This window comes from Xenopus laevis, chromosome 2S, assembly GCF_017654675.1.
Source record: "Xenopus laevis strain J_2021 chromosome 2S, Xenopus_laevis_v10.1, whole genome shotgun sequence".
Taxonomy (NCBI): Eukaryota; Metazoa; Chordata; class Amphibia; order Anura; family Pipidae; genus Xenopus; species Xenopus laevis.
Genome location: NC_054374.1, coordinates 22852856 through 22997034, shown reverse-complemented (window position 1 = coordinate 22997034; position 144179 = coordinate 22852856). Strand labels below are relative to the sequence as shown.

General features: G+C 40.6%; 4 protein-coding genes across 4 annotated transcripts in view; 2 read left to right on the top strand and 2 right to left on the bottom strand.

Moving 5' to 3' along the window:
• The window catches only part of tmprss2.13.S (transmembrane serine protease 2 gene 13 S homeolog), a 20506-nt gene extending 448 nt beyond the window's left edge, over positions 1 to 20058 (top strand). Inside the window, exons 2-12 of the mRNA XM_041583253.1 lie at positions 1375 to 1445; positions 3968 to 4102; positions 6050 to 6163; positions 6676 to 6805; positions 8779 to 8883; positions 11946 to 11989; positions 15959 to 16133; positions 17555 to 17754; positions 18067 to 18162; positions 18466 to 18608; positions 19606 to 20058. Of these exons, the coding sequence (XP_041439187.1) occupies positions 1375 to 1445; positions 3968 to 4102; positions 6050 to 6163; positions 6676 to 6805; positions 8779 to 8883; positions 11946 to 11989; positions 15959 to 16133; positions 17555 to 17754; positions 18067 to 18162; positions 18466 to 18608; positions 19606 to 19773 (1381 nt within the window). The 3' untranslated portion in view covers positions 19774 to 20058. The remainder of the gene's footprint in view (positions 1 to 1374; positions 1446 to 3967; positions 4103 to 6049; positions 6164 to 6675; positions 6806 to 8778; positions 8884 to 11945; positions 11990 to 15958; positions 16134 to 17554; positions 17755 to 18066; positions 18163 to 18465; positions 18609 to 19605) is intronic.
• Positions 20059 to 33658: 13600 nt separating this feature from the next.
• Positions 33659 to 55870, top strand: tmprss2.14.S (transmembrane serine protease 2 gene 14 S homeolog). Its single transcript, XM_018248922.2, has 13 exons — positions 33659 to 34038; positions 34766 to 34852; positions 37079 to 37204; positions 38183 to 38296; positions 38407 to 38536; positions 40069 to 40173; positions 41227 to 41270; positions 42665 to 42839; positions 43717 to 43889; positions 50945 to 51040; positions 52648 to 52790; positions 54606 to 54758; positions 55607 to 55870. Exons 1-13 carry the CDS (start codon positions 33861 to 33863, stop codon positions 55616 to 55618), a joined length of 1536 nt encoding a protein of 511 aa, XP_018104411.2. The 5' UTR covers positions 33659 to 33860; the 3' UTR covers positions 55619 to 55870.
• Positions 55871 to 60313: 4443 nt separating this feature from the next.
• On the bottom strand, positions 60314 to 81909 carry fam3b.S (FAM3 metabolism regulating signaling molecule B S homeolog). The gene is made up of 8 exons (XM_018248917.2): positions 81797 to 81909; positions 69061 to 69204; positions 68794 to 68917; positions 66037 to 66089; positions 64470 to 64520; positions 63842 to 63929; positions 62745 to 62877; positions 60314 to 60811 (listed from the first exon to the last, which is right to left on the bottom strand). The coding sequence occupies exons 1-8, from the start codon at positions 81822 to 81824 to the stop codon at positions 60728 to 60730; spliced, it is 705 nt and encodes a 234-aa protein (XP_018104406.1). The 5' UTR covers positions 81825 to 81909; the 3' UTR covers positions 60314 to 60727.
• A 3498-nt stretch (positions 81910 to 85407) lies between these two features.
• Positions 85408 to 127591, bottom strand: bace2.S (beta-secretase 2 S homeolog). The gene is given in 9 exon segments (NM_001089747.1): positions 85408 to 87368; positions 88866 to 89034; positions 89640 to 89789; positions 93868 to 93969; positions 94592 to 94726; positions 95438 to 95566; positions 96260 to 96476; positions 102821 to 102909; positions 127046 to 127591. Coding segments are annotated over 9 exon segments (1500 nt in total). The 5' UTR covers positions 127307 to 127591; the 3' UTR covers positions 85408 to 87120.
• Positions 127592 to 144179: the final 16588 nt, after the last annotated feature.

The following is a 144179-nucleotide window of genomic DNA, read 5'->3' as shown; positions in this document are numbered from 1 at the left end:
GTTTTCCTAAAAAAAAAAAAAAAGACTTTTGTGCATCAATTTTTTTCCCATAGGAGTCTATGGGGCGTCATTTTTTAATCGAAACTTGGCAAAAATTGGCTCATCACTACTAATAACATCTTTAAATAGTTCAAGAATAGTGATGGGCGAATGTATTTGCCAGGCGCGTTTCGCCACTGGTAAATAAATTAGTGAGTTAGTGTGTTTCGCTAATTTTTCGCCCTTTTCTCAAATTTCATGGCGAAATGGGACAAATTCACCCATCACTATTCAAGAGACCTCTGCCATTAACTTCTACAGGAACTTGGCAGGTTTTAGGTTGAGAATAGTCTAATTAGAACTGTTTCCCGGGTCGAAATGGGATAAATCTCACATTCAAATTCGAGTTGATGGTTTCAAATTCGAATTTGTGAGTTTTGACCAAAAAAGAAATTCGAAAATTCGAATTTACCATTCAAACCTTAGTAATGCCAATGACAAAGTGTCATTGAAAATTATATCTGGAACGGTCTAAATCCTAAGACGGACGAATGGCTAGTGTCAGAGGGTTGATAGTTGTCACCCCCACCCTCTATGACGCCATAACGCTATAGGGCCCAAGGCAGGATGGACTATAAGGGCTAATGGTCAACTGTGGACAATGGTCACTCATATAACTTATACTAGTCCATACAAATAAATCATCTCCACTCTGTTACTTAAATTCCAGAGTGTCAGCATAGTGTCAGCATGTCTCTTATGCCCTTTTGCAGAAGTGTTGCTCAATAGCTGTCAGTACCACAATGGCTATGTTTAGCCAACAGATGTTAACGAGGCTGTGGACAGTTGGAACCAGAAATCTCTTATGTTGCAAAACTGCACATCTTACAGGAATGTATAAATATATATGCCAGTAAATCTCCTCGCCAGACCATGTATGGTATTTCCGTGAACCCCTTGGCATAATTACTGTAAATGCCTTCTGAAAGTTATATAACGCTTGGACCAAGAGGTGTGTCTTTGGTAAGTCCTTGGCTGACATTCTGTTTGTTACTCCAACAGCTTACCCAGACAAAACTGTTATGTTGTATTATGTAAGAATAAATTGCCTGACTATTTCTAAAGGTTTTCCTTTACTGAGTTTTGTCTTACACGAGGTCAAAAATGGTACTACTAAAAATACCATCAAAAGGGAATGATTTCACGAAACGCGTAAGGCGATGATGTTACCCACCAGGATACAATAGGGACACCTCTTTATACTAATCCGGAGCGCCGCCTGGAACATTTTTTCTTTTACACCTTAGTAAAGCTGCCCCTGAAACGGAAGGGATTATTCTGGTTTTTAGTCTGTATGTCACTCTAGTAAATATGACTTTTGTCTCTTCCAGGAAGAAAAAAAATTGTGTGTATTATCTCAAGCATCTGTGTGCTCATAGCAGCAGTCATCATTATCACCGTGCTGTGTTTCTTTTATGGTAAGGATACAAACAATGGATCCCTTTTGAAATCAAAATGTGCAAAATAATATTTTTGGGTAAATGGGATAGTCTGCTAAGGGGCTGATTGACTAGAATTCTGAAATATTGCTTTTTCAATTTTTTTCTGAACTTTGACCTTTGTGTCCTTTGTGACAACAAATAACAATTGTGTAAGACAGATAGGCAAATGTCAGATATTCTGTTGGAGATCTCTAAATGAATATTTTGGGAATATTGTACCTGTATTTTTGTATGATTAATTCTCATCTATGTTGCCCTTAAAGAGGATCTATTGTGAAAATTTACATTTGGAAGCACATTTATCAAAGGTCGAATTTCTAATTCATGAGAGTTTTTATTTAACTCGATTCAGAAATTCGATCAGGGGTTATTTAATTTAAAAAAAAAATCAAATATCTAAAACTCGAACGAATATTACCGACCAGAAAACTCAAATCGAATTAGAATCAAATTCGACTAAACTCGAATCAAGTTTTTTCTCCGAAAAAACGTGAATGTCAGGAAGGCTAGTAACAGCTTCAAAATAGTCACTGGACCTCTCCCATTGACTTATATATGAACTCGGCAGGTTTTAGTTGGCAAATAGTCAAATTCGAATTTTTAAAGGGCCAAGGTTTGATAAATCTTAAAATTGGAATTCAAATTAAAATTCGAATTGAGTTTGGATTATTAGCAATTCAGAATTTGAGAGTTTTAAATCAAATTCAGTCTTTCAATTCGACCCTTAATAAATTGGCCCCTTAATGTAAGTTTCTTCTCACTGAATAAGAAACTTTCTAAATATAATCCGTTTAAAATGATGTGCCATTTATGAAATAATTAGTGATGAGTGAATTTGCAACACTTCAAAATAATTAGGGAAACAGTGAAAAATTCACATTGAAGTCAATAGGTGTCAAATTTTTTTATGCACTGCAATTTTTTTCTCACTCCAAATGCATTAAATTCAATGGGCATTTTCCTTGTGGCAACTTTTTTATCTCTGCGACAAGACAATTGTGTTGGCAACTTTTTTGTCTCTGCGAAAAATCCATGCCTGATGAAAAAATGTGCTCATCACTAGAAATAATCAAGTTACTCTTCATCCCCCCTCTCAGCAATCATTCTTGCTTCATGCTGTAGGCAGAGTCAGTTTTTGATTGACAGTTAGATCTAATATATCCTTTGGGACGGTTACACCCTTTGCCCAGAAGATGTTTTAAATTTCACTATTTCAAAATAACCAGCTCTGATGGAAATCCTGTTTTTCTGGGTGCAGGCTGTGTGTCAGTTATTTAGTTAGCTTTCGTTTGTGCTGGAATTGGTTATTTGAGTTAACTCTAAAACATCTGCAAGGAAAAGGATCCCCTTCCTAAAATACGTATTAGTGTAGGACTCCACAAACGATTTCCGCGCGATCCAACTAGCTGCGTCTCGTCGGATGTGACAGAAATCGGGTAAGAAATAGACTCCATTTTATCCAAATAATCAAATTTTTGGAAAATTATTTCCTTTTTCTCTGTTATGATAAAAGAGTAGCTTGTACTTGATCCCAACTAAGATTTAATTAATCCTGGAATCTTGGAAGCAAAACCGGCCTATTTGGGTTTATTTAATGTTTACATGATTTTCTAGTAGACTTAATGTATGAAGATCCAAATTACAAAAGATCCATTATCTGGAAAGCCCCAGGTCCCGAGCACTCTGCATAACAGGTCCCGTACCTGTATCTGAAAAAATGCAGCTGCAGGCAGCACTGTTATCTTGCAACTTAATGGTATGTAGTCATTCATGGAAGTCACATTATTATCACTGTTCCAATTTGCAACATTCCACTAACAAGTTTTTCATGACTCCTGGCCTTCTTTAAAGGAGAACTAAAGCTTAACAATCAAGTAGCTATGAATGTTACACCTGCTTGTTTTGTGCTTCTGTACCAGCCCAAGGCAACCACAGCCCTTTAGCAGTAAAGATCTGTGTCTCCAAAGATGCCCCAGTAGCTCCCCATCTTCTTTTCTGCAGATTCACTGCACATGCTCTGTGCTGCTGTCACTTACTGAGCTTAGGGACCCACTCACAATATACAGTATAAAAGTTACGATACAAGGTTAGTTTCAGATTGTCAGCACAGAAGCCAGTGCATTCTGCATCAGAATTTAATAATCGGCCCTGTAACATCAACTTCCATAACAGACAAACCTCATTTTCTGCTTCATCATTTAAAACAACCTCAAAACATAGCTTTTCAGCAGCAGCCCAAAGCACACTAAGCATGGACACTTGCTTGTTGCAACAAATGCCAGCACCTTTCATGGCTAGTGATGGTCAGTCACTAAATTCTCCACCCCACATTCTGTTTCCTGAGTGTTTCCCGTCCTTGATGACTTGTGTGAGCCCTACAGGTCAGTCATCCCAATGGTTGGCTCTTGTTGACTAAATAATGACTAAAGCTGTCATCATTTCACTGTTATTACCAGGGGGGATTTCAATCTACCCAGTTACTCAAGCTTTGGTCCTTTGTTTACCGACCACAAGATCAATCTGTGAAAAGTCATGTGGAACCAGTGCAAAGTGTGTCCTTTCGTCCCAGTGGTGCGATGGGGTATTTGATTGTCCTAATGGAGAAGATGAGACATCCTGCGGTAAGTAGGGAATACTGGAAACATTTAAAGTGGTTTTGAATAATGGAAGAACTTGTCATTCTAAGCAACTGTGCACTAAGCATTCGTTTTGAATAACTTTCTGTACCGCTGGTCAATTCAAATACTACAATGCCTTACACACATAATTCTTCTTCTCAGGTCTTGCAGAACATACAGTGCATTGTAGGAACCTGGCTTGGCTGAAGAAGAGATGTTTTATTTCAATGGTTTAACACACTTAGTTAGGATTATCAGTAAGAGAATAGGGGAACAAACCTCTTACATTTCGCACTCATTTCCAAGTCTTAGTTAATTAATTTGTCAGAAACCACAAATGATCATATCTGCTTATGGGTCTGGATGTGCAGGCATCCTCTTGGACTACTTCCGCCAACACATGTTTCTGTGCATCTTCGGATTTTGAGTCCAAAGTAAGCATCACATTGGCCAAATTCGAAAGGACCTTCCATATACAAACTTTTATGGACGAACTGGGTGATATCCTGGTGCAGGGTCGTACTGGGCCATCGGGACACCGGGAAAAAATCCGGCAGACCCCCAATTTATGAACTATGGAGGATTTGGGGCAAAAATGCACCATGTTTTTTTTATGAAATTCACATTGTGAAATTATTTTAGCCATCTTGATATCAATTGATTTATAGTGGCTTAATTAATTGGCCTTTTTTAATGGAGTGAAGGATTCGAAGTTAAAAAACTTAAAATTTCGAAGTTTTTTTGGGTTACTTCGCCCTTCAACTTCGACTTGGAATCGAACGATTCGAACGATTCGAACTAAAAATCTTTAGACTATTCGACCATTCGATATTCGAAGTACTGTCTCTTTAAAAAAAACTTTGACTACCTACTTCGGCACTTAAAACCTACCAAGCATCAATGTTAGCCTATGGGGACCTATCGAAGTCGAAGGATTTTACTTCGATGGTGGAATATCGAGGGTTAATTAACCCTCGATATATATAGAATCCATATTTCGAGCGCACTCCGTACATAAATTGCAGGACCCAGGTGCTTCCTAAAGAGGCTGTGTTATCAATCAATCGAAGGAGTCAGGTGCACACCGGGATTTAAATAGTGAAAATGTCCACATTTTATTTAAATACTTTAAAAAACAGAACTGGTCGACGTTTCGGTCTTTCTCTAAGGGTCTTGAGAAAGGTCTTAGAGAAAGACCGAAACGTCGACCAGTTCTGTTTTTTAAAGTATATAAATAAAATGTGGACATTTTAACTATTTAAATCCCGGTGTGCATCTGACTCCTTCGATTGATATATATAGTGAATAAAGTACCCCCTCTAGTAAAATATAAGGATATTATAAGTTACCGAGGAGTTTCATGACCATATAAAAACACGAGGCCCGAAGGCCGAGTGTTTTTATACAGGTCATGGAACTCCGAGGTAACTTCTAATATCCTCATATTTTACAACTGGGGGTACTTTATTTATTATAATACACAAATTTCAGTGAGTCATGTGACAGAAATGACATCAGAACTCACCGTTTATAACTGATGACATCAGAACTCACCGTTTATAAGGATATAATTTACAAGATACTCATGGCTTTTGTGTATTATATATATATATATGTAGCCTCTTGTGCCGGTAATATTTAGTAATTATATACTAGAGTGTTCACATACTTTAAAATTAGTTTGGAGATTAGACAGAAAAACACTACTTTCCACAGTAATTAGATTTACAAATGGATTATTTATGGATTAAGATTAATATTTACTGCACTGCCATAGTAGAGCAGATGATGACAAAAAAAAAGCAAGATGCCAAGGGTACAAATTTAGATTTATATCAGCCAACCTCTTCATATTTTATGTTGAGATCCACAGTCACCGACAGCTGAAAACTGCTCAAGGATCATTTTATGGAACCCAACTAAATTATGATTTTGCTTCTCTTTCCACAGCAAAAACAACAGCATGCCAGATGCCATGTGGAAGTTCTGGTGCTTGTGTCCTTTATTCCCAGTGGTGCGATGGCATTTCCGAGTGTCCTAATGGAGAAGATGAAAAAAACTGTAGTAAGTAGTGAGAAGAGAGTCCAGAAAGACAGGTGGCTTTAGAGTCTAATTTAAGTGACCAAATGGACTGCCAGTGCCAGATTAGGGACTAAGTTTGACTGTAGAAAAATTTATATCAAAAAATGATATAAGTCCCAAAGCTTTCTTCAAGTAAAAAATATTAATTTATTGAAGTACATTTTAAGGTGAGATATGGGGGGTAGTATGTACCAGCTATAATTCTTTTAAAATGTACTTCAATAAATTAATATTTTTTACTTGAAGAAAGCTTTGGGACTTATATCATTTTTTGATATAAATTTTTCTATAGTTGATGGCCCTTTTGAACTGGGGCGAGTCCTGTGGGCTTGGTTTGATAATAATATGGACTCCCGACTTTGTATAGAATTGTGTGAGTTTGACTGTAGTTGAAAAGTGTTTAGAGTTGACAGATGAGAGGAGGTGTCAGAAGCAGATGGTGGTTCCTTGAGGGTTCCATAGCTAAGTACCTAAACTCTAACCTACTCTTGCAGTTCGACTGTATGGACCAAGCTTCCAGCTGCAGGCGTATTCTCCTGAGAATGCCACATGGCTGCCGGTGTGCTATGACAAATGGAGTGACATTGTTGGAAAAACCACCTGCAAGGACATTGGATATAACATGTTAGTAGCCCAAGAAGTTAACACTCAGACTTGTTCTTTCCCAGCTACTATATCTACATTGTCATTTTTAATTTGGTAACAACAGGTATAAATTCTTAATTAGATTAGATTATTGTGGGACACAATAATATAAGGCTAGTGATGGACGAATCTGATGTAACCTTAGAAAATTTGCAGAAATGCATTGAAAAAATCTATGGGCAACACTTTTTTTGATGGGCGAATACTTGTACAACAAATTTTTGATCCTTGACAATTTTTTTCACCCATTAGAGTCTATGGGGCAGATTTACTAAAGGGTAAATTCGTTACTACTAAATTCTTCACTACGATAAGTTGCGCTCTGGGCACCGAACGCTGGCGACTTTTCACTAGCGTAACTTCGGCAGTGTGAGCATTTCATGGCGAAGAGGCGCTAGCGTTCATTTGTGCCTAGTGAAAATTCGCTAGTGAGCTTGCGCTTAGGTCAATTTGCGTACGGTGGGTTATTTAAAGTTGTATGGAGGTCTTTATTATAAATGTTGGTGCAAATGCTTGAAGTTACCACTTTTTATAACGAATGTCCAGGGAACCTTAAAGGAGAAAGAAAGGCTAAAATTAAGTAAGCTTTATCAGAAAGGTCTATATAAATATACCAGTAAACCCTCAAAGTAATGCTGCTCTGAGTCCTCTGTCAAAAGAAACACATCATTTCTTTCCTTCTATTGTGTACTCATGGGCTTCTGTATCAGACTTCCTGTTTTCAGCTCCTTCCCCTGTGCGTGAACATGCTCATTCCTCTCTCCCCCTCCCTGCGGTAATCTGAACCCAGAGCTATGAGTGAGCAGGGAGAGATTCAGGCAGGACGTGATGTCACACCAAGCAAATATGGCAGCTGCTATCCTAAACAAACAGAGAGCTTCTGGAGCTTTTTACTTGGGTAACCGTCTGGAGAAACCGTTTACCCAAAATAGGTTTGCTAGGACTTTTGCAGGCAATCCTGCTTTAAAAAAAAAGGAAAAGTCGCGAGCGTTTCAGGAACTTTAATGCATTTTTGGCAGACAGGATATGATGCGAGTGACAGAAGATTGAGGAAGATCTAGCTTCTTTTTAGCACTTCGCCTAGTCTGAGTTGTCGAAGTCAACTCTGGCGAAAGAGGTAACGTTCAGAAAAATCCGCACTTTAGTGGATTTGCTGAGTAAGAGGGCTGGGCCAAGGGGTAGGCAGAGTAGCCAAGTGCCTAGGGCACAAAGCTGAGGGGACGCTAGGCATGTTCCTGCTCTGTCGCCTACCCCATGTCTGATCGAATAGCCCCCCTATGCATTTATGCTTCTGCGCATGCGCTCCTGGTTATTCGCGCTTCTGCATGCGCGCAAGGTAATGAGCAAGCAGATGTGCCGGTTTGCGCATGCGCCCGCTATACCGGCACCGGCGATGCCAGGTTGCCTAGGGCACCTCCCGTCTGGCCCAGCTCTGCTGAGTAACGAACATTCGCCAGATCGAAAAGTGGCCTGTCGAGTGCGAATGATCGCTAGCGAATTGGCGCCTGTGCCTGTTAGTGAACTGGCGATGTCCCTGCGGGTGCCAACGCTGGTGAAAAGTCACTAGCGTTAGCCACTTCACACTCTCGTAAATCTACCCCATAGTGCATCATTTTCACAGCAAAACTTGCTGAAAAATTTCACTCATCGCTATAAATAAGATATCAAAGTGGATTCCTATCAATCCATAAAGGTTTTGGGATTTTTCATAATGTATGAGAAAACCTTGTAACTTTATGAGTCAGATTTCCAAGATTTTAGCATAGATCCTGTTCTGATTCGAGAGTAAGAGGTGGGACACTTGGGGAGCCCCACATTGGGTCTTCTGCTACAGACAGACAGCGGGGCCAAAAATCCTGTGGGAGTTATTCTAAATATTCAATGCAATGGGCACTTCCAAAAAAGGAAGAAGTGCTGAACTCCTTCTTTATTCTTTACTCTGCCCTCTACAGTAGCACCTACTACAAGAGCAGTCAGTTGTTGGCCTCAAGTAATGGATATCTCATGCTCCAATCAAGTAATGTGACGGGAAAGCTGTACAACAATCTTAATTACAGGTATTTATTTCATCATTATTGTAAGTAATTTAAAAATGTTTGCTTTTTTATACTTCTTCAGCAAATGCTCTAGTTACTGCCGCAAATATAAAGGAGAAGGAAAGGCGTCCTGCACTTGGGGGTGCCAAATGTTAGGCACCCCAAGTGATTCTATTGACTTACCTGAAACCCCGGGCGGGTGCTCCTATCAGCAGAAAACTGCACCGGCCGGGGTTATACCAGTAAGCACCACGGATCGATCTTCTTCCGATTTACTAGCGCGGCTGTGCATGCGCAATAGAGCGAAAGGCCGAACTTTAACTAAAAAGTCAGCTATTTCATTCAACTGCGCATGCGTTTGCCCCAGGAAATTTAAAGAAAGAAGAAACCGGAAGAGGATCATTCTGTGGTGCTTACTGGTATAACCCAGGGTCGGTGCAATTTTTTGTTACAACAGACTAAGAACAAACATGAGGGGGAAGGATTTCCGCTGAATTGCACCAACTACAACAGAATATTTATAAAGGGTTAAAAGGAATTCTGTCCTAAATTTTTATGTTGTTTTTATTTGTAAATTACAACTTTTACACTGCAAATAATTCACTGTACTATGCAAAATTTAATTCCTAACACAGCAAGTGTATTTTCTTTTAGTTGTAATATTGGTGTGTAGGCGCCATCTCAGGTAATTTTTCCTGGTCATGTGCTTTCAGAAAGAGCCAGCACTTGACTATGGAACTGCTTTCTGACAGACTGTTGTTTCTCCTACTCAGTGTAACTGAAGAAGTCGCAGTAGGACATGGATTTTAATATTGAGTGCTGTTCTTAGTTCTACCAGGGAGCTGTTATCTGGTTACCTTCCCATTGTTCTGCTGATGGGCTGCTTGGAGTGAAGGGAGGGGGGTAATCACTCCAGCTTGCAGTACAGCAGTAAATAGTGACTGAGGTTTATCAGAGCACAAGTCACATGACCAGGGGCACCTGGAAAACTGACAATTTGTCTAGCCCCATGTCAGATTTCAAAATTAAATATAAAAAAATCTGTTTGCTCTTTTGAGAAACAGATTTCAGTACAAAAGTATTCTGGAGCAGCACTGTTAACTGATCCATTTAAAAAAAAAAAACACCATAAAGGTGTGACTGTTACTGTGCACATTGAATATTTTAATGAACTAATGAATAAAAATTAAAAAAAAACATGAGTAGCAGTTGAAGACAAGTCAATACAACAAAAAAAAGTTAGGGTTGGCATCAAAGTGAAAAATGGATTTGGGATCAAGCAGAGGCTCAGGACTGGTAGAAAACAAAAGTTCATAATGACAGGCCAGGGGTCCAAATAAGGATATGCAGAAAAAAATGAAAGGCAAAAGGGTCTTACTTAAGACCCAGGAACAAGGAAGTCTGGAACCTTTATCTCATTATAATGTGTGACTCTTTTTGATTACCTCCCTATATCATGAACATATTATCTATACAAATTTTCAGAAACCTAAAAATATTCCTGTGACCACATGACATTTGTCTCATTAACATATGGCTTGACAATAAAGGATAAGCAAACCTTTAAAATAAGTAAATGTAAAATTGATGAGAGTGCTATTCTAAACACTTTTGCAATTTATATTATTTTTTTATTAATTTCAAGATATGACCCATGAGCCACATTTAAAAGATAAAAAGAGTCAGGGAGCAACACAGGCATGAAAATAGTTCTGGGGGGGTGCCAAATAAGGACTGTGATTGGCTATTTGGTTGCCCCTATGTGGACTGGCAGCCTACAGGAGTCTCTCTTTGACAGCACAACTGTTTTTTATGCAACTAAACCTGCCTCCAAGTCTGTAATTCAAAAATAAGCATTTGAGGTCACTGGGAGCAACTTCCAAGGGGTTGTTGAGCAACATGTTGCTTATAAACCACTGGTTGAGAACCACTGTATTAAGGGATACATGTTTTGTTTATTTAAGTGAATTAAGTCACCTGCTGGTCAGTTTCCATCTATGAAGTGTTCAAGAAACTTGTCAGGATAAAGATAGAGGGCTGGTCTGGTGTTCTTCTGGTTAAGAAACATGTGAAAATACATTAGTCCCCTACAAAAGCCTAACGCGTTTCATGCTTATCCAGCACTTAGTCAAAGGTAACCAAAAATATGGCCCTGTGTAGATATAAACAATGTCCAACTGACCCTCCCATTTGTTTAAACCAATCATTTTAAGACAAAGTATCTGTTGCATAAACAGTTTGTAAAACTGTCCCAATCAGTAACACTTTCCCAAAACTGCCGTGACAAAAAAGTCATCAAGACAAAATTGTTGCAGAGACAAAAAAGTTGGCACAAGAAAAACCTCCATTGACTTTTGGAGTGAGTAAAAAAATGTTGACGTGTTTTGCAAATTATTATTATTTTTTTTTTTTTTTTGCAAAATCAGCAAAGCGAAAAGATACAGATTTGCTCATCACTATACATTACCTCTGTTGGTCACTAGAGGTCTGTCATGCACCAAAGAAACCATTAGCCAATATTGTTAAGGTGGCCATAGATGCACCGATAATATCGTAAGAAACGGATTTTCTTACGATATTCGGTGTATGTTTCGTGGGAGACGAGACGACCGATATTGGCAGACTTTGATATCTGTCGGCTTGTTGATCAGGCTGGTTGTAAAATTTTGATCAGGTGCCTTTGAAGCCACCAAACATCGGCCATTGTTAGTGCTGAATTGTCAGATACAGGTAGAATTCTATTGTTTCTCCCTGTATATCTGATGACTCAGCTCTACATGTGTGTATTGAAAAGAAAAAATCTTTTCCACGAAAGATCGTAATTGTAACGTGTATGGCCACCTTAAGTGTGAAAAGACATGTGAGACAAGTTGTCTGAGGTTTCTACTGTTTTTCCCTAACCAGAAGAACATCAAACCAACCCTCTTTCTTTCAGCTTTTAAGATAAATGCTAAAAAGAAATAAAGTTAATCTAGTTTATCACTTGATTTTGTAAATGTTTTGTTCTCATGAAGTTATTATTTTGTAAAGCAGAAGATATTTTTTTTAAACATTTCTGATTATTGATATTCATTTGATTTCAGTGATACCTGCCCCTCTGGGAATACAGTTTCATTGCGCTGTATAAGTAAGTAATCAACGGAATCAATGAACTTTGATTTTTTTTTTTTAATTAATTTTTTCCAATACACAGGCACAATTTGCCCTTAGTCCATTAACTCAGTGAAATATAAATGCTGATTGGTTGCTATGGACAAAGGCAACTTTGCTGCATAGATTCTTAAATAATTTTTTACAGGGGATTACCCCAGGCAAGTGAGTTACAAACTGTGGGATTATACACCTTTATAGCTCTAGGTGAACCTGCAAATAAAAACTACTTAAACCTCATAAAAAAACCTCAGCAGTAAAGGCAGGGGCTATCCTGGCTCCTCTACCGCCTGAGGCAGCTTGCTGTTGCTGCCGCCCCCATCCCCTGTGCGCTCAGAGTTCAAGAGGGTGGCAGAGAGGGCCAGAACACTAGAGCAGGGAGCATAATTGCATTCTCTGTGCTAGAAGAGCTGAATTTCCAGTTTGAAATTTTCATATAAAAACCACTGCCTTTAGCGTAGCTTTGCAGTATAGTAGGTTGGAGTTGAAAGCAATAATCAGCGGACCCCAGACATAAAACTGTTCAGAGGACCCCAGGTTTTCATATTTGGGGTGATTTATCTTAATACCTAATAGAATGTGGGAAAAACGATGCTGCAGGGTGGAAGTTTTGAGATGATTTTTGGAAATGTCACAAAGATTGTCAAATTTAGGAAAGGTTTGTGGCTTGGTGCTTTGGAGTAAAAAGACATGCACACCCAATTTGAATTCAAGAGAATGTGTACTTTCCGAAAAGAAATGGTTTTCTGGGGTGAATATACTTTTTTCTACTTTTGCCCACCCCAAAATGATGTAAATGTGCTGATTTTGCAGCACCTGAAAATGACAGATCATTTGCGGGATCTTCTTTTTGGGGGCCCTATATGCCACGTGCTTAGGTACACCTATACATATTTGACATAAAACTGTTCAGAGGACCTCAGGCTTTCATATTTGGAGTGATTTATCTTGATACTCAATAGTATGTGGGAAATAAGGTGCTGCAGGATGAAAGTTTTGAGGTTATTTTTGGAAATGTCACCAAAATTGCCAAATTTAGGAAAGGTTTGTGGCTTGGTGCTTTGAAGTAGAAAGACATTCATACCCAATTTGGATTCGGGGGAATGTGTACTTTCCGAAAATATATGGTTTTCTAAGGTGAACTTACTTTTTTCTACCATTGCCCCCCTCAAAATGATGTAAATGTTTCGATTTTGCAGTAACTGAAAAGACAGATCACACGGGGGGCCTTCATTTTGGGGCCCCTATATGCCACGTGCTTAGGTACACCTATACATATTGGACATCAAACTGTTCAGAGGACCCCAGGCTTTCATATTTGGGGTGATTTACCTTGATACCTAATAGTATGTGGGAAATACAATGCTGCAGGGTGGAAGTTTTGATATGATATTTGGAAATGTCAACAAAATTGTCAAATTTAGGAAAGGTTTGCGGCTTGGTGCTTTGGAGTAAAAAGACATGCACACCCAATTTGGATTCAAGGGAATGTGTACTTTCCAAAAATAAATGGTTTTCTGGGGTGAATATACTTTTTTCTACCTTTGCCCACCCCAAAATGATGTAAATGTGTTGATTTGCAGCACCTGAAATGACAGATCATATGGGGAGATCTTCATTTTGGGGGCCCTATATGCCACGTGCTTAGGTACACCTATATATATTGGACATAAAACTGTTCAGAGGACCTCAGGCTTTCATATTTGGGGTGATTTATCTTGATACTCAATAGTATGTGGGAAATAAGGTGCTGCAGGGTGAAACTTTTGAGGTGTTTTTTGGAAATGTCACCAAAATTGCCAAATTTAGGAAAGGTTTGTGGCTTGGTGCTTTGGAGTAGAAAGACATTCATACCCAATTTGGATTCGGGGGAATGTATACTTTCCAAAAAATATGGTTTTCTGGGGTGAACATACTTTTTTCTACCTCCCCCCCAAAAAAAAATTAAGTAAATATGTTTAATTTGCTGTACCTGAAATTACAGAACTGATATTGGGCATCAAACTGTTCTGTGGACTCCTTGCATTCATATTCAGGGTGTTTTACATTGGTACCTAATGACGTGTGGGAGATAGAATGCTGTAGACAGAGTGGAAGCTTTCAGGTAATATTTAAAAAAATTCACAAATTTCTATAAAAAATGCTAACTTTCTTAAAGAATTGCAACTTGGTAGTTTGGAGAACATAGATATACTGTATTTACCCATTTTTGATTCTCCAGAATCTGTTCTTTCTATTAATGGGTAGTTTTCTAGGGTAAACCTACTGTTAGTGGAATGTTTGGCCTTGAAATCAGAAGTATGCCGTTTTGTGGAGCGGCGCTTTGGAAATTTTAAAGTGTACTGTTTAGAGATTTTGATCGATACTAGTGAGAAATCTCTGTAACACTATATATATTTGGTATTGGCGAGTTCAGGAGACATAGAACTTTCCAAATTGGCTGTGTTCTCATACATAAAATAAATTATGCTTCTGATATATATGAATGTACTATGTAAAACTTGATTTTTTTCATTTTACTAGACACTTAGAAGCCTATATTTTTTTACAGAAGTGGAATAACACCAAAATTCTGGCATATTGTGAATGCACAGGTTGTTGTTTTCCTGGGTAAAGTAAAAAACCCCCAAGAAAGGCCCTTAAAGTGAAAGAGTACAAAATGTTCAAAAATGGTCTGGCAATAAAAGTACCAAATCAGCCAAATTGGCTTGCAGCGAAAGGGTTCAAATTTATTGTTTAAACTTTTGAAGCTTATGCCGCATTTGTTTTACGGTGGGCTCAAGGCATATTTCTCTTGATTTTGCTTCCTTTAACATTTTTAATAAAATGTGGCCACTTCCAGCAATTTCACTAATAAATACATACATATGACCTTTACATACCTACTTGAATTTAAATTGACGTAAGTGTAAGTTAAGAAAGTTTTACTTAGAAGAAAGTAACGCGTTCTTTTGCTGAGACAAAACTGAAACGTCTGATGTAGTTGCACAAAGTATGGTGAAGATTTCCAAAGTAAAAAGTAAATCTGCCCCAATGATGGGGTCAACGAAGGTAAATATAAGTTTACATATTTTAGGCTACATATACCTTTAATATTCAGTTCACAATACACATAGAATAGAAATGTCACAATATAAGGCTGATTAGTAATTAATACAGATAATTACTACATGGCAGCGCAGAAACCAGTAGGGATGTCGCGGACTGTTCGCCGGCGAACTTGTTCGCGCGAACATCGGCTGTTCGCATCCGCCGCAAGTTTGCGAACGTCGCGCGACGTTCACCAATAGGCGTTCGCGTCAAAATCGTTCGACCATTCGACCATTCGATCGCTAAAATCGAACGATTTTCGTTCGATACGAACGAAAATCGTTCGATCGAACGATTAAAATCCTTCGATCGTTCGAATCGAACGATTTTCGGATGTTCGAAGTTCGCGAACTGTTCGCAAATTTTGCCGGTGTTCGCGAACGGCGTTCGCGAACACATTATCGGCGGTTCGCTACATCCCTAGAAACCAGTGCAATTAGCATCAGAATTTAATAATCAGCCCTGTAGCATCATCTTAAATTACAGACCAACCTCATTTTCTGCTGGATAATTAGTGACGACCCCTAAGCTTAGCTTCTCAACAGCTGCTCAGAGCCCACTGAGCATGTGAGTGTCACAGACACTTTCCAAGATGGTGACCCCCTGTGACAAGTTTGAAGTCCTGGATAATTGCTGCTATTGAGAAGCTGAAACTTTAGGCTGGTGCACTAAGATCAATATACAACATATGGCATGCTTAGCCACATTCATTTTTAGGGTTTAGTTCTCATTTAAAACTATATTGTGTGTATATGAGTACTACAAGAGTAAAACATCATGCAAAGGTATATTAGCTTATATCAGGTACTCTTTCAGTTCATTGCCTGGTCTAACAGTTTATTTTCTGTAATTGCAGATTGTGGTTTGTCTACAAAGGTGGAAAGCAGGATAGTAGGGGGAACATTTGCTTCAGCAGGAAATTGGCCTTGGCAAATAAGTCTTATGAAGCAAGTTGGTACTAGTACTTATTTGTGTGGTGGATCCATCATTACACCATACTGGATAGTGACTGCTGCTCACTGCGTATTTGGGTACGTTCTTCATATGACAATTTAGGCGCATTCACTGGAGTGTATGCTCCTATTGTAATAATTAATTTGTCTATATGTAGCCAACTTTTAAATGGCCATGGCCCCTTTAGGCCATTCACAAGGTGAGTCTATAGCCAATCAGTGTATAAAGCAGTAAGAATATTATAATTCACAGTCCAATGTGTCTTAATTAATATGGTCATTGGTTTACTTCTTCCTCTTATTACACACTATTCAGTTGGTGCTAAAATAGTAAAACACGGGGCACGACTTAGGTGGCCAAAGGCAGGTGTTATACTGATGGTAAATGCTACAGTGTTATGTTTAAAATGCTTTCTATCTAGCAGTTGTTCCTAAGCTGTGGGGGGCTAAACCTTTAGGGGACCCAAAGCTGTGACTAGGGGGAGGATTTGTGAAGAGTGTCTGATCTACTAGATATACCAGAAGTTGGTTAAAAAAAAGGGTATTATTTTCCTACATATATTTGGAGCTATGTCTATCAGACTAAAAATTCTTTTATATACAGGTATGGGATCTGTTATCTGGAAACCCTTTATCCAGAAAGCTCTGAATTATGGAGAGGCTGTCTCTCATGGACTTATTTATAATCAAATAATCCTAGTTTTAAAAAAATGATTCCCTTTTCTCCGTAATAATAAAACAGTACCTTGTTCTTGATCCCAACTAAGATATAATTAATCATTATTTGAAGCAGAACCAACCCATTGGTTTTATTTAATGTTTACATGATTATCTAGTAGCAGGGCAGGAACTAGGGGTAGGCAGAAGAGACAGTTGCCTAGGGCGTAATAATAGGGGGGCACTGGTCAGCTACATCTTCTGCCTACCCCTAGTCCTCACCTCTCTGACTTACTTTTTCCCTCTTGACACCCTCCACTCTCTTTTTGCTCTCCCTCTGTCCAATCCATTTCTGTCCCCTCCCTCCATCACTCACCCCTCCCTCACCATCCGTCTCTTCAATTTCAGTCGTGGGGCTTGCCGGCAGGGTTGCCTAGGGTGCCGCCGGCATGGCCTGGCCCTATCTAGTAGACTTAATCTATGAAGATCCAAATTAAAGAAAGATCAATGTTCAGAAAACCGCGAGCATTCTGGATAACAAGTCCCATGCCTGTATTTTCAACCTTGGTATGTGCTAACAGGGGCCTTAGGAAAAATCAAACCAAAAAAGTCCCAAAACTACTGTTAAATGGAGTCTTAGAGGCATTTGTTTGCCAAAGAGCATCTTAATAAATTAAAAGGTAGAGTTAGAAGAGTTAGTTAGAAGAGTTAGTTAGAAGAGTTATAGTTAGAAGAGTTAGAGTTAGAAGAGTTTGACACTGTCCATTGTCTTGAAATTAAAAGTATGAATAAAGCTCACTCACCAGGAGGATCATTTGCAATAGTGAAAAATGAAAATAAAGATCATCAGGGTTTTTGATTTGTGTATTTTTTAGGTTTACTCCTTCTGCTTTTAAAGTAGTTGCTGGAACACTGAGCATACCAAGCCATTATTCTACTGCCCATTTGGTGGGAAGAGCACTTGTGCATCCCAGCTATACATCAAACACACAAAACTATGACGTTGCTCTGCTGAAGCTTAAAACAGCGCTGGTGTTTACAAGTATGTGTTGGTCATATTTTGTCATCTAAACATTTCAAAAATAATATGAGTAATACTTTCTAAAGGACTTCAGTCTAACACATGATGTTTAGGGTTGTGTAGTGGAATTTCAATGTTTGGACATAGAGTCCTGCACTGTCCAATTGGAAGAATCCGTGCCCAACCCAGAACCACTGACCTAACATGATCCACATGTCCCCCTACCCAAAGCCACTACCCGACCCGGACCCTATAAGTTAAACTTATCTTCTGACCCAATTATAAACAATTCCTCATATCCGGCACTTTTTTTGTTGTTGTTTTGTAATCCAGCTAATCGCAGACCTGTATGCTTACCTAATGTTGGGATGACATGGGCAGAGGGACAACCATGTTGGATATCTGGATGGGGAACTACATCAAGTGGAGGTAAGTCAAAGATCCAACTACTCAACAATACATTATATTTTATTTTGGTGAAAAGGCTATAACTTTTCAAAAAAAGAAATCGAACCTTCATCGGTATGATTCTAACCTTTCCTTTATTGTACAGAATGTGCATGCAAAACATTAAATCGCAAAATAAAATGTGTGTGCAGGAAGCAGAAAAAGACTTCTGTTAGGCAGTAATGGGCAACTGGTAGCCTACCTTACAAGGACCAAACATACTCAATTCCATTCCATTTATATTTTACTGTGCTATTAAGTTTATCTTCTCCCTTTGTACCACAGGCATGTTTTCCTATCTTCTAAAGGCAGCTTCAGTGCCTCTTATCTCTTCTACAACATGTAACCAAGCGGCGGTGTATGGTGGAGCCATCACTTCTGCTATGATGTGCGCTGGTTATCTCAATGGAGGAACAGACGCTTGCCAGGTAAGGTCAGGAATGGTTAGTTCACGTCTTTCATTCATAATCTAAAACCATAAAGATCCTTTCTCTCTCACTAGCGTGAAAGGGCAACCATAGCTGACACTTGCCCAAACTGGTGAACACGCAGGTCTAATTATATAGTGCAGTTGATATGGGCAAAGTCTTTATGTACTGGATGGACCTTTCTTTTACAATTCTTAATGTTTAGATATTCACATCATTTTAATATAAAGGGTTTGGTTCTCCTTTAAAGCAATACAGGTATGGCACCTGCTAGAAAAACTTGTAAACATTAAATAAACCCAAAAGGCTGGTTCTGCTTCCGGTAAGGATTAATTATATCTTAGTTTGGATCAAGTACAAGTTTGCCACTGTTATTGAACCTTTAGCTGTGCCTGCACTTAGTAAACATGGTCTATGGTCTCCTCTTCAAGTTCTACCTGCAAGTCTTTGGTAAGAGATCACATTCCTTACCGGTTGTACTCAGGAGGTGCACCTAGTTATCTTCTCTTGCAAGACCACTAGTTCTAACCCTAACATGGGCATAAGGAGACACTCGTTAGACACTCGTTACCAAGTTCCTGCCACTCTACTCCTCCACTAGAGGAACTATGGCAACTCAGTCAGCCTGTTTCTACATATACAAGCTCAAATTATGTCCATTTAACTGTAAATCTGATTGCTCCGGCTCACAGACATGTTTGATCAGCTGGTACTGTCAAAACAGTTAAATTGGCCAAGGGCATCACACCATAAAGGGCAGACAAAACTCTACTAAGTAATAATAAAAACATATGCCTGCTTGAAATGATAGGTGTTTGTAACCTAGGATTCTAATCAGGCTAAACTATCCTCCAGCTTAATTTTGGTTATAATCTCAATCAAATTCAAAATTATGAATTTGGTGAAACCATTATCTTTATATACTTTATTAAACACAGTAGAAAGAAAGTTCATGTATAGAGATATGAATGTCCTCCTTGTTGTCTGTTGTCTTCAGGGTGACAGTGGAGGGCCTCTGGTTGCCAAAACCAACTCCTTGTGGTGGCTTGTTGGTGACTCAAGCTGGGGAGATGGATGTGCCAAAGTCAATAAACCTGGAGTGTATGGGAATATAACAGTCTTCTTGGAATGGATATACTCGCAGATGCAGGTAACTAACAGATAGTTCAGGCTAGAAAATCAGGTCTGGATTTAGGAGTAGGCAGGTGACCTGGGAGGGGGTGTGAGTCCAAGGGAAAAAACCTTTTGCATGGTTCCCACCTATTACTGCCATACTGAGCCCTCTGCACATAGCACTGGAGATGGGTAGAATGGCAGTAAGTGGCAATGGATGAGGGGGACAGGCAGCAAGTTGACAGAATATGAAGCTGAAAAGCAGGTGATGTACTTCTCCTTTAAGGTTTTTTTGAGTCTGACTGTGTGGAGTTGGCACAGCAAGTTTAAAGCTAAAGGGATTCTGTCACGGGAAAACATGTTTTTTTTTAAAAAACTCATCAGTCAATAGTGCTGCTCCGGCAGACTTCTGCACTGAATCTGTTTTTCAAAAGAGCAAACAGATTTTTCTATATGTAATTTTGAAATTTGACATGGGGCTAGACATATTGTACATTCCCCAGGTGCCCCCAGTCATGTGACTTGGTTCAGGAATAAAATGTTGTATGGTAGAGTGAATTATTTGCAGTGTAAACAATGTAATTTAGAAATAAATACCACACCATAAAAATCACGACAGTATCCCTTCAGCACTAATTTGCTTACACATTCAGAATGCAAATTAAACCCTGGGTGGTCAAATGCATATTTTAAGAAGAGGGTTTTCTTTCACTTGAGGCCTGCTTATAATTAACACTTGCCTTTGACCCATCAAATTCCAAGGTTCCCTTTTGGTTTGTGTGCCCATAGGCACATTCTTTTGAACCCATTGAGTAGCACTTACAGGACAGTACCTGGGTTCTTGCAGGTCTAAACTAAATCATGTATCTTTTGCAGACCTATGGCTAATAAAACAAATATCTCAGAAAGAAGAAGAGACTGTGAACATGTCATTTGCTCCCCTGCTTTTTCATGAAACAAAACTGGATTTACCTTCACTTGAATGGTTACAGTGAGGAAACAGAACAGAACTTTTAAATAAAGTAGGATTGCCAAGTCTGCAGTCAGATGCTGTCGTACTACATATACAAGGCATCAACTGATTACAGAGAGGCAGCCATCCAACATTTGGTACTGGGGCCTAGTACGGTACCAAGGCTGGAGTGGGAGTAAAAAGCAGCCCTGGCAAAAAAATGAAAGCAGTCCACATATAAATCTATGACACTGGTGGCCAGGCCCTCCCTTACAAGTTAAAAAAAACATTGATGGTCAGGGATCAGGGCCCTCCATTGGGGGTCAGGGATTTAAGCCATTGGTGTTCAGTTGAAACTTACTTTTAAACTTACCTTCTCTATTGCCACCTACACTGCTGCTTCTAATGAAACTTTTAAAAGTTTAAAAGTTTAAAAAGATTAAAACTTTTAAAAGTTTATAACTGTGTGTTATGTTTGCGGCTCCAGACTATTTTTCTTTAGTGGAAAAGGGGGCAAAATGGCTCTTTTGATAGTGAAGGTTGCTGACCCCTGATCTAACGAGTTTAGTTGCACTTAGTGCATTATCTCCAGCTCATTTACAGTATATCCCTCTTAATGTGAAACTGACGCTAAAAAACTACTTTTTAGAAAATGAATGTACATTCAGGGGCACATTTACTTAGGGTCGAATATCGAGGGTTAATTAACCCTTGATATTCGACTGTCGAAGGTTTTACCACAATTTGTTTGTTCGAACGATCAAAGGAAAAATCGTTTGATGGAACGATTAAATCTTTCGAATCGAACGATACGAAAGATTTTAATCCATCGATCGAACGATTTTCCTTCGACCAAAAATTTGTTAGCAAGCCTATGGGGACCTTCCTAACATTGAGGTTCGGTAGGTTTTACTTGGAGAAGTAGGGGGTCGAAGTTTTTTTTTAAAGAGACAGTACTTCGACTATGGTCGAATCGTCTAACGATTTTTAGTTCGAATCGTTCAATTTGAAGTCAAAGTCGTAGTCGAAGGTCGAAGTAGCCACTTTGATGGTCGAAGTAGCCAAAAAAATCATTCCAAATTCGAGTTTTTATTTATTCTATTCCTTCACTCGAGCTAAGTAAATGTGCCCCTCAATGTTACCTATAGGTCATTTATTACAGTGGACAAACTACAGAACAGAGATGTTTTATTGAAAGCTGTATACTTATCTAAATGTTTGTACCCACCCTCCTTAAAATTGCCTGGGGGAAGGCACACAAGGCGCTTTGTTTTTTCGGAAAATGAAGAGCCGAACGTGCCTTCCCCCAGGCGATTTTCATTTTAGCCAGCGGAGGGCAGGGGGAAGGCAATTTGGGAAGATTGTCGCCCCGAAGAAGAGGAGATTTGTCGATGGGGCGACTAATCTCCCCGAATCTTCTTGTGTGGCCTGACCCTTAGGGAGCTCTGTTTCTTTATCACATTGGTAATCCTATCACAGTAACCCCACAGAATCAACAACTTTTAGATGTCACCAGTTCAACAGAGATCAGCATCTTATTCTATTCACCCGAGGGTAATAAATACAGACAAATTCTGAGGATGCCAGGTGATGTCATCATATTTCCAGCTTTGTACCAAGAAATTGGTGACTTTCTAATACTGTCCAATTATTCAAAAAGCAATTCCATTTTCATCTGGTTATAGGCCTGTTAGTTCATCTGTGGCAGGTTTGGAAGGGGCAGGAAAAGGTTTTGGAATACATCCAACCCTGGATGTGATCTACTTAAAAGCACTTAATGCAATGCCACTAGTGATGACCGAAAACTGCAAAGAAATTTGAGAAACAGTGTGCAACTTTTTTATCTTGGCAACTTTTTTGTCATGTTGACTTTATTGTTTCAGTGACTTTTTGTGCAAATGCATTAAAGTCAATGGACCTTTTTTTCTTTTTGATCTGGAAGATGGCGCCCACGAGCTCCGCTATGCTTACTATCCACTGATACCTGAGCAATATGTTAGGGACACTTTCAGGACTATCTAGGGTTGTAGGTCGGGGTTTATCTTAATTGGGGGGTTTAGTTCTCCTTCAATAATGTGCTAACCCTAAATGATGAATATGTTACTATGCAATTAAATTAATTCCTTTATTGAACCTGTAGCATGGGTGAATGATATTGAACCTTTCTTGCTCACAGTTATGTTACTTGTTGCTTGCATTCAAGAAAAAAAACATTACATTATAGAGAAGCTTGAAAAACCTGTTCTAAACAATGTTCTATTATGGGCTAGGTCTGTTAATGGCAAGAAGCAACTACATAAGATTATGGATCTTTCAATTATTTGGATCTTCATACCTTAAGTCTACTAAAAAATGTAAACATTAAATAAACCCAATAGGCTGGTTTTGCCTCCAATAAGGATTAATTATATCTTATTTGGGATCAAGTACAAGCTACTGTTTTATTATAACAGAAAAAAGGTAATCATTTTAAACAATAATTTTTGGATTATTTGGAAAAAAATGGAGTCTATGGGACACAGACTTTCCATAATTCTGAGCTTTCTGGATAACAGATTTCCTGATAATGGATCCCATACCTTTACTAACATATATATCTCAGGAAATAATTTTCAGTGAAGGAGAAGTACAAAATAGAGTAAAGGTGGCCATATATGGATAGATCCGCTCGTTTGGTGATGTCGCCAAACGAGCGGATCTCCCTCCGATATGCCCACCTTGAGGTGGGCAATATCGGGCAGATCTGATCGTGGGCCCTAGGGCCCAACGATCGGATCCTAGCATTCGGCAAACGGGCGGTCGGATCGCGGGACCGCATCAACGAACAGATGCGGCCGCGATCCGACGGGATTTTCTGTCCCATTCGATCAAGATCTGGCCGACTTTCGGCCAGATCTCGATTGGGGAAGCCCGTTGGGGGCCCCCATACACGGGCCAATAAGCTGCCGACACAGTCTGTCGGCAGCTTTTATCGGCCCGTGTATGGCCACCTTAACTTTGATGAGGTAATTGTCAGCCGCTCCCCCTATTACCCTAGTCCAGGGGTCCCCAAACTTTTTTACCCATTCAAATGTATAAACAATTGTGGAGCAACACAAGCATGACAACAATCCCTGGAGATGGCAAATATGAGTTGCCATTGGCTATTTGGTAGCCCCTATGTGACTGGCAGCCTACACGAGGCTCTGTTTGGCAATACATGTATGGGACCTGTTATCCGGAATGCTCAGGACCTGGGGTTTTCCAGATAACATATTTTCTGTAATTTGGATCTTCATACCTTAAAGGAAAACTATACCCCCCAAACAATGTAGGTCTCTAAAAAGATATTGCATAAAATAACTCATATGTAAAATCCTGCTTCATGCCAATAAACCATTTTCATAATAATATACTTTTCTAGTAGTATGTGCCATTGGGTAATCATAAATAGAAAATTGCCATTTTAAAAAATAAGCGCCGCCTCCTGGGATCGTAGGATTCACTGTACTCACAAACATACCAACAAACCATACATGTTAGGTCACATGAGCCAATTAACAGACAGAGTTGTGTCTTTTGCTTCCACACTTCTTCCTGTTACACTTAAGCTGGCCATAGACGCAAAGATCTGATCGTACGAATCGAGGATTCGTACGATTTTCGGACCGTGTGTGGGGAGTCCCGACATTTTTCGTCCGGCAGAGATCGGTCATTTGGTCGATCGGACAAGTTAGAAAATTTCTGTCGGCTGCCGATAATATCTCTGCGTGTATTGCCGATCGTACGATTTTCAGTGGGAGACTGTCACTAGCTTTGGTTGGACATAGATATCGTACGATTGCTGTCAGGGGCAGAACATTGCTGATCTGTTCTTTTACTAATCTGACTGGTAAGACTGATCTGAATGGTTAGTGGCAGGTCGGGAGATGGGAAAGTCCGATCATACGATGATTCGTACGATCGGATCTTTGCATCTATGGCCAGCTTTAGAGTTGAAGTATTTCTGTTCAGGTGATCTCTGAGACAGCACACAGACCATCACGAAAAGGTGGCTCAAGGCAAGAGATGTAAAAGGGCAATATGTACTTAAATATATTTTCCAGTTTGGTAAGATTCTTTAATATGCCACTTAATATGATATGAACTATCTGTTGCTTAAAGTGTTCATTTTGGGGGTATAGTTTTCCTTTAAGTCTACTCAAAAATCATGTAAATGTAAAATAAACCAAATAGGCTGGTTTTGTTTCAAATAAAGATGAATTATATCTTAGTTTGGATCGAGTACAAGCTACTGTTTTATTATTACAGAGAAAAAGGAAATAATTTTTTAAAATGTGGATTATTTGAATAAAATGGAGTCTATGGGAGACAGATTTTCCTTAATTCAGAGCTGTTTGGATAACAGGTTCCCGGATTAACAGATGCCATACCTGTACTGTTTTTATGCAACTAAACTTGCTTCCAAGCCAGGAATGAAATAATCATCTGCTTTGAGGCCACTGGGAGCAACATCCAAGGGGCTTGGGAACACGTGTTGCTCATGAGCCACTGGTTGAGGATCACAATATTATTGGCAATAACCATAGACACGCCAGGTGATCAAAAGTCTGTCTTTAGTCATAGCTATGGTAAAGGAGATGCGGCCAGATATTGAGGGCCACCTTCATAAATTCATTTGACCCACAGAAATCCTTACAGTATAGGGGAACACAGCCCCAAATAGTCACTGAATGTTTCACTAGCTTGAGTTGAAGATCCTTTATTGACACCAAACATCACATATGTAACTTACTGCCCTTACTGGTTTGGTTAATCCTCCCCTGTTAACATCACGGTGTCAGAGGCATAATTGCTCTGGGTAATTAAAACCTCTATTATTTTAAGTACTGCTGCAGCTCAGGTAGAACAGCTAAGCAGGTTCTAATTATACAGTAGTGGTATCTGTAAATCTGTAATATGTTCAATCCTATGGGGATGGTGCCCTAGCGATATATTTTCTGTGTACTTTTGTGCTTTAGTATCTGAAAATCTGACTAAAGGCTATACACTGGCTGATACACTGGCTGATACACTGGCTGATCCTTCAATTGTTCCATTCATTTGGACCCACAACCTAAACCATTGGAGCTGCAGGAAATGAGGAGCTGTGCTGACATGGAGCATAGGGGGCTAACATTCGGATTTATGTTTTTTTTCTCACGATTTGTAATTTTTCTATAAAAATGTGCTTTTTTTAAAAAAAAAAAAACAACTCTAAAGATGGCAGATTTATTAAGTACTGATGGCCTAAGTTGACCCGCTACCCAAAAAATTTGCAAAACACTGAAAATTTGCCAAAATGCATTGAAGTCTACGGGCAACAAAATTTTCTTGATGTGAGACAATTATTTGATACTCAACAATATTCTATGGGAGTAATTTTCAGGGCAAAACTTGCCGGAAAAATTATTATTTAGTGTAAAAAACACAAAAAACTCCAATACTAAACTGCGTCAAGTAAAAGCTGTCAAGGTAATACAGAAGTCAATGAAAGCTGCAATAATACAATTGGACCTTTTTTTTAGCCTTTCAAACTTTTAGAGGTTTTCAGATTATTTTTAGATAGTAATTGTCCAAAAGACTTGATTGAAGTTTTAGAGGTTTTTCATATTTTTAAGCGCATTATTCAGAGGGGTCTTTTTTGTTCATACTTTTTATATTCAAATCTTATATTCAAATCATGGTTTTTGAGAAATGTGGGGGGTTGTAATAAAAGTCACAGGAAAGCTTTTCACAATGCGAAAATGTATGCCTTAATCAAATTTTCCTTTGCGGGAATTGAATACGGCTTTTACAAACCCAGCAACTGTTTAGCGACCGTTTCCGACCACTTACGCCAATGTTTCAGTGTAAACTTTTTACTGAAATGTTTTTCTCCAAAAGTTTACGCCACCTTCGAACAGTTCTTAAACATGCCCGATGCGCAATTAAAATTTGCAATGCCTTAACACTTTAAGGAAGAATATTACGTTGCCAAATGCAAATTTTTATTCTTATTTGTGCAAATTGTTTTTCCCTATGTGACTTATATTACATTTCCCCCATAGAGTTTTGTCATGCTCTAATACCACTAAAATTTGACCTTGTTTGTAAAGTTCAACCTTGAAATGTTTATAGCAAAAATTCCCCATGATTGCAGGATGGTCTCTCAAAACAGGCCTATCTGGAATACTGTAGATGCTCAGACATGTCTACTCTATACACTTGGGTAATATATCTGAAATTGGCCAATATATCTAAACATATATGGGCAGCTTTAGGGGGAGGAACCACAGATTAACAAAGGGGAAACTCTACATTTTTAATCACTTAAAAATGATTTTTAGCAGCAATGCTAAATTCTAGTGCATGACAGGTGGCTCCCTATTTAACAGTTCTGATATACAGTCGATAAGCATCAGCATACAAAAGAATTCCTTCTGTCTGAGTTAATTATAGTCCAATTTTTAAATTGTTATGTCCTCTAGCTCTATCAGGTTGTTTGAGAACAATAGGAAGAATTTCAGCTATTTAACAGAATATACTCGTTTGTACCACAACACAACACAAAAACATTTTCCTGGCCTGTAAACAAAAAAAGTGGTTGATTTTGCAACACAGAACAGGTTAAGTCTGTAGCAACATTTATTTTAAGAACTTTTCGTCAATTTCGTCAATTTTTATACGTGCACCTATTTTGTCCAAATGCATTAAAGTCAATGGGCGTCTGAATAATTTTGACGAGCGACAATTTTTATGCGCGCGACTATTCTGACACACACCAAAATTTTTTTGCCGCTGCGGATTTTTTACCTCACTAATGGAGAGGGAGAATGACCCAGGTGCACATCCATGACAATAAACAGAGCCATAAAGTATGGCAGAACTGCTGTTGAATGAAAGACAAGACAACAAGGGATAAGTAACAGTGTTTACATAACCAGATTGAGCACAGAATTGGCCATAACCATTATGAATGTGTACTCTGGCCAGAGTAGGAATAAACAAAGAGACCGGAGATTAATGAATTGATCGGTTGATATTGATAGGTAATAACTCTGTGGTGGGACTGTAGAGGTATGGGAAAGGGGATGTGTTCCTCATTCAGATATAGACATTCCCTGCTCTGGGGATTCCCTCTTGATTCAGGGATGTAAGGTGATGTTCCCCTTGTTAATAGAGAGACTAGGAAGCTATGTTAGGGTTCTATGGACTCCACTCAGTGTAGGAGGGTGGATGGTGCTTGGAAACATTAGGCAAGGATGACCTTAGTAGAAGAAGGGAGGATCATCAGGTAAGAGGCCAACTCACTAGAGGGCAGGGAGGAGGGGCCCTGAGTATGAGATCCTTTTATAATTTCCTCTAGGAGAGACTTAGGGTAGTAAATACAACTGACATCTGCTCCACTCCGAATGTTTACTACCCCTGGTGTAATTTGATTCACAGGGTTTCAAGTGTATAGATTCAGGGAACAGATAACTACCTTGAACCACTACTGTGGAGACTTTGTACCCTGGTTCTGGAATATCTGTGTTAATAATAACCGACTTTGTACCCTGTCCTACACATAGTAAGTTATCTCTTGTATTTTGTCACTGTATTAAGGCAGCGCCAAGCTGTCACGTCTATCACTGAGTATTAAGTCTGACTCAAAAATCAGAAAGACCACATCATATCCCCATTTAAAAGGACCAGGACCAACTCGAACTAAACACAGCAGAATGTTCTAACAATCACCACTAATACTTGTCATGCAGAGAATGGAGAGATGGAGAGAATCCAAACTGCTATTAACCACCAAGTACTTAGGAGCAAATTACCTAAAGCGTGAAGCGGCTAACTGCAGCGCAAATTCACCAGCGTGACGTCATTTTGTTACTTCGCCGATTTACTAACGGGTGCTGGCGTAAATTCACCAGCGAAGTGGACCTACTGTAGCACTACTTCGCACCCTAATGCCAGAAGAAGCTGCGCCATGGCGAAGGGACGTAACTACGATAATTCACTAACTTGCGCATTTTACTGAACGTTACATCTTGTGCCAGACTTTACATCGCCAGGTCAGACCAGGCGAAGTTCAATACAATAGATAGGAGTTTGTCCAAAAATAGTTGAAATTTTTTCTAAGTCCCAAAAAACGCTGGCGTCTTTTACTTTTTTAAGGGTGATAGTATGAAAAATAGCGTACATGTAACACCTTTATTTTATTCTTTAAAGGTTTCCTGGGCTTGTGTAGTGTAATGTAGTTGCTGCAGCAAATACGTCTATTATATTTTAACTTTGCGCCATACGCAAATTAGGCTAAGTGCGGCGAAGCTGTCGCTGGCACAACTTCGGATCTTAGTGAATTTGCCCCCTAGACTCTATCCAAGTTTGTTAAGATAGGCTCTGTCAAAAACTCGCCATCACCAAGAGAGTTAGGACTGACAATCCTAACTCGAATTTATTGCTTAGTATTAGAAATCCCCCCCATGTAGTGTAGGCGGGTAGAACAGAAAATAATTTTATACAGGTGAACCGGTGAAATTCCCTCTTATGAACTGAGATAAACTCTAGTTTCATTCTTAGATAAATATTATGGGGCGTAGGTGTTTTTTTCAATGTTAAGGCATTTGAAGTAGCTCAGATAAAAGTTATGTTTAAACTGCGTGTGGTCACATGTTCCAGAAAAGAGATGGAGGGATAGGGTTACAGGTACATAGTTAAAGCTCCAAAAAAATGAAAGTGTTTTAAAATAATTAAAAGTAATGTTTCACTGCACTTGTACTCCTGGCGTGTTTGCTTTACAAACTCTACTATAGTTTATATAAACAAGCTGCTGTGTAGCCATGGGGGCAGCCATTCAAGCACAGGATACACAGTAGATAGCAGATAAGTACTACTATAGTTTATATAAACAAGCTGCTGTGTAGCCATGGGACAGCCATTCAAGCACAGGATACACAGTAGATAGCAGATAAGTACTACTATAGTTTATATAAACAAGCTGCTGTGTAGCCATGGGGGCAGCCATTCAAGCACAGGATACACAGTAGATAGCAGATAAGTACTACTATAGTTTATATAAACAAGCTGCTGTGTAGCCATGGGGCAGCCATTCAAGCACAGGATACACAGTAGATAGCAGATAAGTACTACTATATTTTATATAAACAAGCTGCTGTGTAGCCATGGGGGCAGCCATTCAAGCACAGGATACACAGCAGATAACAGATAAGTACTACTATAGTTTATATAAACAAGCTGCTGTGTAGCCATGGGGGCAGCCATTCAAGCACAGGATACACAGCAGATAGCAGATAAGTACTACTATAGTTTATATAAACAAGCTGCTGTGTAGCCATGGGGGCAGCCATTCAAGCACAGGATACACAGTAGATAGCAGATAAGTACTACTATAGTTTATATAAACAAGCTGCTGTGTAGCCATGGGGCAGCCATTCAAGCACAGGATACACAGTAGATAGCAGATAAGTACTACTATAGTTTATATAAACAAGCTGCTGTGTAGCCATGGGGGCAGCCATTCAAGCACAGGATACACAGCAGATAACAGATAAGTACTACTATATTTTATATAAACAAGCTGCTGTGTAGCCATGGGGGCAGCCATTCAAGCACAGGATACACAGCAGATAGCAGATAAGTACTACTATAGTTTATATAAACAAGCTGCTGTGTAGCCTTGGGGCAGCCATTCAAGCACAGGATACACAGCAGATAGCAGATAAGTACTACTATAGTTTATATAAACAAGCTGCTGTGTAGCCTTGGGGCAGCCATTCAAACACAGGTTATATAACAGAAAACATATGCACTCTGTGGAATCCCTTTGTATTAAATTACAGATCATATCTGTTATCTGCTAAGTACCCTGTGACTTTTCTTCTTTTTTTAGCTTGAATGTCTGCCCCATGGCTATAGAGTTGCTTATTTACATAAACTATAGTAGTCTTTGTAAAGCAAACACGTCACTGTCATCAATGCATAACAACAGTACATTATATTTTAATTGCTTTAAAATGCTTTTATTATTTGGTGTTACTGTTCCTTTAAGTCCTGCCCATGTTGAAATGTGATGCGGGTGGTGGGTGGGAGTGGAAGAGCTCTAGGTATTAGCTGGGAAACATTCATTTACCGGTCTGCACTGAGCGATGAACAAGGATTGCAGGTTTTCTGGAAATCCTTAAAGAAGAGGTGGGAAGTTTGGAAGCCAGGTGAAAATAACAAAAACTATTTTGAAATACCAAAAAATTTATTTGTATTTTGCTATTTGTTCACTCAGTATTTATATTACCTTCTCACTTTCATTCTAATGTTTTCTCTTCCAGGCTCTGATCATTATATGTGGAGTTTAACATGGTATGTACATGAGCCAATGTGAGTGCATGCGTGTGGGATTTCTTAACAATATCGGTACAATTCTGCCTTTTATTTCTATTTTATTACAATTCTTTTTTTATATTTATTTATTTTTCAGGCAATAATCTTAGAAATTGGTATAGTATTTTCTGTGTCCATTCATTTTTTGACCTACTGTTTTTTTTTCTTTACTACAGCTAAAATAAAGTTTGCCATTTCTTTGGGATCATGCTTTTTTTTTTTTTTAACATTTTTAAAACATAATTGAGGAAAATGTGATTGATTTAAAAAAAGCTCTTTAATTTTTAACTGTTTTGTGTTTTTTTTTAACTTTGATCACATTGATCACAAACCATAAAAAAAGAGAAAAAAAAAACGAATGCTTGCTGTCTAATAACTTTTACCTTTCCTCTTTTCCTCTTAAAAAAAATTACATTTTTTGCCACAATTGGCAAAAAAAGTCAAAATAAACATGATGCTGAGTGGCAGATTTATTAAAATCTTCTCATTTTCAAGTAAAAATGCAATAAACTTGAATGTGTGTGAAAAAAAACCCTTGAAACTCAAAAAATGTGATTACCTTCCCCCTCTTTGCTTTCATAGGGTTTACCAAATTTCAAATAGTTTGTCATATTTCGAATTGGTCTCGGAAATTTTAATTAAAAAAGCTTGCAATTTGCTAATACAAATTCAAAAATCAAAAATCCCAAATTTGAATTAAGGATTTTTACAAAACCTTGAATCCCTGTAAAAATTTTAATGTTTATAAACCTGCCCCTTAATATTTCAGACCATAAGACTTTCCTTGTTCTTTATGGATTTCATATTTAGATTGCTAGCTTCTATTCCATGATATATGGACAGTGGTGCAAATAAAAAGGAATGGTGGGGAATCAGTGGCTTAATAATAGAGGAAGCATGGCTACACACAGGGTTGTTGCTATAGGATCCAAATCTACAGATTTAGTCATATGGGGGAAATGTAATAACATTTGCAAAGAGAACAAACTTGCAAATAAATTTGCATGTTGCAATGTAATATTCTTCATTAGGGGGCAGATTTATCAAGGGTCGATTTTCGAAGTTAAAAATACTTCGAAATTCAACCATCGAATTGAAATACTTTGAATAGAGAAGTCGAAGTTTTTTTCATCGAATTTGGGTATCCAAATCCAAATGAACGATTTTACTTCGACTGCAGGATACCCAAATTCCAAATGCTCTACAAGGTCCCCATAGGCTAACATAGCACTTTGGCAGGTTTAATTTGGCAAAGTATTTTAGTCAAAGTTTTTTTAAAGAGACAGTACTTCGGTTATCGAATGGTCGAATATTCGAACGATTTTACTTCAAATCGAATTTGAAGTTGAAATCGTAGTATCCTATTCGATGGTCGAAGTATCCAAAAAATTACTTCGAATTTCGATTTTTTTTTCATCGAAAATTCCCTCTAATTCACTTCGACCCTTGATCGAAGGATTTTTCTTCGACCAAAAAAAGATAGCAAAGCCTATGGGGACCTTCCCCATAGGCAAACATTGACTTCGGTAGGTTTTAGGTGGCGAACTAGGGGGTCAAAGTTTTTTTTAAAGAGACAGTACTTCGACTATCGAATAGTTGAACGATTTTTAGTTCGAATAGTTCAATTCGAAGTCGTAGTCAAAGGTCGAAGTAGTCCATTCGATGGTCGAAGTAGCCAAAAAAAACATTCGAAATTTTAAGTTTTTTTATTCTATTCCTTCACTCGAGCTAAGTAAATGGGCCCCTACGGGACAGATTTATCATGGCTCGAAGTGAAAATTCTAATTTTCGAATTCAAATTTGAATTTCAAATTAGAATTTTCAAGAATTTTTTTAGGGAACTAGGGAATAGTTAAAATTCGATTTGAGTTTTTAAAAGAAATTTGAAAATGTATCAATTCAAGAATTCAAATTTGACTATTCGCTACCTTAAACCTGCCGAATTGCTGTTTTAGCCTATGGGGGATGTCTTGGGATAAATTTTCCTGAAAATCAAGGTTTTTTTGTAGAAAAAACTCAAATCTAATTCGATTCGAATTTGAAAAATTTTATTTTTTTGAAAAATTTAGATTGGTCAGGTTTTTTTCTAATTTTTATGGGCATTCATGGGAGTTTATGGGAGTTTTTACAAACTCCCATGAACTCGAAGTTCGACCCTTGATAAAGCTGCCCCTTATTCACAATGCTAACGAATTGGGAACAGTTTTTGCGTTACCGACAAGTATTACAATCCCCCAAGGGTATTTAGGTCAAAATATAGCATTGTGAAGGTGATTCTAAACTGAGAATAAACCAAGAATAAAAAGAAGATAGAGAAAGGGTCAAATTCAAAATTATACAGCAAGTGGTTTTTCAGACCATACAGAATTGTCAATATAGACCTGGGTTCAATGTAAGCCCAATAATTGTGTTGGGTCTGTATTTGGCCCAAAATGAAAAAGTAGAAAAATAAATAGATTTTATGAAATTAAAAAATAGTCAGAACCCAATTTATTACAAATCCAACACAAGTAACTCAATGCAAAGGTTAATACCTCTCCTCTATAAGTGTAGTAGAGTCTACACTTAAACTCACTGTTCATTATTTGTAATGGATATAAATATGTGCCCATTTATGAAGGGCTAGCAGCAAAGGGGTCCACAATGGCAGTGCTTACATGCTTAGAAAATGTGGGTCTATAAATTTCGCAAGTTTGCCCTTTGGGTGCTCGGGGGATCTGTCATAAAGAAAAGGTAACAGGTATTGGGGTGTTTTTTTGCATTTGGCACCCTCTCCCCTTCCAATAGTGTAATGTCCTATTCTGATGATCCATTTTGTCTTTTCTCATCTTCATGTGCAACAGAACTCAACAGAACCCAATGTGTATGGATCCATTCCCATGTCAACTGACACATCAGACCCACAGTTCAATCAACAAGTATATTTAATAGGTTCTATACCCCCAGAAGCAAAAAAAGAAGCTGGCACATGGTGTACGGCAAGTAAGTGACTCTTACATAAGGGAAACAAAAGAAATATGAGCCAAATTAAGACCTATGATGGTTATCGCTCTGTAAATAAAGTTCAACAAAAATGTGCTTTCAATTTGACAATTTAACATTTAAACTGAAGGGATTATTTTGGTTGATTATTAGTTGGGTTCTTATCATGTCACTCTACTAAATCTCAAGGCCTTATTTATCAAAATCCGAATTTTTCGGAGTACTTTAATAAAAAACGTCTGACCAAACTAGAATCCACGATTGGACCTTATTTATTATTAAAAAAGCACGATTTAATCGGATCAGGGACAAACATGAAAAAATTAAGCGGAAATTCGAGTTTTTTCCCCAATCGCTTGATTCTTTCAGGCTTTTTCCAGAAAAAACAGAAACATTCGGATTTTTGGGCTGATTCCAGCGCAGACCACATAAACTTCCAAATAGTATAGGGACCTCTCCCATTGACTTATATACAACCCGAGTAGGTCTGAGATGCCAGATTTTCAGATTCAGACTTTTTCCATCCTTGGGGTATAATAAATCTTGAAAAATTTAATTTTTTCCAATAAAATTTAGATTTTATAGTAAAAACAACTTGAATTTTTCTAGTTTTTGGCATACAGACTTTAATAAATAACCCCCTTAAATTGAAGGGATTATTCTGGTTTCTAGTCTGATTCTTATCAATATATCTCACTCTACTAAATCTGACTATTGTCTCTTCAAGGAAGAAAAAAAATTGTTTGTATTGTCTCCAGTGTTTGCGTGCTCATAGCAGCAGCCATCATCATTGCCGTGCTGTATTCAATTTATGGTAAGAATACCAAAAAAAAAAAAAAATCACTTGAAATGAAAATGTGCAAAATAACATTTCTGGGTTGTTGTGATATTCTATACGACCGATTAACTAAAATTCAGAAATATTGTTTTCTAAATTTCTTTTTTCCTGTTGTTGATAGAAACAAAAACCAAGGTTATTCAGGCAGTTTTCTGTTATTTTCATCTGTTTTTATAACACAGGATACGGTTCCGATTTTCCTGTAGACAGCCATTATAGCAACACTGATTTTGATCTGAAACTATTTCTGATGACTTTTTAAAGAATACTGGAAAAAGAATATTATGTTGACAGGAAATATTAGGCAAAAAAAAAAAAAAGTCCAGGGGAAAAGTGATAAAATGCTTTTGAAAACCTGAAAATTTTCAAGGAAAAATTACTTGATTTTTTCATAAATTCAAAAAATGTTCACACTTATTTTAAACATATTTTATTGTGTAATAAAAGCTTCAGACAGTCCGCAATACCTATAAATTCTTTAATAAATTTAAAAAATAAGTACGTAGTGGCTAAAAGTTCACAAAACGCATTGATGTTTTTTTGCTCCAAATGCATTAAAGTCAATGGCCGTTTTTCCTTAAGGCGACTTTTTTTGCCCAAATACATTGTCAATGGGAGTTTTTTCTTAAAGGGAAAAAACATTTTTTTCAAAATGAACCAGTTAATAGTGCTGCTCCAGCAGAATTCTGCACTGAAATCCATTTCTCAAAAGAGCAAACAGATTTTTTTATATTCAATTTTGAAATCTGACATGGGGCTAGACATATTGTCAATTTCCCAGCTGCCCCAAGTCATGTGACTTGTGCTCTGATAAACTTCAATCACTCTTTACTGCTGTACTGCAAGTTGGAGTGATATCACCCCCTCCCTTTCCCCCCTCCAGCAGCCAAACAAAAGAACAATGGGAAGGTAACCAGATAACAGTTCCCTAATACAAGATAACAGCTGCCTGGTAGATCTAAGAACAGCACTCAATAGTAAAAACCCATGTCCCACTGAGACACATTCAGTTACATTGAGAAGGAAAAACAGCAGCCTGCCAGAAAGCATTTCTCTCCTAAAGTGCAGGCACAAGTCACATGACCAGGGGCAGCTGGGAAATTGACAAAATGTATAGCCCCATGTCAGATTTCAAAATTGAATATTAAAAATTTGCTCTTTTGAGAAATGGATTTCAGTGCAGAATTTTGCTGGAGCAGCACTATTAACTGATTTACTTTGAAAAAAATGTTTTTCTCCCATGACAGTATCCCTTTAAGGCAACTTTTTTGTCCATATGTATTAAAGGTTAATGGGTGTTTTCTTGCTGCAGCATTTTTTTCTTGTCCCATGACTTTTTTGCGGCACAAAATTTTTGACACGCGGAGAAACAACCTCTGAAGCATATTTTTGACATGGTTTCGTGAAAAATTTTGCCGTGGTAAAACTCAAAAGTTCACCATGAATCTAACCATGGCAAATTTCTTCACTAATAATGTCTTCAGTAGGATGTTGCACAGTATGTTTCGTTACCTGAAAAAAAATACTTGCTAAAAACACTGTTGTAAGTAAACATTAAAAAAAAGTGAATGTAAAATTGACGAGGGTGCTATTTGAAGCACTTTTGTAATTTGCATTCAGAATTTATTTATTTTGTTTTTATTCCAAGCTATTAAGGGATATGTGTATCGTTAATATAAATGAACATTGTTACAACAACGCCACCTGCTGGTCATTTTTTTGACCAGTCTGACCACCAAGTAGTCAAGGAAGTTGTCAGGAGAAAGAAAAAGGCTGCTCTGATGTTCTTCTGCTTAGAAAAAAAATTAAAAATCTTTCTCAAAGATTTGCTAACTGAACGAACATCAGAGCAGCCTCTTTCTTTCTCCTGACAACTTCCTTGACTACTTGGTGGTAAGACTGGTGGGAAACTGACCAGCAGGTGGCGCTGTTGTGACAAAATCCATTCATATTAACAGTACATGTATCAATTAATATCTTGGAATAAAAGTAAAATAAATAATAAATGTAAATTACAAAAGTGCTTAGAATAGCCCCCTCATCAATTTTACATTCACTTATTTAAAGGTTTACTTATCCTTTAATAGTATGCAGCCCTTCATAAAAAAAGTTATTTTATCAATAAACATTCCAATTTGCAACATTCCACTAACAAGTTTTTCCAAGTTTTTCTGTGACTCAAGCTTGGCTCTTTATTTACAGCTCCAATAACAACTCCAAGATCAAACTGCCAAAAGGCATGTGGAACCAGTGGAACCTGTGTCCTTTCTTCCCAGTGGTGTAATGGGGTATCTGATTGCCCGAATAGAGAAGATGAGGCTATCTGTTGTAAGTAGTGAATATCATGAGCCTTTGTAAATGGCTAGCCAGCCAAATATCAAAGGGATAATGTCACAGGAAAACATTTTTTTTCTTCAAAACGCATCAGTTACTAGTGCTGCTCCAGCAGACTTCTGCACTGAAATCCATTTTTCAAAAGAGCAAACGGATATATTTTTGTATTTAATTTAAAAATCTGACATGGGGCTAGACATGATTTCTAACCCACGCGGTGGCGTAGTAGTAAAAATCCATGTCCCACTGTGACTCCATCAGTTACATTGAGTAGGAGAAACAACAGCCTGTCAGAAAGCAGTTCCATAGTGCAGTACTGGCTCTTTCTTTGACCAGTCAAAATGGCCTGAGATGGTGCCTAAACATACAAATTTTTTGCACTTCACTCGCCTTTCCTATGCCAATTCATGCTTGATGGTGCAAATCTCTCTAGACGGTCAGCACACGTCAATCATTGTAGTATCAGCAAAATGGAAGAGAATCACACGACACCATTATTGTTGCAGGTGGGGAGCTTCCCCTTTTATTTTTCACCAAGGGCAACAATAATGGTGTCGTGTGACTCTCTTCCATTTTGCTGATACTACTGAGATGGTGCCTACACACCAATATTACAGCTAAAAAATATACAGTTGTGTCAGGAATTATTTGAACTGTCAACAGTGTGATTTTGAAATAAAAACTACAGTACATCATAAAATTCCTTTCAGAAAAATTTGCATAATGAAAGAATTTATAATTATAAGCACTTTGCATCAGTGTTAAACATTTCAGTTGCTATTAAAACCCATTTTTGTTTGTTATTTGCTATTATATGTACTGCTTGTTGTAAATATATGCACCACTGACACAATGTAGCATCTCTCCTCCAGCCAAGCTTCTCCTTCCCAGGTCTTTAAATCACAGACTATTCTCTAATCTGCTCATCATGTGGAACCCACTTGAATTATGATTTTGCTTCTCTTCCAGCAGCAGAATCAAGGGCATGTCAGATGACATGTGGAAGCTCTGGCATCTGCGTCCTTTATACCCAGTGGTGTAATGGCATTTCCGAGTGTCCTAGTGGAGAAGATGAAAAAAACTGCGGTGAGTTGTTGTGGTGTTGAAAGTTGACAGAGACGAAAGGAGTTAAGAATAGATGGTGGTTCCTTGAGAGTTTCCTAGCTAGGAACCTCAACTCTAACCTACTCTTGCAGTTCGACTGTATGGACCAAGCTTCCAGCTGCAGGCCTATTCTCCTGAAAATGCAATATGGCTGCCGGTGTGCTATGACAAATGGAGTGACATCGCTGGAAAGACCGCCTGCCAGGACATTGGATATAACATGTCAGTAGGCTAAGTAGTCAATACCCAGGCTTGCCCATTGCTCTTTCCAAATTACTGTAGCTATTATAGCCATAGATAATTGTATATCTGATATGAGTAATTCTAAAACAACTGGACTTGCTGGGTAATCATTGAAGACGTTTCACTACTCATCCGAGCAGCTTCTTCAGTTCAACTGACTGGTGTGGGAAGTTCTCGGCATATAAACTCTTCCACTAATCCAATCTCAATAGCACATTGTAACTCTTCAGAGAGGTGACATCTAAAATTCACAGAGGTGTTGAGTTGCATAATGGATGTGTGAAGTGTTCTAAAACTGCCGGGTTACAGATGTGAGAACAACATTGTATGTAGCAGACAGGTGGTGTCGAAGGCCCCCGCCTCTGTTCAGGGATGGTTTCTCCACCTTGACATGAATCGCTTACAATGTGCCATTGTGATTGGATTAGTGGAAGAGTTTATATGCTGAGAACTTCCCACACCAGTCAGTTGAACTGAAGAAGCTGCTCGGATGAGTAGTGAAATGTCTTCAATAATTACTCAGCAAGTCCAGTTGTTTTAGAATTATTTATATTAGATATACCATGACCTGGATGAATGAAAATCTTCATAGTCAGATAATTGTATAGTTTATGGGACAGAAGTATATAAAACACCAAAGCGTTGTGTTTGCCGCAATGTTATTCAGACAATGTTATTAATTGTATCAATGTAACAGTGGGATCCTATTAATCCATAAAGGCTTTGGGATTTTTCAAACTGTTTAATGAATTTCATTGAACTGGATTCAAAGTTATTTTTAGTCATCCAAAAAGTTCCAAAAATTTCATGGTACTTCATTGCCACTTCTGCCACAAGGCAAAGTAAAAATAGACAGTTGGTAGTTGTTATTGTAACGTTAACAGGGTTATTTATCCAAATCTGATTTTTTAGAATAAAAAAAGTTAGACCAAACTAGAATCCGCGATTTGACAGTATTTATTATTAAAAAAGCACAATTTAATGGGGGAAAACTCGATAAAACCGAGCAAAAATTGTACGATTTTTTCTGAGGTTTTTCCCAAATGGTATGATATTTTTAGGCTTTTTCCCAAAACGCCCCAAATTGTCGGATTTTAGGCTAATTCCAGCGCAGACCACAAAAACTTCAGAATAGGACAGGGACCTCTCCCATTGACTTATATACAACCTCGGCAGGTCTGAGATGGAGGATATTCAGATTCTGACTTTTTAGAGCATCGGGGTATAATATAACTTGAATAATTTGAGTATTTTTTTCCACTAAAATTTCAGATTTTTAGTAAAAAAAAAACACTAATTTTCCGAGTTGTTAGCATTCATATAAAAACCCCTAGGTGTTGAACTTCCAAGTTTTTAGTGTAGATGCCACCCTGGATTGAGGGTAAGAAAGGTGCACTAGGGAGTCACAGGCAGAAAGCAAGACCAGAAGTCCTGTGGAAGTTATTCAATAGATTTCATACAATGGGACAGGAACAAAAACTGAACTTCACTCTTTGCTCTGCCCTCTACAGTAGCACCTACTACACGAGCAGTCAGTTGTTGGCCTCAAGTAATGGATATCTCATGCTCCAATCAAGTAATGTGATGGGCAAGCTGTACAAAAATCTTAATTACAGGTATTTATGTAATCTTTATTGTAAGTTATCTAACCAGTTTCCTTTTTTATACTTCTTCAGCACAAACTTTTCTTACTGCAGTTATTTTAGTAGAGGTATGGGTCCAGCATGCTCAGGTCCCATTTCACCCATTGGAGACTATGGGCGTCATTTATGTGATGAAACTCAGCAAATAATTTCACTCAATCATTACAAATAAATGGGTTTGGATCTTCATATTTTAAGTCTACAAAAAAATCATGTAAACCTTAAATAAACTCAATAGGCTGGTTTTGCTTCCAATAATAAATTATATCTTAGCTGGGATCAAGTAAAAGTTACTATTTTATTATTAAAGAGAAAAAAGCAATCATTAGTGATGGGCGAATCTGACACGTCAAAAAATCGCAAAACTGTGAAAATTTGTCTAAATTCCTTGAAGCCTATGGGCTACAATTTTTTTTGATGCACTACAACTTGCGCAACCCATTAGAATCTATAGGCAGAATTTTCATGGAGAAACTTGGCAAAAAATTTTGTTCATCACTAGAAATCATTTTTGTACATGTGAATTATTTTATTAAAATGGAGTCTCTGTACTGGCTATGAGCAAACTTAGGGGCTGTTCCTGATGAATCTGGTTAGGAAATATGTGAGAAAAGTTATCTGAGGTTTCTAATTTTTTTACCTAACCGGAAGAACATCAGAACAGCCTCTTTCTTTCTCCTGACAACTTCCTTGACTACTTGGTGGTCAGACTGGTGGGAAACTGACCAGCAGGTGGCGCTGTTGTAACAAAATTAATTCATTTTAAATTCATATTAAAGGATACATGTATCCTTTAATATCTTGGAATTAAAAAAATAAATAATGAATGTACACTGCAAAAGTCCTTAGAATATCACCTTAGAATATATAGAATATATATTAGAAAAATACTAAATTAAAATAAAAACGTTTTGGGTATCCTTTTGTTCTGCAAATTTGTTGTTCTTACAGCGTTATGATGTAAACTGCAGAGTAGAATATATTTTTTTTTAAAAAATCTGATTAATCATATTCATTTGATTTCAGTGCTACCTGCCCCTCTGGGAATACAGTTTCATTGCGCTGTATAAGTAAGTAATCAAAGTTGAAATTTTGAGTTTTGGTCGGTAGCAACATCTTAAAGGAACAGTAGCACCAAAAAAATTAACTGTTTTAAAAGAATGACAATATAATGTACAGCTGCTACAACTGGTGTGTTACAACTATAGTTTATATAAACAAGTTGCTGTGTAGCCATGGGGAGCAGCCATTAAAGCACAGGATACACAGTAGATAACAGATAAGTACTACTATAGTTTATATAAACAAGTTACTGTGTAGCCATGGGGAGCAGCCATTCAAGCACAGGATACACAGTAGATAACAGATAAGTACTACTATAGTTTATATAAACAAGCTGCTGTGTAGCCATGGGGCAGCCATTCAAGCACAGGATACACAGTAGATAACAGATAAGTATTACTATAGTTTATATAAACAAGCTGCTGTGTAGCCATGGGGGCAGCCATTCAAGCACAGGATACACAGTAGATAACAGATAAGTACTACTATAGTTTATATAAACAAGCTGCTGTGTAGCCATGGGGGCAGCCATTCAAGCACAGGATACACAGTAGATAACAGATAAGTACTACTATAGTTTATATCAGTGACGGAAGTAGGTGGGGGCGGGCCCTGGTGCGGGCCGTGCAGCCGGGCCCCGTCCCCCACCCTCGTCCGTGCGGTGCTGCAGCCGACTCCAGCCAGCGTGACTGCCGGGGGGCCCTGCGGGGGTGCGGGCCCTGGCCCAATTGCACCCCCTGCTCCCCCGGTAGTTACGCCACTGGTTTATATTAACAAGCTGTGGTGTAGCCATGGGGGCAGGCATTCAAACACAGGATACACAGTAGATAGTAGTAGATAGTACTACTATAGCTTAGATAAACAAGCTGTTGTGTAGCCATGAGGGTAGACATTCAAAGCTAAAAAAGCTAGGGAAATTGACAAAATGTCTAGCCCCATGTCAGATTTCAAAATTGAATATAAAAAAATCTGTTTTCTGTTTTGAGAAATGGATTCCAGTGCAGAATTCTGCTGGAGTAGCACTATTAACTGATGCATTTTTTTTTAAAAAAAACATGTTTTCCCATGACAGTATCCCTTTAATGTTTTGGTGTTACTGTTCGATTAACCTGCATAAAGGAGATATAGATACAGACAAAAAGGAAATGTCAATTATTCCCTTTATAAAGCAGTTGGGGGGAGGGGCATTTTGTTATTCTGAGCAGAAAATCATTAGTGAATGACAACAGAAGGTCAACTAACCTAAAGGAGGTACTCTGGTTCTGTTTTATCAGTCCAAAAAAGAGGGTCACTGTAGAGGCAACTGAAAACTAGGGTCAACATATTAGGCACATCAGGCGCAACTGAGAGGTACTGTCTCAATGAATTGTCTGGTCTAACAGTTTATTTTCTGTCATTGCAGATTGTGGTTTGTCTACAAAGGTGGATAGCAGGATAGTAGGGGGAACAGTTGCCTTCGCAGGAGATTGGCCTTGGCAAATAATTCTTATGAAGCAAGTCGGTACTAGTACTTATTTGTGTGGTGGATCCATCATTACACCATACTGGATAGTGACTGCTGCTCACTGCATATATGGGTACGTTCTGCATTTGTTGATGGGGAATGCTCCTATTGTAACAATTAATTGTCTGTATGTAGGCAAGTCTTAAGTGTAGGACATTTACAAAATGAGACTTATCTATAAACATTTAGAGACTAAGTAAGAATATTACAATTCATGGACCAAAGTGTCTGCATCACTATGGACACTGGTAAACGCTTACAAATCTTCTAATTGCATGCTCTTCAGTTGGTGCTACAATATTAACACACAGATACACAGCTCAAAGGAATTACAAGTTTAGGTGGCCAACGGAAGTTTACATACAGGGTTCCCTTATCATAATGACTGTTTTTTTATATTGATGCTAAATCCCACAGTGGCATGGTAAAAATTCTTTCTATATAGAAGTGGATCCTAAACTGGTGGGCTGAGCCCAGAAGGAAGCTAGAACAGTGGATTGGGGGTCCTAAAAGAAGGTCAGTTAGAGTGAGATTTGTGGAGAGTATCTGATCTCCTAGATATGCCAGAAGGTATTTTAAGCAAGGGTAATTCCATTCCTACATATATTTTGAGCTATGGCTATAAAATTTCAACACTTTTATAAATCCCTAAAATATGCTAAGGGGGTCCTAAATAAAATCAAACCAAAACAGTCAGAAAGCTACTGAGTATTACAGACATTTTGAGACTTGGAGTATCTTCATAAAAGAGGGGCAAAGAGTTAGCCCAGTTGACTCACAGCTTCACACACCAGGAGATAAAAAGTGGAAAAATGAGAAATTTTCCCATACTGATCCATCTTCAAACCTTTGAAAGCTACACTTTTTAAGGCATGGTTATTTGCAATGGTGACAAAATGCAATTAAAGATCCTCAGGGTTGCTGATATGTGTATTTTCTTGTATTTTTAGGTCTACTTCTACTCCTTCTGCTTTTAAAGTATTTGCTGGTACACTGGGACTGCAAAGCTTTTCTTCTGCTGGCAATTTGGTGGGAAGAGCACTCGTGCATCCCAGCTATACATCAACTACACAAAACTATGATGTTGCTCTGCTGAAGCTTACAACTGCGCTGGTATTTACTAGTACGTATTGGTCAGTTTTTGTCATCTAAACAGTTCTAAAGTAGTATGAGCAAGACTTTTTTTATTGGGTTTATATTTGGAAGCAACACAAGCATGCAGTATGTTCCTGGGTGCCAAATAAGGGATGTGATTGGCTATCTGGTATCCTCTATGTGGACTGGTAGCCTACAGGAGGCTCTGTTTAGCAGTAGAGCTATTTTTTATGCAACCAGAACTTCCCTCCAACCCAGGATTTCAAAAATAAGCAGCTGTTTTAAGGCCACTGGGAATAACATCCAAGAGGTTGGTGAGCAACATGTTGCTTGTGAGCCACTGGCTGGGGATCATTGGATTAGCAGTGATCCCCAACCAGTAGCTCGTGAGCAACATGTTTCTCTCTAACCCCTTGGATGTTGCTCCCAGTGGACTCAAAGCAGGAGCTTATTTTTGAATTCCAGGCTTAGAGACAAGTTTTGGTTTTATAAAAAACAGGCACACTGCCAAACAAAGCCTCAGTGTAGGTTGATAATCCTCATAGGGGCTTCCAAATGGCCAATCACAGCCCTTATTTGGCACCCCGAGAACATTTTTCATGCTTGTGTTGCTCTCCAACTCCTTTTACTTCTGAATGTTGCTCACAGGTTCAAAAGGTTGGAGATCCCTAGATTACAGCCACCTTTTTAGAAGCGAGTTGATTTAGGTGATGTGTGCTACACTGAGAGAGAGAGAAAAAACAACATTTAACCAATGCCTTACCTTCCTTGAGCTTTAGAATGGTCTATTGACAGTTTTGATACAGAACACTTCTAAAGAAACTCTTTAATAAGTTATGCTTCTCTAAGTAAGATCCTAAGTCTACAGCATGCCCCTAATCAATTCTTTCTCCAGATCTATTTTTTTAAGAAAAGTCCTCATTGTATTTTTATCTTATATCAAGCCCCTTATAACTAAACATATAAAATTTTCCCTAATCCATTACTAATAAGGATAATCAGCGCCTACCTAATTGTGAGTCATAATAATAATGTCATTGGGGGTATGGTTTATTGCCGATCATGACCGACGCGTGAGTGCAGAGCTCCTAGGCCAGTTACCGGTAAAAGACCAGCATGGACGGATGTAATGGGCAAACACGGGAAAATAAAAGAGCACAGCGGAGAGGAAGGTAAAAGCAACAAATATGGCGACTTACAGAGGCTACTGAAGCAGTACTTTGTCTCCTCGGAAAGCGATCGATCACAGCAGGGATCCAAAATGGCGGCGCATCACAGAGCATGTAGCCCAATAGAGGATTTTGATACCGAATATGTAAGTACAGAGAAACTAACTATGGCACACTTAAAATCCATACCAACGAAGTCCAACCTAGCAGACATGATTTTTCAATTCAAAACTACCCTAAAAGAAGAGATTGGTAGTATAAAAGCTGACATAGCCTCACTGCATACACGAGTCTCTGAAGTAGAGGAGAGACACGAGCAGATAGAGAACACGGTGGAGGCATTAACAGCAGCTAATAGCCACCATATAAAAACTATAACAGTGATACAAAGGCAGCTTGATGACTGATAATAAAGGGCGCAGAAATAATCTTCGTATCAGAGGCCTGCCAGAGTTAATAGAGGGAGACAATCTCCAAGCTAAAGTGCTCCAACTGTTCACACAAATACTGGAGAAACCAGATACTTTCACCATTGATATTGAGAGAGCACACAGAGCCCTTAAACCTCGAGGAGCGGCCAAGGATAAACCAAGAGACATTTTTTGTTGTCTGACTAGGTTTGGCATAAAAGGGGAAATCCTTGCTAAAGCAAGGAAATTAAGGACAATAAAATAAATGAAAGATCCTGATCTATCAGATTGGATTCAATTTACACTAACTCCCAAGGTTCCGGAACTACCACAGCGAGAAGAATGGACAGAAGTCGAGTCACCTAAAAGTAAAAAGAAGAAGAATAAGAAAAAGACGTGATGAGTGAACGGACAAGGAACTGAGTTGCTTCCCTTTGTCCTTTCCAAATGACATAGTTCATTTTCTATAGCATTGCGGTTGCCTTTTTGGTAACGATGAGACAATTCCATGTTATTACACCCTCAAGATTTTGCTCATTGACAGATAATTTGCCATATTACGTTAAGATTTATTTTTGATGTTTTGTTGTTATTAGGATGTAATCTATAAGTCCACCAGAAATTTTCTTCACTTGGTGATTTTTAAAGCAACCAATATTATATTCATTTACCCAGACCGGTAAATGGTAACGATAAACTGGGCCACCTAAGCCTCCGTGAGAAGGTACGCCTCCCCCCCAGGGGTATTGACAGGTTTACTTGTTATACCTGTCTTACAACAGCCAACCAAACACAGGCTAATCTTACCCCAATATTTACAAGTTTATAAAGCTAACAAAGTTATGATCTACGAGTTTATAGTTTGCTCTAGACACGGTAGTAACTGGAAAATTTCTTATGAGATAACAATTAATGTTATAGTGTTGGGGTTCCATAGGATATATAGAGCAGGATTACAAAAGGTTTATACGTTGAAGTATGTTTTACTTACTGTATAAGTATGGCGATATAAAGATAATCTCGTTGAATATCAACGGACTTTATATCCCTGAAAAACCTGTTTAGGGAAATGAATAGACAAAAGGTATCTATTTTAATGCTACAAGAAACACACCTAAAAGGGGATAATGAGATACATAAATCGTACCGTAATTATTCGCAAAGTTTTTATAGTAATAATAAAGATTCCAAAACTAAAGGAGTCACCATAGGTATTCATAGACATCTTGATTTCCAACCTCAAGAAATTTTGAGAGATAGCGAAGGGAGATCGAACTGCACTCTGGGAAGTACCGGTATATACTTACCAAACCAGAATCAAGCGAACAATCTGATTAATATATTAAAAGAAATTGAATCTTTTATGGAAGTACTCACGATTATAGGGGGTGATCTAAATATGACCCTTAATCCCACTATTGATACCTCTACAGGTACCTCAGTAATACCCTTTTCAGCTATAAATAAAGTGAAAAAGACACTTATTAGACTCAGGCTCTTGGAAACATGGAGATGTTTCCATGAAATTGAAATTACTCCCATGCAAGACAAACTTACTGTAGAATTGATTATATTTTAACATCGCAACAAAACGTTAATTGGATCAAGACAGCAACATTGCAAAATATAATTTGGTCAGATCATGCAGCAGTTCAGGTAATAATCAATTTGCCAAATTATCTTAGAGCCCCTTGGAGATGGAAATTAAATGACTCTTATTGGATGATAAAGACTGTTTTAAAGAACTACAGGACTCTTTAACCACTTATAAAAATGCTATAAAAACTGACCCAGCCTCATGTAAATCGAAATGGCAGGCTCTAAAATGTCTAGCTAGGGGAATTTTAATTAAACATGGCTCCAGGTTGAAAAAAATCAGGCAGGAACAAGTACAAAAATTGCTGGCTACGGTTCAAGAGTTGGAATCTTTGTATAAATCAGACCAATTGCAATTTGTATTAAATCAACTCACTCCAGACTAGAACTCCACCAATAACTGAATACACAAACTAAAAATATTCTGTCTAAAGTCCGCCAAAAATAAATTGAACATGGTTACAAAACGGGACGACTGTTAGCGAGGGTTTTGAAAAATAAACAAAACAGCTCCTACATAATTTGAACAACTGTGTACAATGGAAGGGGGAATAAAACTTTCTCTTTCTCGAATTTATAAAGTAATTATTGATAATAAGTATCCTGATCGCCCAACATATAACAAAATGTGGGAGAGAGAATTGAACATTAGATTAAGTGACGAAGAGTGGGTGAAGATATATAAATATACCAATACCTATAAATTACTGTCCAGATGGTATAGAACGCCAATAGTATTAAAAAAGATGGGATTAATAAATAATGACTTATATTGGAGATGCGACCAGGAACCTGGTACACTAGTAGGAAGAATTTCACTGGCACTCAGGTTCAATTCAAGCAGTTACAAGCCCTTGCTGAGTTTATTTTGCGAAGGTGCAACGTTTCGGGGTAAACCCCTTTGTCAAGCCGAGGCCTCCTTCACCGACCACCGGGTATTCGTTTTCTGGAGAGCCAGGGTGTGCAAGCGCGGTAACCTTGTATTATTACCTGGTACATTAGAACATTTATGGCTTACTTGCCCTTTATTAAAATCATATTGAAAAGAAGTGTTTGACATATGTTCTGCAATTATAGGAGTAAAACTGATTCTCCAGCTATTCTCCTATTCCATGAATTTGAACTTGAGAACTTTACTAAGAAAGACCTGTTATTACAACTCCTTATAGCAGCTAAGGCATAAATCCCCGTGTTGTGGAGACAAAAAATAACTCCAAGTAAAGGGAAATGGTTTCAAATGATATATGATATCTGTTTAATGGAAGAACTGACTGCTTCCATAAATAATAAATATTGGAATTACTTAGCCACTTGGTTACCCTGGAAGGAATACATTGCAAAAGTACCATCTAATTAAACCTGAATACAAATACAAATAGAAGTATTCTGTTCTGTAGTAGATTTAATGGTTAATCGATATAGTGCTGACTGGCACAGTTTTGGCTTTAGACTTTTATATATATGAGGGGCAGGAAGAGCAATGAGGCTAAGCACATGTGAGTTGGTAGAGCTGGGGCTATGCCCGGAGGGTCGTGGGCTTTAGAGCATGCTATTGAAGAGATTTCTCCAGATATCAGCTGACTTCTATGAGGCAAAACCCCTTAATTCCCACATCGACCAGACCTTGAGATAATAGTCCATTCTGTTTTGCATATAATCAATATTTGACTCAAATGTTCTATTGCTATTTACTCTCCGGTGGTGTTGGGTCCTTCCATTTGGAGGCGATTGCCAGGCGTGTAGCTGTTAAGATCTGGTTTACCAGACCCTGACCACATGTGCGTAATTTGGGGAAAGGCTTACCAAGCAGGAGAATGAACGGATCCAATGGGACTGGGCGAGCGATTATCTGGCTTATAAGAGCCGCTCTCATTTCCAGAACCGACCTCTTTCCCAGGGGCACGCCGCCAATGAGGCGAAAATGAGGCAAAAAGCCGCTCCTGCACCCTTAAGAGAAGAATTTCCGGTTTTTAAACCGGAAATTCGGCTTTACTAATGCGAGAGAGCGCAATTGCGCTCTCCGCATTAGTGTTCCTGCCTCCCCTTCTGACAGGTAAGTCGGCGAGGGGGGCGGCATTGCAGGAGCTGCCTCAGGCGGCCCTTAGGTAAGGATCGGCACTGCTCTTTCCAGAGCTGTTGTATTTGAGGGCAGTCACAAAAAATATGTTGAAGCGTGCCTCGGGCCCCATGGTTTCTCCAGCAAGTGGGTGGATGTTTCGGAAACAGTCTGTGCAATCGGTCCGGGGTGTTGTACCAAAAGGTTCAAATATTAAACATTCTCTCCTTCTGACGGACGCAAGAAACCATTCGCCTGGCATTGTCCCAGATAAGGGACCAATCGTCAGCCGTTATTGGTTGTGGTAAAGCCTGATCCCATTTATTCATTGACTTATGTCTCTGTTGTGCAGGACACGAAGGGAGGGAGAGTAGCTGATAAATTCTAGTGATGAGGCCTTTCTGTGGTAAACCAGTTGCTGCTAATAGTTCAAAAGCCGTGGGACGGTTCATTTTGGCATAAGTGATGTAGGGTCCTAGAAAATGTCGAATTTGGAAGTATTCAAAGTGTCTGATGGTTGCCTGTGGAAGCTTTTCCTGGATCGTTTCGAGTGGTAGGATCTCATGAGTGAGCGGATTTAGTAAGTCCCTGATCATGAAAAGATGGAATTTGGACCATTTTGTGTAGAATAAGGAGTTCAATATGTATATTAATATGGTATTAATGCATATGTAACAAAGATGTAACTTGGTGTTATTTTGTTCAATAAAAAAGAATACATAAAATAATAATAATAATAATGTCATTTCTGAACCTCTTTTCTCAAGGCATCCAGAATAATTATATTTGTTACATCAATTATAGCTTCTTGTCCTTTTGACTAAGATCAAGTGTAGTGTCTGTTCTTATCGGCTAAGGGGATTATGATTTGGGCCCCTTCACTAGGAAAGCAGAGAAGAGCTTGGCTTGCATCAGATGGAGCGTGAGAATGCACTACAGGCCATGCAAACCTTGGGTCCAGAAGAACACTGGTGGATTACTGTAAAGCACTGGCACTTCACACACATGGCACTTGCTTATTCACATTTGCCATTTGGTCCGGTGGTGTAGGAATTTGTATAATCCGGCCAATAGGGGGCTGCACACAACCACTCTTTCTAATAATTTTATGTATTTATTTATATTTTACTCCTCTGGAGTCATCCGCACTTTTTAACTTTTGCATTTTTTGGATCACGTGCTTTAACCCCTGGGTTACAAACCGATCTAGAGGGGAGAGGATTTACACTCTGATCTGAACCTGGTTCACAGTGGATTCATTAGACATCAGGTGCTCTTTGGAGGACAACTTGTGTTGCTGACCCCTTATTGCCTTTTGGCTTGAGGGGGAAGGAGAAAGAGACCCGTTAGCCTTGCATCTGAAGACCCGTGCCTCCTGCATTCCTTTTGGCTATCTGCGCTAGTCTTCAAACAAAGGCAGACAAGAAGAAACTCTGGATAATCTGTACCTTTTGGTTGGGTGACCCAGGAGTTTTTAACAGAATTAGTCTCTTTAAGACTTTTAAGTCGTTGCACCCTCTTGCACATTTTAACACTTTTTTTGCACTTGGGTAATTTAGAGCACACAGGCTTCAATAGAAAAAAAAATAATTAAAAAAAACTGTCAATATCTTGATTATTGTCTTAGAATTTGTTTTGTTACTTAATTATAAGTGTCTGTCAAAGGATAAAGTATCACTTAAAGGGGTCATGGAGAACCAATATAAAAAGTAGAGGAAATAATTCAAACACTGTTCATTAGGTTTAGGAAAATGTTGATTTTTTTATATTTTTATATTGTTATCTAATTTGATGGTGATTCAAAAACATTTCACATATCCAGCACTGTTTTTGTTGTTGTTTTGTAATCCAGCTAATCTCAGACCTGTATGCTTACCTAATGTTGGGATGGCATGGGCAGAGGGACAACCATGTTGGATATCCGGATGGGGAACTACATCAGATGGAGGTAAGTCAAAGACCACGGGGCAAATTCACTATGCGCCGAAGCGCCTAACGCTAGCGTCAATTCGCTGGTCATTTTCGTTACTTCGCAAATTCACTAACGAACGCTGGCGTAAATTCGCTAGTGTTACTTCACACCCTTACGCCTGGCGAATTTGCGCAACGGACGTAACTACGCAAATTCACTAACGTGCGCATTGTTCTGAACGCTACCTTTTACGCCAGACTTCCTTCGCCACCTCAGACCAGGCGAAACGCAATAGATAGGGATTGCTTCAAAAAAAGTTCACATTTTTTCTAAGTCCCAAAAAACGCTGGCGTTTTTTCTATATTATGGGTGATAGGCTGAAAAAGATCGAAACATTTTTTGGGGCTCCCCTCCTTCCCCCCTACATTTCCTAACTCATGGCAACTTAACTATACAGGGGGCACATGTGTAGGGAAAAAAAAAAAATTATTTGATGTTTTGAAGGTTTCCCAGGCATTTGTAGTGATTGTACGTATTCCTCCATTGAAATTTGAATTTGTCGCCGTATGCAAATTAACCATCGCTAGCGTAACTTCTCTTAGCGAATGAACGCTAGTGCAACTTCGCAACCTTATGCTACCTCTGAGCGCAACTTCGGATTTTAGTGAATTTGCGGAGCGCTGGCGAAACTACGCCTGGCGAAGTGTGGCGAAGTGTGGCGAAGTTACGCCTGGCGCAACTACGAATCTTAGTGAATTTACCCCCATATGTCAGTGATGGGCCATACATTCATGACCCTGCCTGACTATTTAAAAAGACCACACATTATTTTATGTCTGTTACAGTATATAATATTTATCAAAATGTAATATCTGTGGACAAAGGCTTTCGAGTAGGCAGTGATGGACAACTGGAGACCTGTATATCCCATAAAGCCTGCAGAGGGACCATATGGGGCTTACAGGCCACCATCACTGTAATGTTCACTAGGTGACATCCACATATATTACACCAGATGGTTTCATTTGTTAACTATTAAGCCTAAACTTCTAAAATTCAGGTTTTGTGTCTGGATTGAGCCTTACAAAACTGAACTATTAAAGCTCTACATTTTATGACATTTTTATACATATAGTTAACAGAAAACACTGAGCTTGTGCAGCATCACAGACCCCCAGGTTATGGATTAACCAAGATCACATAGATATGTAACTACAAGGGACAGTTTAAATGCTCCCTATCATAAAGCTGCTGCAACACTGAATTTGTAAATTAAAGGGGCAGTATACCTCCTTGCTCAGCTTGAGTTCAATCAACAATCAACGTGTTGAATATACTGTCTGCACATTGTTGGCCATGGTGTTATTTATTAAGATAAACAAGGCAAACAGGGAAATTGTTGCTACTCAATATTTTATCCTTGCAAGGTAGATATTAGATTACCAGTATACACCCACTCCACCCTTTGTTGTGACTGTTTTGTTAGTAATAGTCCATTATGCAAGGGGAAGAAGAGGAAGTTATCTTTTCACTGGTAATCTAATTATCTACCACACAAGTACCAATCATCCACAATCTCATTCCATTTAAATGTATTAAATGCTGCTATGATATTAAGTCTATCTTCTCCTTTTGTACCGCAGGCAGTATTTCCTATTCTCTAATGGCAGCTTCAGTGCCTCTTATCTCTTCCACAACATGTAACCAAGCGGCTGTTTATGGTGGCGCCATCACTTCTGCTATGATGTGCGCTGGTTATCTCAATGGCGGAACAGACACTTGCCAGGTAAGGTCAGCGATGGTTAGTTCAGGTCTTTGATTGAGAAATATAAAACCACAAAGATCCTCGAAAAGCTTGAAAGCATAACCACAGCTGCTACTTGTCCAAACTGCTCAGTATGCTGTATAATGCAGTTGATATAGACATAGTCTTTAATAATACAATGGACTGACTTTTCTTTTAGCATTCTTAATGCTTCGCCTTCATACCAAGCTTATACAGAGCAAGCAGAGTGCACATTGTTTGCACTTATTCCATGCTCAGCATTCTTTAACGTATTACCAGGGTTAAAGGGCATGTAAAGGCAAAAAAATAAAATCCAATTTTTACTTTCTTCAATGAAAAAGAAACCTATCTCCAATATACTTTAATTAAAAAAATGTGTACCATTTTTATAAGAAACCTGACTGTATGCAGTGAAATTCTCCCTTTATTTACTGCTATGGATAGGAATTGTCAGACGGTCCCTAACTGCTGAGCAGGGAAACAATCATACTTATGAACAGCAGGCGGAGCCCCCGCCTTACTTCCCAGCCATGCAGAACTCAAGCTGCTTTGTTTATGACGATCCCTAAGCAGCCCAGACCACACTGAGCATGTGCACAGTCTTAGTCTTGTTTAACAAAGTTACAAGATGGTGACCCCCTGTAGCCAACTTTGAAAGCATCAATAATTTGTTTGATTGTAGGTGATTTGTAGACTTGTGGTGCAGTAAGTTCATGTTTATATTTAGTATACAAAATACAGTGTTATTCTATTTTAGACTTTACATGCCCTTTAAGGCATGCTGAAAGCTATAGTCCAGCAACATCAGGGTTGTCCTCTTAAAGCAATATTTTTCAAGAAAAATGTTTCCTAGTTCCACACAGCTAGTGGTTGCGACAAAATTTAAAGCAGCCCTCCAATGAGAATCCCAACTGACCTGTGTAAATCTGGCTCCATGTTCTTTGTTCCTACAACTGGAGTTGGAAGCTTTACGGTCTCCCTATACACCAAAATGTAAGGGGAACTCAAGCTGCTATTACTTTCATTGTTTTCTCTTTCTCGGTATAGGGAGTATAACTAAATATACCCTAAATAGCCCTTGCATCGCTGGGATATCTCCTTTCTCCTCATGTCCTTTCCTTTTTCTCCAGTGAAACACCAGCATTATACAAATTTCATATATAAATCCATAAGCTCCTCCTCCACCGAAACCTAGAATTCTCACTATGATTTCAGGCTGGCACAAACTGGACTTCACTCCAATAATTGATGCTGTTAAAAAGTTATTTGTTTAAGAAAAAAACTTCTCAATATGTGGTCTTACACATTTCATGCCTTGTGGGCACTTCGACTAAAGAACTTCTGAACATATGAATGTATGTTCAGAAGATCTTTAGCCTATAACCAAGTGCCCACAAGGCATGAAACATATAAGGCCACATATTGAAATATATTTTTCTTAAATAAATTACTTTTTAACAGCATTATTGTAGTGAAGTCCAGTTTGTGTCAGCCTGCAGTCACAAGAATAAGTGTGTCTATCACCTTCCAAAGCTGAAGGTCTGGGGCATGAGCACCTGGAACCCCCCATGAACATTGGTAAGTTAACTCGGTTTACTACTGTGATCAAACTCTGAATGCCTTATTTAGAAGAACCTAGAATTCTCACACCTAGCTAAAACTATCCTCCAATTTCCCATTGGTCCTAATTTCAGTTAAATACAAAGTTCACGGATCTGGTGAAACTGTGTTAATTTACTATATGAATTACTGTATAAAGAATGCTTGTGTATTAAGGTATACAATTCTGCCTTATTGTCTATCTGTTGTTTTCAGGGTGACAGTGGTGGACCTCTAGTTACCAAAACTAACTCCTTATGGTGGCTTGTTGGTGACACAAGCTGGGGATATGGATGTGCCAAAGCCAATAAACCTGGAGTGTATGGGAATGTTACAGTCTTCTTGGAATGGATATACTCACAGATGCAGGTATCCAAAAATTTGGTATAGAAAGTCAGATCTGGAATTAGGAGTAGGCAGGGTAGGCTGTGCAACTGGAAGGGGCCTTGACTCCAGGGGGAAAAAGTATTTACAGAGTTCCCATTAACTTCCGCCATACTGAGGCCTCTGCAAGTAGCGCAGAGGATAAGGGGACTGGCTTTGAATGAGGGGGGCTGGCAGCAAGCTGAAGGGTGGTGGGCAATGTTGGTGTCTGGGGGTGGAGGTTGGCTTCAGGCAGCCTTGAATGCATGTATGTGGGGTCAGTGACTCCCAACAATCAGATATTGCTTACAGCCAGGGTCGGACCAGAGCAGGGGGGCCTACCAGGTTTCTGAACTTCCTGGGCCCACCGCCACGCACTGCACATGCGTGAACGCCAGCACGGACCATGCATGCACAAATGCTGGCGTGTACCACGCATAATTTTTTTGGGGGCTCAGCAGATTAGGGAAACTGGTCTGGGCTGGCTGGGGCCCATCAGGTTTTTTCCCGTTAAGAACCATAAAACAACTTTAAGGTAATTGAATAACTGCTTAGAACAGGTCCATATACTTAGTGTTTTTTTATCTTTGTGCCCCAAAAAACATACACGTGGCACAAAGACCGTATACAAATTCTCCTGACACACCTTTGTGCCTATTTATGAGCTTTACAGAACTGATCAGCTTTATAATTGAGGCCCACTGGAACGCTGTACATAACAATTGCATCTGACCCAATAAATCCAAGTTTCCCTTTTGCTTTGTACGGCCACAATAAAATCATTATGTAGCCTCTCGATAGTACTCCGAGACATGCACTTTCTTTGTCTAAATGAAAGCACTTATCTTTTGCAGATATACAGCTGATGAAACGAACATCATGGGTGGAAGAAAAAAAACATGAAAAATGGAAAATATAATGCACAATGGTTATTTGCTTCTCTGTTTTTTTATTTCTCTAATAACTGTTCTTAGGAGCGGATACCCAAGAAAATTTCAACTGCATATGGACAGTTTTTGTTTTTTTTTGGACACTTAAATGGTGCATTCTTATTTCAGGTTTCATACTTTAAAATTAATTTACAAATTCAATATATATATATATGAAATAAAATACAGTAATTGAAAAACAAACTGTTGACAGATAAACTCTTTGCTACACAATATAAGGGCCAAACGACTTCAGCTCTATGTGGTAGGTGCATGTGTTAATAGAAGGCAATATTGGAAGACGCAGTCAGTGAAACAGCTCCCCGAGGCAGATGATAATTCCAAGGCCCTCTTGTGTCCTGTACTTTGCCCCTTCCATGCTGGTATACAGGGGTGCACATTTCTGCCAGTACCTATTGTAAACAAGCCCTCTTTGTTTTCCCCTTCCCCTTAGTAGGGGAGCAGAGACTGCAATGGCCAGTAATGGTGGGACTGTGATACAAACTGCATTGCAAGGTGCTTGGGTTACTGGTGCAGAAACTGTAATGGCTAATAAAGGGAAAGCTGGAGCAGAGACTGTGATAGAATGAGAGGATTATTAAAGCTCTAGAGACTTAAAATGTTTGGAGGGAAAACAGAGTTCTCTGACTAAAGGTATTGACTCTCTGATTCAGGAGCTTAAACTGCTAACCGGGAAAAGCAGAGCCAAGGCTTTCAGGGAGTTGGCTTTTCTAAACAAGGAGTTGGAGGAGACTGACCTGTAAGTGAAAGACATTTTGGACTATATTGAGCCATGGAAAGAACTCTAAGATAATATTAAGATTTGAGGAGATGCAGGAGGGTGGGGAATGTTGCATCTGTGAGAATGAAGAAAGTTACTAGTTGCTAAAGGGGGGGGGGGGTATAAGGCCAAGGTAAAACTGAATTCCCAGGGGTATGTTCAGCAGCACTTGTATTATATTGGGCACTTGTGCTATTATATTGGGCAGCCAAAGTTGAGATTTAAATGTGGCTCAAAATCCCGTTTTATGGGGAAATGTACTGTACAGAAGTGTGCTGTGTGGGGAGATTGGGCACCCCAGAAAGGAGTGTGTGAATAAGAACAGATACAATCTGTGCTTGGGGGAAGGTCATGCTTATAGAGACTGCCCAGAGTCCTGGTGCAACATAAAGTCCTGACAAAACATAGAGGAGCAAATAACTTTCTGAAGATGTTCCCTCTGTATTGAATGCAGAGTGTGTGCAGAGTGCTGGGGGAAGCTGCTGTTCCCATTCAGAAGGGATTGGGTGGTACAAAGAGATAAACGTGCCCCTGCAAAGTGTAGTCGGTTGGATGAGTGGAAACCTGTGGGAAAATGACATCTAAGGCAAAGAATGTACCTGGGAAAATTACTTTTGTTAATGGGAATAGGTTTTCGGTGTTGGAAGGGGGATCTTGGGCTGAGATGGTGGAGGAGGAATTGGGGGAGTTGGTAAGGATGACTGAGGAGGAGGAGAAAAGGAAAATGCTTGTCAGAAAGAGTGTCAGTAGGAAAAAGAAAAATAAAGATGTTCCTGGGGAGTCTCAGAAGTTACAGTGGGAGTCTCTGGAGGAAGGGGAGGTGATGGAGAAAGGGGAAGAGGTGTCTTTTAGGCCAAGGGTTCAGGTGAAGAGAGAGGCCACTAACAGATCCGGTATCAATAAAAACAAAAAGCATAAAGATGGATCTGTCGTTAGATTTCCTCACTATAAATGTCTGTAGCATTAAGAACAGGAGGACCCTCCTTGGAATGCCTAAGAAATACAGAGGCAGACATTATTTTTTTACAGGAGACCAGACTTTCATCCCTACAGGAGATCAGGGAAGCAAACAGAGATTGGAGGGAGAATAGACATTCTGTTTAAGGGCAGTAAGCACTTTGTGGTAAAGAAGGTGGTGGACATACAGGTGGGTAAGTGCATGATGCTGGATATTCAGTTTGAGGAGAGACTCCTAAGGCACATTAACATTTATGGGCCCCGGTCTATCTCTGAGAGGAGGGCTTTATTGGCTGATGACAAGCAGTTTCTCTACACTTCTGTCCCAATCGTTTTTGCTGGGGATTTTAACCAGGTCTTAAGTGCTGAGGACAGAACAGGGAGGCTGAATAAGTATAAGCTAATTCTTTAAGGGTGGTGGCAGAAGGGGAGATTAGTCTCCCATTGACAAATATTCTCTACTGCAGGCGACTAATCTCCCCGAAATGTCTTCCTGCCAACAAGAATGTGAATCGCCGGCGGATGGCATAAGTATCACTTTCGAATTCCGAAGTTTCCTCGTGAGGCAACTTCGGGCGACTTCGAAAAAACTAAGCGCTGCATATGGCTAGGATTCTCTCACAGAGGTTGTGTGGGGTGGCTGGGTCTCCTCTCCAGAGGGAAACACTGGGGAGGAGCAAAGCTTGGCAATGGGGCAAATACTTTCTCTAAACTAAGTAAAAGCCTTTGATAAAGTCAATCACACATATCTATGGGCTGCTTTGCAAAGATACCGCATTCCGGGTGAATTCATTAGCTGGCTTAGGGTTTTGTACAGCAGGGCAAAGAGCTTCCCATTGATTAATGGTTGGAAAGGTGAGGATTTTTTGTGAGAACTGGCGTGAGACAGCGATGTCCTTTGAGTTCACGCCTGTATGTTTTCTCGTTGGATCATTTCTTGAGGATAATCACAAGCGAGGAAAGGGAGCACCACCCATCAGTTGAGAAAACCAGTAGATGGTGTGCAGGGTTAAAGAAACCACCCCATCCAAGAGCACCACCCCATCCAAGAGCCTTGTAACTCACGGAACAATGTTAAAACGTAACTTTTACTAATAACTTAATTAAAATCATTAGTCCAGGAGAACATTTAAAACAAAGTTAGGAACAGGGAGACAGAAAACCTTGGTTAGGTTAAGCGATAATTGCAACCCCTAGGTTGAGTATAAGGCTGATACATAAAGTCTGTAGTGAACAGTAATAGCTAGTAATAGCGTGGAGTAGTACACAACTGCAATAATGAGGTGGTGTAGGGCAAAAAAGGATAAAAAAGGACAAATGTCACGTAGCATATAACCGGTATAGGAAACCTCTTAAATTACCACCCTTTCCACCATCAATCAGTTTGCAGCCTTGATTATTCCGCCACCCATTCACCCTCCGACACACCCTCCCATTATCTTGGAAGAAATTCTATTTCTAGGTGGCATCAAAAGTTGAACCACTAATTAATTGTTAAGAATAAATAATGGTACTGCATCATTTCTTGAGGAGACTGCAGGATTGTAGGCTTGAGGTTGTTCGGGTTTCCGTTGGTTTGATCCTGGGTCTATAGGCTACTTGGACGATGGTAATATCAAAACCTGAGGAGGAGGGAAAGGTTTTGGAGTGCATCGAAAGGGCTCAGTGTCTTTAGATCAACCAGAAAAAATTAGAAGCTTTTTGGACTCTTGAGGGGGAACCAAGCTTCAGGCTTGAGAAATTCCCAGTGGCCCCAGGTTTAGATATAATTCTGGGGATTACTATTTCACGGTAATTTGTGGCAAAGGTTTACCATTTCTATTTGTTTCTTTTATGCAGGAACCATTTCCCTAAGCAGACACCGAGTGACCTTTACTACCTTAAATTAACCCTTTTCCCCCAAAACCTATTTTATTTTACTAAATATAACTTTTTACAGAACAAAAAAAAACAAATCTTTTGATTGACACGTCTCATTAATTGCTGATTTGCAATGAAGACCAATGGAAATAATCTTAGTTCCCCTTTAAATAAATTGTAGTGCAAATCCAGATGTTGGTGAAATGGATATTAATGTGACTATGGGGTGTCTTGAAAGTCTCAGATGTTATGTTTAGGGCAAGAAGCACCACAAATTGCACTGCTCACGTAGACACTGGACCACCCACATCTGTGAAGCTACGGCGTTGGTCAAGTGACTGCACAGGTTGGGAATTGTGTGAAAAAGGCACAGTTTAACATGTTTTTGTGCGCCACATGTCCCCTAGCCTTGATGAAAATATAGGGGCAAATTCACTAAGAATCGTAGTTGTGCAGGCGCAACTTCGCCGCACTTCGCCAGGCGTAGTTTCGCCAGCGCTCCGCAAATTCACTAAAATCCGAAGTTGCGCACAGGGGTAGCGTAAGGTTGCGAAGTTACGCTAGCGTTGATTCGCTAAGTGAAGCGAAGTTACGCTAGCGATGGTTAATTTGCATACGGCGCCAAATTCAAATTTCAATGGAGGAATAGGTAGAATCACTACAAATGCCTGGGAAACCTTCAAAACATCAAATAAAATTTTTTTTTGCCCCTACACATGTGCCCACTGTATATTTAAGTTGCCATGAGTTAGGAAATGTAGGGGGGAAGGAGGGGAGCCCCAAAAAATTTTTCGATCTTTTTCAGCCTATCACTCATAATATAGAAAAAACGCCAGCGTTTTTTGGGACTTAGAAAAAAGTTGGCCTTTTTTTTAAGCAATCCCTATCTACTCTATTGCGCTTCGCAAGGTGCCGAAGGAAGTCTAGCGTAAAAGGTAGCGTTCAGTACACTGCGCGCGTTAGTGAATTTGCGTAGTTACGTCTGTAGCGAAAATTCGCCAGGTGTAAGGGTGCGAAGTAACACTAGCGAATTTACGCCAGCGTTCGTTAGTGAATTTGCGAAGTAACGAAAATGCCCAGCGCTAGCGAATTGACGCTAGCGTTAGGCGCTTCGCACTTAGTGAATTTGGGTCATAAAGTGAGGAAACTGAAAATTGCTTTGGCCAGAGCGATACATGAAGTCTTCTTCTCCCCATGTCACCATAAGAAACACCTGCCCAAACCCTATGATGAATCAATATCTCTGCACTATAGAACAGAACCAAAACCTCATTATTTGCAACACTTAAAGACCCTGGATAGAGCTTCAGTCTGTATACGGGAGCATCAGTATTCTTTGTCATCTGCCAGATCCTAATCTACAAGAAATTGGTCAACAAGGAGATGGTTCTCAAAGTCTGGGCTCCAGTGATGGATCATTGACAACTCCACCCAAAGGGAGGGCTTGCTCATGGTTTTGGGAGACAGCCATCAATCTGAATTTCCGCCGGCCATCCGGAGTATCTGTTTTTGTTCCCGTCTGAGTGGTTTATCTGAAAAAGAAAGTATATCTTTTAAATTATATAGGAAATACTTCCCTATTCAATCTTTCACTGGACCATCAGGGACAGACCCAAGGCGTCATTTAAGAACTTTGCATCATGTCCTGCAGTCTGCACCCCAGGCCACAGCTTTTTGAGCTCATTTAGGGGATCACAACGAGCTACACCTTCCCATTAATAGGGTGCTGCCTGGGTTTAGTAGTGTTGCCTTCATTAAAGGGATTTTGTAATGATTTTTAAGGTGTCATTTCTAATTTACACTGTTAACACTGCGAATAATTCACTTCACAATATAAAATTTCATTCCTAACCCAACAAGTGTATTTTTTTAGTTGTAATATTGGAGTGTAGGTGCATCTAAGGTCACTTAGTCTGGTCATGTGCTTTCAGAAAGAGCCAGTGCTGCACTATGTAACTACTTTCTGACAGGCTATTGTTTCTCCTACTCAATGTAACTGGGGCCTGGACTTTTACTATTGAGTGCTGTTCTTATATCTACCCGGGAGCTGTTATCTGGTTATCTTCCCATTGTTCTGTTGATGGGCTGCTGGGGGGGGGGGGGGGTATATCACTCCAGCTTGCAGTACAGCAGTAAAGAGTGGTTGAAGTTTATCAGAGCACAAATCACATGACTGGGGCACCTGGGAAACTGACAATGACAATGTCAGATTTCAAAATTAAAAAATCAGTTTGCTCTTTTGAAAAACATACTTAAGTACAGAAGTCTGTCGGAGCAGCACAATTAACTGATGTGTTTTGGAGAAAAAAAATGTTTTTCCATAACAGTATCCCTTTAAGTATGGGCATCCCCTTGGACTCCCCCTAGCGTGTGGATCATTCTGATGCCCAAGCCAGGGAGCACTGTGGGTACAAAGTGCATAAAAATCCCACAATTACCACCAGCCTGTGTGAGTTAAGTAGAGCACACAGTACTTACCACCTGCCTTGCACCCAACTTTGCTGCCCTCTGGAATTCACACTGGATGTTTAATCCATGCCAAGGTGTAGAGCATAGCAAACCCAGGGCTGCAACTAGGGGGAGGCAGAAGAGGCACCTGCCTAGGGCACAACAAAGGGGGGTCATTGGGCAAGTACCTTTTGAACTGTCTTCTGCCTACCCCTAAAAAGACACCCCATCCCTGTGCACGGCATCACTGCACACGCGTGTGCACTAGAACGTGAGCGCATGGGTGGAGTGCAAACCCCAGGTGTTCAAGTGCTCCATGGATAAGTCCTAAGCAGCAAAAGTGACACTAACACCAAATAATCTTTACTTGATTTTTTTTCTCTTTCCAGTCTTCAAAGGGTACCCCAAATCCTTTCATGTTCATACGGTCAGATTTAGTGATGTGTGGGTCGGGATTTCCTGACCCACACCCGACCCTAAGCCCGCGCCTGCCCGCATCCGCGCTTCCGTGTTGCTTTTATAGACCCGGCCAACCAGACCCTCCGATGAAATCACAAAAGGGGCGTGGCAAGCAAGTGCAGCGTCTATAAAAGACGAACCCGGAAGTTGAGCGGGGAAAGCAGGAGAAGAGCTCAACCCGCACCTACCCGCGAAGAAGCGTGCAGGGTTTGCCCAAATCCACCCAACCAGCAGGTATCTGGCCGGCCCACACATCACTAGTCAGATTATGATATTTAGGGGAATAACCTATTCTGGTATAGCTTTATGAACACTAGGGATGCACCAAATCCACTATTTGGGATTCGGCCGAATCCCCGGTGAAAGATTTGGGCGAATCCTAATTTGCATATGCAAATTAGGGTCTGGAAAGGAAAAAGTGGAAAATATTCACGACAGGACTGACAGTGGTGGAAAAATGGAAGGTTGTGGCCATTTAGCTTGAAACAATAAAGGAATAAGAATTAAACAAAATTCATGCTCAGCTAATGAAGAGACACTTGTGTATGTGAAATGTACCTTTTCTGTTTCAATGTTTTCTGGCATTTTTGATCCTTTTATGGCCATAAACGCCCAGGCTGATCGGAAGCGAAGGTTCCGGACTTCTTTGCTCCCGTAATCTTCGAAGGCTCTTTTTCCTGCTTCATTTAACCTAACGCAACAAGAGCTCCTACTTTAAAAGCAGCTTGAGCAAATACAGTAAGTTCAGTTTATAAAATACTTTATTCCTCGCCATATTGATTTTTAGGCTTGAGGGCTCCTTTTACACATACAGGTATGGGATCCGTTATCTGGAAGCCTCTTATCCAGAAAGCTCTGAATTACAGAAAGGCTGTCTCCCATAGACTCCCTTATAATAAATAATCCACATTTTTTACAATGATTTCCTTTTTCTCTATAAAAATAAAACAGTAGCTTGTACTTGATCCCAACTACGAGTTAATTAATCCTTATTAATTAATAAAAAAAAAACAGCCTATTGGGTTTAATATTTAAATGATTTTCTGGTAGACGTAAGGTATGAAGATACAAATTACAGAAAGATCCATTATCTGGAAAACCCCAGGTTCCCAGCAATCTGGATAACAGGTCCCATTCCTGTATATCCATACAGAGCCAGTAGGTGGCAGTATAGGGTAACATAGAAAGAAAACACTGTGATTTCTATTCAAGCAGTAAAAAACACTGCTTCTGATCTTATCCACTGCTTTTTCCCGACAAACGGAACTTTACAATTGATTTTCACTAATTTTATTTTATTTCTTTTATTTGCCTTCCTCTTCTGCCTCTTTCCATCTGTTTACTTGGGGTCACCAACCCCTGCAAGCAAAAATTATTGTTCTGTGAAGCTACAATTTTATTGTTACTTTTTTAATTCTTATCTTTTTTTAGTAAATCAGTCCCTCGCCTATACATATTGCTGTCACTTATTGAAACCACTGCCTGGTTGCTAGGGTAAATAAGACCCCAGCAACTAGATAGCCCCTGAAATACCAAACCTCAGAATATCAATATTATACTAAAAGTTTATCTAAAGGTGAACAACCCTTTCAAAAGGTAATGTGGCTTTTGTTACTTTCCAAAAACAAAGCAGAACATATAAAAGAGTCACTTACTTGGTGAAGGCATCATCGTGAGTGGCGACCATGATAAGGTTCCCATCTGATATCTTGAAAAGGTATTCATGCATAATGTTCGATACATCTGGAGATGGAATGAAATGGTTTGTATATGTCTATGTCTACTATGGGGAAATATTTAGTGATGGGCGAATTTGGGCGGTTTCGCTGAAAAATGTGCAAATTTCCCGCGAAATGGCGAATTTTCACGTCAGTTTCGCAAATTTATTTGCCGGTGGTGAATCACGGGAATTCGCCACAAATTCACGCCTGGCGAATAAATTCGCCCATCACTAGAAATATTATATGGTGATGTCTTTTGTTATGAACAACATTTGGGTTAAAAGCACAAACTTAAATTACAGAAGTCCAAAGAGCACTAAATACATTAAATAGATTTGCTGAAAGGTTCAGTGCATATATGCTTGTTGCAGAAAGTGCTACTCTAATTGGATCAATCTTTTGAATTTATGTTTCTGCTGTAGATGGGCAAGGTCCATTTAAAGAACACAAAGTAGATGTCGGTACAAAGAGTTACCAACTATGTCAAGTGCCACCTGCAACTAAATGCTTTACATTACTTACGCCAGATGCATCAGCGGCAGATCAAGCACAGAGCACCTACCTCCTTCATACGTGTCAAATGTTTTTGTCTCAATGAGCTTCCAGGTCTCTGCTGAAATAAAACAAATAATTGTCAGCACCACTGAAGCCATGAGAGTAACTATTAAGATGACATTTCTGACAAGAGCAAACATGACCAAGGTTAGTTGACTACTAAACATCCGGATGTTGCATATGTCTACATGGGGCATTTTTGAATAATGTTTTTCTAGAGTTTTCTTTAACGGGGAAGGAAACCTAGTTGGCGCAAAAACCCTGCCCCCCTCCCGTGTGTTGCCCACCCTCCCTCCTCCCCCCTGGCCCACCCGTCCCACTGGGCAAATGCCCCTAACTTGTTACTTACCCTTCTGCGCAGGTCCAGTCCACGGAGTTCACAGGCGACATCTTCTTCCACGCGATCTTCTTCCTGCCTTGACCGGCGTTTTGGCGCATGCGCAGTAGGAGCATTTCGCCGGTACGGATCTACTGCGCATGCGACAAAAGTCACAAAGTACTTTTGGCGCATGCCCGGTAGATCGTACCGGCGAAATGCTCCTACTGCCCATGCGCCGATCAAAGCAGGAAGAAGATCGCGTGGAAGAAGATGTCGTCTGTGAACTCCCTGGACTGGACCTGCGCAGAAGGGTAAGTAACAAGTTAGGGGCATTTGCCCAGCAGGACGAGTGGGCCAGGGGGGAGGAGGGAGTGTGGGCAACACACGGGAGGGGGGGAGGGTTTTTGCGCCAACTAGGTTTCCTTCCCCTTTAAGGGTCTGCCCACATGGGCACAAATCTTCTCTTCTTCGCGGCGACTAATCTCCCCGATCTGCCTTTCGCCAGCTAAATTGTAAATCGTCTGGGGGTAGGCACACGGAACGGTTCGTTTTCCGAAGTCGTCCATAATTGCCTCACGAGGAAACTTCGGGTGACTTCGGAAAACGAAGCGTTCCGTGTGCCTGCCCACAGGCAATTTACATTTTAACCGGTGGAAGGCAGATCGGGGATATTAGTCGCCACGAAGAAGAGGAGATTTGTCGCCTGGTGACTAATCTCCCCGAATCTACCGTGGGGCCAGACCCTAAATCATCCCCTTCTCATTACAAAGGACGTGGCAGAGGCTACAGTGGGGATAATTTATCGAAAGGCATCTATTGCCCCAAAATGCCTTTTTCCCCACTGACACAGCAAACTCCCATTCAGGGTTTTGCCCCAGACCATTGCCATGTCGGGGAATACACAGGTTCAGTCAGTGATCCAATGAGCTGCATGTGACCCTAGTTGGCATCCTGGGAACTGGCACCTGGCAGACGCCCAGACACCTTGCATGCTAGTGGCATTATTGTTTCCTGCAACCAGATACTCTATAATGTGAATCAATTATGGGGGTGACAGATGCCCTTTAAGAACAACTTGTAGGGGCAGATTTCCACCAGCAGAAAAAAGTTTCTACCCGTGCCTGCTGCAGCCCCTCCACAACCCCCATTCTGGACCCTGCTCTAGACCCCTCTTCTACATCTATGGCTGGGGGTAAATTGTGCCTGTTGGCCTCAGAGGGGCCCAGAGGTACCAAATACAAACGATTTCACTTACAGCTGATAACAGCAATGTTTATGCCTCGGTTAGAATTCTTTCCCGTGATGAGCCTGCAACACAGGAGGTTAGAAAAAATCATACAGTAATGAATATTAGTAGGGGATATGGCCCATTAACCACAGCTGAAAGCCAAAGGTATACCCCAGCCATGTCCACTCTACACCTTAATCACCTAAAACAAATCCCAGGATTCCCCCCAACAAACCTACGACCACAGGCTAATAAACTTTAGAAAACTTTAAAAACTTAAAGTTAGGCAAGCTGTACTTTTACATTCAAATTCACGATACATGTATGGGAAATGTTATACGGAAAACTGTTCTCCAGAAAGCTCAGAATTACAGAAAGTCCATCTCCCATAGACTCCATTTTATCCAAATAATCCAAATTTTAAAAAACGATTTCCTTTTTCTCTATAATGATAAAACAGTAAATTGTACTTGATCCCAACTAAGATATAATTAATCCTTATTGGAGGCAAAACCAGCCGTTTTAACTGATTTTCTAGTAGACTTAGGGGCAGATTTATCAAGGGTCGAGGTGAATTTTCGAATTCAAAAAATTAGAATTTCAAGCTATTTTTTGTATACTACGACTAGGGACAAATTCGATTAACATTTGAAAAAAAATCGAAAATTCGAATATCGAAATTTATCAGATACTGTCTTTAAAAATTCGACTTCGACCATTCGCCATCTAAAACCTGCCGCATTGCTGATTTAGCCTATGGGGGACCTCCTAGAACCTATCGGTGGACTTTGAAAAATCGAATTCGATTGAATGCGCTGTTACTTCGATTTGTACAAATTGAATTCGGCCGAATATGGACCTATTCGTTCGAAAACTGACCTATTCGCCCAAAAAAAAACTTCAACTTAATTTCGGTTGGTCTTTTTGAATTTGAATTTCGAAGTTTTTCAAATTCGAAATACAATCCTTGATAAATATGCCCCTTACACAAAGATCCATTATCTGGAAAGTCTGTGTATAGAATGGTGAAGAGACCGCGCTTTATTCCTAATAGTTCTCGAGCTGCACCTGTGGTGTGTGGATCCACTAGTCCACGTGTGTAATCAGAAATTCAAATGGGGGAGGTGCGCTAAAACAAACGTATAGCTGTCCCAAAATCTGAAAAGAAAAAAAGTAATCCCTGATAGTGCAGCAAGCCTGTAAAATGGACGTAATGTTTTGCAAAATAGAACTACTCACAAAGACCTTGTGATATTCGTGCCAGTAGGTATTTGCAGCTGGATTGAAAATTAGGCGTCTTTTTAGGTAGTGCCTATGGGGAAAAAAACTTTTGAGTGCAGTAAAGTAGGTGTAGTTATTAGACTGCAATACACAGTCCTCGTTTACCCCTCAAACCTGCGACGGATGCTCATCGAATATTGTTGATCCGATCCTCAGAATGTCGCCCTCAATGGTGTTGGATCAGCAGCGCTGATTGGTAGTGCCCCTCAAAAATGCGACGGATGCACATAGAATATCGCTGATCCGATCCTCAGAATGTTGCCCTTAGTGGTATTGGATCAGGAGCGCTGAATTTTTGAAGCCGATTTTCGGAGTACGGAAAGGTAGATGCCGGTACTTGGTCACTGAGCGTCTCAGTGTGCGAATCGCTTCCGTCTGAAGCGGTGGTTTCCTTGGTGTGGAGCGGTATTAATTAGTGGGTTCTATATGCACTGTAAACTTTTATCGATAAAGGAGAGGATATACGTTGCCAAATAACTTATATCCTCTCCTTTATCGATATCCTGAGGATCGGATCAGCGATATTCTATGTGCATCCATCGCATTTTTGAGGGGCACTATCAATCAGCGCTGCTGATCCAACACCATTGAGGGCGACATTCTGAGGATCGGATCAGCGATATTCTATGTGCATCTGTCGCAGGTTTGATGGGAAACTGTGTATTGCAGTCTTATAACTACACCTACTTTACTGCACTTTCGAAAGTTTTTTTCCCCATTGGCACTACCTAAAAAGACGCCTAATTTTCAATCCAGCTGCAAATACCTACTGGCACGAATATCATAAGGTCTTTGTGAGTAGTTCTATTTTGCAAAACATTACGTCCATTTTACAGGCTTGCTGCACTATCAGGGATTACTTTTTTTTTCTTTTCAGATTTTGGGACAGCTATACGTTTGTTTTAGCGCACCTCAACCATTTGAATTTCTGATTATCTGGAAAGCCCCAGGTCCTGAGCATTCTGGATAACAGGTCCCATACCTATATCACCGGATTAGAAACTGTAACATTGCTATAGTGCTCAGTAGAGCGCTCTGTACAATTCTACATTCATTTGATTTGAGTGTTTAACTTTGCTTTAACATTGAGTGGGTACAGGGCACATTTATCATTTAGAGATGGGTCTCTTGAGCAGGTCAAACAAATTCATAGATGAAAGATTGCTCAGTGAGTAAAGCTGGAAATACACAGCAAGATCCCGTTGTGTGGCAAGGTCACCATACGAGCAGCTCTTTGCCTGATTGGACACGAGCCTTTATGATGGGATAATATACAGGCCAATAAGCTACTGAGTCGGAAGAGTTTGGTCGGCCACTGTAAGGTCAACTTCCGTTACAATGTAAAAATGCCCTGCACCCCTTTATTCAGGGCCCTTTCTCTAAGGTAATGGCCTGTGTGAGGTCAACTTCCTTGCATGGGGCCCTAAGAGCAGCAGGCCCTGCTCATTAAAGCTTACAATGTACAAGATAACTATGATAGGAAGAAAAGGCATCTGTACTCACATGTTATCATCCAAACAAATTTCAGGCATGACGTCTTTTGCTCCGCCAGTCCGAATGCGGTACGCCAGCTCGTTTGGAGCGCAGGACACCCAAATGTCACATTTCTGCCTTCTTGGATTGGGGGCTGAAGCAAAAAAAAGACAAATAATATCCCTTAATAGTAATGGAAAATCTCTCCTTTAAAACGCAATGGACCAATCCTAATGTACTTGTTCTGAACCTGTCAGACATCCCCTACCCAATTTTAACAATGGGACCTGCACGTACCTTTTAGAACTGGCCTCAGCCCAATACTTTGCATGCCGTCAACTGCTGCCTCCCAGGGTGCTTCGGGCAATATCGTTGCAAACATGTATCCCATGTACCAGGCACACACAGCGGCACATAACAGGCCCACCACTTTCACACTGTCTGCGGAGAAACAACACAGGGAACTTACCAAACAGCAACTCATTTTTAATGGTTAAAGGAGTTGTTCGCCTTTGAGTGAATTTTTAGTATGAGGTAGAGAGGGATATTCTAAGACAATTTGCAATTCGTTTTCATTTTTTATTATTTGTGGTTTTTCAGCTATTTAGCTTTTTATTCAGCAGCTCTCCAGTTAGCAATTTCAGCAATCTGGTTGCTAGGTTGTAACTGACCCTAGTAACCATGAATTGATTTGAATAAGAGACTGGAATAGGCATAGGAGAGAGGCCTGAATAGACAGATGAGTAGTAAAAATTAGCAATAACAATAATGCGTAGCCCTACAGAGCATTTGTTTTTTTAGATGGGGTCAGTGACCCCCATTTGAAAGATGCAAAGAGCCAGAAGAATTAAAAAATAACTATAAAAGAGAAAAAATGAAGACCAATTGAAGAGTTGCCTAGAATTAGCCATTATTACATACTAAAAGTAGGGTTGCCACCCAGCTGGTATTTTACCGGCATAGCCGGTAAAACACCTGCCAAGGCCGGGGCCGGTATTACAAATTTACCGGCAATGCAGCTGCCGGTACATTTGTAATACCCTTCAAAAAGAAGGTTTCTCTGCGGTGTGGCCCAGCCCCTTTTGATGTCACGGCCCCACCCCATTTGTTCCCGCCCCCCACCAGCGGGTTAAAAATATAAGAAAAGGTGGCAACCCTAACTAAAAGTGAACTTGAAGGTTAAACACCAATTTAAAGGAAACATTTACCTTTAGAAATGATACTTAACAGATCCTATAAGCCACCTATTAAAGAATGTTACCTAACTAGAAAATATATATATCTCAGTATATACATTGGACTATTACTTTGAGTCACCATTTTGTGCTCCCTGATCACATGACAGGAAGTAATGCAGATTCCAAATGTGGTAATAAAAGACACAACTCTGTTCATTGGCTGATGTAACCTAGCATGAATGTGTACCCTTGGTTTGTGTGCACAGTGCACTGTATGAAGCAAGAGGCGGCCATATGTAAAACTGCAGTTTTTCTGTTTGGGATTATCCAGTGGCTCATACTGCTAGAATGAACATTGTTTCTACATATGGGTTGTTTTATGCAATATCTTTTTAGAGAGACCGGCAATGTGCAAGGGTGTAGTTTCCCTGTAAACCCCTGGTATTATCAATGAATTAGTACAAAGTCAACCGGAAAGGCTGAGCCCATTTTGCTCCGTCACAGCTTCATAGCAGGTCGGTATCGTTAGCAGGCTTATTGGTGCAAGCACTTTTAAAGGACAAGAAAACCCAAAATAAAAGAAAAAACTTCATTTTTAGTAACTTTTCTATATATAGAAACATCAGTGATTTTAATGTTATTTATAAGTGTTCTGCCCTGCCGGTTCCGTCTCATGAAACAATGTAAAAGAGTTCAGCCTGGCATGCTTCTCAATGGGACACTTAATCAGCTGATTTCTGCTTCATTGTTTCAAATGTCACAAGCACCGGGCACCGCATAACATCAATTTCTAAAGCTGCCATAGTTACAGATACCTGTAGAACACACTTGATAAAGGGCGTGTGTGGCCCGAAACATGTTGTGTTTGTAGTTGCAAAATAAATCACATTGTAGCAGATATTCTGCTGTTTGGATTGCTCTCCTCATTCATCTGATTTATACCTGTAGAACCATTGGGAATGTATGATTTATGTGTACTAGAATGTTGCTAAGCTGTGACATTTTCTTTCACGCGGCAAAATGTCATTTTTTGGGTTTAAATGACTTCTGTTTCCTCGAAAGTTCAGTGGGAGATATTCAGTGGGAGACTGTCCCCAGCTTTGTCAGACATAACTATCGTACGATTGCTGTCGATTGTAGTACATTGGCTGATCTGTTCTTTTACTACTTTATTTGATCTGAATGGTAAGACTTTGATCTGAATGGTTAGTGGCGGGTCGGAAGATGGGAAAGTACGTTAATTCGTACAATCGGATCTTTGCGTCTATGGCCAGCTTTAGGGTCAGGCCACGAAGAAACTTCGGGCTACTTCGGAAAACGAATCGCCGCATGTGATTAGTGCCGGCGTTTTTTCATTTTAGCCGGCGCAGAGTGAGGGAATGCGTTTGGGGAGACCAAATCTCCCCAAAACGCCCATTGTGGCCTGAGCCTAAAGGTGGCGATACACAGGGAGATCCGCTCGTTTGGTGATGTCTCCCCGATATGCCCACATTGAGGTGGGCGACATCGGGCTGATACGATTGTGGGCCCTAAGGTCCAACGATCGGATCATAATGGAGGCGATAGGGGCGGTCGGATTGCGGGACCGAATCAACGAACAGATGTGGCCAGCTGAGCGAATACCCAATACTGAGCACAATTCTGCATTAAACATGCGGGGGGGGGGGTTGGTGCCTTTTTAAATCAATGCATTATCCAACCTGACTCGAGGGAAATCCACCATGATTCTATGTTTTTCTATTGAGCGTGACTCGTGAGAATCTCTTGACACATATGCCACCCAGCCCAAGGCACATCCCTGGCACAACTTCTGCTCCATATTCCAGTGGGGTTTGGTCCTGAGCCGAACATGAATGGAAAACAATTACAGCATCAATTTGTTAGGATAAATATCAGCCTTGTTGGTTCACAGCAAATACTGTATATGTCTTTAGCTAATAAATATAAATGTCATCACATCTATTTCTGTTTGAAATTGATGTATATTTATAAGCTTTATTAAAGGGGTGAATAACGCCATTAAACACCTCTGTGTATTTAGCATATGCATATTTATTACATATATGAGGTCTCTATGACACCTGGAGGTATCTGAACAATTCCAAAACCAAACAGGCTCGCTGACCAATGCCCACTGCCATTTACAGGGTTAAAGGGTCAGTTTACATTTTTATACACCTACAAATGTATTGATATTGCTACTTTTAAATACTCATCTAACTATTGAGGCCTCTCCTATTCATATTCCAGTCTCTCATTCAAATTAATGAATGGTTGCTAGGGTAATTTGGACTCTAGCAACCAGATTGCTGAAACTGCAAACTGGAGAGCTGTTGAATAAAAAGCTAAATCACTCAAACACCACAAATAATAAAAAATGAAAACCAATTAGAAATTGTCTCAGAATATCACTTTCTACATCATACTAAAAGTTAATTTCAACATGAACAACCCCTTTAAGTCAGTTTCTTAACTGAAAGTGAACCACAACAGACTCTTAGATTCTGCCTGGTAAAGGGTTTTTGGGGAAAATTTGAACGCCCCCATGGCTACGCAGCAGCTTGTTTATATAAACTATAGTAGTACTTATCTGTTATCTACTGTGTATCCTGTGCTTGAATGGCTGCCCCCATGGCTACACAGCAGCTTGTTTATATAAACTATAGTAGTACTTATCTGTTATCTTCTGTGTATCCTGTGCTTGAATGGCTGCCCCCATGGCTACACATCAGCTTGTTTATATAAACTATAGTAGTACTTATCTGTTATCTTCTGTGTATCCTGTGCTTGAATGGCTGCCCCCATGGCTACACAGCAGCTTGTTTATATCAACTATAGGTGTGTTTCTGAAGCAATCACACCAATTTTACCAGTGCAGGGCATCAGTTAGGGATACTCCACTGATACATACTGCATGGTAGGGGTTGGGAGCAAACAAACAAACAAACAAGGGGTAGGGGTTGGGAGCAGTAGCCGGGAGAGTGAGCCCATATACGGGAGATCCGCACGCCGGTGTATCCAAAATGAACCGCTCTGGCAGCGGCTTGTGAGTACTTCAGGGGATAGAGAGACGGACTTCACCGCACACCATGATAACCACGTGGAAACCAACTTCATAAAATTAAATATACTTTATTGAAACTCCGTTTAAAATCACATGCGGGCAGGGGATGTGTGCTTGACGCGTTTCGTGACCTCTATGTCACTTAATCAAAACGGAGTTTCAATAAAGTATATTTAATTCTATGAAGTTGGTTTCCACGTGGTTATCATGGTGTCCGGTGAAGTCCGTCTCTCTATCCCCTGAAGTACATACTGCATGGTCTCAGCTTAAAATTGCTATTAAAATTAAATTAACCAGAATATCCACCACTCAAAACCTTTTGCTTTCCGAACAGACCCTGCCACATGTATGTGAATAGCCACCTTTATTCATGATCCTAAATACATTGGCTATAATAACACCACCTAATAAATTCATGTGTGATCAATATTTAAGTGATGTCACAATGGATAAAGGAATCCTATGAGACAGAATAATTATCAGAGAAAAGGGGACAAAGTTATAATTATTTATTATTAACCTGTGGGTTCCTCCCCAGAATTAAAAAGAACTGCCATTACCTTCCACGCAATTACTACTCCATTAATAAGCACAACCTGAAAAACGGGTCCGGCGCCGCGCCACTGATTTGAACAAGAGACTGGAATATAAATAGGTGAGGGTCTGAATAAAAAGATGAATAATAGAAAGCAGCAATACATTGGTAGTTGGTAGTACTGAGAATTTTTCTTTGGCAGGGGTTTCTGGGTGCTGGACAGGGTGCATCCATGGAACTGCATTTAAAATTGCACACCCCACCAAGTGTCTCTGAGGGAGAATGCATATGACAAAGGGAAGGTGGGGCTGTGTATATTTTTTATTTGCACAGCCTATCTATTTACCCTGCTATTATTTTTACATTGAACTGTTTCTTTAAAAGGGGTGGTTGACCTTTAAGTAAACTTTTAGTATGCTGTAGGATGGCCTATTCCAAGTAACTTTTCAACTGGTCTTCATTATTTATTTCCTATAGTTTTTTTTTTTCAATTAACTGTCTTTTTTTCCTCTTTTGAGTCTTCAAATGGGGGTCACTGACCTCATCTAATAAACAAATACTCTGTACAGCTACAATTTTATTGTTATTGCTACTTTATATTACTCATCTTTCTATTTTGGCCCTCTCCTGTTCATATTCCAGTCAGTTATTCAAATCAATGCATGGTTGCTAGGGTAACTTGGATTCTAGCAACCAGACAGCTGAAATTGCAAATTGGAGAGCTGCTGAATAAAAAGCTAAATAATGCAAAAACCACAAATAATAAAAAATGAAAACCAATTGCAAATTGTCTCAGAATATCCCTCTCTACATCATACTAAAAGTCTACTCAAAGGTGAACAACCCCTATAAGTTTACAGTGTAAAACTTTCACTTCTGACAACATTTTTTTGACCACGTCCATTTTTGTGACCACACCCCCTAATTACCATGTTAATTTTACAAAATTTGGCAGGTTATAAAAGTTTGAACATATTTCAATGTTTCTTTTCCAGTTATTACAGTTTTGCTATTGAAGGTGAAAAGCCGTGAGTCTAACTTCTCCCAAGGGACCTGTTATCTAAATTGTTACAATTACTTATTTGCTTATCTCAAATTGTTACAAAGTATCTAAGTTGCACCTGGTAGCTGTTCTGAGCTCTCTGCCAAAAGCCAATTAAGTTAGAAACTTTGTTTTTTTTTTCTGGCTGTTCAGTGCAGAGAAAGTCGGGACTTTTCAGTACAAATGCAGGACTGCGGGTTGAGCTGTCAAAAGCGGGACTGGCCTGCTGAAAATGGGACAGTTGGGAGGTATGCTTCTGGCATGTGGGAGGGTCTCTGGATGCCCCTGTTCCAGGACTGTTGCACTAGGGAGTAAAGGCAAATCGTAACTGTAAAGCTGAGTCACTGTGTTAAACATGGGCCCATTGTAACAGTTAGAGACAATGAAAAAATACACAAATCCACTGACACCTCAGTATACGGGGCTCAATGGAAAGGCAAAAAAAAGAAAAATAATAAAATTTTAAAGCACAGAATATAAAAAATGTTTTACTTTGATTCCAGCGTGACAACCTGACCCCCACCCCCTGGATTAACTCCGTATGAAGAAACGTGGCATTTATTTCACTTGCTGTCAATTTGAGAAGTTTCTTGAAAGTTTCTATTGTCTGCTCCAGTACAACTAAGTCAAGAGGGAAAATTCTGCCTCAACACTCCTCTTACTGGAAAAAAGCCATTTCTGCACCTAAAGGTTAAACCTCCTTTTATCTCTAAATCTCTAAGCTCATTTATGACTCTGTTTGCTTTTGCTCTGTATGTATGGTAGGGCCAGTATGTCTTTACCACAGGCTCATATTCTTTAATGTTCAACCGATGTCATATTATATAAGCGAATATCACTGCCATTGTGCTATGGTGTCACTCTAAATAAATAGGCTATGTACTCACCTAGGGGGCTGTTCCTGCTGAATTGTGCTTAGTACAGGGAATACCTATGCTGCCATAGTTTTATGGGATCTCTCTGTACAGACTATGAGCAAAGAAAGGAGACTGTTCCTGCTGAATTGTGCTTAGTACAGGGGAATACCTATGCTGCCATAGTTTTATGGGATCTCTCTGTACAGGCTATGAGCAAACTTAGGGGCTGTTCCTGCTGAATTGTGCTTAGTACAGGGGAATACAATACCTATGCTGCCATAGTTTTATGGGATCTCTCTGTACAGGCTATGAGCAAACTTAGGGCTGTTTCTGCTGAATTGTGCTTAGTACTAGAGATGTCGCGAACTGTTCGCCGGCGAACTTGTTCGCGCGAACATCGGGTGTTCGCGCTCGCCGGAAGTTCGCGAACGTCGCGCGACGTTCGCCATTTTGGGTTCGCCATTGTTGGCGCTTTTTTTTGCCCTCTCACCCCAGACCAGCAGGTACATGGCAGCCAATCAGGAAGCTCTCCCCTGGACCACTCCCCTTCCCTATAAAAACCGAAGCCCTGCAGCGTTTTTTCACTCTGCCTGTGTGTGCTGAAGAGATAGTGTAGGGAGAGAGCTGCTGCCTGTTAGTGATTTCAGGGACAGTTGAAAGTTTGCTGGCTAGTAATCGTTTTGATACTGCTCTGTTATTGGAGGGACAGAAGTCTGCAGGGGTTTGAGGGACATTTAAGCTTAGGTAGCTTTGCTGGCTAGTAATCTACCTTCTACTGCAGTGCTCTGTATGTAGCTGCAGTGGGCAGCTGTCCTGCTTCTGATCTCATCTGCTGACTGCTGCAATAACAGTAGTCCTTGTAAGGACTGCTTTTATTTATTTTTTTGTTGTTTTACTACTACTACTACTACTACTACTATAAGAGCCCAGTGCTATTAGTCTAGCAGTGTTGGGGAGTGGGACTGGTGTGCTAATCTGCTGCTCCTAGTAGTTCAGCAGCACCAACTTTAATTTTTTTTTTTTAATATTCATTTTTTTTTTATTTTACTTTTTTTTATTTTACTACCGCTGTAGTAGTGTATAAGTTGACCTTTTAGGCATTATTTGCCCTGTAGGCATTATTTGCACACTGTTTTCTTCAACCCTCCATCTAGCTGTGTGACCTTGTTCACATTCTGTCTAAATATCCATAATATTACCGTCTCCAGAAAAAACACCGGAGTGACTTTTTTCAAGCAGCCATAATATATTTTACGTAATCCGTATCCACCGCTGTAGTAGTGTATACGTTGACCTTGTAGGCATTATTTGCACACTGTTTCTTCAACCCTCCATCTAGCTGTGTGACCTTGTTCACATTCTGTCTAAATATCCATAATATTACCGTCTCCAGAAAAAACACCGGAGTGACTTTTTTCAAGCAGCCATAATATATTTTACGTAATCCGTATCCACCGCTGTAGTAGTGTATACGTTGACCTTGTAGGCATTGTTTGCCCAGTTTTTTTGGCCGCAGCCACTGAAGCACAGAGGCCAGAAAAAATATGCCATATAAATGCTGAAAATAGTCATTTTTTGCCATACGTTGACTCAACGTATATGGCAAAAAATGACTATTTTCAGCATTTATATGGCATATTTTTTCTGGCAACTGTGCTTCAGTGGCTGCGACCAAAAAAACTGGGCAAACAATGCCTACAAGGTCAACGTATGGCAAAAAATGACTATTTTCAGCATTTATATGGCATATTTTTTCTGGCAACTGTGCTTCAGTGGCTGCGTCCAAAAAAACTGGGCAAACAATGTCTACAAGGTCAACGTATGGCGAAAAATTACTATTTTCAGCATTTATATGGCATATTTTTTCTGGCAACTGTGCTTCAGTGGCTGCGTCCAAAAAAACTGGGCAAAACAATGCCTACAAGGTCAACGTATGGCAGTTGTTTAAAGAGAACAGTAGATTACTAGCCAGCAAAGCTACCTAAGCTAAAATGTCCCTCAAATCCCTGCAGACTTCTGTCCCTCCAATACAGAGCAGTATCAAGCAGATTACTAGCCAGCAAACTTACTATCATCTGTCCCTGAAATCACTAACAGCTCTCCCCCTACACTATCTCTTCCAAGCACACACAGGCAGATTTTTCAGATACATTTTTGCCCTTGATCCCCCTCTGGCATGCCACTGTCCAGGTCATTGCACCCTTTAAACAACTTTAAAATCATTTTTCTGGCCAGAAATGTCTTTTCTAGATGTTAAAGTTCGCCTTCCCATTGAAGTCTATGGGGTTCGCGAACCGTTCGCGAACCGCTCGCATTTTTGCGCAAGTTCGCGAATATGTTCGCGAACTTTTTTTCCGACGTTCGCTACATCCCTACTTAGTACAGGGGAATACCTAAAATCAAGCTGGTATAGTATAACTGTTTGTCTTTATGTGAAAACCCAAGGAGGATGTTGTGCTAAACTGTTACTAACATCATAACATTAGGGAGATAATGACACAGAATAAGTTGACATATCTGAAGTCATCAGCTTGTCTTACTACTGTCCCGAACTTGCCCTACAATCACCATCCTGCCCTGTTGTGGTCATTATGTTCCACTTTACATGCCATATACCTGCTGTCCTACGGGACCCAAAGTCATCAGGATCAATAAGATCCAGTCTAAGATTTGCAATTCCACTTCACACTAATTAGTGACACGACATAACAAGGTCTCAAAAATGAAGGAGTGGGTCATTATCTCCCTAACGACTTGCAGTCAGGTGACATCTCTGTTTAACGAGCATTCCACCTTCTCTTTATTCCTTTCTATGAACTCACTTATATCCATGGCACAAAGATATCGGTTTATGCCTGACACAGAGCTGAGGAGCCCAAAGCCCTGGTATCAGCAGTCTAAAACTGCTAATAACTAAAAACAGAAAATCAATTTAAGTGCTCAGAGGAGAAGCTAGAATAAGTTTAAATTTCTGTTTAGATCCTTTAATGAAGGTTGAATTTTCTGATGTTGTTGGGAAGAGGAGAAAAGGAACAGTGGAAAATGTATACAGATCCTAATTCCATGCACCCAGCAGATCAGCAGTGCAGGGAGTCACACGTAAGGGACCAGACTGCCGAAACGAAACCTCAGTTGTATCTTCCTGGTTTTAGCAAAAGCAAAACTGACCAACTGAAAGGTCGCAAATCACAGGGTTAATACATGCCAGTTGCACAAGGGTTAACACAAAGAACTCCAAGGGGAAACAAAATAAAAACTCCACTGTGGGTGAGAAGATAATGGTGACTGTAGCACAGGGTATACAACTGGAATGGAAATATTGAATATTAACTCTTTAAGGGACAGAGCATACTGGATATATGAGAGTAACACACCGGCCTCAGAAACTCAGGTACTCAGTATTAACCCTCTATGGACAGTACACACCAGATGTATAAGAGTAGCACAAGGTACCTGCGAGAAGATACATTTTAACCTATTGTCTGCCACAAAACACCAGCTATACTAGTGTCAAGGAGAGCACCCAAAGCACCCCTAGGCATTCATTACTCTTGCATTACAGTCAGGGGATCAAACACTTGGCCAGTAGAAAAGAAGCCCCTACAGATTCCCTCTGTGTCATTTTGGGGAATTCTAAAAACATTCGGCTTTGGGCCCCAGCAATGTCCCTCCTCTTAGTACAGTAGTACAGTTTTAACCCTGCGGGAGCAGGACACATCAAACAGAAGGCAGAATCCCCCTGTTGCTGTTAAAGTGATTCTGACAACAGAAATTAAACCTTTTTTTTTTTTTTTTTTTTTTTTTACATCTATCATAATATTGTCTTTGCGTGGTATTTATAATTTTGCCATGAAAGTATTAACATGATCCCCCATGTTCCTCTGCCATATTTGTGCAGCAGGAGTCTATTAGCATTAGAAATGGGGACATGTTGAGAAGGGACAGTCAGGTTTAGAAACGTCAACTAACAATTACTTACAAAAAGCAGAACTATCATTGAAAAACGATCAACATGAGCTATAGGCAACTTTTGATGTACATTCATATTTTGAATAATCATTTTTTATTGTCAGTATCACTTTAAGTCAGTCTGGGGGTGCTGAAAGGCAACTGATTGAGCAAATTTGAGAAGAAGGGGACACATTCACCCTCTTGCTATGCTCTATAGGGTCCAATGTGTATAAGAAACGGATCCGCACACACGCTGATTAATGCAGTTGGGGAATATCCCCTTTTATTCAGCCACCAACATGATGTTTGGTGGCTGAATAAAAGGGGATATTTCCCGACTGCATTAATCAGCGTGTGTGCGGATCCGTTTCTTATACACACTGGTTGCTAAGGTACCCGGCCGGGTCAACGGAAGGAACACACCACCAACTGCAGGATTGGTGAACTACAGGTGTGCGGTAGGAGAATTACATTGTAATGCTCTATAGGGTCCCACTATGAGTTAGGCCCTTGGCTATATCCACCAGGTCCAGGGTCGGCTGGGCCGGTGGGACAGCTGGAAAAAACCTGGTGGGCCCCACCTCGCTGACCCAGACATGCGCCCCACCCTGGACGCTGCACCCTTACACAACAAGATAAAATAAGGTACACAAAGGGGGTTGCAACTGGGGCGGTCCAGAGGCAGAAGGGGGTTGTGGCTTGGGTGGGGGTCCAGTGCCATAACTAGATATTACTGGGACACACAGCAAACTATTTTACCAACATTTATTGAAATTGTATATGAATTAAGGACTCATGGGGCCCCTATACATCCTGGGTCTGCTTCCTCTGTAGTTACACCCCTGTGGGGGTCCCTGAGGCAGAGCTGGGCCAAGGTAGTTTGACACCTTAGGCAAGAGTTCCAATTAGCGCCCCTCCACCCCTATATTAGTATTTCCCACTTTACCATTACAGTTTTTTAATATAAAAAAACGCATTATTAAATGAAATATATAGTGAATAAAGTACCACCTCTTGTAAAATATAAGGATATTATAAGTTACCGAGGAGTTTCATGACCATATAAAAACACGAGGCCGAAGGCCGAATGTTTTTATACAGGTCATGGAACTCCGAGGTAACTTCTAATATCCTCATATTTTGAAACTGGGGGTTCTTTATTTATTATAATACACAAATTTCAGTGAGTCATGTGACATGACATCAGAACTCACCGTTTATAACTGATGACATCAGAACTCACCGTTTATAAGGATATAATTTACAGGATATTCATGGCTTTTGTGTATTATATATTTATATAAATATGTAATGTTTACAAACAAAAATAAGGTACACCAAAAAAGAAACAGTCCCCCATCTATACCAGCAGCCATCATGGCCTGAAGGGAGTAGGGATGTAGCGAACCACGGATAATGTGTTCGCGAACGCCGTTCGCGAACACCGGCAAAAAATGCGAACAGTTCGCGAACTTCGAACATCCGAAAATCGTTCGATTCGAACGATCGAAGGATTTTAATCGTTCGATCGAACGATTTTCGTTCGAATCGAACGAAAATCTTCGATTTTAGCGACCGAATTGTCGAATGGTCGAACGATTTTGACGCGAACGCCTATTGGCGAACGTCGCGCGACGTTCGCGAACTTGCGGCGGACGCAAACAGCCGATGTTCGCGCGAACAAGTTCGCCGCAGAACAGTCCGCGACATCCCTAGAAGGGAGCCCCCCCATCTGTACCAGCAGCCAGCCCAGACATGGCCCCAGTGGTTACTGGGCCCCACAGCAAATTATTTTTCAGGCCCCCAAAATTTTTAGCAGTTGACTTGTTTTACCAATATTTATTGAAACTGTATATGAATTAGGGCCTCGTGGGGCCCCTATACCTCCTGGGCCCCCCTGCAGGTGCAGGGTCTGCTTCCTCTATAGTTACGCCCCTGCATGGCCCCCAAGGCAGCCCCCCCATCTATACCTATGTGCCAATGAAATATCTATCAGGCCAGGCCACCCCTCATCAAGTAGCAACATACCAACCTGCTCTACAACATCCACTGCCAGAGCTTGGGCATCAGGACAAATAGATTTATCAGCCAGAGAGTCAGCAAGTATAATATTGCTGGTGTGATACTGGTATCAGCACATGTAAGACCTAGAACTGAACTACAACTCTTGCCCACTCTTTGATACAGAAACAATAACTTGTGTGTGGCGATTTATCAGCGATTCAGGGCGTTTTAGTTACAATATGTTGAATACATGAAGCCCTGCATAGAGACATACTGTATGGCTCAGCGCACACACACCTGGCGGCAGGTAACAGAAGGTAAAACTCACGGACAGTCGGACTCCACTTACTGAAACCCCTGAGACCCCGGACAAACGCTGAATGTTGGGGGTGAGCCACTTACTGTTAGGCAGGAACCGTAAGTTGACCATTCTTTGCGTCGGGATGCAGCACAGCAGCGACACACAGCGCAGCGATCAGGAGAGAGAAGAAAGGCACGCGCTGCGCATGCTCCGTCTCACGGACTGTCAGCTCCACTCCCAGGATTAAACAGACCAGGACCAGAGTCTGTGAGTCATTGTAGTCAGGGAGCTGCTGTTATTTCTTATTTCTTCCTGCATCAGTCTTTTCTCACCCAATCCCTACCCTGTTATTGAACCCCAGGAAAGCCTCAGGGGCATGATGTTGAACTATAAATCCCACCATGCTTTCAGCCATATTAAATGCTGGGAGAACTCAGAAAGCAACATCTAGGGGCATATTTATCAAGGGTCGAAGTGAATTCGAGGGAATTTTCGAAGTAAAAAAAATTCAAAGTAGTTTTTTGGATACTTCGACCATCGAATAGGATATTATGACTTCGAATTTACTTCGACTATTCGACGATTCAATAATCGAAGTACTGTCTCTTTAAAAAACCTTCGACTTCAATACTTCGCCAAATCAAACCTTGCCAAAGTGCTATGTTAGCCTATGGGGACCTTCCAGAGCATATTTGTTTTCGAAGTTTTTTGTATTCGAAGGAAAATCGTACGATCATACTACGATCGGAATACGGATGTACAATGCAAAAAACCCTAAGAATTCGACTTCTCGTAGTATTCAATTCGATGGTCGAATTTCGAAGTATTTTTCACTTCGAAATTCGACCCTTGATAAATCTGCCCCCTAATATTTGAAATCCAATTAGAGGGCTGGTTCTCCTTTAAGTTAACTTTAAAAGGGGCAGATTTATCAAAGGTCGAGGTGAATTTCAAATGAATAAATAATTTTGAGCTATTTTTTGTGTACTTCGACTAGGGAATAGTCTAAATTTGATTTGAAAAACAAAAAAACAAAACCAATATCGAAATGTATCATGTACTGTCTCTCTAAAAATTCGGCTTCGACCATTCGCCATCTAAAACCTGCCGAATTGCTGTTTTAGCCTATGGGGGACCTCCTAGAACCTACTTGGAGTCAATTGGTGGACTTTGAAAAATCTAAAAATTTTTGGGGGGGAAAAACTTTGAATCGAATTCGACCGAATGCGCTATTCCTTCGATTTGTATGATTCAAATTCGCCCGAATACGGACCTATTCGATCGAAAACGGACCTATTCGGCCAAAAAAAATGTGACTTAATTTTGGTTGGTATTTTTGAATTAGAATTTCGAAGTATTTTCAATTTGAAATTAGACCCTTGATAAATATGCCCCTTAGTGTGTTGTAGAATGGCCAATTCTAAACAACTTTTCAATTAGTCTTTATTAATTTTTGTTTATAGTTTTCTTTTTAAATTATTTGCCTTCTTCTTCTAACTCTTTCCAGCTTTCAAATGGAGGTCACCGACCCCATCTAAAAAAGCAAATGCTCTTTAAGGCTAAAAAATGTATTGTTATTGCTACTTTTTATTACTCTATCTTTCTATTCAGGTCTCTCCTGTTCATATTCCAGTCTCTTGTTCATATCAATGGTTGCTAGGGGAATTTGGACCTTAGCAACCAGATTGCTGAAATGGCTAAAAAGCTAAATCATTCAAAAACCACAAATAATAAAAAATGAAAACCAATTGCAGATTGTTTCAGAATATCACTCTCTACATCATACTAAATAATAAATTCAAAAAACCCTTTAGGAGCAAGATTGGGCCTAAATTTGCACCGTTACTTCTGGTCTCTCTTACGATGCTCCTTCTATGAATGCTGCCTTCTCTTGCTTCACCATGCAGTCATGTGAGAGTGCAGAGGTGGTGGGGAAGCCCCCCTAGCTAATGATTATGGTGATGATTAGTGACGGGTGATTTTCTCCCGTTTCGCTTCACCAAAAAATTCGTCAATTTCGTGCGAAATTCACAAAATGGCGAAAAATTCGTGAAACGAGAAAATTGAAGCCCGCGTCAATCTTGATGATGGCATTAAAGTCAATGGGAGTCCGAATAGTGTTGATGTGTGCAGGTTTTGACACAAGCAAATTTTCGGACGCGCGTCCTATATTTTTTAAAGCCGGAAAATTTTCGGTGGAGTTTCGCGAATTTATTAGCCAGTGGATGAAATGCGGAAATTAAAGAGGAATTTATTTTTTACTGCCTTTTCTTCTTATCTGATATAGGAGTCACTGACCATAGCAACCCAAAAACAACCGACCCGCAGGTTTCAGGATCACCGACGGAGATAAAGGCATTTTGGAGATGGTCTTTGACTTACAAGATAATAACCATAAGAAATGCCCCAAGCAACCAGGGGTGCCAAAAGTGAAACCCGTGCCGGTGCTCCTATCCGGGGATTCTTCCAGCGAGCACCACGGATCGATCATTTTCCTTCTTCTAAAGCCAAACTTCAACTAAAAAAAATATGCTATTTCATTCCATTGCACATGCGTCTGACTGGGAAATTTGAAGAAAGAAAAAGGAAGACGATTGCTCTGTGGTGCTGTTTTCTCCTGATAGAAGCACTGGCCCGGGGTGTCAGCTAAGTAGATACACTTGGGGGCAGGGTCGGACTGGGTCGGCGGGATGACGGGAAAAAACCCAGTGGGCTCCGGCCCAGACCCCCTCTCCCGATCTGCCTGCCCATACAAAAACTATATGTGGTGAGGCACGCGGAGGTTTGTAACTAGTACCCCATTCCATTTGGTCTTAAATGGATTTTACTGTCAGTCTACAGTCTACAGTAATATTGTGAGACAATTTGCAATTGGTTTTCATTTTTTGTTTTTTTTTAGTTATTTAGCCATTTCTTCAGCAGCTCTCCAGTTTGCACTTTCAGTCATATGGTTGCTAGGGTCCAAATACCCTAGCAACCCTTCATTGATTTGAATAAGAGACTGGAATATGAGAGGTCTGAATAGAAAGATGAGTAATAAAAAGTAGCAACAACAATACATTTTTAGCCTTACAGAGCATTTGTCTTTTGGATGGGGTCAGTGACCCCCATTTGAAAGCTGGAAAGAGTCAAAATAATAAGGCAAATAATTAAAGAAAAAAACTATAAAAAAATTGAAAAGTTGCTTAGAATTGACCTTTCTATAACATATTAAAAGTTAACCTAAAGGTGTGCCATCCCTTTAAAGAGCGTGGGAAAGGAGAGGGGGTGAGATTATTGCCTTCGTTAATTTAGATTTTATGCAGCAGCTCTTCAATATACAATTTTAGCAATTTGGTTGCTAAAGTCCACATTATCCTAGCAACCATGTATTTTTTTAATGAGAAACTGGAATATGAATAGGAGAGGCCAGAATAAAAAGATGAGTAATAATTTGTAGCCTTACAGATCGTTTATATTTTAGATGGGGTCAGTGACCCCCCATTTGAAAAGCTGGAAAGAGTCAGAAAAAGGCAGCAAAGAATTCAAAAACTATAAAAAAAAATAAATCAGCAAGACCAATTGAAAGTTGTTTAGAACTGGCCATTCTGTAACACATTCAAGTCAAGTTAAAGTTGAGCCACCACTTTAACCTGAAGCTGCACCGTATGTTTTATAGAAGAGAAAAGCTGCTGTTCCAGCTTGGCATAAATGAAATATACAGGACACCGACTGATATTAAAGCAGAAAAACCTGTTTAATGATGTATAACTCTTGGTTCAAAAGTACAACTGACATCGGCTGTAAAAAAAAAAAAAAAAAAGAAATGCAATATTTTTCATACACTGAGAATATGATCTGTGCCCTTAAGAAATGTCAGACTGGGCTGCCACAATACCAGAGGATTTCTGGGCTCTAAAGGGCCCCGGCCTAGGGTACCATCACACCAATCCTCAGATTTCCAGGCACCCCATGGGCAGGGTGCTGAGCAAGTCCCCCCAGTGGTGTAACTAGAGATGGCCAGACCTGGGTGCAGGATGTGCAATTGAGCCCCCCCAATATATGCACCCCCAGTAATTATGCCATTGGTTCCTTCCACAGGATCTGAGGTCCCTGCCCACTGCCTAGTGCAGTAATATAGAGAAAGGGGAGGGTATCAACCAACACTATGGTTGTTTTTTCATTATATTAATAGTTTATACATGCTTTTATACAAGAGAGCCCCCTGCTGTTATGTCCAAGATTAAATTGGACAGAAATGGAATCAGGAATTGCCTCCTGACCTTCCATAGAACTGAGTTGATAAGCGCTAAGAGACGCTTCCTGCATCAGTAATTTCAGCATTTGCCTTTCTGCCAAAACAAGCAGCAGAGGGGCATGTTAAACATTTGTGACATGCAAGTCAACTCAAAAAAGGAAGACGTGTATGCCCAAATATGGATAGAGACCACAGGCTCTGGGGGTAAGGGGGAGAACAATTTAGGCACAAATCACACCCAAGTTTTTACATGTTGATTTTAAGCAAACATCCCCTTTATTTGGTTTAACAGCGGGGCCTGCACGACAGCTTCTCTGATTGGCCCTATAAGGCGGCTCAGTCCGACACGGCACAAAAAGTACCGGGAATACAAACAGGACTTTAATATATTAATTACTGGCTCACAATAACCCACAACATCAAAGTTACACCTTTTGGCACAACAGCAGTGAAATAACCCAAGTACTCTTTCACCGATTACCTATGCACACCGTGCACTTATTCTGACGTTTCCGTACACACTTTTGGTGACGACGCACAAATCCTGAGTACAGCGACCCACGGAAAGGGTCTCACAATTGTCCAATAGTGACTCTGTGGCTTCACAATGAAGCAGACACTCTTGGTATTGGCTGGGATAAGGCACAATGGAATATGAGGGGAGGGGAGGATATACATTATTTATATTATACAGAATAGAATATATACCCTTATAACTGGTGCATTATGATGTCATCTTATTATCAGTGCTTTGTGATGTCACCGGGGACCCTTGCATATTTTAAAACCTAATGCACCCCATGCTTTAACATAAGGGATATTAGGAGGAACCTTGGCATTTCATGGGGGCCTTAAAAAGACAGCAGAGCCTGAGACTCAAGACATACAGTAAGTGCATAGGAATATTAATAAAGGTAATAACCGTGAAGCTAGTGGGCTTTAAAGGTTCCATGTGTGTAACCCTAAGGCATGTGGAATACAGTGCAGTTGGACAGTAGTATCGGGAGTTTCCTCTCCGGAGTCTTTACACGATATGGGAATGTATTTAATTCTGACGGATTTCGCAGCAGGAACCAACCAATCGGCTGCTTTTGTGCAGTAAACAAGAGTCTTGAGCAGCAAAGGAGAAAATAAAAAAAGTCTTAAATCTTGATCTGCCCAGTGTGATTTCAGTCTGCCCAGAGCAGATTATTTCCATCGGTGTTGGACCAACGAAGACTCGTCATTGACGGTTTCCATGTCGTCGCGGCGATGCCGGTTGGGAATCAGGAGCAGGATGACGAGCACCAGGAGGATGATGCCGCACAAGCTCATGAGGGAATAGGATATGATCCACATTATCGGCTCCCTGAGTGGATTCCTGACTATGCAGTTGCTCGATACGTCAGACGTGCCGAACGGACCCGCTATTTCAGACACAGTGATGCCGGACACCTCTGAAAAGACAATGACAGGGCTGAGTTAGAAGAACCCAATGCTGCACAGAGAATTATCACATGCATTGGAAAAACATTTTTTTCATTAAGGTATTGGCTACATTCAGCTAGTGGCAACTCCAGCTAGTGGCACGTGTACAACATCTCCAGCTAGTGGCAACTCCATCTAGTGGCACCTCCAGCTAGTGGCACCTCCAGCTAGTGGCACCTCCAGCTAGTGGCACCTCCAGCTAGTGGCACCTCCAGCTAGTGGCACCTCCAGCTAGTGGCACCTCCAGCTAGTGGAAGATAATGGATAACGCTTGACTTTTTAATGTCCTTTCCTCTTCCTCAAAGCTTATGTTTTTTTTAGATCTAAGTGCATTTTCATCTTCCGCCTTGATCTTCCTTGATTTCCTCTTCTCGCCCTCTCCACTCTGTGGCCTCTCACCTCCAACCTGCCCTCTCTCCTCTCCTCATCTCTGTACCTCGAATCTGCTCTCTCTCATTATGTGATCTCTGTGCCTCCTACCAGCTCCCTCCCCAACCTCTGAGTCTCCACAGATCTCAGTGACTTATACCCCTTGCTGATGCTGAACATAAAGAGTTTGACTTTTTCCATTCAGTAAGCAGGTGACATTGACTAGTTATCCTGTCAACATCAGGATACAGTGCTAGTGTGGGACAAAGCCTGTCAACTGACAGATGGGAAGGATTTTGGTCTTGTTGTTAATTTATAACCCATGACTGCTCCCTGTTTTGAATAAACTGAAAGACCTGAATAAAGCAGAGGCAGCTTCCTGCTCCTTAGTCCTGCCTGCCCATAAACATCTGAAAGCAATAAATAACCTTGGATGTTACTTTATGGCCAACACGTAAATGTTATCACTCAGTACACTGCAAAGGAAAACACTCATGCAATACACAAAGTCCCTGTTGTTCAGGCTATGGGGCTGTTCCAGCGCCGATTCTAATGAAGACAACGCCTGAGACTACTCCTTAAATGCCGCCCCTCCCCTCGCAGGAACACTAGGGCGGTGAGCTCAACTGCGCTCTCTCGCACTAGTAAAGCAGAATTTCTGGTTTCAAAACCGGAGATTCAGCTCTTTAAAGTGACAGGAGCTGCTTTTTGCCGCCCTTGGAAACTTATCTGGTGCTGCCGCCTGAGGCGAGCGCACCTGGGCTGCTCCTGCTGAATTGTGCTTAGTACAGTAGAATACCTATGCTGCCATCGTTTTATGGGGTCTCTTTGTACAGACTATAAGTAAACTTAGGGGGCTGTTCCTGCTGAATTGTGCCTAGTACAGGGGAATACCTATGCTGTCATAGTTTTATGGGATCTCTGTACAGACTATGAGCAAACTTAGGGGGCTGTTCCTGCTGAATTGTGCTTAGTACAGGGGAATACCTATGCTGCCATATTTAATAGGATCTGTCTGTACAGACTATGAGCAAACTTAGGGGCTGTTCCTGCTGAATTGTGCTTAGTACGCAGTACACTTAGTCCACCTTTCTTACCTGCGCAGCTGCTGACGGCAAAGCCAACTCTTTTCTCTGTTCTGTCGAAGATGACATAAAAGCCTTCCATGACCGTGGCGCCAATCACCAAAGCGCTGGCCGAGTGGGAGATGCCAAATCGAAAGCAATTCAGACTCTCCTGGAGCGTCAGCACAGACTGGATATAGAGCTACAAGGGAAATGCAATGAAAATGTGGGGGTGGCTCAGGGAGGGGGGGAATATGCACAGGAACAATTTGGTTATAATTTACATATAAACACTGATAAGATGTTTTTAAAGGTGTTGTTCGCCTTTAAATTAACTTTTAGTATGCTTTAGAGAATGATATTCTGATACAATTTGCAATTGGTTTTCATTTTTTATTACTTGTGGTTTTTGAGTTATTTAGCTTTTTATTCAGCAGCTCTCCTGTTTGCACTTTCAGCACACTGGTTGCTAGGGTCCAAATTCCCCTAGCAACCATGCACTGATTTGAATAAGAGACTGGAATATAAATAGGAGAGGCCTGAATAGAAAGATGAGTAATAACAAGTAGCAATAACAATACATTTGTAGCCTTACAGAGCATTTGTTGTTTTTTTAGATGGAGTCAGTGACCCCCCCCCCCATTTGAAAGCAAGAAAGAGTCGGAAGAAGAAGGCAAATAATTAAGAAACTATAAAAAAATAAAGACTAGTTGAAAAGTTGCTTATAACTGGCCATTCTATAGCATACTAAAAGTTAGGTTAAAGGTGGACCACTCCTTTTGGAGAAACAAACAACAAAGTGCCAACCTGAGGTTTGAGTGTCAGCCGGAAAGATTGGCTGGTGTTGGTGTCTCTTAGATAGATTGAGATATCGGGGAAGTAGTTCCACGGCTGCTGAGTCTTATCCCAACAGGCAAGTTGGAGGCCAGCCCAAAACTCGGCATTGAAGTTCTGAATCTACAGACAAGAGCAGGAAGATTAATATGCAAATAGTAATAAATGCCATTATGGGGGTTATTTACTAAAATCCGATTTTTTCAGATTGATTATTAAAAACAAAATACACCCAAACTAGAATCCACAATTTACCCTTATTTATCATTAAAAAAACACAAAAAAAATCAGATCGGCGAAAAACGAAACTTTTTCAGGATTGGGACAGGAAAACCACAACTTTTTGCGGATTGGGGCATGAGAACTGCAACTTTTTTGGATTGAAGCACAAAAACCGCAACTTTTCCGGTTCGGGGCACGAAAACAGCAACTTTTTTGGACTGGGGCACGAAAGCCGCAATTTTTTGGATTGACGCACAAAAAAAACTCAACTTTTTTGGATTGTCGCATGAAAACCACAACTTTTTTAGATTGTCGCACGAAAGATCAAAATTTTTCGTGAAGTCGCCGGAAAAGCCTGAAATGTTTGGATTATCGCATAAAACTCAGTGCAGACAGTAATATCAAATTGCAATTAGGACCTCTGCCATTAACTTCTACAGGACCTACACAGGTTGAAGATGGAGTATTTTCGGATTAGGACTTTTTGCAGCCTCGGCAGTATAGTAAAAAAAAAAAAATTCAAGATTTTTTGTCCACTAAAAATTCGAATTTTGTAGTTAAAAAAAAGAAATAGAATTTTTTTTTACCATTCGGACTTAATATATATAATACTTAATAAATAACCCCCTATACCGGGTATACTTTCCCTACAAGCAGGACAGTGCAATGCACAAGGCCGGATTTCCCCCGGTGGTGTCCTGAGGCCGCTTGCTCCTAGCGCCTTCCATCTGCCCTCTTGTGCAGACTCCACCCCCCAGGAGCACACGTACACATGCGCTGGAGCACCAGGGACCTGTGCATCCCTAGTGCACCTTACTATGCAAGAAAACATAAGGCTCCGCTCCAAACTCACACTCCCTTAAAGGGATCCTGTCATCGGAAAACATGTTTTTTTCAAAATGCATCAGTTAATAGTGCTACTCCAGCAGAATTCTGCACTGAAATCCATTTCTCAAAAGAGCACACATATTTTTTTATATTCAATTTTGAAATATGACATGGGGCTTGACATTTTGTCAATTTCCCAGCTGCCCCATGTCATGTGACTTGTGCCTGCACTTTAGGAGAGAAATGCTTTCTGACAGGCTGCTGTTTTTCCTTCTCAATGTAACTGAATGTGTCTCAGTGGGACTTGGCTTTTACTATTGAGTGCTGTTCTTAGATCTACCAGGCAGCTGTTATCTTGTGTTAGGGAGCTGCTATCTGGTTACCTTCCCATTGTTCTTTTGTTTGGCTGCTGGGGAGGGAAAGGGAGGGGGGGGTGATATCACTCCAACTTGCAGTACAGCAGTAAAGAGTGATTGAAGTTTATCAGAGCACAAGTCACATGACTTGGGGCAGCTGGGAAATTGACAATATGTCTAGCCCCATGTCAGATTTCAAAATTGAATCTAAAAAAATCTGTTTGCTCTTTTGAGAAATGGATTTCAGTGCAGAATTTTGCTGGAGCAGCACTATTAACTGATTCATTTTGAAAAAAAAAATGTTTTTCCCATGACAGTATCCCTTTAACTTAAAAGGCAACAGTCACACTGGGAATATTGAATCTAACATTTTTAGGAAACCGACTGCAGGCAATACTTTATTAAGAGCCAACAGCTGTCACCCTAAGCACACTATACGGAGCATTCCTTATAGTCAGTTTGTTAGATATAGGAGGAATTGCAGTCAGGATGTTACATTTAAGGAGCAATTGAGACTGCTGGGTGATCGATTACAAAGAAGGGGTTATCCTAATGAGCTGATTTGGGCATCTTTTGACAAAGCAGAAAGGTGCCATACAAAAGAAAAGATTAATTCATCCACCAAATACATCACAAAGACACCAGGAGTGAAGGGGAAGAATCCAATTTATTGTACTACAGAATATGGGAAGATCGGTGGCATCATTAGAAGACACCTTCCTGTATTATATAATGATGAAAGGTTATCTGAGATCTTGTCATTAACCAATATTAAATGCTTCTCAAAAAAAGCTCCCACTCTAGGGAAGATTCTAGCACCCAGTCTGGTCACCTCTGCTTCTAAAAGTCCCAGGGATAGTTGGTTATCAATAAAAGGATCCTATAGATGTGGTGCCACCACCTGCAAGACATGTTTGATCATATCCACAGGGCCAGTTTTCAAATCAAGTGCCACTAGAAGGACATATCAAACAATGGCTTCTATAATTGCAATTCTAAAAGGGTCATATACATATTGGAATGCAAACACTGTGAGAAGCAATATGTGGGACGTACGACCAGTTGCCTAAAAGAAAGGATAAGGGAGAATATAAGGGCAAGTGAGAAAAAAGATGAGGGGTCCCCTTTGGGTAAACATTTTGATATATATATATGTAGAAGCATCTGCACTGAATCAGTTTATTCTATTTAATCACTGTGGAATGAATTTCTTTATTTCACAATATGTAAATTTAATTTTTGATCCTGCACCCAATTTATTAAGTTGGGAGTGCCAACTTCCATTCAGGAAGTGACATTAGCCAAGTGTCAGTGAATATGCTCAAAAGTATCTGTCACAAAACAAATACTCCCCCTTCCTTCCCAATTATGTGGAACAATCCTGTCTGGGTTGCCAGGTATTTCTCAACAGGATGTAAAATATTTCCTTAAGACAGAAAAATACAACAGAAATAGCCAAATAAAAACACTCTATTCTATTTAGTGGAACTCACTCATGTATTATAAGGGATAATGTACCCCCTACTGTAAATGAAAAGGATATTAGAAGTCACTGAGGGGCATACCTCGCAACATTTTTGAAATAAAAAGAGGGATAAAAAAGTTGGCAAGCCCATTTTGTGGCCAAACTCCCTAATTACCATGTTCATTTTACAGAATTTGGCAGGTTATTTGAACATATTTCTGTGGTTTTTTTTCAGTTATTACAGTTTTGCTAAAGAAGGTGAATTGCCCTTTAAGCTGTGAGTATAACTTTTCCCACGAGACCTGTTATCTTATATTGTTACAATTACTTATTTGCTTATCTTAAAATTGTTACAGTGCAGAGAAAAACGCGACTTTCCAGTATAAAAACGCGACTTTCCAGTATAAACGAGGGACTGCTGGTTGAGCTGTCAAAAGAGGGACTGTCCCTCTAAAAACGGGACAGTTGGGAGGTATGCTGAGGGGTTCTGTGACCATATAAAGGCACAAGGCTGAGTTATACAGGGAACTCTGAATATCACTCATGTATTATAAGGGATAATTTACCCCCTACTGTAAATGATAAGGATATTAGAAGTCATTGAGGGGTTCTGTGACCATATAAAGGCACAAGGCTGCAGGCTGAGTTATACAGGGAACTCTGAGTATCACTCATGTATTATAAGGGACAATGTACCCCCTACTGTAAATGATAAGGATATTAGAAGTCACTGGGGGGTTCTGTGACCATATAAAGGCACAAGGCTACAGGCTAAGCTGCAGTTGGGCTATTTGGCACATAGGTTAATACATCAGCTCAGACAGAATATCCTTCCTAGACAACAATGTTAACAGTGACACCAACCTGTGGCCACTAGAGGTGTAGTGTAGGTGTAATTCATTAAGACACGACAGTATAATTATGTTAATATTACTGCACTGTCATCCTTAGAATACTTTGCACAGAGCCCTCGGACTCTGCAATTTGAAGGTTTTCACGAAAAAAATTGAGCAATTCGAAAGTTTTCACTAAAATCGAGCAATTCAAACGTTTTCACACAAAAAAAAAAAAATCAAGCAATTCAAAAGTTTTCATTAAAAAAATGTTTGTGCAATTTGTACTTTTTCACGAAAAAAACGAGCAATTCAAACGTTTTCACGAAAAATTTTGAAAATCGGAAATTCGTCGCAAATTCGTGCCTGGCGATTTTATTCGCCCATCACTAGTATTTCATATATAAGAAGAACTGGTGTTTGTAGCAAAAGTCAGTCTTTCCCTATGGGCCTTGAGGTGTATCACAATGTATGAGATAAGCAGGGTTTAAACATACCAGAGATGTCTGTACAATGGCATCCACCATGGCATTGAAGACCTTGTCGGGAAGGCGCAGCAAAGTCGTGCCACTGTCCACAATGGCTTTGTCAGAGTTGTACTGGAAACACCAAAAGGGAAATGTTCATTTAAGTCCCAATGTAGCTCAACACTGGTGTAAAAACCTATTTATTCCTATACTAGTCAAGATTCATGGGATTTTAATTCTGCTTGAATGTGAGGCAGATCATTTCCCATCTAAGTGACGTTTACGGCCAAATATCCGCAAATTCTGCGTAGCCCCCATGGCTACACAGCAGCTTGTTTATATAAACTATAGTAGTACTTATCTGTTATCTACTGTGTATCCTGTGCTTGAATGGCTGCCCCCATGGCTACACAGCAGCTTGTTTATATAAACTATAGTAGTACTTATCTGTTATCTACTGTGTATCCTGTGCTTGAATGGCTGCCCCCGTGGCTACACAGCAGCTTGTTTATATAAACTATAGTAGTACTTATCTGTTATCTACTGTGTATCCTGTGCTTGAATGGCTGCCCCCATGTATATTCATTATAGGTCATGTTGCTGGCATCCCGGTGCCTTTCTGCTATTGGCTGGAGGCCATAAAGTCACTTAGGCAGATGGCCCAGAAATCAGTGGAATAACAAGGAATAGAGACACACAGAACCACAACATATTTACAAGCCTCACATATAAAGGTATAAAAGCATTAAGGTACCACGGTGCAGTCCAGGTTCAGGTTCTGACCGCCAACTTCAAACTTCAGCACTTCAACTTGATAGTACCACTCCTCTGTAATGGGGGTGTACCAGATGTCCCCTTTGTACAAGCTTGGCTCAATGCCACCCAGAACCTAGAAGAAAGAACAGAGACTTGTTGAGCAGATGAGTAGTAATGTACAGTAGCCTCCAGGTCATCACTAGACTGGCACTGGGAGTATTGTCCATCTAACAAACTGTGAAGAGTGCCAAGACTTCTGAGCACCACATCTTTCGTGTTATATTAGAAACAACAATGGCACTAAGGGTGCATTCTCACCTGAAAAGCACCCAACATCGCCACCACGTCTGCCTTCCATTCACTGGGATGGGAAACTAGTACTAGCTTTTCAGCCGGACTTTATTGAGGGGAGCACCATAAGATTAAAGTGAAAACTAGGGTTTGCAGACAAGACAAAGCTGGAGGCATGGATGTGAACTGTCCAAAAGATCCTGAATATCAAGGTTTGCTCAGCAGCCCTATTTGTAGGCTCAACCATTAAATTGTTTTAGTAGCCTTCATCAGTGATGAAAACCTCATTAGATAGCTCTTCAATTGGTCCATCAAGATATTGGCCCTGATCTATGACAAAACAGCAAAATGACCAAACATATGAATTGAATAATGGTCATCTAATGGAAACAAAAAAAAAAATACTCAAGAAAGGAGAAGCAGTCATGTCATTAGTTCTTAGACTGAGCAACTATTTCCATCAGGGCATTTGCAACCCCTAGGGATGGACTTCCCTCACATGGTTTATTGCGTTATTGATGACACTAAAGTGGCATATGGGTATGATACTCACAAGGCTGCCTGCGTTGATGCCATTGCCAGGAGTAGGCTGTCCTGCCCCACACATCTGCATGGAGAAGATATCTGGAATGTTCCGTTGTTGAACAAGGGAATCAAAGAATGGTTCCACGGAGCTTGAGGGCTGAGACAAAAACATATAATCGGTACTTATGGTCACCACCAAACATCCCTGCACCCAACCACTGAGTTCCTTCCTGGAAACTTCACTTTAAATCTTTCCTCCAAAGTTGATGTGAAACACTTATTTCCATCTGCCCATGGAGCCACCTTGGGGCCTGGATGTGGTCAAGACCTGTACCTTTGGAGATACCACCCTTCCTCTGCAAATTTAGATGAATTAACGCATAATGTGGGGGAATGGAATATATTGCTATGTGAGCATGGCACCTGTTAACTTATTAACTGGTCAAGTCAAGCAAGAAGTCTACTAGATTTATGACCACCAGAGGGTTAATGCATAATTAATGTGTACCTTATGCTCAGCTTTAGTTTATCTAGTTTACTTCTTAAGTTGAGATTGTGTGGAAAGAAGAAGGTATTTAATTATATTCCCCCTCTGAGCCAATAGGAAAGCCACAAGTATAGCATTACATGCACAGCTGTAACCTGCATGATGTAGCCATCTAGAACTGAGACTGGGTCCCCTGGTCAAATTACATTTGAGTGAATATTCACTCCTCTTTCTACTTTTTTTTTTTATATACAGCCCTGCTCTAGGATCAACATTATCCTACCCGGGCTACCACTGAGAAGCTATACTATATATGTGTGTGTGTGTCATGTAAAATTGCCCTAAGAGAAGAAGTAAAACTACCTTTGACAAAGTGCTGTATGCCAGGCCTAGGATCCCTTGCCAGTTGATGTTGGGCAGAAAGAAATTGTCAGACTGAAGGATTGAAGCGATGTTGATCAAGAATGTGCCATTCACACCTTTAGGCATAGAGACCACATCCTTCCCCAGCAGTCCAGTCCAGCTCCCTTGTGTATACCGAACTGTCACTTCTGTATTAAGATGCTGATATGAAGTTGACCTGCAAAGATTGAGACAGATTTGCTTTATTTGTTTGCTTCTGTGAAATCCAGCCTGCCAGAAAAACAATGTTCGATGCACTGTAACTGGCCTTCATGCTGGGCCCCCTTAGCTCATAACAAGGTTACAGATATATAGAAACATTGGGGTAACAGTCACCCTGCTATAGATCCAGGGGTAGCCAGGGTACAAATAAGCACTCACCCCAAATCTCCCCCTAATTGGCCTTCAGACTGGGCCCCCTTAGCTCATAACAAGGTTACAGATATATAGAAACATTGGGGTAACAGTCACCCTGCTATAGATCCAGGGGTACCCAGGGCACAAATAAGCACTCGCCCCAAATCTCCCCTTAACTGGCCTTCAGACTGGGCCCCCTTAGCTCATAACAAGGTTACAGTTATATAGAAACATTGGGGTAACAGTCACCCTGCTATAGATCCAGGGGTACCCAAGGCACAAATAAGCACTCACCCCAAATCTTCCCCTAACTGGCCTTCAGACTGGGCCCTCTTAGCTCATAACAAGGTTACTGATATATAGAAACATTGGGGTAACAGTCACCCTGCTATAGTTCCAGGGGTACCCAGGGCACAAATAAGCATCTCTACAGTTGGATACCTATGGTCCAGTCTATTAGAGTAGCCAAGGGTCTTGTCAGCTGACTTACCCCAGATCTCCTGCAGTCAATTGCCTAACCCTATCCCATGTGTTATCAGTGTAAAACACTAATTAAACATGATAACAGTTTAACTAGTTCTTATTTTGGAAAATAAATGTGTGTGGGGGGGGGTGATACAAAGCATCATCCAATGAAACAGAGCTTCAAGGCCTAAATTATAATAAATAGGTTCGGTTTTAATTATCAGTTTACTTAAAATGTAAAAAAAACATAGAAAGAAAAATTCATGAATAAATACAGCAAAGCACATGGCCTATGCATGGTTGCTAGGGGGATTTGGACCCTAGCAACCGGATTGCTGAAATTGCAAACTGAAGAGCTAATGAATAAACAGATGAATAACTCAATAACCAAAAAGTATATAAAAAAATAAAAACCAACTGCAAATTGTCTCAGAATATCGTTCTTTGCATCATGTTAAAAATTAGTTTAAAGGTGAAGACCCCCTTTAAAATCCACCTGCGCTGACAGTTTCACATGATTGCCATTCCACAGGACTGAGAGACGACCAGTTATGTGACATTCCCCTATGGGTTTCAGTGAGGCAGCAGGCAAGAAGCACAACACAAGCAGGGAAAGTAAAGAGCAGAAAACAAGAAACACACAAGGAAATAAGGGAGATTGTTTCCCAACACAAAATTCCGTTTCTCACAATTCTGCAACATTGGCCAAGAGAAACATCCTGGACTCACATTCCTAAATCAGACTCAATACTAGACCAGAACTGGGCAACACACAGACCAGAAAATAACTTTGTGTGTTCTTTCTTTCTAGAACAGGAATGGCAACCATGTAAAACTGTCAGCGCAGGTGGATTTTAAAGGGGGTCTTCACCTTTAAACTAATTTTTAACATGATGCAGAGAACGATATTCTGAGACAATTTGCAGTTGGTTTTTATTTTTTTTTATATACTATTTGGTTATTGAGTTATTCATCTTTTTATTCATTAGCTCTTCAGTTTGCAATTTCAGCAATCCGGTTGCTAGGGTCCGAATCCCCCTAGCAACCATGCATTGATTTGAATAAGAGACTGGAATATGAATAGGAGAGGCTTGATAAAGATGAGTACCGTATATACTCGAGTATAAGCCGAGTTTTTCAGCCCCCAAAATATGCTGAAAAACTCTACCTCGGCTTATACTCGGGTCAAGCGCAAAAACGGTCGCCGGCGCCTAAGAATATTCGCCGGCGCCTTAGAATAGTAGCCGGCGCCTAAGAATATTCGCCGGCGCCTTAGAATAGTAGCCGGCGCCTAAGAATATTCGCCGGCGCCTAAGAATATTCGCCAGCGCTTAGAATAGTAGCCGCCGCCTAAGAATAGTCATCCAAAAACGAGATTGAAACTTACCAGAAGCTGCTGCATTTCTCACCCTCGGCTTATACTCGAGTCAATAAGCTTTCCCAGTTTTTGGAGGTAAAATTAGGTACCTCGGCTTATACTCGGGACGGCTTATACTCGAGTATATACGGTAAGTAAAAGTAGCACTAACAAAAATATTTGTGGCATTAAAGAACATTTATTTTTAGATGGGGTCTGTGATCCCCCATTTGGAAACTGGAAACATTTAGAAGAAGAAGGCAAATAATTCAAAAACTATAAAAAAAAAAATAAAAAATGAAGGCAAGTTAAAATGATTAAATGATCCATTCTATGACATATTAAAAGTTAACTTAAAGGTGAACTGCCGCTTTAAGAGCAAGATTCAGGCAGGAATTGCCAAGAAATGTAATTGCCAAATATTCCCAATTTTCAACAGCAGCATTTTTTCCACAAAGGCAATTCACAAAAGCAACACTAGGGGGCAGTCTGTTGACACTGAATGCAGAGTATGCAGACCAGCCTGCAGCTCCGGAGAATGTGATTGAGAAACAATATAAGGAACAGAATAGGAATAAAAGGTTCTGCAAGTCAGCTTCCAAAAAATGCACAGCCTAAAACTATCCATGAAAGTCAAGTTATCCCTCCGATACTGTGGAATGGTCGGATGGACAGGCATGGGGTTTTGGGGGTAAGCGCTGCCTGAAGCTCGGCACTCTTGCAAACTTCTACTTTTAACCAAGTCTAACCAGGGCACAATCTGCAAGGAGACGTGGGATTCCTCCAGGTGCTCCACTTTTTCCCCTATTCTAAAAAGATACAGGAAGATTAATCCTGATAAAAGTGACCCTAGTGTATGAGCGTGTGAATGTAATAGGACTTTAGATCATAAACTCTTTTGGGGAAGGGACTGATGTATAATCTCTGTAAAGTGCTTTGAAATATATTGGCTCTATATAAATAAAAGATAATCACAATATACTCTTTTAGGGTAGGGGCAGACGGGCAGATTCGGGGAGATTTAGTCGCCTGGCAACTAATCGCCTCTTCTATGGGGCAACAATCTCCCCAAACTGCCTTCTTCCTGCCTTTAGTCTGCTTGAATGAAAAAACGCCAGCGCAATGCACTCGCGGCACTTCGATTTCCAAAATCGCCCGAAGTTGCTTCAAACTTCGGGCGATTTCGGAAATCGAAGCGCCGCGAGTGCATTGCGCTGGCGTTTTCTCACTCAAGCAGGTGGAAGACAGGAAGAAGGCAGTTCAGGGAGATTGTCGTCCCGCAGAAGAGGCGATTAGTTGCCAGGCGACTAAATCTCCCAGAATCTGCCTGTCTGCCTTACAATTCCTTGTTTACAGCATAAAGGGGAAGTTATCACTAATAATAATGGTGTTTGTTGCACAAGGACAGTGAAACCCCCCCACACACACAAACACTTAAAGATAATAAAGGGAAGATAAAGCCAAGAGTGTGGGAAATGTCACAGTAACAACAACATGCCACATGGAATCCCAGACTAAAGGGCAAACACGAGTCAATACACAGCAAAGATTCATGGCACTGGGGTCTAAGGGCAAAAGCTTTACATTACAAAACATTGTCCAAAGGGGGATGGGAGGGTTAGAGTAATAAAATGGAAATAAGAATCCTTCTATCTGATCAGTAAATTGTGGTTCCTCCTCAGCAACAGTAACATCACAACTCAGAGAAGAATTCAGGCTATTATTAATTATAATGATAATAATCATCAGCTGGGCCACCTGCCCCCCAATAAAACAACAAAATGATCACAGGCAATAGTCATCCTCCACCAAGCTGACCTACAGTCTTGTATCTAAAGGTGGCCATAGACATTAAGAGTTTCTCTCCCTAACAACCAACTTTAGGGCAATCCGACAATTATCGTGAGTTTAGTGGGGAACCCAATGATAGTTCACAGTGAAATGTATCCATGTAAGCCCTACTTTAGACTGTAAGCCCTACGGGGTAGGGTCCTCTAGCCTTTTGTTTAGTTGACACTGAGCACTTAATCTGCATTGTAATTATATCTTATATTTTTGTGAATTGTATTCTAATAATGCACTTATTGTTACTTTTTATTCCAATGACCCCTTGTTTGTTACTACTAATTTATTGTTTTGTTGTACAGTGCTCTACCATCAAGGAGGGCTTTACAAATAAAAATATACATACATACATACATTATCCAATTGTTTGCAGTGCCAAGCAGGCAGCTAGCCACAGTTTTCCTGTCTTCAACTAGACAATATCACTTGAAATCTTTTTAGTTGATGGACAAATCGTACATTTAAGGGCAGAGAGACACGGTCAGATTAGGAGAGATTAGTGGCCCGGCAACAAATCTCCATGAACTGCCTTCCTGCTGGCTACAGTGTAAATCTCCAGCGGGATGGCACTTGGAGCACTTCAATCACTGTGAGGAGACTTCGGGCAACTTCGGAAACAAAGAGCTCTGAGTGCCATCCTGCCGGTTGATTTACATTCTAGCCATCGGGAAGGCAGTTCGGGGAGATTAGTCGTCCCAAAGAAAAAGAGGAGATTTTTCACCCCGAATCTGACCGTGTGTCTCTGCCCTTAACAATCATTTCAGGATAAACTTGGTTTCACGATAATGAAAAGATCTTAATTTCTATGGCCACTAGGGTTGCCAACTTTTTTTGGAAAAAAATACCGGCCTTTCCATATATTTAGGTTTTTTCCCAATTAATAACATTAAAATACCAGCCAGGTGGCAACCCTAATGGCCACCTTTAGGCATCTCCCTGCCCCAGCCCTGTCTGCAGATCACTCAAACACACAGTGGACAGTCTTCAGTCCAACGACACCAAACCGTTTCAGAACATAAAAGCTCCAGAACTGAAGTACATAGGAATGAAGAGAAAACCAATGGATGAAACTACAACTGGAGGAGGCCCTAGAGCCAGGGGGGTAACTATAGAGGAAGCAGAGCCTGCAGGGAGGCCCAGGGAGCCCCACGAACGGGGCCCTAATTAATTAATTAGGGCATATTTGGATAAAAAGGACAACCTCTGGTTTATGTTGAAAGCCCTAAAATTAATTTGCTGTGGGGCCCAGTAACATCTAGTTATGCCACTGCATAGAGCCCTTATGTATAACCTGTAATATCCTTATCTCCCCTGTAATAAGCAAATAGCCTCGTAAACTTCTCCCACCCAGTTACTGACAACCACTCCCAGTTGGAGAATTCCATGAATATTTTATTACTCCCTGCTGCCCTGTATACACACCATGACCATTCCCCCTGTAGAACCATCAATCAACCAATTTATTTATATTTCAGGCTGACATTTATACTATCCCGTTCCCTACATCTACTACCTTAATACCCAAACCAGCATTCAAAGCCCTTCTGTCTATAGACACACTCACTATATTAGACCATGGGGAGAGCGTTCCATACGACACATATTAAAGGGTATACAAACCCAAACATCACATTTTGCTGAATGAATGAAAATATAATTGAGCAACTTTCCGATACAGATTCACTACACTTTATTAAAGTTATTTGTAAATATAATCACTGCTGAAAGCAGTGCCTGTCCGTCCCTTTGTGCACTCCTGGTTCTGACTCTTTAAACAATGTAGCGGAGGCCAGCTGTCCTCTAGCTAAGATTCCCACAGTACCATAAAGAATATAATGGCTTCAGTTTTGATTCATGGGGAGAATTGGCCGACATTGAAATTTACTTTTTAAATATTTTATATTTGGGGATGGTTTTATATTTCTGCTATACCTACTGAGGCCTTGGGAACGCACCCTATTGACATCACTTGCTATAACCCCTGGGCTTTGGGAAGGATATTAGGGCCTGGATAAAGCTGTCACTGAAAAGAGCTTTGGCTTTGCTTGGCCTTTTTAAGTTCTTATCGAGTTCACAGGTATTTATGTGTCCTTTACAAACACTGTAACCCGACTCCATATCACCTGGCCGTCAGCTACAGCTCAGCAGTTCTGGAATCCGGACCTAAGGGTGCAGGGACAGTGTGAGGTCACACCATGAGATTGTCTCAATTTGTTCTGAGTCACACGCTGGGGATTTAGGTGTATTGAATGTTAGAGCTGAAGGGAACAATTGGGACATTAGAAGGCTGCATGTGATTGGCTGATCCAGCAATAAGCTTCTAAAGCCTGGAATACGTTGGTAGAGAAGCACCCAAAGTCAGGACCTTATGCCTAGTGTCATCTTCCCGTCTGGGCTGGCCAAGTGCCAACACGAAGGTAAGAAAGATGACAATGAGTTTCCCTACACTCCCACCCACCATTAAGAAGAGGCACCATGAACATCGATTTTATACTCACAACTTTGAGTCGTAGAACGTCTTAACATCGGGATTTGGGGATCCAGCAACAGCGAAATTACTGCTTCCCGTGTCCACCAAGATGTTCATCTAGAAAGAAGAACATTCAACAAAACATTTTAAATACAAATACACATGAACAGATGCTGAACATATAGCCTTCCACAAGTTTCATTATGGGACATTTCCACCACATGCAAAAGTCATGTGCTCACTGGGGAAAGGGGGTCAGTATAGATGGAATGACGGGCCCATCCCAATAAGTCTCTTTTATAAGCCATTCAGCGTGTTTATGTAGGACTTGCCAGAATTATCTGGACAGATCCATTTTGCCTCACTGCCCATTTCTAACGTTCCAATTGTCCTGTTTTGAGCTCACAACAAAAATCCAAATGCAAAGAAATATGTTTCAAATATCTAAATTTAGCTAGATAAATGTAATAGCATGTATAAAGAAAGGGAAATGGTAGGTATCAAAGCCTCAGCTGTGCAAGCAATACATCTTTTTCTAGGGCAGAAGAATAGAGATCAACAAGGCTAATACAGAACACATGCATGGCCTGTCTATTGTAACCAGCTCCAGTTTTGCTCTGGTCACACTATGTTGCCTGTTGCTTCCAACGATAAATAAAAAATATGTAGGGAATAACCAACTGCCTACTATATAATGTGTTTTTATTCCAGGGTACCCAGGACACAAATAAGCACTCACCCCAAATCTCCCCCTAACTGGCCTTCAGGCTGGGCCCCCTTAGCTCATAACAAGGTTACAGATATATAGAAACATTGGGGTAACAAGTCACCCTGCTATAGTTCCAGGGGTACCCAGGGTACAAATAAGCATAAACCCCAAATCTCCCCCCTAATTGACTTTCATTGGCCTCCCCTTGAAGGAAACAGCACTACAGTTTAGAAAAGGTTACTATTCTTTAAAGGGATCCTGTCATCGGAAAACATGTTTTTTCAAAACACATCAGTTAATAGTGCTACTCCAGCAGAATTCTGCACTGTAATCCATTTCTCAAAAGAGCAAACAGATTTTTTTTATATTCAATTTTGAAATCTGACATGGGGCTAGACATTTTGTCAATTTCCAAGCTGCCCCCAGTCATGTGACTTGTGCCTGCACGTTAGGAGAGAAATGCTTTCTGGCAGGCTGCTGTTTTTCCTTCTCAATGTAACTGAATGTGTCTCAGTGGGACATGGATTTTTACTATTGAGTGCTGTTCTTAGATCTACCAGGCAGCTGTTATCTTGTGTTAGGGAGCTGCTATCTGGTTACCTTCCCATTGTTCTTTTGTTTGGCTGCTGGGGGGGGGAAGGGAGGGGGTGATATCACTCTAACTTGCAGTACAGCAGTAAAGAGTGATTAAAGTTTATCAGAGCACAATTCACATGACTTCGGGCAGCTGGGAAATTGACAATATGTCTAGCCTCATGTCAGATTCCAAAATTGAATATAAAAAAAATCTGTTTGCTCTTTTGAGAAATGGATTTCAGTGCAGAAGTCTGCTGTAGCAGCACTATTAACTGAATCATTTTGAAAAAAAAATGTTTTTTCCCATGACAGTATCCCTTTAAGGAAAACCAGTGTCAATAAATGTAACACAAGACTTATTTTACAAGGAAAACAATGGTATATAAGTGAAATGTAAATAAAAGACTATACTGAAGCAGTTCCAGTCGTACGTTTCATGGTGTGAGAAGAAAACGTTGTTAAACAACCAAGAGAGATGATATAAATGCAATTGGCTTGTTTTTCCAGCGTTTCCTATAAATATCCTTATAACCTGGCAATAAAGCGACACTTCCAGCTGCATCAGATCTGTTTTATTTCTCAGCCGCTCTCTGCACGATTTGTATGTGCTTTCCACGAAACGTCACGCAAACAGCACAATGATTAACCGAGGACTGGGAGGGGGGAGGACATCCTTCCATCTTACAAATGTCCTTATCGGGCTATCATTTATATCCGTGCCAAAATAAACTGCGCACATACCTGTGTATGAAATCTCTGTGGTATCTAAAGTAGAATGCTAAAAGTCGCTGCTCTCCTACCTTTGTCCCATTTGCTGGGAACGTAACAAGGAAGAAAAACAGTTTTAAAAGGTGGTTCACTTTAAGTTGGTTATAGAATGGCTAATTCTAAGCAACTTTTCAACTGGTCTTCATTTTTCCTTTTTACTAGTTTTTGAACTATTTGCCTTCTTCTGACTCTTTCCAGCTTCCAAATAGGGGGTCACTGACCCCATCTTAAAAACAAATGCTCTGTAAGGCTACAAATTTATTGTGATTGCTACTTTTTATTACTCATCTTTCTAATTCAGGCCTCTTCGGTCTCTCATTCAAATCAGTGCATGGTTGCTAGGGTAAGTAGGACCCCAGCAACCAGATTGCAGAAATTACAAACTGGAGAGCTGCTGAACAAAGAGCTAAATAACTCAAAAACCACAAACAATAAAAAGTGAAAACCAATCTGAAATTATTACTCTCTACATCATACTAAAAGTTAAAGAATCCCAGCACAAGAAGTACTAGTACTAGTCTCCTCTGAGTAAGTACGCTCATACTAGATATAGTGGGGACACACAGGAGCGCCTGGCTCGTGCTTACGAGTTAGACTGAAGCAAGCACTCACTTGCCCCGGCCCTTAAATATCCCCCAAGGCAGCAGATAAAGGAAATGTTCTCCCAAAGAGAATAACTCTGGTTAACCCTAGTTCCACCACTGGACAATGGCCCTCCACATCAATATATTTCATCATTACCATCAGTCCCGGGCCCAGTGGAGCTCACACTCTATACCCCAATCACACTCGTGACATCAGAATGCGCGGCTGCATAGCTAAATGCGTGACGCACGATGGGGCTGCTGTACTGTACTTCATGTAGAACATTTTATACTACCACAATATTAGGGTAGAGGCACACAATGCTATTCGGGGGAGATAAGTCGCCCAGCGAGAAATCGTCTCTTCTTTGGGCGACTAATCCACCTGCAATGCCTTCACGCCCGCTAGAATCTAAATTGTTGGCAGGATGGCACTCCGATCACTTTGTTTTCCGAAGTCGACTGAAGTTTCCTCGTGGGGCAACTTTGGGCGACTTCGGAAAATGAAGTGCTCCGACTGCCATCCTTCCGGCGATTTTTTGTCCAGCGGGAAGGCAGTTCGGGGAGATTAGTTGCCCGAAGAAGCGGCGTTTTGTTACTGGGTGACTAATCTCCACGTGTGTTTCTGCCCTAAGAAGAAAAGGAAAGTATTTCCCCAAACATAAATCAGATAAGTAGAGACACATTGGTATCAATGCCCGGGGATATGTAAACCGGCTGCAGACTAAATCTCAGAGCAGGAGACATTCTGGAACAAGTTGTAATCGCTCTCTTCTCCGCACGCAACTGCCAGTATTCCCTATGGGGCAGGAACAAGAAGCCGTCAGTGTTAATCTCTAGCACAAAGACTCAATATGATACAGGTATGGGATCCATTATCAGGAAACCCGTTATGCAGAAAGCTCCGAATTAGGGAAAGGCCGTTAAAAATGATTTCCCTTTTCTCTGTAATAATAAAACAGTCCCTTGTACTTGATCCCAACTAAGATATAATTAATCCTTATTGGAAGCAAAACCAGCCTATTGGGTTTATTTAATGTTTACATGATTTTCTAGTAGACTTAAAGGGGTGGTTCACCTTTAAGGTATCTTTTCGTATGTTATAGAATGGCCAATTTTAAGAATTCATTATTTACTTTTTATAGTTTTATAGTTTTTTGCCTTTATCTTTGCAGCTTTCAAATGGGCATCGCTGACCCCTTCTACAAAGCAAACGCTCTGCAAGGCTACAAATGTTTTGTTATCGCTAATTTTTATTACTTACCTTTCTATTCAGTCCCTCTCCTATTCATATTCCAGTCTCTTATTCAAATCAGTGCATGGTTGCTAGGGTAATTTGGACCCTAGCTACCAGATGGCTTAAAATGCAAATTTAAGAACTGCCGAAAAAAAGCTAAATAACGCAAAAACCTTAAATAATAAAACATTAAAACCAATTACAAATTGTCTCAGAATATCACTCTCTCTATGTCATATTAGAAGGTCAACAACCACTTTGGGATGAAGATCCAAATTTCAGAAAGATTCATTTTCCGGAAAACCCAGGTCCAGAACATTCTGGATAACAGGTCCCATGCCTGTATTAGATATCCAAACCCTTCCTTACAGCTTACAGGGCTCAACTGGCGCTTGCATAATGATAGGGGAAATAAACTTAGAGAGGAAATCGATTTCAGCTACATTGTTGCACGAGTCAGAACCAAAGAACAGAAGGGGGCAATCGCATTGGCACATGCTAAAATCTGTGCATAAGGGTCCAATGAATGTATATCAGAAAGCTGCTTAGAATGACATTTTCTTCCATTATTCGGGGTGGAGGGTGTGCCCATTCCTAAGTGTACAATAAAGAGTCTAGTAAAAGGCTTTACATAACTCCCGTCCCACTCGTGGGCAGTAAAGCAAAGAACCCATTGATAGGGCTCCATACCACACACTTATAGTAAAGTGAGTAAAATAAAATGCCAATCCCTGGAAACACAGTCACATTGTGCCCTAACGGCGCCACCAACACAAGCTCCCTACTCACAATACATGGAGATGCCATACATCATTTATAAGCTTTTTATTTTTTGCATACAAATATATGCATGTTTGCTTGGAGCTCACCCCCTCAAAAATGCCACATAAGGCTCCATTCTGATTTTCCTTTGTTTGGAATTTTAAACTATAATTCATAGACTCTCCACTTGCTGTCTGCACTGCTGGTTCTGTCTCTCCGAACAATGTAGCAAAAGGCTGACTGGGATGTGTGTAACTGGTACTGCATTTATCTTGTCAAGTGTTCTGGGGTATTATATATGAAACTGGCACAATATTTATTCTGCAAGGTGTTCTGAGGCATTTTGTATGGATTTGGCCCTGGGATTCTGTGTCGAAAATATCGTTAATTAGCCTCCCCAACACACAACATTTACCTATTTGCTTAAAGGGGTGGTTCATAGTGAAATAAATTCGCCTGGCACGAATTCGCTGCGAATTTCCGTGTTTTACGGCCAGCGTATAAATTTGCGAATCTCCCGCGAAAAGTCGCCGGCGTCAATTTCTTGATTTTCACGATTTTTTGTGAAAATGTCTGAATGTAACTTTTTTGTGTGAAAACATTCGAAGTTTACGATTGTTTTTGTGAAATTTTCCAATTTCACGATTTTTCTGAAAATTATTCACAAATTTTTCGGTGAATCGAAAATCACCTTTTTTAGTATGTTATAGAATGGCTAATTCTTAGCAACTTTTCAGTTGGTTTTCATTGTTTATTTTTTTTTTTAGTTTTTTAATTATTTGCCTTTTTCGTCTGAATCTTTGCAGCTTTCCAATGGGCGTTGGTTATCCCTTCTAAAAATGCTCTGCAAGGCTACAAATGTTTTGTTATTGTTAATTTTTATTACTCATCTTCTATTCTGGCCTCTCCTATTCATATTCCAGTCTCTTATTCAAATCAATGCATGGTTGCTAGGGGAATTTGGACCCCAGCTACCAGATTTCTTAAAATGCAAAGCATGCTGGGATTTGTAGTCCACCAGGTTCATTGGCTGTGTATGGAATTGACCCAAGTGTGTGTGAATGTGATAGGGACTTAGAGTGTAAGCTCAATTGGGACAAGAAATGAAGGGAATAAAGGGGGAACAAGTTGGCAGCCCCTATAATTAAAACAACTTGCTACAGCAGTAGGAAAGGGAAGGTTTATGGAATGTGCTGTGGTTTACGACCCAGTGTGGCAGAAGCAGCAGAAATCAATGAGAGCAGAAATCAAAGAGAGCGCTCCTAGGCAGAACCACTAGGAAACAGCTGGAATACTTAACCTGATGTCTATTTTACTAAAACGACTCCACTAAATATGGCCGCAATCTAAGGGTGCCCCCTCTCCCCACTAATTTTTGCATTGGACCCATGACCATAGCAATTAGGCATTCCCAAAGAGTAAAGGGAATTCATATATAAATATAAAACAATAGAGGAGAAGGTTTCATTATATGCAGATGACACGCTGCTATACTTAGCAGACCCACATGACTCTCTCACCTCTGTGCTTGGGATTCTCAAGCAGTTTGGTACATTTTCGGCCTCCAAATTAATTGGGACAAGTCCATAATCTTTCCCCTTGATGGACAACTCCCAGTGGCGGACTCAGACTGCAATCTCAAAGTCACAGATAATTTTAAATACCTGGGGATAACAATACACAAAGATCCAACACTATTTCTACAACACAACTTATACACTTTACATCGCAAATTTAAGGATACGCTCACTCACTCGACTAAGCTCCCTCTTACATTAATAGGCAGAATAAATAAATGCAAAATGATTTATCTTCCTAAATTTCTGTATATACCAAGTAATACCCCCTGCCACATACCTAAGAAAGCCCTGAATGATATAGACCGCACACAATCTGAATTCATCTGGGGAAATAAAACGCCCACGTTGTCCAGGGTCACTCTTAATGCCCCACAAGATCAGCTGGGACTGACCTCTCCCAATTATGAGCTTTACTACCTTGCCTCCCAGGCCTCGCATGCAGCCGGTTGGAAAGTGTTTGATGCAAACAACCCAGCATCCATAATAGAGGCTCACTTCTGCTTTATATTGGACTCAGAACGATATTAGCCCTTTATTACCTGTTATGGATGCCACTAAGAGATCCTGGGACTCAATGGTACAGGACACTAAGGCCAATACCACACTATCTCCGGATGCACCTTTATGGGGTAAAAGTAACTATCCACATTTAGCTGCATTTTTAGAGGTGGGAACCTGGACTAGATTAGGGCTAAAGTGGCTGTCCCAAGTATACACTGATGGGAGTCTTCATACGCTGGCTTAATTTAATCAGACCCTCTCTCTGCCTGACCTGTCCGAATTTAGATATAACCAAATTAGTCATCTTTGCTCAGCGCAATTTCCAACTCCTCCTCAGCAACTACAGTACACAGGGATAGAAGAATTAGTATCTCAACCCACCAAGACGAAACTCCTATCCAATACGTTCAAACACTTGATACCCAGAGTGCATACTAGATGTTTGATGAGGCTGCTCTTCTTCTACGCAAAGAAAGTGGTTGCCCTACACTGGATGGGCCCATCGCCTCCGACACTGAGTAGATGGATTGGACTAATCAATTCGCAATTGGAACTGTACAAACTAACGTATCTAGCCCGAGGATGCCCAAAGAAATTTGAAAATATATGGAATCCATGGCTCGAGTCGCCAGCCACGTCAACTGACTAATGGACAATCACTTCTCCCCCCCCTCTTTTATTCTTTTCCATGCGAAGTTCTGGCTACACACAAACAAACAGAATATCAGGAATAATGGGATCGTTGAGAGGATAATACCATTAATGTGTCAGCAACAATTGCCCTTATTATATGATGTAAAGAAAAATATTACTCAACTGAATCCTTCTGCCAGCACCTTGGCACTAGGCCCTTTCAATTCTCATAAATACAGGTATGGGATCTATTATGCAGAACGCTTGGGCCCAGGGTCATACTGGATAACAGATCTTTCTGTAATTTGGTCTATGCCTTATGTCTACTAGAAAATCATGTAAACATTAAATAAACGCAATAGGCTGGTTTTGCTTCCAATAAGGATTAATTATATCTTAGTTGAGATCAAGTACAATCTACTGTTTTATTATTACAGAGAAAAGGGAAATAATTTTTTTTTAAAAATTTGGATTATTTGGATAAAATGGAGTCTATGGGAATCAGGCTTTTCATAATTTGGAGCTTTCTGAATAACCGGATAATGGATCCCATACCTGTATGTGTGTGTATATATATATATATATATATATATATATATATATATATATATATATTTATATGTATAATACTAAGTGCCATAAGGTAACCCTAATTCTGAGGCTTTGTTTTAAAGTTGCAGCTTGGTTAGGCTAAGTAGGCGCTTTATTACCTTCTCACAATGCTTAGTGCAATTCTCTAGTAATATATATATTTGATATATAGAATCACAAAGACATCATCAGTAACGGACCCCATACTATTAAGTTAGGAGGTCCCTCCCACCCCGGGCACCTCCAAATTTTAGTCCACTGGTCACCTGGGTGTCCCTGGTTGGTGAGTCCCAGCAACAAGCAGAATGAGGCCCCAATAAAAAAGAAATGCCCTGTACACACAGCAGCCTAAAGCCCTGATCATGTCCTATTATGTCACCCATAAGCCTCCAAACCCCTCCCTCACCTTGCACCCTTTGTGGGACATGAATTGGGGCCTCCTTGGCCATAAGGTCAATGGCTGGAGGACCCCCTGTATGCCCCCCACTGGCGTAAATAGATATTACTGGGCCCCACAGCAAATCTGTTTGATTATGCCCATTTTTGAGGCCACACCCCCTAATTACATGTCCATTTTACAAAATTTGGCAGGTTATGAAAGTTTGAACACATGTCTATGGTTTTTATATGGTATTACAGTTTTGCTAATGAAGGTGAATTGCCCTTTAAGCTGTGAGTCTTCGTTCTTATCTCATCTTAAGTATGTATTCTGGGCTCTCTGCCAAGAGACAATTAAGTTAGAAACTTTGTATCTTTTTCTGGCTGTTCAGTGCAGCAGATCAGAGAGAAACTCCGGAAAAGTCAGTATAAATCCGGGAGTGCGGGTTCAGCTGTCAAAAGCGGGACTGTCCCGCTCAAAATGGGACAGTTGGTAAGTATGTTTCTATGCTCTCCCCATATCTGTGAGGGGTTCCCATCCCCCCCAGAGGAATTCACTAGGGCAGCGACAATCAGAATGAAGTGCTGCATAACATGTTGGCGCCATATAAATAAAGGATAATAATAAACATCAGCCGGGGGGCTCAGGGATCCTTTGCTGAGAAAAGAGGAGTCACTGCAGCTGGCGGAACAAGATATATAGAGCTGCTGGCAAAGATTTTTCTCCAGGGGGTCGATCATGTGCAAACTGCATGTATAGATATTATTATTAGCACATATGTGTTTAAATCTAATTAAAGGCATTTTAATAAACCCCGCCAGCTCGGCATCTGCGTGTATATTTGATTGCATGGGCCCCTATGTGACAGGAGTTTAACCAGAGCCCGAGGGCACCTGAAGAGTTGAGAGGCCGGGCAGCTTTCCTTCTGTATAACGCTCTATTAACCCTATAAGCACCAGCAACACTGCAATTAGATTAATACAGTGCTTATTGTTGGCATCATGCAGCACTTCCAGGGTTAAGTCACTGATTCTGCTGCAGGCAAGCGGCTATCAATCACAACTGACTCCTAGAGCCTGTCCTGCTTTGCAGTTGTTCCCAGGCCTCCAGGTACCATGAAGTCACATAAGCACAAGGATAAAGCCAAAACGGAAGAACGGATTTTTATTTAATTAGTTGAGGTGGTTAAACCGAAACCAATTATAAGTAGAGGCAAGTCACACTCCTACATCACAACTAGATAAACTCACAACAAATCAGCACCAAATCTGTAGTTGTGTCTAGTTCAGCTTGTCTGTGAAATCATTAAGAGAGGTTGGCTTGGCTAGCTGCCCTTCAAAAGGGTGATTCGCCTTTAGAATGTTCTAGAATGTCTAATTCGAAGCAACCTTTCAACTGGTCTTCATTTTTTTTTTAAAAAAAAATAGTTTTCTAATTATTTTCCTTCTTCTTCTGACGCTTTACAGCTTTCAAATGGGGGGTCACTGACCCCCATCTAAAAAAATAAATGCGCCAGAAGGCTATAAATATTGTTATTGCTACTTTGTTACTCCTCTTTCTGTTCAGAATCTTCTATTCTTATACCAGTCTCTTTTTCAAATCAGTGCATAGTTGCTAGGGTAATGTAGACCCTAGCAACCAGATTGCTGAAATTACAAAAAACAATTGCAAATTATCTCGGAATATCATTCTCTGCATCATATCAACATAAAGAGTATTAATCTATCTCATTGCCTTGGTACCAGTTATAGACTACCAACCCACTCCCTCGTAAATTGCCATCAAAAGTCCAGCTCACTCCCCTGTAGGATTCCATCAATGTGTCCAAGTCCAGCCCACTGCCTGATGCCCCTCCCCTGTAGGATTCCATCAATTTGTCCAAGTCCAGTCCACTGCTTGAGATACAGACCCTGTCTCTATACATTACTATGTATATTGTGTTTTTAGTTCAAGCTCACGCAGCTATTGGAGATGCAATTGTAGGGGGGAGGGGCATCTTTTCCAGGACAAAGAGGGGCCCCCTAATTTTACATTGTTTGGTATAGCAAGAGTCCCCAAAAGTGAGAAACTACACCCTTTAGAGTCTATGGCTTATGTTGCCAGGAATCCCACACTGCAGCCTATAACTGCTCAGAGTCTCCCCAAGTTTCGGGGTTCCCCTCCCTCTCAACCACCTCCGTAGAAAGAAGCAGAGGAAAACAAAAGCTTTGCGGGTTCCCCGACAATCAGCAAACACTTAGGGAACTTTCTCTGCTCCGATTTTTCTGCAGGTTAATAGATAGGAAAATTAGCAGCCAATTTAAATAAAGCCTCATTTAACACAAAGATTCCTAATTACATCACAAAGCCATCTGCCTGCGAGCTCCGCATACTAAGTCCCTTCCTGGCCCTGCAGTTATTACATGTTATTATTGGAGCTCATTTTGCTAATCACGTCCTCTTGGCGCTGCGTTTGCTGGAAAGGATCTCATCTGTTTCAGCATATGTTTCTAGAAATTCTCTGGCATGGAAGCACCGCTCCTCTTCCACAAATGCCGCCGTCTGTACGGATCCACGTCTGATACCCGATAGCGACTTGCGCTGTGAGAGCAGCACCTTCACCTTCCCCTCTGTGTTTTAACTTTTCCTTGAATTAACTTACTATGTTAATCAGGTAGCTTATGCTACATGGTTCAAGAGTCAGAACCAGCAGTGCAGACGATATAAGCAACCAGACAGGTTGCACTTTCAATTGCAGCTACATTTTACATATAACTTTAATAACATTCAATATGGAACGTGGCTTTCGTTAGGCAATGTACAGATACAGTACAGTAGTCTAGTATATTAAATAAAAGTATTTTTAGCCAGATTAATTTTTAGGGTTTAGTTCACCTATAAAATAAAAGCTTCTTCAAAACACAAGGTGCCATATGTCCTTTTCCCTGAAACACAGTAATCATATCCCCATTACACACCTCTTCTCCAATGTAGGAAACTCAGCTGGAGGAACCCTTCTCCTTTCATTTCATTATTTGCTCTTTATGGCCAAACTAAGTGGGATCTGGTTGCTAAGGTCCAAATTTCACTAGCAACCGTGCATTCATTTCATAAGAGACTGAAATATGAATAGGAAAGACTCTGAATAAAAATATGAGTAATAAAAAAGTAGAAATAGCAATACATTGGTAGCCTTAGAGAGCATTTGTTTTTTAGATGGGGTCAGTGACCCCCCCCCCCCATTTGAAAGCTGGAAAAACATAAAGAAGGCAAATAATACAAAAACTATAAAAACAATAAACAATGAAGACCAATTGAAAGGTTGCTTTGAATTAGCCATTCTGTAACATATTAAGTTAATGTGAAGATGAACCACCCCTTTAAACGTGATTTTTCTCTTGTAAAAAAAAAAAAGCATCACAGAATAACCTTTCAGTTGGCCAGTGACCAAACCAGACTTTGTATATTAACCTAATCCCAGTGTTTCTGCTGAAATTCAACTGGAAGCAAAACACGGCCATTTGTAAGATTGGGGAAAAGGTAAAATGTGCACTGTATGCAACACCGCCCAGAGCCACCGACTGTACTGTACAATGATATCATTATTGGGGAGTGTTAAGCTGTAGGATCTGGAAAGTCACAACTATGTAGTTAGATACACAGTCCCATGCGTATTAAGTGAGTTCTGAAGAATCCCATTGTTTACTACTTGGGACCCACTGGGTAATTTTCATCACTCCTGTATTATAAGGTATTATGTACCCCCTACTGTAAATGATAAGGATATTAGAAGTCACTGAGGGGGTCTGTCACCATATAAAGGCACAAGGCTGCAGGCTGAGTTATACAGGGAACTCTGAGTATCACTTGTGTTTTATAAGGGATAATGTTCCCCCTACTGTAAATGATAAGGATATTAGAAGTCACTGAGGGGGTCTGTGACCATATAAAGACACAAGGCTGCAGGCTGAGTTATACAGGGAACTCTGAGTATCACTCATGTATTATAAGGGATAATGTACCCCCTACTGTAAATGATAAGGATATTAGAAGTCACTGAGGGGGTCTGTGACCATATAAAGACACAAGGCTGCAGGCTGAGTTATACAGGGAACTCTGAGTATCACTTGTGTATTATAAGGGATAATGTACCCCCTACTGTAAATGATCAGGATATTAGAAGTCACTGAGGGGTTCTGTGACCATATAAATATTGCATATCTCAAGAGGACCAAGCCTTTAATTCTACTTGATAACAAATCTCAAAACATTTTGTCCTCTATTTGGAATTTCCCCATGCGAAACACAAAATAAACAGATGAGATTACAATCAACATTTCTGGCACTGTCAAAGCTTGTTCCTCCGTGCAAGTATAGCAGCCTGTGTTGTTCCACTAAATGGGAAAGGACATGTTTTTTGAAGAAATGTCTCTTCATTGTATCTAACAGACTGACATTCCGCAAGGAGCAGATCCCAGAGAATTCAGTTCTATTTAAACATTCATTTCTGCCTTAAGGCTTTGCAGGTACTGGGAGCTCCTGGTCAGTGATCATCTGGCTGTGCCATGTCAGTGCTCCACACAGGATCATGGGCTCAAGAGGAAAACTAGGGAAAGTGACACTCTATATTGGCTGTACAGGTATGGGATCTGTTATCCAGAATGCTCAGGACCTGGGGTTTTCCGGATAATGGATCTTTCTGTAATTTTGATCTTCATACTGTAAGTCTACTAAAAAAATCATATAAACATTAAATAAACACAATAGGCTGGTTTTGCCTCCAATAAGGATTCATTATATCTTAGTTGGGATCAAGTACAAGCTACTGTTATCCCGTAATTCAGAACTTTCTGGATAATGGGTTTCCGGATAATGCATCCCATACCTGTATAACGAATAAAGGGGGCAGCAAATCACTGAATACCCACAGATTGTCCATAATAAGCCCCTGCCGAGTGCCTGGGAGAGAAGTCTAAAGCCTTGTCAGCTGATCGACTCGTGAATTAAGCACACGGGATCCCATGACACAGATAAGGACGGAAAAACTTCTTTCCAACAAAGAAAATGATTGAGATAGAAAAATCCATGCTCATTCCAATCCCTCATTACTACATAGAGGCGTAACGCAGCCCGGCAAGGAGTGACGGCAGGAAAGTAATTTCATATTTCCAGTAATAATTTAAAGGGGAAAGAAAAAAGTTAAAGGACAAATAAAGCCCACAAATCAACATGCCTATAATCTGCTCTGCAAAACTCCTGGGAATATGCTGCTAAGACTCACTTTGATAGGCTTTACACAAATACTGTGGCCAGTATATTGATCCGGCCTCTGTGTATGACAAGAAGGTCTTTGCTTCCGCACTAGCTTTTGGCAGCTCTGTTTAATATGAGCAAGGCTTGCCATGGGAACCGTCACAGCCCCCCCAATGCCATAGAAGATAAATACAAACCTAAGCCAGGGCTTTAGTTCCACATTAGGAACACAGTGATACGCTGAGAATCAGTTTAGGTTTCCTACAGCTGCTAATTAGCAGGATACACCTGGGGTGTGAGCGCCTATTCTAATTACTTGTAGATCCACGTGTCTTAAGGTGGCCACACACATTCAGATATTATCGCACAATATTCAGCGTGTGTATGGCGGAAGACGAGACTTGGATATCGTTGGCTCGTTAATAATCCAAGGTGGAAAATTGCACCCGAAAATCAGCCACTTTAGAGCTGGCCATACATGCAACGGTATTATCATAGGAAACAAATTTTCATACGATATTCGGTGGTTGTACGACACCGGTCGGCTCATCGATCAGGCGTCTTTGAAGTCACCCGAACCTTGGGCGCGGTTGTGCTGAATCGTCAGATAGAGGTAGAATTCTATTGTTTCCACCTTTATATGTGACGATTCAGCTCTACACGTGTGTATTGAAACCAACAATCTTTCTTGGAAACATCTTTTCCAGGAAAGATCATAATTGTAACGTCTATGGCCGCCTTTAACCTGGACTAGCAGCCACAACCGACTCCATTAACCCTCGAGTGCTCTGGGTATATGAACCACATCCCCCTTTCGCTTGCCATAACAGTCCAATATGCTTCGCTCGCACCCGATGTTGCTAAACTAAAACCCCCAGAATCCCACCAACTCAATCTCATGGTCTCGTATGGTGCTGGTTTCTTTGGGTGGAGCTGCCCTGTTGCTGTGACCAGGATGAGATCTTTTGACACACAGGAACGTGTCCACCGAGGAACCACCAGCCTTATCCCTAAATCCATTGCGTGTGATTCTAATTTTAGGATTTTAGTATATCCCTTCCCTTGTCATGGGATTCTAACCTATTCTATCCCCTGCCATAGGGTGGCACTGCAGCAAGCAGCCATACTGTATAGAGTGGTTCACACTTGCCCTTGTCTTTTTAACTTTTTCCAGTGCTCCTTTTATTACATTTAACCCTTTACTTTCCCCGAACACAGAAAGGTGCCAATAGCAATGCTGGTGACTGCACTTAAGTGCAGTGTCAGACCAGGCCATTGGAACACAGGGAAAAAACCCTGCCGACCCAAACCCACTCCCAGCCGGAAACTGACACCACTCTTTCAAACGCCACCCAGTTTCAGCAACAAAGAAAAGGTAAATGTGAGGGGTATCATGACTGGGTATGATTGGGATGGTGGTGTAGCAGAGTGAAGGGAGAGGCAGGGACGGATTTATTGTGCATCCGTAGGGCCTCACCACATACCTCCCAACATTTTGGAAATAAAAGGAGGGACAAAAGGAGTCATTGCGCACGCCCATTTTTGTGGCCACCCCCCCAAATTACCATGTTCATTCTACAAAATTTGGCAGGTTATGAAAGTTTGAACACATTTCTGTGTGAATTGTCCTTTAAGCCGTGAGTCTAAATTCTCCCAAGAGACCTGTTTAGCTCAATTGTTACAATTACTTATTTGCTCATCTCAAAATAGTTACAAAAGTATCTTTGTGTACCTGGTGTCTCTTCTGGGCTCTGTGCCAAAAGCCAATTAAGTTAGAAACTTTGTATCTTTTTCTGGCTGTTCAGTGCAGAAGATCAAAGAGAAAGTCGGGACATTTCAAAAGCTGGACTGTCCCACTCAAAACGGGACAGTTCGGAGGTATACCTCACCAGTCCCCCCCCCAGCCCCTAACCCTCACACACACCCCCTGCACACCCGACCCACTCGCAACCCCCCCCCTACCATAGTCCTTTATTGTCAGCACTGGGAACTGACAAGGCGGGTTCAGATGTGGTCATGCCACCCCAGTTCTTTTCTGCCCCAGGGCCAGGCCTGCTCACAAATCCAGGCCTGGGGAGAGGAGAGTGACAGAGGGGAGGGAGAGGTGCACAACAGAGAGCAGTGAACACAGACTTGAAGTAGGCAGAAGACACTTTTATAGATACCTCCCCAGCGCCCCCCCCCCCATTATTACTGGTGCCTCTGCCTACCCCTAGTTCCGGCCCTGCCCCAGTCTCCCACTGCTTTATAGAGTAGAGAAGAGCCGAATCGAATCTGTCGCTTGCTTTGCTCTACTTCTATCCAGTTGCTGGTGACTTAGTTTGCCTTTAAATTAACTCCACCCACTTATGATATCACATTTCATATTAAGAAAGATTTTTTTATTTTATTTATTTAGTTAAAAAATTACGTTTTTTTAAAAAAGCCCTTTTGGATATAAAAAGTCTCCACACTGTGATTCCGAGAGATAAGAGAGAGGAGAGCACGGGACCATATGGTTCCAATCAAAATAAAGGGTCTCTGTCGTCCCAACTGGAAAGCAGAGTCCCAGGGACAATGCTGTATATCTGACAGAGGGGGGTCTGCACGTGGGGAGGGTGCTCCAACACTGTATCCAGGGGACGTGGGCGACAGAAAGGATTTCTGCAGCTGCTTCTAGAGATTTTAGATTCTGGGGTTAAGGCAAAGATATAGAAACAGTCTTGTTTTTTTGCATACGAAAAATAACTCATACATCAACATTACGATCCACTTGTTATATCAGAGAGCAAATTGGCTGCCTTTTTTTTTTTTAAAAAAAAGAGGAAAGCCAAGTAGGAGTTTAGCGATTACACTCAAGTAACAAGTTGGAACCCTTAGTCATATTGGGGGTAAAGTTCTCCTTTAAAGAGCCCTGCATAGCAATTCTAGGAGCCTCACGTACAAACCCCAATATCATAAACACCCTCGGCCGCACAGAGCTACACAAACAGTAACAAACGTTATGGAAACACACAATGAATTGTTTGTTGTGTGGGATCAGCTCAGAGTCCCGCCTGTGTGTCTTACTGGGTGTAACTGAGCAGGGACAGACATGTAATGTATCTGAATGCAAATAATTATTAACCACATGGAATGCACCACTTTTAATAGGGCCATTATAATCAAATTAAAGCATTTGTTCATCTGTGCTTGTACTACTTACAGTGAGGGGCTGATTCACTAAGGGTCGAATATCGAGGGTTAATTAACCCTCGATATTCGACTAGGAATTGAAATCCTTCGACTTTGAATATCGAAGTCGAAGGATTTAGCGCAAATACTGCGATCGTACGATTGAAGGATTACTCCTTCAATCGAACGATTAAAGCCATCGAATTGAACGATTCGAAGGATTTTAATCCAACGATCGAAGGAATATCCTTCGATTAAAAAAACTTAGGAAAGCCTATGGGGACCTTCCCCATAGGCTAACATTGACTTTGGTAGCTTTTAGCTGCCGAACTAGGGGGTCGAAGTTTTTTTTAAAGAGACAGTACTTCGACTATCGATTCGAAGTCGTAGTCGAAGGTCGAAGTAGCCCATTCGATGGTCGAAGTAGCCCAAAAAACACTTCGAAATTCGAAGTTTTTTTTACTTCGAATCCTTCACTTGAAGTTAGTGAATCGGCCCTAAATGTTCCACTGGTCCTATCTGATAGAAAGCAGCAGTCCTGCCCTGCTTTATGGCTTTGATTCTAGCTATCTGTATAACAGAGCATTCTGTCCCAGTGGCTGCACAGATTCTATCTGATCCCCTTTGGAAGCAGCTGTCCTGCCCTGCTTTATGGCAGCTGAGATTCTAGCTATCTGTATAACACAGCATTCTATCTCAGTGGCTGCACGAATCCTATTTGATCCCCATTGTAAGCAGCAGTCCTGTCCTGCTTTATGGCAGCAGAGATTCTAGCTATCTGTATAACAGAGCATTCTGTCCCAGTGGCTGCTAGATCCTATCTGATCCCCATTGGAAGCAGCAGTCCTGCCCTGCTTTATGGCAGCTGAGATTCTAGCTATCTGTATAACAGAGCATTCTGTCCCAGTGGCTGCTAGATTCTATCTGATCCCCATTGGAAGCAGCAGTCCTGCCCTGCTTTATGGCAGCTGAGATTCTAGCTATCTGTATAACAGAGCATTCTGTCCCAGTGGCTGCTAGATCCTATCTGATCCCCATTGGAAGCAGCAGTCGTGCCCTGCTTTATAAATGCACAAAATAATGGATAGCACACCCAATATCAAGAAAATAATAAAAAATTTATTACAGAAAAATAAAGAAAAATAAACAAAAAAACAAAAGGCAGGTGCCTTTTTGTTTATTTTGTGCCCCTGAGGAAGACCCTTAAGGTCGAAACGCGTTGGGCTCCTTGTTTCCTTATTATTTTTGTAAAAAAAAGTTTTTTTGTATTTTCTTTATTTTTCTGTAATAATTTTTTTATTATTTTCTTGATATTGGGTGTGCTATCCATTATTTTGTGCATTTGTAGTCTTGTCTGGAGTCCCTTGTGGGGAGTCCCCTATGGATTAGCACCCCTCTTTTTGCTTCAATTGGTGTGTGCCTTCTCTCTTCATATTCTGCCCTGCTTTATGGCAGCTGAGATTCTAGCTATCTGTATAACAGAGTGTTCTGTCCCAGTGGCTGCACAGATCCTATCTGATCCACATTGGAAGCAGCAGTCCTGTCCTGCTTTATGGCAGCTGAGATTCTAGCTATCTGTATAACAGAGCATTCTATCTCAGTGGCTGCATCAATCCTATCTGATCCCCATTGTAAGCGGCAGTCCTGCCCTGCTTTATGGCAGCGGAGATTCTAGCTATCTGTATAACAGGGCATGCTGTCCCAGTAGCTGCACAGATCGTATCAGATCGCCTTTGTCAATAGTCCTCCCTGTTGGTAAAGGTACACAGAGTTATGTAATCAGACCAAAACAGCAGCAGTTGAAAAGTCACTACTTTCCACTAGAAAAAAGGTGCTGTAAAGTGGGTGAAAAGTAAAGGTGGGAAATGTGGCGACTAGAGCACCTACAAATTTAGGGCAGTGGCAGAAGGGATGATTTGTAATCACAATTTTTAGACGAATTCGGCGACAAATCTCCTGAAAATGCCTCTCCATTGCTGGTAATTGAAATTGCTGGTGGTATGCCCAACTGATCGCATCCAGAGGAAACGTTGAGCTATTTAGCAATCAGTTGGACATACTGCCAGCGATTCCTATTACTGGCAAAGGAGAGGCATTTTCAGAAGCTTTGATTCGTGCAGCTGCATCTAAAAAATCACGGGTGATAAATCTTCCCATGTGCTATTGCCCTTAGGGACTGGTTCATACTCCAAAGAAACTAAAGATATGCAGGTTGTATTGGCAATCTATTTTAAAACCCTTAATGGTTGCTATGGGTTACTAGACCCTGTGCAAACCCAGCAACATTATGTGCTAGCACTTAAAATAAATAAAATTTTTGGATTTACTGCTCCTTGAGAGGACAGCAGACCAGTAGGTAGAAAAGGACTAACTGTACTATACAAACAGGCTAAGGAATGTAATACTGGTTTAAGCCCCAGGTGAGTTTAAAGGAAATAATACTACCAGTCAGTTCATTACAGTACTAGTTACTGCTGTTCCTGCTTAGCTGGTTGAGAGACTGGGAGTTGGAATTTAGCCGTCGGCCCAGTTAAAAGAATTTAAAAAAAATTATTTGAAAGGCAAAGTACAACAAATAGATGTAAACGTGTTATTGAGGCTTTCCTTAATCTTGTCCCAGGATGAGAGAGTGAAGAAATTAGCCCTTGGTTAATACTTTAGGCCATTCCCAGGACTGCACGGAGTAAACTCAGGAATTTTAGGAGAATATCTACTAAAAAGTACCCAGGAACAAAGCAAAGATTAGCCAAGATCAGTTGGGCTGTTTAAGTGGTTTCTACATGTTTTAATGATTCCGAATTGTCATGGGATACTAGACCAACAGTTACCTTTGCACCTGGGAGATGTAGTAGACATAATGTTAAGATCCATACGCAGCAGATCTTTACGGTTTAAGGGTAAGGGCACACCTGGCGATTCTGGGAGATTTAGTCGCCTGGCAACTAATCGCCTCTTCTTTGGGGCGACTAATCTCCCTAAACGTCTTCCCTCTGTCTTGCGCCGGGTATAGTGAAAAGTCGACTGCGGCATGGCACATGCGGTGCTTCGTATTCCGAAGTTGTCCGCAGTTTCCTCGTGCGGCAACTTCGGAATACAAAATCATTATAGCCGGCGCAAGACAGAGGGAAGACGTTCGGGGAGATTAGTCGCCCCAAAGAAGAGGCGATTAGTCGCCAGGTGACAATCTCCCCAAATCGCCAGGTGTGCCCTTACCCTAAAGGGGTTGTTCCCCTTCCACCACTTTTTTCAGTTCAGATGGTTTTAGATAGTTCACCAGATTTCCCAATTACTTCCTATTTTCTATGTGTGACCAGTTTTGACGTGTAAAATGTAATTTTTCACCTTCTAAAGCAGCTCTGGGAGGGGGGGGTCGCAGACCCTGTAAACTGTTCTATATTGATACATTTAGTTGATACATTTATCTTTGTCCCTGCTGAGCAGAATCCCTGAGTCATGTTAGATACAATAGTTACTAATACTCCAGAGATGTGGAGTAATGTATCAACTAAATGATGCAAAATTGTAACAGTTCAGAATCTGCACCTGAATTACTGAGCTGACGGACTCAAACACCACAGAGAGAGACATTCAACTTTAAATTTAGATTTTGGAAAAATGTTCAAAAAAAAAATTTAAAAAAATGTATTTCTGGGGAACAATCTGAAAACAATTAAACTGAAAAAAAGTGTTTGGAAGGTGAACAAGTCCTTTAAGGGCAGCCTATAAATAAGGCACAGCTGGTAACACATGAGCATGAGAATGGCAACACTGTTGTGTGTAGGAGTGCCAGGCAATAGCGAGGCAAGGATTTCACATGAAGATTGTATCTAATTCCCATGTTCCTGCCAATTTGTCCAAATAAATATCTGTCTGGACTTGCACTGAGAGTCTGATCAATTCAAGGCCAACTCACGTGAGCGGCAAAACCCAGATTTAGCTACAGGCAGATTCCGTTGTGATATATATATTGTATAAATCATGTGATAGGGATCATGTGACCTTGGGGTGTGGCTGCCATTCCATCACTTGACCCAATTAATACTGGCACCCGACTGTTATGGCAGCTCAGTATAAAGTCACCTTTAGCATTTAAATGGCAAGTTTGACTTCATTATGGGAGTTATACCTAAGGCACACAATGCAGCACGGCCGTACACTCTCCTTATAGTTACTCTGGTACCAGGGAGGGTAAAAGACTACATAACTGGAGGCCGTGAACATTCTGTGCTAATTGGATCACACCCCTTGTGATGTGCAGTCACATGGCAGCTCCGACGTCTGGGAGAACCAGTAGATCAAAGCAAAATTCCTAAGGGAAAATAACTGACATGGATATAATGAGTTATTGTGAGGGGGGGATGCATTTGTTGGGGGGTCCACTTGACGGGGCCAGAAAACAAAAAGGAGACTTCAATTTAGAGTCCTGCTTGGGTCCATTTTTTGGAATCCATACCCAACCTGTACCCACAACCTGCAATCCGCAACCCGGACCCGCATTCTTACCCGCTTGGACCCGTTACCCGACCCACAAGTACCTTATCCACAACCAGGAGCTGCTGACCAACAAGAATCAGGAAGTGCTGTCATTGTAAACCGGAAGTGACATCATCGGAAGTAGGTGTGATCAGAAAAAAGGAGTAAAAGTCGCCATTGAGAAGACCCGCTTCCGGACCCACGACCCGCGTCTATACCCGCACCCGGAACTTCTACCCGCAGTGTACCGCAGCCTTTTATTTTAATGCCTGCTGCAGACTGCACTAACTTTAGTTCAGCCATGCCAAATGCATCTCATGATTCATCGCCTATTAAACTGGCCATAGATGTTGAGATTTTTAAAAGATCAGATCCTGATCGTGAGACCACGATCTTCTTGGAACGATCGTACGAATTTACCATCAACTAAAAGACCAATTTGCCAGGAAAATAAAGGGGAGCTGTCTGCTTGGCCCTGCAAACATAGATAGATTGCACTGGGACCGACAAAGATTTTTTGACCTGGCCGATCAATTTCCTGACAGATGTCGGCCGAAAAATCGTAAGATGTACGATCATTCGAATCCCACTTACCGCACGATAATTTCGAAGGATTGGTCGGACTTCCCTAAAATCGGTCATTCGGCAAGAAGAATCGTCGCGTCTATGGGGATCTTTAGTTACCCAACACGAGGATTTGTATGTGTGTCCCTTTATGTGTACAGCAGCAGTCACCATAAAAACCTCCTGCCCAGTGTGTACTGGGTACTAACTGTCAGCCCACTGTAACTGTTACTCTGAAACACACTGGAGGCCAATATCCACACAACTCCCAGCATGCCCTTGCAGCCTTCAGTTGTTGGTCTGTGGGTTATCATTTAAGAACTGTATGTTAAACAGGCCTGACAATAAGTGTTACTGACACAACCTTGTCTTATTACACTATCCCACAGTTACAGGCTCTCTCCAAATGCCATATGAGCTTACTATCCACACATTTGCTTTATGCAGCGTTGCTTATCGTACACACTGTCCCCTGTTAAAGTCCGATCCCAAAACCATGTTGCCTTACTATACACACAATTTTTCCATTACAGACTGTTCCCTAACATCTTGTTGCCTAAAGACAGATTAAAGATGCCGGTTTCGGTCCTTTAGAACAATTTGGCAGATTATCTGCCAGTGTATGGGGGCTCCCGATGGGTCCTCCCGATCAATATCAGCCCAAAAATCGGCCAGATATTAATCGGGCAAGTTTGATTTTTTTTTCTGTGATCCAGGACCGCATCGGCTAGTTGATGCGGTCCTGTGACCCGTCGGCGCTCATTCGCAGCATTGTAATCCTATCGTTCGGATTCACCCGATATCGCCCAACCGTTTGGCCATAGACGTACAGATATCGTACTTAACAAATTTTCTTACGATATTCGGTTTGTGTACGGCGGAAAAAGAGCCGACGGTAATCGGCAGAAGACTTGTATATCGGTCGGCTCGTCGATGGGTCTGGATGGAAAATTTTGATCGGGCGCCTTTGAAGGGACCCAAACATCGGCCATTGTTAGTGCTGAATCGTCAGATGGAGGTAGAATTCTTTTGTTTCTATCTGTATATCTGATGATTCAGCTCTACGCATGATCATTTCCAAGAAAGATTGTAATTGTTACATCTATGGCCACCTTAGTGGGCATATCAGATAAAGACCCGCTCGTTAGGCTACCTCACCAAACTAGTGGATCTAATAGCGTATGGCCACCTTTACTATAGACAAACCTTCCTTCAAAACACTTTAATTTTTTGGTGTTACTGTTCCTTTAATAAACACATGTTCCCAGTTACAGCTCCTTCCTCTGATAACACAACATTGCTACACACACCATCCTACAAACACGAAACCCCTCACACCCTACACCATCCTGTCTTACTATACACAGGGATGTCCAGTCCTAAATATTATCATAACCCCAAACCAGCCCAAGAGCTTCACAAGGAATTGACATATGGGGCCTTGACCTTGTGGTGTATAACACAGCGCTCTCTGCAGCTCCATCACATCAGTGAGGCACTTTGGTGGTCAATATAATGGATTTGGGGGAACTTGCATTATTTCTGTGCAGAGGCCCTATAAGACTGCACCCCAGTACTCACATCTCCTGTGGCCCCACTATGTTCAGGGCTCCCCTTAGAGGGGAAGTAAAGTCTTAAATAGAATAAGGCTACAAATGCTGTATTTTGTATACTAAACATAAACATGAACTTACTGCACCACAAGTCTAATCAAACAAATGATTTAGGCTTTCAAAGTTGGCCACAGGGGGTCACCATCTTGTTACACATCTTTGCAAGACCAAGACTGTGCACATGCTCAATGTGGTCTGGGCTGCTTAGAGGTCGTCATAAATTATCAAAATAGCATAAGTCAAATAATATTTGCCAGAAGCCGATACAGCAAGACTGATTAATAATCAGAATATACAGACTGCACTGGGCACTGTGTTGTCATGTAATCTAATGTGGATTTTATAGTTTTTGTATTGTTTAATATAAACTTTCTCCAACTCTGCAGAACCAGTGGCTGCAGCAAAATAATCCTCCAAATAGAATCCCAGTTTATCTGTTTAAATCTGGCCATAGACGCAGATCCGATCGTACGAATCAACGCACGATCGGACTTTCCCATCTCCCGACCCTCCACTAACCATTCAAATCAAAGTCTTACCATTCCGATCAAATAAAGTAGTAAAAGAACAGATCAGCCGATGTTCTGCCCCTGACAGCAATCGTACGATACTGATGTCTGACAAAGCTGGTGACAGTCTCCCTCTGAAAATCGTACGATCGCAAATACATGCAGAGATATCGTCAGGCGACAGAAATTTTCTAACCTGTCCGATCGACCAAACGACCGATCTCTGCCGGACGAAAAATGCCAGGACTCTCCACACACGGTCCGAAAATCGTACGAATCCTCGATTCGTACGATCGGATCGTTGCGTCTATGGCCAGCTTAAATCTGGCTACATGATCTTTGTCCCTGCAGCAGGAGTTGGAAAGAGATTTCAAGAAGAGCCCACTCACCTTCTGAGGAGGGGTGCCAATCAGTAGCTCCATGTAGTATCCCCTGCCAGAGTCTCCTTCCAAGTTGTCCACCATAGAGAAGAAGTTGATTGTGCCCCCGGGGTCCGATGCCAAGAGAAGGCCAGGGGTGTCCTTGGGGGTTGCTGAGGCCACTGGCAGGGTCCCCGTGATTTCAGAAGGAGAGACCTTTAAGGGGACTATAAATTTGGAAGAGGCACAGGCAGCACACAGCACAAGCAAACTGAGGAATGGGATCTTCATCTTGAGGCTTGGGAAGGGGGGCTAATCACAAGGGGCGATTAGTAACTAACAGCCAGTCCTCAGTCCGCATGCTGGGTGCTATGGGGGCAACATGGAGCAGCTTCTGCGCACATTCAACGCGCCATGGGAGCCCCAAAGCAACAGGGATACCCCCGAAATTCCCCCTGTGTCCAGCAAACTCCCCCCGTAGTGGGACGTTCCGACTTTGGAGCGGCTCAGGCTCTCTTTGCTCTTTGTGCAGCTCGGGACCAGGGAGCGGATAGAAGTTGCAGCAACTCAGGCTCTGGGACAGGGAATTCCTGCTCACACCAGACCCAGCCTGGGGCCAAACCAAAGGGGAGGGGGGGAGGAGGAGTCAGAAAAAAGTTTTGTAGAATCTCTTAAAGGAACAATGACTTCAAACAAGTGTTTGGAGAGTGGCTCGCAGAGAGTCAATGTGGGCGCCCTCTGGTGGCTGTCCCAGTTACTTTGCGTTTATTCTGCGCTGAGGCATGTTTGTTTCACTTCAATTAATCCTATGTGTGATATGGTGTCAGGGACACCTGGGAATCTGCACTGAAATAGAATTACGTTCTAATACCCTTTTAAAGGAGTGGTTCCCCGTTTATATGTGATATTCAGTCGGTATTCATTATTTGCTTTATTTTTCTTAATTATTTGCTTTTTCCAACTTGCAAAATAGGGGTCGCTGACCCCAGTGGGCAAAAAACAATTGCCCTGCGAGGCAACAATTTTATTGTTACATTTTATAACAGATGTTTCTATTTAGGTCCACTCCTATTCATATATCAGTCTCTCATCCAAACCACTCTCTGGTTGCTAACAGGGGCGGAACTACCGGGGGAGCAGGGGGTGCCACATGTTCCCCGGCCAGTTCCGGGTGTACGGAGGGGGGTGGGGGCCCGGCCCCCTCTAGTTCTCGGCCCCCTCTAGTTCTGTTTCTGGTTGCTAAGGTAATTTGGACCCTAGCAACTCAATCACATGTCCTGGACTGGGAGGTTCCAATGGTCCCTTACGGCTAGGTCTGCCACCTTTTCAGAAAAGTTTTACCAGCTGGTGGTGGGGCGGAAACAAAGGGGGAGCTCGGTGACAAAAAGGGGCTGAGCCATGCCACAAAAGGGGTGGAGCCACGTCGTATGATGGCCAGAAGATGGAGAAAAGTTACGTTTCCAGAGGGAGGGAACGTAAGGACAACATTTTTATGTAAAATCCAAGAAATGCATTATAAAATATTTGGGACCACACAAAAGTGGTAAAATGCAGGAAAACTGAAGACCAGGGTACTTAAAGGGGTGGTTCACCTTCAAGTTGAGTTGTAGTACGTTATAGAATGGCCAATTCTTAAGAACTTTTCAAATGGTCTTCATTATTTCTCTTTTATAGTATTTGAATTAATTGATTTATTCTTAACTGTTAGTATGTTATAGAATGGCTAATTCTTAACAAATTTTCAATTGGGTTTTCATTGTTTATTTTTTTATAGTTTGTTAATTATTTGCCTTTTTCTTCTGAATCTTTGCAGCTTTGAAATGGGCGTCACTGACCCCATCTAAAAAAACAAATGCTCTGCAAGGCTAAACATTTAGGGGCCCATTCATTAAGTTAGAGTGAAGGAATAGAAGAAAAAAAACTTTGAATTTCGAAGTGTTTTTTGGGCTACTTCAACCATCGAATGGGCTACTTCGACCTTCGACTACGACTTCAACTTCGAATCGAAGGATTCGAACTAAAAATCGTTCGACTATTCGACCATTCGATAGTCGAAGTACTGTCTCTGTAAGAAAAAACTTCTACCCCCTAGTTCGCCACCTAAAAGCTACCAAGCTCAATGTTAGCCTATGGGGAAGGTCCCCATAGGCTTCCCCATAGGCTTGGCTAACTTTTTTTGGTCGAAGGATAATCCTTCGATCGTTGGATTAAAATCCTTACAATCGTTGGATTCGAAGGATTTAATCGTTCGATCGAAGAATTTGAGCAAAATCATTCCCCAGTCGAATATCGAGGGTTAATTAACCCTCGATATTCGACCCTTGATGAATTTGCCCCTTATTGTTATTGCTACTTTTTATTACTGATCTTTCTATTCTGGCCTCTCCTATTCATATTCCAGTATCTTCTTCAAATCAGTGCTTGGTTGCTAGGGTAATTTGGACCCTAGCAACCAGATGGCTGAAATTGCAAACTGGAGAGCTGCTGAATAAAAAGCTAAATAACTCAAAAACCACAAATAATAAAAAATGAAAACCAATTGCAAATTGTCTCAGAATATTACTCTCTGCGTCATACTAAAAGTTCATTTAAAGGTGAAGTTTCACTGTAAATTATTGACACGGGGCCTTAAAATGCTTTTGCTTTGGGGCCCAAACCCTTCTAGTTACGTCACTAAGGCATATTATTATTATTAACATGTATATTGCACATCGTTGTATATTCCCAGTGCCAAAATTAACTGGATCCCTGGCACCATTCCCATCCATCTATAGCTGTCCTTACAAGAGGGTACAGTGGGTTGTGGGCAAATAAATGGTAAGATGCCTAGACTCTTTGAAGGTGTCAGGAGTTATAGCAAACAGCTATTATATATATATATATATATATATATATATATATATATATATATATATATTTATATATATATATATATATATATATATATTTTTTTATTATTATTATTTTTTTTCCAGGATCCCACAGTCCATCACAGCAAGTCTTTCAATTCATTCTTCATACAGCCAAAGTGACCTCTACCTGCTCATTGTAAGGACAGAGAGGATGACAATCCCATACCTCCCTACTGCCCTGTTTTCTGCGGGACAGTCCCAATTTTGACAGCTCAGAGTTTCTCTTTGATCTTCTGCATTGACGCCAGAAAAAAATACAACATTTCTGAAACTTAATTAAAACAAGAGACATTTTCGAAGAGAGCCCAGAACACTGAGCAACAGCACTTCAATATATTTGTAACTATTTAAGATAAGCAAATATACATTTGTAACTATGAAAGATAAGCAGGTCTCTTGGGAAAACTGAGACTCACAACTTAAGGATAAGGGCACACGTTAAGATTTGGGGAGATTTAGTCACCCGTCGATAAATCGCCTCTTCTTTGGGCGACTAATCTCCTCGAAAAGCCTTCCAGCCAGCTAGAATTGAAATCGCCGGCGGGATGGCACTTGGATCGCTTTGTTTCCGAAGTTTCTGAAGTTGCCTAATACGGAAACTTCAGGCGATTTCGGGCAATGAATCGCTCCAAGTGCCATCCTGCCGGCATTTTTGATTCTAGCCAGCAGGAAGGCTTTTAGGTGAGATTAATCCTAATTATCCTTAAACCTATTATCTATCTATCTATCTATCTATCTATCTATCATTCTATCTATTTATCTATCTATTTATCTATCTATTATATATCTATCTATCTATCTATCTATCTATCATTCTATCTATCTATCTATCATTCTATCATCTATCTATCTATCTATCTATCTATCTATCTATCTATCTATCATCTATCTAATCTATTTATACCGGCTATCATTAAGCTAGTCAGTGTGGACTTTACCAGCCTTATAAATGCCTAGATTCTGTGAAGGTCAGGCTCTGCATGTCCTGTGTAGTAACAATGATAACAATAAAAGTGAATAGAGATGCAGTGAGGTCACATTTCATTTTCAAGGACTCCCTGTTTTGTGCCTAAGGAATAAAGCAAATATATTTTCTGCTTATTTCTGTCCTCCTTCAACCTTGGGATGCAGAGGAGTTGGTACTGACTGCTGATAAATTTGCAACAGATCCTTAATTAGCTGTCGGCTTAAGAAGAACTCCAGTTTGGGTGCCTTCAAACAATATAATCCTCTTTACTCGTTTTTATGGCTGCAGGGCACAGGTTGGTGCTTACTTTGTTCTCTGTTAAAGGTTATCATAGAATTGTTCTAATTAGCATTTACTCTTTATTTGTTATACTTACTAAGTCCTGAAAATACTGAAAAAAAGCATACATTTACTGCAGATGGATCATCGGCATGTTTTGTGCACTTTAGCCATGGCGTGAACTTCTGTTTTTAGTAAGATAAGACAAAAAGTAACATTTGGTCCACTCTCTTTCATAGTGACATAATTTCTCTCTTATAGTGATGTAATTTCTGGTGTTACATGGCTTGTTGGGGGATCAAGATAGTTTGAGTCAAGACTACCTGAGATTTAGGTGGTTAATTATGGGGAAAAATAACATATAGTCAATAAGGCTGATTTGTCTCTCATAGTGACATCACTTTCTACTTATAGTGAGGTCACTTCTGTCTTTACATGTCCTGTTGGAGGATCAAGTTAGATTGTGTCAAGATACCTGAGGGTTGGGGTGGTTGTTAATTATGGGAAAAAATTATATATTGTCAACCAAGAAATATATATTTCTATATATAGTGATGTCACTTATGGTGTTACAGTCAGTTGGAGGATCAGGTTAGATCGTAATTAGGTTACTTGCAGGTTAGGTGGAGTAGTGGATGGCTGATGATTGAATAGGAACAAAAGTAAAGTGATGTCACTTCTAGTGTTACCTGGCTTGTTGGGGGCATCAGGTTAGATTGTGCCAAGACTAACCTCTGCTTGTAGTGGGAAAGGGGTTGTTGATGTTTGAATGCTGGCCCACATGAAGGTTTTCATTCATCCAGGTCATGATATATCTAGTAGAGCAACTGGACTTGCGGAGTATTCATTGAAGATGTTTTATTACTCATCAGAGCAGCTTCTTCAGTTCAACTGACTGATATGGGAAGTCCTCGGCATATAAACTCTTCCAATAATAGTAAGCAGTCCTCCCATCCCATACCAGTTGAACTGAAGAAGCTGCCTGGATGAGTAGTAAAACATCTTCAATGATTTCTCAGCAAGTCCAATTGATCTAGATTTAATTCTACAAGATATATCTTAAAGATGCTGATGGATTTTAAAAAAAAAAATCCCCAGTGTATTGACCTCCTTCCTCACTGTTTCCAAGACAATAGTTGGCTCAAAGCTTCAATAAAAAGCCAAATAGGACATATAATGAGATGAATTGTCCCAAGATTAAGCAGGGTTAATATTTCCATGCCTATAAACTCGAGTGCTCCATTCTGCCAATAAAAATGTGGAGGATCTGTGAAGGTCTGAGGAGAAACATCAAGGTTTTCCACTGAACCTGATATCTTGTTACAGAAGTCAAGTAATTCACTATAAGTTACCAGGTACAACCAAGGGCACAAACACTGTGATGGCAATTCTCAGAATATTTATACAGAAAGAGACTTTCCAGAACAAGGTCAACTGCCATCCTCCTTGGCCTGCTGTGTTCAGTCTAGTCTGAGGAGCATCAAGAAATGTACAACAGGGCTTGAGACCGCATCCCAATGGGTCCCCATGGGCATTAATAATTTGTTCTTTTACCACAGCAGATTTTATTCTGAAGGAACCAGTTCCCAAGGTTACATAATAGGCACAAGGTCAGGGCTGGTCTTATCAGATGTAGCTCCCAATTTGGACAGTTTTGGTGGTGTCCCCTGTGTGTTGGTGGCTAATAGGCCAGAAGGGCTCCACAACTGAGGACCACAACAGTTCAGGACTGATCTGGATCTGTTCCATGTAGAGTATAAACTTCACTGAGAGTCTATTCAACATCTGTTTGACTAAAACTGGTACAGCTAAGGACTATTTGTCACAGCTAAATGCGGCTCTGATCTCCTATTGTAAGGCTACAACAGGGCACAACCTGTGACCTCATAACGACTACTACTACAGCAGCCTCCACCAATTTAAAGCAACATACAGATTTCAAAAACTTGGAGGCCTACAAATGGTCTACAAATTTAAAAAAAACACAAATAAGTGATACTGTGCATTTTACACAGTGTTGTCAACAGTATCAGTAATTAGGGTAAGGTCACACTAGCTACTAATCGCCTCGTCTTTGCAGTCACCAATCTCCCCGAACGCCTTCCCTCACTCTTGCGCTGGCTAAAATGAAAAATCGCCGGCACTAAGCACACGAAGCAATTAGTTTTCCAAAGTTGTCCGAAGTTTCCTCGTGAGGCAACTTCGGAAAACTAATCACCATTAGTGCTTAGCGCTGGAGATTTTTCATTTTAGCCAGCACAAGAGTGAGGTAAGGCGTTCGGGGAGATTGGTCGCCACAAAGATGAGGTGATTAGTTGCCAGGCGACTAAATCCCCCCGAAACGCCCAGTGTGACCTTACCCTTCAATGGAATTTTCCTACTGCATTGTTATCTGAATTCCATTTAATTACAGCAGGGGGCGCTAAAGAATCAAAGAATAATAATCCTTTAAACCATGATCCTTAGTTTTACGTGACGAGTGTCAAACGGCTGTTCTGATTGGTTACACTTTCCTCTGCCTTCAAAATGTTTTCTGTTTATACAGTTAAAGGGCAACTCCACCCATAAATTGTTTTTGATTGAAAAAACAAGCACCTTGCAAATAGGCTATACCTGGTTATAGTCTCTGTAATCCTTGTTCAGACTCCTGAAACAATGTAGCAGAAGCTATCTGATTATCAGATGAGGGAGAAATTATTTTTTGCTACGCTGTATGGAGAGACACATCATGTCAGTTGCTTAAGGCATTCTGGGAATTGTAGTTCTGTATCCACTAGAGCACCATAAATGCAGTCCTGTCAGATTACATGCAGCCTACAAATATCCACATGAATTAAAAAGGCAGAAGGAGGCAGCCGGCTCTCTTAACTGTAGTTACCAGGCAGGAGCCATTCTTCCCTTACTGGATATTAGAGCAGTACTCTACGCCTCCTGCTGGCAGCAACTCACATTGCATGCTTTGATGTTTTTAAAGGGCAACCATTGCGAAAATGAACATTTAATACAAGCTTCATCACACTGAAATGAGAAACTTTCTAAATACAATCAATTATTCTGCATTGCTTTTGAAATAATGAAGTTTATGTTCACTATCCCTCTCTCAGAATCTGTTTCTCTTCATTCTGTCTTCATTCAGGAGTTGGTTGTCAGATATTCATTGACAGTTAGATCCAATATATCTTATAGAGGGGCTCCCTCTCCCAGCAGATGAATTAGAGCTCACTCAAATAACTGATTCCAGTACAAACAAAATCTAACAAAATAACTGCCTTTTGCACAATTCCTGCATGTAGAGAGACATGATGTCTGGTGATTTAAATAGAGAGAGCTCTAATACATCTAGGCAAAAGGAGCCCCCCTATCAGATATATTGGATCTAACTGTCAATGAATATCTGACACCTAACTCCTGCGTGAAGACAGAATGAAGAGAAACAAATGCTGAGAGAGGAATAGTGAAGATACATCTGATTATTTCACAAACGGTACAGAATATTTAATTGATTGCAGTTTCTTATTTCAGTATGCTGAAGCTTATATTACATTTTCATTTTTGAGATAATTCCCCTTTAAGTAGGATCTTCTCTTTAAATTAAATTGTATACCGTCTCTGCAGCATTATGACTACTGATAGGTGAATCTGACCCAAATTTGCCAAATGAATTGATGTCTATGGGCGACAATTTTTTTATAGACAATTGTTTTTCACCTGTTGGAGTCTATGGGTGTCTTTTTCACGGCAAAACCTGGCGAAAAATTTCTCTCAACACTAATCAGCAGAACTTTCATACTGATACTCATCTGCATGGGCTCATCAGGTTCTATGGAGAGACTATACCACACAAAATACACAAAAGAACAGCACAATTAGCCATGATTTATTCCCACAGCACAGCAATCTTTTTCAGAAGGGGAATTACACTTAGTGCATCCTTTGCACACACTTCAACATGTGTCTGGTATGTCAGGCCAGACACAATAATTCTGCCAGATTTACACATTAAGTGCAATTTGCATGGGTCTTATTATGGTAGAAAAACAGTACTAGAATCTAATATAGGTCATTTGGGTGGGTATTAAATGGTTCATGGTTCTTGGGGGCAAAGTGTCTGTCTATCTATCTATCTATCTATCTATCTATCTATCATATATCTATCATATATCTATCTATCTATCTATCTATCTATCTATCTATCTATCTATCTATCTATCTATCTATCTATCATATATCTATCTATCTATCTATCTATCTATCTATCTATCTATCTATCTATCATCTATCTATCTATCTATCTATCTATCTATCTATCTATCTATTGTCTATCTATGTATTATATGTCTGTCTGTCTGTCTATCTATCTATCATCTATATATCATCTTTTACCTACTATGTTGCTCTCTCTATGTATCTCTATCTATCTATCATCTCTTTATCTATTATCATCTTCTCTTTCTCTTTCTCTTTCTCTCTCTCTCTCTCTCTCTCTCTCTCTCTCTCTCTCTCTCTCTCTCTCTCTCTCTCTCTCTCTCTATATATATATATATATATATATATCAACCTGAGTTCAATGGTACAGGCCTGGAGGACATCTATCTATTTATCTATCTATCTATCTATCTATCTATCTATCTATCTATCTATCTATCTATCTATCTATCTATCTCTCTCTCTCTCTCTCTCTCTCTCTCTCTCTCTCCTCTCTCTCTCTCTCTCTCTCTCTCTCTCTCTCTCTCTCTCTCTCTCTCTCTATCTATCTATCTATCATCTATCTATATATGATTTATGTATCTGTCTATTGTCTGTCTGTTTTCCATGTATTTTTTCTATCCTTTCTTGTCTTTAATTCCCTGGGCTAGTTTATTTTCTATGTCTGTCTGTCAGTCTCTGTGTATATGTTTATTTGATTTAATTTCAGGCACACACATATACTGTAGGGGGATATTAGTGAGTATACAGATGGTGGTGATCCTTGCGTGCTGCCCGCCCATGCCTGTCAGACCTGCTTCTTGCCATTTTCCCATGATATTTTAAAAGATGAATGGAGCAGCAGTTACCAAGCAACCAGGGTCCACTACAAAGGAAGGTACTTTAGAATATGTTATTAGAGGCAGCTGTTCCCCCCTGTATTCCATGCTCACCTGCTCTGTGTTTCGCTGCCACTGTCCATCCCCTCACTGATACAGACATGCCACTGCACACACATTTTATATTCATTTAGCCAGAATGAGAATAAATCAAAGCATGTAAGTCTATACAATATCTTAAAGGGCTCCTCCACCTAAAAACTGTTTTTCATAATGAAAGAGAATGCAATTCTGAGCAACTTTCCAATATATCAATACACATTTCCAGACTCCAAAACAACATAGCAGAAGCCAGCTTATCTGGAGGAGAACCTACTACTGCTGAAATGCTACAGTAGTCAGAACCAGAGAACAGGGAAACAAGAAATATAAGCCCATATCCCACCCATTGGGTCCAGTGTGTCATTCACAGTCAGCATTTTCTAAATACAAGTACCTGCAACCCACATCTCTGTGTTCCTAGAGTTACTGGACCTGAAGTGCAACCCCCCCCCCCTTGTTTTCTCTTTTTGCAGCTGCAAAAAGGCAAAGGAGATGGTCAAAGGACAGCATCAAGGGGTTCATTGTGACTGTGGGATAGCAGGTATAGTAGGGAGAGATGGTGCCTATAGTACCATAATAGTCTCTGGGAAGGGAGTGTGTCTGTGGGATAGCAGGTATAGTAGGGAGAGATGGTGCCTATAGTAACAGTGGGATAATAGTCCCTGGGAAGGGAGTGTGACTGTGGGATAGCAGGTATAGTAGGGAGAGATGGTGCCTATAGTAACAGTGGGATAATAGTCTCTGGGAAGGGAGTGTGACTGTGGGATAGCAGGTATAGTAGGGAGAGATGGTGCCTATAGTAACAGTGGATAATAGACTCTGGGAAGGGAGTGTGACTGTGGGATAGCAGGTATAGTAGGGAGAGATGGTGCCTATAGTAACAGAGGGATAATAGTCTCTGGGAAGGGAGTGTGGTTGTGGAATAGCAGGTATAGTAGGGAGAGATGGTGCCTATAGTAACAGTGGGATAATAGTCTCTGGGAAGGGAGTGTGGCTGTGGGATAGCAGGTATAGCAGGGAGAGATGGTGCCTATAGTAACAGTAGGATAATAGTCTCTGGGAAGGGAGTGTGACTGTGGGATAGCAGGTATAGTAGGGAGAGATTGTGCCTATAGTAACAGTGGATAATAGTCTCTGGGAAGGGAGTGTGACTGTGGGATAGCAGGTATAGTAGGGAGAGATGGTGCCTATAGTAACAGAGGGATAATAGTCTCTGGGAAGGGAGTGTGGTTGTGGAATAGCAGGTATAGTAGGGAGAGATGGTGCCTATAGTAACAGTGGGATAATAGTCTCTGGGAAGGGAGTGTGGCTGTGGGATAACAGGTATAGTAGGGAGAGATGGTGCCTATAGTAACAGTGGGATAATAGTCTCTGCGAAGGGAGTGTGGCTGTGGGATAGCAGGTATAGTAGGGAATTATGATGGTTATAATACTATTCTGTCTGTTACATAATGAAATATATTTAGGCTATTGTTAAAGCACAGTAGAAAAGGAAATAGACTGTTTACTTACCGTATATACTCGAGTATAAGCCGTCCCGAGTATAAGCCGAGGTACCTAATTTTACCTCCAAAAACTGGGAAAGCTTATTGATTCAAGTATAAGCCGGGGGTGAGAAATGCAGCAGCTTCTGGTAAGTTTCAATCAAAAAATTGAGGGTTTCTGCTCCCATTGGAGGTGTTTTTGGATGCCAGCGACCATTCCTGGACGCCGGCAAATATTCTTGGAGACTATTCTTGGACGCCGGCGACTATTCTTGGACGCCGGCGACTATTCTTAGGCACTGGCGACTATTCTTAGGAGCCGGCGACCGTTTTTGCGCTTGACCCGAGTATAAGCCGAGGTAGAGTTTTTCAGCATATTTTGGGGGCTGAAAAACTCGGCTTATACTCGAGTATATACGGTATGTAAAAGTCCCTTTTCATGAATATGTTCCTCTGCTGTGCATTTTGAGACTATATTCATTTTAATTTTAATGATTGATATTCATTCTCTAGTTCATCTTCTTGTAAGAGTATTTTTCCCAGGTCCCCTGCTAGCTTCTTCTGCTTCAGTAAAATAATAAATCACACTAATAATAAACAGCATTCTGGTATGCAAAGTAATAAAGTCAATTCCATTAGCAAGGAATAAAATGTGAAAAATCAAGTCTAGCGCTATAGACAACTGGAGGTAAAGAAACAAGGGGGGGGCAGTGGAGTAACTAGATGTTACTGGGCCCCACAGCAAATTCATTTTAGGGCCCCCAACATATCCAGAAGTTGTCCTGTTTTACTAATAGATGTTCAAAATTGAGCATTATTTGGGCCTTATGAAGCCCCTATACCACCTGGGCCCCCCTGCAGCCGCAGGGTCTGCTTCCTCTGTAGTTACGCCCATGGGGGGGGATTATGGCAGCAATGTGGGGGCTCGGGTAATAATATATGTGCCATGTGTAGGATATAGGACATACTGCCCTATAGGGATTCACCCTCATTTGCATCTCCCCTAACAGATCTGTTTCTTTTAATCTCTAATATTCTCAAAAGTTGAATCAAGATATTATTTTTGTTTCTTATGTACATCTGAAATACTGTTAAGATTGTGTATATTAGTATTAATTAATTCTCCCAATAGGTATAATACCTCAGGATTTATTTGAGCCAATTCCATTTAGAATGAAGACATAATATGTGAAGAAACAGTCAATAAGCCACATCAACAAACATTTGTATTTTCATTATGTTGCCTTATTCCCTGCAGCCACTCCTCAGTGACTTCTAATATCCTTATCATTTACAGTAGGGGGTACATTATCCCTTATAATACAAGAGTGATACTCGGAGTTCCCTGTATAACTCAGCCTGCAGCCTTGTGCCTTTATATGGTCACAGAACCTCTCAGCGACTACTAATATCCTTATCATTTACTGTTGGGGGTACAAAATCACTTATAATACATGAGTGATACTCAGAGTTCCCTGTATAACTCAGCCTGCAGCCTTGTGTCTTTATATGGTCACAGAACCCCTCAGCGACTTCTAATATCCTTATCATTTACAGTAGGGGGTACATTATCCCTTATAATACATGAGTAATACTCAGAGTTCCCTGTATAACTCAGCCTGCAGCATTGTGCCTTTATATGGTCACAGAACAACCCCTCAGTGACTTCTAACATCCTTATCATTTACAGTAGGGGTACATAATAATACCGATACTCATAATTCCAGGTCAGTGACCCCCACTGGAAAGATGGAAAGATGTAGAAGAGGAAGGCCAATAGTTCACTATAAACTACACAAACTATAAAAAATAAATAATAAAGACCAGTTACAAAGTAAGAATAGGAACATTCTATTATTTACTAAAAGGTAAACTACACCTTTAATTTGATTTAGAAGATTGTACAAACTTTTTGGGATACTTATTTTAAAAGAGATAAACTTGATTATTTCAGAAACGGTGCAGAATTTTTAATTTATTGTGTTTATTTTAAAACAAGAAAGTTTCTTATTTCAGTATGTCGAAGCTAATATTAAATTTTCATCTTCGCGATAGTTCATTTATGTGAGTATAAAAGAGGGACAAACATGTTGACTTGTGCGGATTGCCATGGATGCCCCCTGGGCACTTCTTACAGCTTCAATACACAGTATTTTCTTTAATCTCGTGAAAATCTTTGTATCTCAGCCCGTTCTGCTTTGCATTTCGCACACAGCTGCTCCAGCAGATGTTTTTAAACGCTTCAGACCTTCTCCCTTGTCTCAACCATATGTCTGGAAGTTGGATGTGGCCTTGTTTATGCCCATTCTCACATCGTATTAAACAAAAAGGCCTTGTTCAACATTGCGTGACGCTATAAACAGGTGCGTTTGTTATTTTAAGTCTCAGCAAAATGGCACGGAAGGACATATCACATGGGTAACGGTATAGAGACACTGAGGTCTGCTGTGCCCTAAGTGAGAAAATGTAAGATTTTTTAATAACATTTTATTATTTTTGTTTATTTACATTTATAACATATTAATGAGCTGCTTAAACATGCATAATGCATGTTTGTATATACAATATGACCAAATGTATCTGTTTTTTACTTGAATCCAGATATTTCCCCTCTCTGCCTCTATGGCTTAAAATTTACTTTTCTCTTACATTTATGCCACTTTATGCCTTTGGAGTACTGAGAAAGCTGAATTGTATATACAGGTATGGGATCAATTATCCAGAAAGCTCTAAATTATGGGAAGGTCATCTCCCATAGGGGCAAATTTACTAAAGAGCAAAGATACTAACGCTGGTAAAAATTCGCTAGCGAAGGAGATAGACTCTAGCGGTACTTCGTTCCCTAAAACCAGGCGAATTTGCGCTCTGGCGAATGGACGTAACTACGCAAATTCACTAAGATGCGGATTTTACTGAACATTACCTCTTGCGCCAGATTTGCCTTCACCACCTCAGATCAGGCAAAGTGCAACAGAGTAGATAGGACTCAAAAAACAGTTGAAATTTCCCAAAAAACGCTGGCGACTATTCCTTTTTTTCAGGATGATTGGCTGCAAAAGAGAAAACATTTTTTTGGGGTAACCACCTTCCCCCCTACATTTCCTAACATATGGCACATAATCTATACACTGGGCTCATGTGTAGGGCAAAATAACAACTTTATTTTATTGTATTAAGGTTTCCTGGGCTTGTGTAGTGTAATGTTTTTGCTGCAACATATACGTCCATTCAACTTTAACTTCCCACTGTATGCAAATTAGGCAATGCTAGCGCGACTTTGATTTGCTTGGTGCAGTAACGATAGCGCAACTTCGCCAGCATTCGACGCCCTGGACACAACTTCGGATTTTAGTGAATTAGCGTTGTCTTGGTGAATCTACGCCGGGCGAAGTGTTGCGCTGTGAGCGAAGCCGCCGCTGGCAAATTTTCGGAGGTTAGTGAGTTTGCCCCATAGACTTTGTTTTAATCAAATAATTCATTTTTTTAATTTTATTATTCTTTGTAATAATAAAACAGTACCTTGTACTTGATCCCAACTATGATAGAATTAATCCTCATTGGAGTCAAAACAATCATGTAACTTAAGTGTAAAGTGTAACTAAAGATGTAGCTAGAAATGTTGTACATTATGTTTTGTGCTTCTGTACCAGCCCAAGGCAACCACAGCCCTTTAGCAGTAAAGATCTGTGTCTCCAAAAATGCCCCAGTAGCTCCCCATCTTCTTTTCTGCTGATTCACTGCACATGCTCTGTGCTGCTGTCACTTACTGAGCTTAGGGACCCACTCACAATATACAGTACACATAGAATAGAAATGTCACAATATAAGGCTGATTTAGCCTTATATTCACATTTTTGCTGCATTCAGTTTTAGGGTTTAGTTCTCCTAAAACTAGATGCAGCTAAAAATGCTGTATTTTATATACTGAACTTATTGCACCAGCCTAAAGTTTCAGCTTGTCAATAGCAGCAATGATCCAGGACTTCAAACTTGTCACAGGGGGTCACCATCTTGGAAAGTGTCTGTGACACTCACATGCTCAGTGGGCTCTGAGCAGCTGTTGAGAAGCTAAGCTTAGGGCTCGTCACTAATTATCCAGCAGAAAATGAGCTTCCCCTGTAATATAAACTGATGCTACAGGGCTGATTATTAAATTCTGATGCCAATTGCACTGGTTTCTGTGCTGCCATGTAGTAATTATCTGTATTAATTACTAATCAGCCTTATATTGTGACATTTCTATTCTATGTGTACTGTATATTGTGAGTGGGTCCCTAAGCTCAGTAAGTGACAGCAGCACAGAGCATGTGCAGTGAATCAGTAGAAAAGAAGATGGGGAGCTACTGGGGCATCTTTGGAGACACAGATCTTCCCTGCTAAAGGGCTGTGGTTGCCTTGGGGCTGGTACAGCAGCCCAAAATCGTCAGACAATCCTATGGTATTATACCAAACTTACCAGCACTGTGTCTCGATAGAACAATTTTCCTAATGCAGTTATGAGCCATTTATGCAGATCTAAATTGCTGTTGAAATTGCTTGAGATTGCAGTGAAGAATTTCTGCTCACTGTTATTGTCTTGCTTAAAGTAATAATGAGCCATGTGCGCAACAATTTTGGAAACCAGCATTGTAATTTCTTACCTGCACACAATACAAGGAAAATGAAGTTTTGTGGGGACTGGTGATAAATTGAATCTGTGTGTGTCGTCTGCATCTTGGATAAGAGACACAGGCATCTTGAGTTCCATAGCTGTCAAGTCAATGGCACATGATATTGTCCAGCCAGGCTTCCCCGAACCTATTGATGCTTTCTTTCCAACTTACTGTAGGTAAAACATGATATTTATTTACTATGACGCTTCTCTTAGAGGAAGATCTAATGGATGTGGTTAATGGGGAAGCAACATGGAAAATATACTTTCCCATACCACTGACTTAGACTTGAGACTTTATGACAAGACCTTCCGTAAGTTCAACGAGGAAAGTTCTGAACCCAATCGCAAGCACTGGATCCACAGACATGAATAAGGACTGACAGTTATTTTAACACAAGTTCTTTAGAAATAAGTCAAATCAACTGGACTTGCTGTGTTTTTTCTTGAAAAAGAAAGTCCAGTTGATTTGACTTATTTTTACAGATATACCCTGACCTGGATGAATGAGAATCTTTACAAACACTACATAGTAACATAGTAACATAGTAAGTAAGGCTGAAAAAAGACACATGTCCATCAAGTTCAACCTTTTTTTTTATTAACTACCTATCTGCCAGTTGATCCAGAGGAAGGCAAAAAAACCCATCTGAAGCCTCTCCAATTTGCCTCAGAGGGGGAAAAATTCCTTCGTGACTCCAAAATGGCAATGGGACCAGTCCCTGGATCAACTTGTACTATGAGCTATCTCCCATAACCCTGTATTCCCTCACTTGCTAAACACCATCCAACCCCTTCTTAAAGCTATCTAATGTATCAGCCTGTACCACTGATTCAGGGAGAGAATTCCACATCTTCACAACTCTAGAGAGATTATTATATTATCCCCTTATATATTTATACATAGTCATCATATCACCCCTTAAGCGTCTCTTCTCCAGCGTAAACATCCCCAATTTGGCCAGTCTTTCCTCATAGCTAAGATTTTCAATACCTTTTACCAGCTTAGTTGCCCTTCTCTGTACCCTCTCTAATACAATAATGTCCTGTTTGAGTGATGGAGACCAAAACTGTACGGCATATTCTAGATGGGGCCTTACAAGTGCTCTATACAGTGGAAGAATGACCCCCTCCTCCCTTGACTCTATGCCTCTTTTAATACAGCTCAAGACCTTATTTGCCCTTGATGCTGCTGACTGGCATTGCTTACTACAGCCAAGTTTATCATCTACAAGGACTCCAAGGTCCTTTTCCATAATGGATTTGCCTAGTGCAGTCCCATTAAGGGTATAAGTGGCTTGGATATTTTTGCATCCCAGGTGCATGACTTTACATTTATCAACATTGAATCTCATTTGCCACTTAGCTGCCCAGATTGCCAGTTTGTCAAGATCCTGTTGCAAGGATGCCACATCCTGGATGGAATTAATTGGGCTGGATAATTTTGTGTCATCTGCAAACACTGATACATTACTTACAACACCCTCCCCTAAGTCATTAATGAACAAGTTAAATAAAAGTGGACCTAATACTGAGGGACCCCACTAAGAACCTTACTCCAAGTAGAAAAGTACAATTAACAACCACTTTCTGTACCCGATCCTGTAGCCAGTTTCCTATCCACGTGCAAACGACTTCATTAAGCCCAACAGACCTTAGTTTAGAAAGCAGTCGTTTGTGGGGCACAGTATCAAACGCTTTGGCAAAATCCAAATAGATCACATCTACTGCCCCCCACTGTCCAG

Excerpts from the sequence above, each read along its gene's own strand:
- fam3b.S (XM_018248917.2), bottom strand. The coding sequence starts at position 81,824 with ATGGTCAACTTACGGTTCCTGCCTAACA. Across the intron at positions 63,930-64,469 it reads ATTTGACACGTATGAAGGAG|ATGTATCGAACATTATGCAT; the intron begins GTAGGTGCTCTG and ends TTCCATCTCCAG. Across the intron at positions 60,812-62,744 it reads AAAACATTGAAACAGAAAAG|ATAAACCACTCAGACGGGAA; the intron begins GTACATTTCACA and ends TTTCTTTTTCAG.
- tmprss2.14.S (XM_018248922.2), top strand. The coding sequence starts at position 33,861 with ATGATCCATTTTGTCTTTTCTCATCTTCATGTGCAACAGAACTCAACA. Across the intron at positions 34,853-37,078 it reads CGTGCTGTATTCAATTTATG|CTCCAATAACAACTCCAAGA; the intron begins GTAAGAATACCA and ends CTTTATTTACAG. Across the intron at positions 51,041-52,647 it reads GGGAACTACATCAGATGGAG|GCAGTATTTCCTATTCTCTA; the intron begins GTAAGTCAAAGA and ends TTTGTACCGCAG.